This window comes from Nuphar pumila, chromosome 12 (assembly GCF_984573655.1).
Source record: "Nuphar pumila chromosome 12, dmNupPumi1.hap1.1, whole genome shotgun sequence".
Lineage (NCBI taxonomy): Eukaryota > Viridiplantae > Streptophyta > Magnoliopsida > Nymphaeales > Nymphaeaceae > Nuphar > Nuphar pumila.
The window spans coordinates 101,695,879-101,840,057 of NC_143260.1; the positions used below are offsets into that span (position 1 = coordinate 101,695,879).

The 144,179-nt window shown below is 37.7% G+C and overlaps 4 protein-coding genes, 1 long non-coding RNA gene and 1 pseudogene across 7 annotated transcripts in view; 2 read left to right on the forward strand and 4 right to left on the reverse strand.

The window, feature by feature from the left end:
* The window catches only part of LOC149821352 (uncharacterized), an 8,722-nt gene extending 7,074 nt beyond the window's left edge, over positions 1–1,648 (forward strand). The window contains exon 2 of the mRNA XM_089981938.1: positions 1,171–1,648. Within this exon, the coding sequence (XP_089838064.1) occupies positions 1,171–1,648 (478 nt within the window). The remainder of the gene's footprint in view (positions 1–1,170) is intronic.
* Positions 1,649–7,367: 5,719 nt separating this feature from the next.
* On the reverse strand, positions 7,368–46,000 carry LOC149821353 (putative hexosyltransferase MUCI70). 2 transcript variants are annotated; one of them, XM_089983707.1, is made up of 6 exons: positions 45,540–46,000; positions 24,064–24,281; positions 23,705–23,881; positions 23,472–23,627; positions 22,623–22,766; positions 7,368–7,917 (listed from the first exon to the last, which is right to left on the reverse strand). In XM_089983707.1, exons 1-6 carry the CDS (start codon positions 45,883–45,885, stop codon positions 7,897–7,899), a joined length of 1,062 nt encoding a protein of 353 aa, XP_089839833.1. In that variant the 5' UTR covers positions 45,886–46,000; the 3' UTR covers positions 7,368–7,896. The 2 variants fall into 2 exon arrangements, with proteins under 2 accessions (XP_089839833.1, XP_089839832.1); XM_089983706.1 differs by having other exon boundaries at positions 22,623–22,899.
* Positions 46,001–53,868: 7,868 nt separating this feature from the next.
* LOC149821354 (uncharacterized) lies at positions 53,869–74,491 on the reverse strand. Of its 2 annotated transcripts, XM_089983048.1 has the most exons (7): positions 74,359–74,491; positions 71,985–72,120; positions 71,829–71,891; positions 71,625–71,672; positions 71,444–71,506; positions 54,299–54,359; positions 53,869–54,201 (listed from the first exon to the last, which is right to left on the reverse strand). In XM_089983048.1, the coding sequence occupies exons 2-7, from the start codon at positions 72,093–72,095 to the stop codon at positions 54,155–54,157; spliced, it is 393 nt and encodes a 130-aa protein (XP_089839174.1). In that variant the 5' UTR covers positions 72,096–72,120; positions 74,359–74,491; the 3' UTR covers positions 53,869–54,154. The 2 variants fall into 2 exon arrangements, with proteins under 2 accessions (XP_089839174.1, XP_089839173.1); XM_089983047.1 differs by lacking the exon at positions 54,299–54,359.
* Positions 74,492–77,403: 2,912 nt separating this feature from the next.
* Positions 77,404–94,063, reverse strand: LOC149821355 (ATP-dependent zinc metalloprotease FTSH 8, mitochondrial-like). Its single transcript, XM_089982289.1, has 8 exons — positions 93,698–94,063; positions 93,368–93,602; positions 93,223–93,297; positions 91,773–91,903; positions 81,260–81,748; positions 80,264–81,031; positions 79,090–79,317; positions 77,404–77,998 (listed from the first exon to the last, which is right to left on the reverse strand). The coding sequence occupies exons 1-8, from the start codon at positions 93,755–93,757 to the stop codon at positions 77,522–77,524; spliced, it is 2,463 nt and encodes an 820-aa protein (XP_089838415.1). The 5' UTR covers positions 93,758–94,063; the 3' UTR covers positions 77,404–77,521.
* A 16,398-nt stretch (positions 94,064–110,461) lies between these two features.
* On the forward strand, positions 110,462–111,095 carry LOC149821356 (uncharacterized; annotated as a pseudogene).
* Positions 111,096–128,229: 17,134 nt separating this feature from the next.
* Positions 128,230–128,811, reverse strand: LOC149821357 (uncharacterized). Its single transcript, XR_016426460.1, has 3 exons — positions 128,749–128,811; positions 128,571–128,639; positions 128,230–128,461 (listed from the first exon to the last, which is right to left on the reverse strand). It is a non-coding gene; the product is annotated as an uncharacterized LOC149821357 (long non-coding RNA).
* Positions 128,812–144,179: the final 15,368 nt, after the last annotated feature.

Consider the following 144,179-nt stretch of genomic DNA (forward strand, 5'->3'; position numbering starts at 1 on the left):
GCTGAATCAGGCTACAATTTCAACAACAATGTTGTAGGTCTGTGTCCTAGCTTTTCAGGAAGCTCAAGAACACCAGAATCGGACCATTATCTTATCAGATACAGTCGATTCTTTGGAGTTGTCTCTAACAATTTCAGAACTAGAAATCTGATTTTTGACAGAAACTGAGTGTAAGCAACCCACAACGAGAAGGATTATAAAACAAACTTTAAGAGTATTCAATAACATAAAATCTCAGTACATTCATTCAATCAATCATAAACATGTTTCTTGGAGATTACAATCATCAAAAACAGCAATAGAACAACACAAAGACAATGAAACTAAAAAAAATGCTAAATACAAGAAAAACAAGAGTAGAGTTTGTTTATCTCCTTTGCAGCCACGAATTGAATACAAGCTTGTCTTCAATGGTAGACCATGATCAGCTTGATGCCTCCAATGTCTCAAACACCAGCACCAAGCTTTCCAAACCTTAATCACACGACCCGCTCACACGCACAACTCCACAAGGCTTTGCAACACCTTCTTCATTGATGCCATCAACAGGCAACTTGTTAGGGACTTTAGAGGCTTAATCGAGCTGAATCAAGCCAAAGAAGAGAGAGGGAGAGAAATTTCAGTTGCTTGCTTGCGAAAGCTTAGATAACTCAGAGTGCAAGAGAGCGAAAAAAGAGAGAGGGAGAGAAATTACAATCACTTTAAAGAAATCACAATGAGGGTAAATAAAAGAAAGCTCAATGCATTTGCATTAATTCACAATTTTGCCTGCCACTACAAGAAACCTATGAATTAGCGACGACCTAAATTCGTCGCTAATCTGACGCTAATCCGTCGCTAAACAGTTTAGCGACGGATTAGCGTCAGATTAGCGACGAAAAACTTTCATCGCGAATTTTTCGACGCTAAGTAGTGCCAGAACTTCTCCGCCGCTAATTCTGTCGCTAATTTGCGACGGATTAGCAACGAATATGATCCATCGTGAGTCTTTCGCTATTTTAAATTAGCGATGGATCATATCCGTCGTTAAATTTAAAAAAAAAAAATTAAAAATTTTGCTCGTTGTCGGCGCGTTCTCTGACAAGAAGCAATTTTTTTTGCACAACTAGCGTGTTCCGGCGTCGGGACGCTCTTCCCCTAACAATCACGATGAACCGGCGCTGCCTCCAGTTGCATCTTCCTCACCCTCACCCTCCGCCTCTTCTCTTCACTCTACGGCTTCTTCATCCTCCTCCTCCACGTGACTACCATCGTTGCCACCAGATTTGGCTGCGCGTCGGCCACCAGCGCTGCCTCGCACACGCGCTGGTACACCTCCCACATGGTGTCAACCGTGCTGATGGCCATATTCGAGGGGTCGGTGTCGGTGCTCATCTTCACACGGACGGGAGACTTCCTGCAGTCCCTCAAGTCGTACGTCAGAGAAGACGACGCAGAGGTGATACTCAAGCTTGCGGGGGGTCTCTGTGTGCTCATATTTTGCTTGGAGTGGGTGGTGTTGTGCTTGGCATTCATAATGCGCTACAACGCCTATGTTGTTGAACCGGCGCATTCCGGCATCGTCGACTCCGACAGGCTCCAGTGGCTCCCCAACAACAACCTCCTCTTCGTCGCCACTCTCTTCGACTCCGGCAAGCTCCAGGTTTAAATCGAACGGGAGGGAAAAACAAAGGGAGAAAAAATTTTGAACGGAGGGAGGAAAAATTTCGTGCCTCAGGTGGGACGAAAATTAGCGACGGAATTAGCGAGGGAATTTTTCTGTCCCTAATATGTCGCTAATTAGCGACGGATTAGGGACGGAAAAATTTCCTCGCTAATTCTGTCGCTAATTAACATTTTTTTAGTGTTTTGGCGACGAAAAAATGTTATCGCTAATCCCTCGCTAATTAGCGACGACTTTAGCGACAGAGATATTTCCGTCGCTAATTTTGCAAATATTTCAAACGTTAGCGACAAATAGTTTTCGCTCGCTAATCCGTCGCAAATTGGCAACGGAAAAAATCCGTCACAAATTTCCGTCGCTAAGTAGCATTTTTCTTGTGGTGTGCATGCTCATTACAGTTCAGATCTATAAGCTAACCCTTTAAAGTATTGATCAACCTCAACCAAAGTGCAAGAGAACACCCGTAATGATTAAAATTAAATTGACAGCACAAATGGACTTGAGTCTGCCTTTGAATACTAAACTTGCAAACTCCAAACCTCCAACCAGTGTTGTCTGTATCGATGTGTATAAGCCTAAATCGACCGATTCTTATTGTATTGCTAGAAAAATGATATGGTATTGTCCTGAATTCGGCTATTTTTTATTAAATATGAAAAATAGCTTTTTTTTAATATTTTTTTAATAGCTTTAACATGTGTCATGGATTGAAACATAATATTTTTTAATTATTTTTTGGCCAATTAAGAATGATTTACTTGAAAATCAGTATCGACCGAATCAATTGAATTATTGGCCAAATGATAAAGGTCTGATTTCTATACCGACAGCATTGCCAACAACATTATTTTTGTGATATCTAATAGAAAAATCTACATGCCAGTTCTCTCTTGAGTTATTGATACTTTGAGCCATCGATTCCGTGGGGGAAGCCACCTATTAGCATAAACCCAATTTTAACAGGCATTATATGCCAAAAACACAAATATTGGCAATATTGTGAGCATATTTTATATTTAATACAGTGTTTTAAATGCTGATAAATATTGATAAAACATTATATTGTGAAAATGATTAGAGTATCATGATTTATAATGATACCTAACATTTTAAAAATTCTTTTATGATTTTTATATGCCAAACTATTTTTCAGCTCCATATATTTCCAGTATTTTGTATATGTTGATATTTTCTCAAGAAAAACACAGTTTTTAATTAATCACAAGGTTTTGGTGCTGACATTTTATCTATGTTTTTGGGGATTTCATTCCCCCGAAAAGGGCTCCACTCATCTGGTAGGGGGCGACTTGTGTGGAAGCTGGGTAAAGTCTTTGATGGGTGGGGGGACCCAAGGGTTTTACCAACAGGAGGCTACCCAATGTGCGGTCAGTGATGAGGTGGTTTTTCTTTGGATTAAAAAAAAATATTTTACTGTGTTTGATAGGCACCTGTGGGGCCCACCCATTCTGGTAAAAAAAAAGTCTATGCCAACTCCTTTTACTTCGCTTCAAAGGCACCCTTAACATGGGTAATTATTTTGTGAACAAGACAGGTGATTCAAACTCTATGTAATTGCATCTCTAATTTTAAAAAGAGAGAGGAGGTTTAGGGTTTAATCATTTCAAATCACCACAGGATGTGATGTCTTGATTTGAGCAAGATCAATCTTCCATAGCCAGATTTTAGATCATGGGGACCCATTCAGCACCGTTTATACATTACTCTGATAGCCCAAGATCACCTCAGATATGATGCTTATGGCCATAGTTATTAGTGCAATTTAGACCTTTAAATCCATGATGATTTTAATAGAGAAAGATCTTGTCTTGGGTGTGATACATATGGCCACAATTAGAAGTGAAATTTAGGCCTTTAATTTATGATTCTCTTTAAAAAATAGAAGCGTTTGACCTGGATATGAAAAATATGGCCACAATTTAAAAGAAAATTAGGCCTTTAATTTATGATTCTCTTGGGAAAATATAAGAGTTTGGTTTTAGTAGACTTATGTCACCTTGAATGTATTGCTTATGGCCTCTGGCTGTTAGCTTTTTAAACCTTAATTTCTGATTCACTTAAAAAAACAGAAACTTTATTTTGACATATTAAGATCTACCATGAATATGATACTTTTTTTCTATGAGAACCGGACAAAACCTCTGGCAGAGTAAGAACCTGGCCGCGCTAGCCAACCCTGCTTGCCTACGGTCACTTCTCCAGCGGTATAAAACAAGGGTGCACCCCTCACCCTCAAGGAGTCACCATGCTTCTGCAACGTGCAAGAGAGTAATGCCCACGAGAATTGAACCCTGACCACCAGTCTAGAGGACAAGGCCCCACCCCACTGCACCAACCCCCTTGGGTCTACCATGAATATGATAGTTGCGACCTGGTAAAGCCTGGGAAAAGTTCCGTCTGCTTTGTTGCAAGAAGTGGCTACCCTCTGGAGTTGAACCCGCACGACCGGAGATCTTGCCACTGCACCAAGCAATGGCCCCTCATGGTTGTGGCCTCAATCTTGTGTAATAACCTTGACTTTGTAACAGTTAAATAATAAATCTTATGACATACTGAGCCTACTAAGTAATCCTAAAATTTTAATTTAGAATTGACAAATACATGGGTTTAAGAAACTTTTCAAGCAATTGCGTCATGAAACTGTGGTCTGAAACTGACTCTCTCTCTCTCTCTATCAATCAATCTATCTATATATAGAGAGAGAGAGAGATACATGGGTTTAAGAAACTTTTCAAGCAAGTGCATCATGAAACTGTGGTCTGAAACTGACTCTCTATCAATCAATCAATAGATATATATAGAGTTACATGGGTTTAAGAAAATTTTCAAGCAAGTGCATCATGAAACTGTGGTCTGAAACTGACTCTCTCTCTATCAATCAATATATATAGAGAGAGAGTCTCTCTTTTTATCTATATAGAGAGGGAGGGGAGAGGCCGGCAACATGCAAATTGCGTATTTGATGTTATGCGATGATTACATCAAAAATGTAATTTGCAATGCAATCGAAACGCAGAGGACCGACTTCCAACAGAAGAAAATTTTTGTTTAGCACCTCCCCACGCCTCTTTTCCTCCACGCAAAGGGAAAAAAATTTGTGGGTCAAACACAAAGAAACGACCTAACAAACCACCACCTTCTTCCCCCTTTCTCCTCAAGCCAAAAAGATAAGAAAAACAAATTTGTGGTGCAATGGGAACATGGGTATACGACTTCCATTAAGAGAAAATGTACGTTGAACACCCCTCACTCTCTCTTTCAAAGCAAAACACAAAATGTGGTGCAGTAGAAACACACAAAAACGACTTCCAGTAGAAAGAAACGTTTGTTTAACAACCCCCTCCCCCCATTCCCCTTTCTTTACCAAGCTCGAATGCTATCATTTGACATAAGACGAGTTCTATTCTACATTTAATCCTAACCGTCCAACCGATGGTTAAGATTGATCATCATTCTCTCCTCGTGAGCGCTGCTAAAGGCTTTTTGAGCACAAATTTTTTTTGCGCTTCTGATCCCTTGCACGATCAGCGGTGCAGCGAAGTTCAACTTCGGCCAAACTTTTTGGGTGTCCGAAGGTACACCTCCCTCTCTCTCTCTCTCTCTCTCTCTCTCTCTATATATATATATATATATATATATATATATATATATATATATATATATATATATATATATATATATATATATATATATATATGGTTGGGCGTAACATTGAACACCCAATCCATCGAATAACGACTAAACGCACGTGAGCATGATGCGTGTCCACTGGTTGTACAAAAAAAACCCATCTAGTGGCGCACAAAGGTGCCAATAAAAGTCGGGGATGTGCCACTAATAGCCTTTAGTGGCACACAAAAAGCACTATTAAAGCCCTGTGGCGCTTTTGCATATATATATATATATATATATATATATATATATATATATATATATATATATATATATATATATAGTGACTGGTAGCTGCTTAAACCAAACTTACTCATGCTTTTTTGTGCAAAAACAGCGAAAAAAGGCTTCACTTCAAAATGCCACTAAAGCCCATTTTTTTATTACTACTGGGTGCATTCCTGTGACGCTTTACCGGCGCTTTAAAGCACCGCTAAAGCTTCATTTCTGCATTTTAAGGCACTTTTGCTTATTTTTTGCCATTTTTTCATGCTGACCTTCCATCACGTGCACGTGATGGATGGCCAGCGTTCGTGTACTCCATTTAGGCAGGTATGGATTAAGTAGCTATCAGTTATATATATATATATATATATATATATATATATATATATATATATATATATATATATATATATACAGGTAAATGCATCTATGCTAAATAGGTTTTTCTTCAATAAATGTGTTGAAGATGGTCAATTTACTAGGAATCCACGCCTGTATCATGTGTTTTCCATGAAAAAATGATACTTAGAGCCTAAAAATTTTACAAAGATTTTGGTCCGTTGACTTTTTGAACCTTATAAAACCCACGAATGGAATGCTTCAAGATAGATCACATCTGTATGGTTAGAATTTAAAAATAAAACAAAAAAACCCGAAAGGCCCATTTAGCACGGATGTATTACCCTCTCTCTTTATATATATATATATATATATATATATATATATAGAGAGAGAGAGAGAGAGAGAGTGAGAGAGAGAGAGAGAGTGAGAGAGAGAGAGAGGGAGATTACATTAATTTTATTATGTTATTATTTTCAGTAAATAAGCAAACCCTCCACGCAGCATTTCAATGATTTGGCACTGTGCATCTTTTTTTCATATCCAGGAAACCTGCTCTTTTTGGAGGGGCTTTGGCGTGATTTGAATCAAGACCACATTGATGCCCTGTTTGAGAGGAGAGATTTTGGGAAGGGAGTTGGAAATTGGGGAAAGCATCTCAAGTGATGGATTGGGTCAAATAAGAAGCTAGACAGGCTAGAGTTGTACTATTTTAACTGAAGAATCTCAGGTTCGAAGCCAACTGGGGTCAACCCCTAGCTTCCATAAAGTATTGGATACATGGTTTCCTTTTTACTTGAATGAATTTTGTACATGATCATATTAAATGATTCAGTCAGAAATATATTTATCCATTTTGATCCAAAACTATCTCTTGAACTTGGTTTGTTCACTTGACAAGCTCGAGCACCATGCCTAGACATTGTTCTAAGCTCAAATACTAGTTGCAATAAGCTTTCAGCACAAGCCAAACTCGATCAGTATCTTTTTTTGATAACCACTTCAGTGACTCCAGTCTCTTCACAAAATCCACTTTTTTTTCCATAGTCAAGCTGGGGGATAGCCAAAGTTGAAACACCTAAACCAATGTTGTCGGAATTGGTCTGAATCAGAGGATTCAGTTTGCATCGACCCTTGGCTGATTCACCTGTTATTCAACTCTATTTGTTAAATATTTTTAAAATGTTAAAAAATTGTTTAATATGTTCTACTATTTTTATTGTTGAATAACACGTGTCAACTGACAGTAAAAAGTTGCCGATTCACAATCGGTTCTATTCAGGGTTTTTTTTAGAACGATTCACTTAGTGCATTGATATTAACAACATTGACGTAAACACAGATGTTGAAAGAAATGTGAATCTCATGTAATATGGATAATTCGATTTTTGCATATAGATGTTAAAACATGGGGAAAATATGCGGGAGGAAATACTTCAAAAGATCCAATCATGAGAAGATTGAAGGTTTTCTACAAGATCGATGACCTCAAGAATAGCTGATTATACAATCTTCGGGATCTAGACTTGATGCCAATAGTTGTTAGTCAGGTCTAAAATCATGTTGTACCTTTCTCATTACTGAATACAGAGTTGCCAACATCTTACAAAAATTTTGTTGACTATACAAATGAATCAGTCAAAATTAGTTGAGAACTAAAAATTGCACCTAACAGTAATGTTACTGCTGCTAAATCAGTTGCCCAGAAAGCGTGCCGGTTAAATCTGCCTCTGCACCACTGGCAAGCACATATCCCTTAAGATCAAGATACTAGATATTCAGTGGCTTTACTTTGCGCTTGTGGCCGATACTGTTCACAAGAGCTTTCCGAGTACAGACAGGAAACATATTGATCTTCATTCCCTTCAATTGCCTGAGGACATACGGGAAACTAAGTTGATCTCTGGATGTGAATCGAACCACCTCATTGAACCAAAGGCACATGAACAAATTTGTCATGGGGTTGTGCTCCCTCACGATTACAGAAGCTTCAGCCAGAGCTGCATTAGGAAAAGCTTTCATGTTATGCACGAGTACTTGACAACATATACAGCTTATTCATTAATATTAACATGCAACGATATCGAGGTCAACATTTCATCTAGGTTAATGGAAATTCGAAAGTGTAGAGGGTAGGGATATGTTAGATAGGATAGGTGTGTCATCTGTCGTGTTCAGACCACCAGCGTATTCATGAAAATTTGAATCCCTTCCTGAGCCAGCTGAAAACCATCCATAGAGAGCCCTCTTGAATTTGAGCTAAAGCCCTTACCGGCTTCGCTTAAGTATGACCTTTTAGGAAAGGACAACACACTGCTAATTATTATTGCAGCCGATCTGTTTCATCAGCAGGAAGAGCAGCTGTTACACATGCTTACAAAGTATAAGGCAGCGATTGAATGGTCTCTAATGAACTTGAAGGGTATTGATTCGTCTTTCTGCATGCATAGGATATACTCCAATGAGAATGTCAAGCCTGTGCGAGAAATGCAGAGACGCTTGAACCCCAACATGAAGGAGGTCGTTAAGAAAGAGGTGGTAAAGTGGTTGAATGCAGGAATTATTTTTCCCATCTCCGATAGTTAGTGGGTGAATCCTACGTAAGTAGTGCCCAAGAAGTCGTGGCTCACCATGGTTCAGAATGAAAAAGGAGAGAACATCCTCATGAGGACGACCACTGAGTAGCAAGTCTATATCGACTACAGAAAACTCAATGTTGCTACGAGGAAGGACCATTTTTCGTTGTCATTAATTGATCAGATCTTTAAGACACTCGCAGGCTAGAGTTATTGCTTCTTAAATGGGTATTCAAGATATAAGCAGGTGGCCGTGCACCCAGAGGATCAAGAGAAAACTACATTCACTTGTCTCTAGTGTACTTTTGTATTTCGACATATGTTATTTGGGCTTTGCAACGCCCCGGCTACATTTCAGCACTCTACGATGGCTATAGTCTCTGACATAGTGGAGAAGGACTTGAAGATCTTCATGGATGATTTCTCGGTTTATGGCTCCTCATTTGAGGATTGTCTTGAAAAGTTGAAAAAGGTATTACAGAGATGCGTTGAGACAAACCTTGTGTTAAGTTGAGAAAAGAGTCACTTTATAGTACAAGGGATAGTACTGGAGCATGTGGTGTCGGCAAGAGGCATAGAGGTAGACAAGGCGAAAGTTGAGGCTATTTCTAAGTTGTCTCCATCGACATCGGTGAAGCAAGTGAGATCATGTTTAGGGCATGCAAGTTTTTACAGGCGGTTCATCAAAGATTTTAGCAAGATTTTTCGACCGCTGTGTAACCTGCTGAGCAAAGACCAGTCATTTTCCTTTGATTCGGAATGTGTAGCGACCTTTGAGCATTTGAAAAAGGCCTTGACCATAACACCAATTATCCAATCTCCTGACTGGTCACTACCATTTGAAATTATGTGTGACGTGTCAGATTATGCCATAAGGATGATCTTGGGCCAAAGGGTAGACCGAAAACCCCATGTTATTTACTATGCGAGCAGGACTCTCTTCGATGCCCAATTAAACTACACCACTAGGAAGAAAGAATTGTTTGTTGTAGTCTTTGCTTTAGAGAAGTTTCGGTCCTTCCTGCTAGGATCCAAGGTCATTGTCTTCTCAGATCATGCAACACTCAAATACTTGTTATCTAAGAAAGGCATCAAGTCCCGACTCATTAGGTGGGTTCTGCTACTCTAAGAATTTGATCTCGAGATTCGAGACAAGAGCGGGAGTGAGAATGTTGTAGCAGACCACTTGTCTCATCTGACAGTTGAGTCCACTGCGGATAGTACGCCTATCGACGAGACCTTCCCTGATAAGCAGTTGTTGGTTGTCCAAAGCACACATGTTCCTTGGTTCACCCACATTGTAAATTATCTAGCGACTGGATCCGTACCTGAGCATTGGTCTAAAAGCGAGATATAATGCTTTAAGGCTCAGGCAAAGTATTATTTTTGGGAGGATCCCGAATTATTCAAAGCATGTGCGGACTAGGTGATTCGCAGATGTGTACCAAAGGAGGAGGTGAAATCAATCTTGAGTTTTTTTCATTACCTAGCATGTGGCGGCCATTTTAACGATCGCAAGATGGTTGCTAAGGTTTTACAGTCTGGATTTTATTGGCCGACACTACATGCAGCAGACTTCTGCAAGAAATGTGTCCACTGTCAACAGATGGACAATTTGTCCAAGCGAGATATGATGACATTGGTTCCCATTCTGGTTATAGAGATTTTTAATGTATAGGGAATCAATTTTATGGGACCATTTCCACAGTCATTTGGCAATTTATATATCTTATTGGAGTGGATTATGTCTCAAAGTGGGTAGAGGCAGTGACCACCAAAACCAATGACCACAAATTGGTGTTTAAGTTCGTTAAACACAATATTTTTAGCAGGTTTGGCGTGCCTCGTGCGATTATTAGCGATGGGGGTAAACATTTTAAGAACATCCACATGGCTTCCCTCTTAAGGAAGTACTTGGTGTTCCACAAAAGTGCTACATCATATCACCCGCAGACGAGTGGCCAGGCCGAATTCTCGAACAAGGAGATTAAGCGCATTCTGGAAAAGACGGTTAGGCCAGACTGCAAGGATTGGTCGCAGAGATTAGATGATGCGCTTTGAGCTTACCGCACTGCGTACAAAACTCCCATTGGCATGTCGCCCTATCGGTTGGTTTTTGAGAAGCCATGTCATCTGCTAGTCGAGCCAAAGCATAGAGCATACTGGGCAATTAAGAAATTTAATTTCGACATGGCTCAAGCAGGAGCAGAGCGTCAACTGCAGTTGAGTGAGTTAGAGGAGCTACGCAATGAGGCGTATGAAAATGCCAAAATCTATAAGGAACAAACAAAGGTTTTTCATGACAAGCACATTCAAAGGAAGTCGTTCGTCCCACAGCAAAAAGTTTGAATTTTCAACTCCCAGTTACAGCTCTTTCCAAGCAAGCTCAGATCGAGATGGGATAGACCTTACATTGTTAGAGAAGTATTCTCATATGGTGTTGTGACAGTGTTTGAGCTGCGTACGAGGAGGATATTCAAGGTCAATGGGCAGAGACTGAAGCCCTACATCTCCGATCTCACTATGGGGCAGGATATCGAGTCTGTGGATCTCATTGATTGACAAGACTAGGGTAAGCACTTTTCTTTGTATCATAGTTTAATTTAGGATTTGTGTGGTTTGCAATTTTTTATTTCTTTTATAGATATTTTTTTAATATTGTCATTTATATATGGATCTTATGTGCTTTTTAGTGTATATGAGTTTGCAGGTATAGGACAGAAAGGAACCTCACAAAGCCAACTCAGCAGAAAACCACACATCTGAGAGTGCATGGTGGTGGTGCAAGGACGCGGCGAAAACTAGCTCAAGTGGGTTCTGGCGCATGAACAGGTTGTATCTATCCTTTCCCTTATACTCTTATCTTTATCTTCCTTAGGTGTGCATTTGCATTTGCATTTGCATTTTGCATTGTAGTATGCCATTGAGGATAGTGTCATTTAAGCATGGGGGAGGGTATGGTATGCACACCCAAAAAAATTTTTGTCCATGTATTTGTTTTTGTTAAAACTTTTGGAAATTAGGCTTTAAGAAAACAAGTTTCAGCATTATATTAGTGACTTTTGCATAATTTGATATTTTAGAGGATTTTTAAGCTCCATGTGGAAATTTTTTTTGAAACCAATCTAAAACTAGTGGTTATTTATGTGAAATTCAATGAAAAGAAATGTATATGAATGTTAAAGTTTGTTTTGAACCATATGTATGCATATGCACACATTTTTTTTGTAAAAAAAAAAAGAACGAAGCAATGGATATATAAAGAAAGAAAAAGAGCACATGTGTGGTTTGTTTTGATTGTCTTAGTTGATCCTTAGTATCTGGGTTCAAGCACAATGTAAATTGTTTGCGCTCACGCGAATAAGACAACTAGGATGGTCAGACTTCTTGTCTAGTCGACACCTGTGGCCTTTTGGGTTCGAGCAATTAAGTCTGAGGGGTGTTCAACACCTAGTGCCCTAATGTCACCTAGTTTGGGAGTCACTGTTAGAAAATGACATATATATGTATATACTTGAATATATATATATATATATATATATATATTTATATATATATATATATACATACTTTTCGTAATACAAGAGTATGTATATGTATATATATATATGTATATAACTATATATTTAAAGTATATACTTATATTCTTGTAATACTTTTTTATTTATTTATTTTTGTAATTTTATTTCTTTCTTATTTTTTGTCTTTTTGTCAAACAGTCATAATTAACTAGAGCTGTTGGACTGTTAAAACAGCCAACAGCCTTTTTGTCAGGTTCTGTCAAACAGTCAAAATGTTGACTGTTTGAATAGAGCTGTTGGGCTACTCCCAACGGCTCTAATTAGAGCTGTTGGGAGTAGCCCAACAGCTATCCCAAGAGCTATTTTAATAGCTCCTCTCATGTAACCTCTCTATAAATAAGGGCATGCTGCCCATTGTAATTAATATACAAAGGTAGAGGGTTTTACCTCTTACATATTCAGATTCAAGTGCATTTATGCACTATTCTTATGTTTGTGCTGTGGAGCATTTTGTATGCTATTTTGGTTTACCATATTGGGTGAATGTATGTTTTGTCAAGTTGTTTGTAGACTTGATTGTGTGAAACTCTTTACATGGTATCAAAGCTTGGTGTATGATCAACCGTGCATTGGTGAGCTGCCTCGTAAAGCGTGCCTTCTTTCTTTCGTGATTGGTGGTTCCTTTTTTTCTTTGGATTCATCATGGGTGAATTTTTTTCTCACAATACAAGCAACTCCAACTTCATTCCGCCATTCAAACTTGAAGGAAGCAACTATAACATTTGGGCGGGACACTTGGAGACATTCATCAAGGGTCAAGGTTTGTGGGGATTTGTAAGAGGTACTATTCTTGAACCCACTCCCAAAATTACATTAGGTGAAAATGACGTTGAGACTAGTCTTGAAGAAAAAAACAAAGCCATGGAAGAATACTACAAAAAATTAGATGAATGGGAAATGAAAAATGCCAAAATTCTTTCATGGATGCTTAGTGGAGTTGAGACAAAAATTGCCTCAAACCTTTTGTGTTACAAAAAGGCAAATGAAGCATGGGAATATCTTAGAGGTATGTTTACCGAAAAAGATATGGCTCACAAGTATTATCTCCAAGAAAAAGTTAGAAACATTAAACAAGGAGATAAGAATATAAGAGATTATTTTATGGAGTTATCTTCCATTTGGACCCAACTTGCCCAATTTGAACCCAAATGGGAAGGAAAGTGTATAGAAATGCGGAGAGTTCAAGTTGAAGAAGAGAGACTTTTCGCTTTTCTCTATGGTTTGAGACCCGAGTTTGAACAAACAAGGGCCTCCTTGATATCATCTTCATCACCTCCTCCTATTCATGAGATTCTCACTAAACTTAGTGGAGAAGAGACTAGGCTAAACATGAGTAAAAATGTTAGTGTGCTTGCTACTTCTAGCAATGGTCAAGAAGAGTATTGCGCACTTGCCGCATCAAAACCAGGACACTATATCAAGCCATATAAACCTCCTCATTTTAATAAGAATCGAGGAGAATAAAAAATCATTTGCCATAATTGTAATGAGCCCGGTCATATTAGGCCTCAATGTCCTAGATACAAATATAGACCTCAAGAAAAGCGTGTTGCGGCTGCACCATCAAAACAAGATGAAGATACTTTGAATCTCAAAGACCTCACCAAATCATTATCTCAACTGACGGAGGCATTACAACCACTGCTTAAAGGATCTAACTCAGGAGCGGTCATTGCAACCTCTTCTACTCCTGGTATGTGCTCTTGGCTTCTTGATTCAGGAGCTTCTTTTCATATGACCCCACATAGATCTATACTATCCGAATGTCAACCTAATTCAAATGCATCATTTGTTTCCACTGCCGATGGTACTGCCTTGGAAATAGAGGGTGTTGGAATTTTTAAAAATGATTTGTCAAAACATAACAACTTTTATATTCCGAAAATAAGACTTATACCAAAACTTCATCTTAATCTACTTTCTGTTTCTCAAATCTCGGATCATGGATGTGATGTCATTTTCTCATCAAGTAAATGTTGGGTGCAGGATCGCCTGTCCGGGAAATTGATTGGGAAAGGTTCTAGGCAAGGAGATCTCTATTATATGGATTTCCTTTGTATTCCAAAGGAATCATTTTGCAACACTGCCCAAACAAAAGACATACGGACTTGGCATCATAGACTTGGGCATCCAAATATAAGAAAATTAAATTTTGTACCTATTACCAAGAATCTTTGTAAAGATAATTTTGAATGCAAAGAATGTTTACTTGGTAAAATGACAGTCTTGCCTTATGGTCAAAGAACTTTTTACTCCTCAATGCCTTTTGAATTAGTTCATTCGGATGTATGGGGTCCTGCTCCTGTAGCCTCTAAAGGCGGATTCTCCTACTATGTCGTGTTTATTGATGACTTCACTAGATATTGTTGGATTTACTTTCTTAAGTATAAATCAGATGTATTTGCAACCTTCAAAACATTCCATAACATGATTAAAAATCAATTTGAAAGTAAACTCAAAATTCTCAGAACTGACTCTGGAGGAGAATACTTGTCAAATGAGTTTAAACAATTTTTAGAAAATGAAGGAATTTTACATCAAAGATCATGTCCTAGAACCCCACAACAAAATGGAGTTTCAGAAAGGAAACACAGACATATTATGGAAACTACAAGAACTCTTCTTATTGCTAAAAATGTTCCAAAAAATCTTTGGGCTGAAGCTGCATTAACCTCAGTATATCTTATAAATAGGATGCCTTCCAAAACTTTATCTAATGAAATTCCTTTTGAAAAATTATTCAAATATCAACCTGACTATCAAAGACTGAGAATCTTTGGTTGCAAATGTTATGTTTTGAATGATAAAGGAGATAAACTATCTTCTAAAGCTATTTCCTGTGCGTTCATTGGTTATTCAGAAACACAAAAAGGATTTAAATGTTATGATACCAAAAATGATAAACTTCTCATTTCAAGGAATGTTAATTTTGTTGAAAATGAAAGTGGATTTGAAGAAAATATGTCGGAAGACATAAACTCTGATTATTCTTTCTTGTTCAAACTACTGTCTAATGATGAAAATATTTATGTAGAACCTCTTATTGAAAATAGAACAATAGTTGAACCAATAGTATACACTAGAAGAAATCGAAATGCATTCAATGAAGGTGTAAATCAAAGTAATCATGAAGCATCAGAAATTTCTTCAGAACAAACCACTATTCGTAGATCAGAACGAACCTCAAGAATCCCAAATAAATTTGTGTCTTATGATTCATTCTCTCCTAAACATAGAGCATGTCTTATAGCTATCCACTCATATTTTGAACCCTCATGTTATAATGAAGCAAAAAATTTACCTGAATGGATAAAAGCTATGCACATAGAATTAGAAGCTCTTAAAGATGCTAATACTTGGGAAATTCTGGATTTACCTATAGGAAAAAAGACAATAGGTTGTAGATGGGTTTTTAAAGTAAAAACCAAAAGTGATGGATCCTTGGAAAGGCATAAAGCCAGATTAGTTGCCAAAGGATATTCTCAAGAATACGGAGTAGATTACGAAGAAACTTTTGCTCCTGTTGCCAGGATGACCACTGTTTGAATGTTTCTAGCTATTTCAGCTATTAAAAATTGGAATATATTTCAAATGGATGTTAAAAATGCATTTTTAAATGGGAATCTCAATGAGGAAGTATATATGGATATTCCACCTGGATTAATAATTCCTTCAGGTAAAGTGCTTAAATTAAAAAAGACATTATATGGCCTCAAACAAGCACCTAAAGCTTGGTTTGATACTTTTAACAATGTTATTACAAGGTATGGTTTTAAACCATGCTATACTGATACAACTTTGTTTATCAAGAACTCTTCTGCTGGTATTATAATTTTACTTTTATATGTTGATGATATGTTAATTACAGGTAGTGACAAGGAGGGAATCAACAAAGTAAAACAATTTTTTAAAAATTCTTTTGAAATGACAGATCTTGGGTTTCTAACATACTTTCTTGGTATAGAAGTTTCATACTCTAACCGAGGATACATATTGTCACAAACAAAGTTTGCTTCAGATATTATTGACAGGTCAGGACTTTCAGATGATAAAGTTGTTGATACTCCAGAGATTGTTGGAATGAAAATGTGAGCCGATGATGGAGTTCCTTTGGACAATCCAACTCCCTTCAGACACCTAGTGGGATCTCTTATGTATTTAAGTATTACAAGACCAGACATAGCCCATGTTGTACATATAGCCAGTCAATTTCAACATGCTCCAACATCAGCTCATATGAGTGCAGTCATGAGAATTATTAAATACATCAGAGGCACTATAAATAAGGGAGTCTTTCTGTCCACTTCTTCCTCCTTAGATCTTATTGCATATTCTGATGCTGATTGGGGAGGAGATCCAAATAACAGGCGCTCAACAACTGGTTTTTGTATATTTCTAGGTGAATCTTTGATTTCATGGAGGTGCAAGAAACAACAAAAGGTGTCATTATCATCTACAGAAGCTGAATATAGAGCAATGGCAACTACTATTATGGAAGTCGTGTGGCTCAAACAACTGATTTCAGATATGGGGATTCACCTTCAGAATCCTACAAGATTGTGCTGTGACAATAAGAGTTCGATATACATTGCTCGAAATCATACATTTCATGAAAGAACTAAGCATATAGAGATGGATTGCCATTTTGTTCGTGAAGAATATTTGAAGAAGACTATTGATCTTCCCTATGTGACATCAGAATATCAACTTGCTGACTTCTTCACCAAGGCACTATGCTCACCAAGATTCAACTTTTTACTTGACAAACTTTCGGTGATTTCACCATTAGTTTGAGGGAGACTGTTAGAAAATGACATATATATGTATATACTTGAATATATATATATATATATATATATATATATATATATATATATATATATATATATATATATATATTTTTATATATATATATATACATACTTTTCGTAATACAAGAGTATGTATATGTATATATATATATGTATATAACTATATATTTAAAGTATATACTTATATTCTTGTAATACTTTTTTATTTATTTATTTTTTTAATTTTATTTCTTTCTTATTTTTTGTCTTTTTGTCAAACAGTCATTAATTAACTAGAGCTGTCGGACTGTCAAAACAGCCAACAGCCTTTTTGTCAGGTTCTGTCAAACAGTCAAAATGTTGACTGTTTGAATAGAGCTGTTGGGCTACTCCCAACGGCTCTAATTAGAGCTGTTGGGAGTAGCCCAACAACTATCCCAACAGCTATTCTAATAGCTCCTCTCATGTAACCTCTCTATAAATAAGGGCATGCTGCCCATTGTAATTAATATACAAAGGTAGAGGGTTTTACCTCTTATATATTCAGATTCAAGTGCATTTATGCACTATTCTTATGTTTGTGTTGTGGAGCATTTTGTATGCTATTTTGGTTTACCATATTGGGTGAATGTATGTTTTGTCAAGTTGTTTGTAGACTTGATTGTGTGAAAGACTCTTTACAGTCACCGGCCCAAAGCTCGCTACATGAACCCATTAGAAAGCCTAAGAGGTGTAGGCATTGCACACGACAGGGAGAAAACTATACGTAGCTATGAAAATCTAGGGCCTAGTGACTCAAGCAATTAAGTCTAAGGAATACTCTATCTCTAGTGCCCTAAGGTCGTCTGGCCTGGGAGCCAATGGCCCAAAGCTTGTTACATGAGTCACGAAAACTTGAAAATTGACAAAGTGCTCAGAAGAAAAAAAAAAGAGCCTAATAAAAATTCATTGCTTAGGAAAACTTGTGAAAATCTGTGCAGAAAACATATATGTGAGGATAAATGAGCAATAATATGAATATACATGATTTTCTGAGAGAGAAACATAAATAATTGCAAATTTAGAAAGGTAGAAAGAGAATTTTACTGTTGTGGTGGTGTGATTTGACTCTAATTTGTTATGAGAATGCAATTTCACGAAATATGTGTTTAGACTAGCTTTCTTGAATGCCTAATATTTTTAAAAAAGATTAAATGTATACATGACAAAGATGTTTGTAGGTAGTATCACTACAAACCCTCACGAGACCTTACTTGTCCACTGAGGTAACCCAGGGGTTTAAAGGGCTTGTTGCATATGCTAAACGCAACCGTGATTCCTACGAAAGTGAGTTAGGCCAGTTAGGTGTTGTAGATTAGTTTTTGCATTTAGGTCTTTGCTTTGCATGTCTTATTTTGTTTTCTTTTAAGTTAGGAATAAAGTTTGCTCGAGGACTAGCAAATAATAAGCATGGGGGAATTTGATCATGCATATTTTTATATATTCTTATGCATGATCTTGTGCATATTTAATGTTTAAACACCCATGTTTAGTTGTTTTAAGTGTGTTTTCTGGTAGGGAAGCCTTGGTTCAAATTTTGTGAGAAACGGAGCTAAAACGAGCAATTTGGAGCAGTTTGAAGGTATTTGGATCAAAACCTAAGATAAGTACCAATCCAAATCCATAATTCGAGATCTGATCCATTCTTTAGAGGGATTAAAATACTTAAATACCCCTAAGTGGGGTGTCAACCACTTTTTATAATTAGTGTAAATTTTAACCTTGTTTTAGAAAATAGTTGTTAAACTGAGGTGTTTTGTAAATTTTGAAAAAACAAGCCTCTCTAATAATTTTACAAAACCTCTCATCTAACCGTAGAATAACATATTCAAGCATTAGTAGGGCGTGTGAGAGTCTGTCTTTTACCTCATTGGAATTGTTGCCCCCTCTTTCTTCCTCTTCCCCCTTCTTACCCAAGGCCATACCTCGATCGTGGTGCCATCGGAGCCTCTTTTCTAGCTTTTATGTTGCCATGATACTGGCTGAACCCTTCTTTCTCTCTAGCCAGCATCCTCTTTTCTCCCGCACACGTCTCTCACATCTGTTGCTCGACAAAGAAGGCCACACGCAAGCGAGGGAATAACAAACATTGTGGATTTCAACTCGAAAAGAAGGCAGCCACATGCGTGAACAGGTATAGACCTGATGGAGGGCAGGACCCGATTGGGCCCATCGTGCCACCCGATCCGCCACAAAGGACAGAGGAGCGACTTCACGTGTATGACTCACTTGCAAGGATGGAGCCGCGACGCAGGGAGGTACCCCTGCGCACCTATTCCAGGCGTGGTGGAGTTCGCACATCCCACCCGGATCGCGGTTCGAATCCAAGTCTGGACCCGCGACCCGGGTCCAGTAAATAGCCTTTAAAAGGCTCACGCCTAGGGTTACGTGGGACAGACTGTTTGGAAAAGCTTCAGCCGTCATTCTCTTTCAGCACTTTTGTCTCTTCTTTATTACTTGCATCATGTTTTCCCTAATTTCTTTATTGTTGGTTGTTTTCCCCATTGTTTATTGAAACTTATTGAGATTAATAAAGAGATTGAGCCTCACCGATTCACGATGGGCTTCTGTTTTCACTCCTCCTCCGACGTGGGCTGCATCAAAGTGGTATCAGAGCATTTTCCTGTAGGCACCTATAGCAAATTAAGTCCTAAGAAGTATGGCCCTTTTAGGATCCTTCAACGATTGGGTTCGAATGCCTACCTCCTTGAGCTGCCCGACGATTGGCATATTTCCCCTATTTTCAACGTGGCTGATCTATATGCTTATTGTGGCAATAACAAGTCGTCAGAGCCGACTTCTTCCCAACCAGGGGAGAATGATGCAGGGCAGGACCCGATTGGGCCCATCGTGCCACCCGATCCGCCACAAAGGACAGAAGAGCGACTTCGCGTATATGACCCACTTGCAAGGATGGAGCCGCGACGCAGGGACGTACCCCTGCGCACCTATTCCAGGCGTGGTGGAGTTCGCACATCCCACCCGGATCGCGGTTCGAATCCAAGTCTGGACCCGCGACCCGGGTCCAGTAAATAGCCTTTAAAAGGCTCACGCCTAGGGTTACGTGGGACAGACTGTTTGGAAAAGCTTCAGCCGTCATTCTCTTTCAGCACTTTTGTCTCTTCTTTATTACTTGCATCATGTTTTCCCTAATTTCTTTACTGTTGGTTGTTTTCCCCATTGTTTATTGAAACTTATTGAGATTAATAAAGAGATTGAGCCTCACCGATTCACGGTGGGCTTCTGTTTTCACTCCTCCTCCGACGTGGGCTGCATCAAGACCGCTCTCTTCTCCCTCAAGCTCCTCAGAGATGCCGAAAGGTACGCTCTTTCCTACCACTTCTTTAGTTTAGGTGCATATAGATTAGTGATCTGTTTTTGCTCTTCTTCTTACTGCATATAGATTAGGGATTGTTTCATTTATTTTAGCATTAAAAAATCAGTTTTTAGTTTTGTTAAAATCTGTTTTTGAAAACCGGTAGCTAGGGCAGCCAGTCGGCCCAACCCAATCTGCCGTCTAGGGCTGATCAGTCACAAACGGTCGGCCAGACCTGTTTGTGTTGATTTTTTTTATTAGTTTTAGGGGTTGATTGTTAACTTTATTAAGCTTTTCTATTAGGTTAGCGTGTTAGTTATCGGTCGGCAAGTTAGGATAGTGGTTTTGCAAAAGATTCACGCAAGTTTAAGGATAAAAATATGGTTCTGCGCAGATCCTATAAAATCAAGTTTCACATGTTTCCCGAAACCGTGTTTCATGTGTTTTATAAAAGCAAATTTTTTCAACAAAACCGTGTCCTGACTGTGTTCGTGTCCTAGTTGTGTCCTGGTCGTGTCTGTGTCCTGACCGTGTCTCGTGTCCCAGTGAATTATTTCTTTTCTTAAATTTAGTTGCAGCAACCCGTTATAATTAGGTTTATTTCAAGTATTTGTTTCACTTTGACTAACCGTAGCTAAGGTAAATAAATTAGCATGTCTTCGTGTTTTTTTAGTGTGTTTTGTGTTTTGCAGATGGTGCTCTGGCCTGATTGAGTTTAGGCCCTACGAGTGGGCTGCAGTGGACATACCAAGGCACGCCCATACAAACAAGGACAACGGGAGCAAGTTCGCGAGCACACAAAGACTTGCTATTTATTTAATTTTTTTATTATTAGGGCATTAGGCCAATTATTTATTCTAGGTTGTAATAATTTTTATTTTCGATCGAACATTTGTAATAGGTTTAATTGCACATTTGTTTATTTCCAAGGCAATAAAGAATGTGTTTGTGTGGAGTACAAGGTTTTGATCCGTTTTTCTGTGTTTGATCCGGACTTCACCACTAGTGTGAACCGGTTATTTATAATTTGATGCACGGTTTACACTGATAATTTTTTATTAAAAATATATTTTAAAAATACTTTTGAGAAAAGTTGCATTAGTACAGTCCAATAGGGACTGTTGAGTCTTTTTTGCTTTTTATTTTTATTTTTTATTTTCTGTTTTTATAGTCAGTCAAATATGACTCTAGGGGTGGCAATCCAACGACTGCTGGACTATTGTTGCACGGCCTCCATATCACTATATGTCAGGTTCTATAAATAGAGCCTCACTATTCTATGTAAATTAAGCTTTTCTAAGCTTATTACCCAATATATAAAATTCAGCTTTTAAATTGTGCTTGTGTGGAATTCATGTTTTTGTATATCTCTTTTATGAGATTGTTATCGGTCCATTAGAGACCACATTGTATTTGTGCACTTGTTTAGCCCTTTGTTGGCATTGTGATTGTGCACGTCTTGTTTCATTACAAATATGTGAAATGTGAGAAAAGATTTAACGGATAATCAGATCAAATTATTAAGTGCGCGTTAAAAACAGGAAACCAGAGAGAATGAACAATATTTTTATTATAGATATTTGAATAGAAATCGATACTTGTCCTTTAACCAACCAAATGATATAACCCAAAGCCTATGCCACAGGGACATTCTTTTTATTCCCATACATTGATAAATCGGAACATGGCACAAAAATATTCCAGCAAAGAAGAAGAGATGTGGCAGAGAGAAGATGCTGTTGAATGCGATGTTTCCTAATGTGGGGACCTAAATCTTTCCATATATACCAAACTCTCTTAATATTACATGGACTGAAATGCCCCTGCTATGAAATAACAAACACATAAGAAGGGGTAATAAAGGCAATACAACATAAATTACAATAAGTCAAATTGGATTAGAGCTAGTCAGCCCATATCCATATTCATGTCTTAATGACGATGTCACCTGGTATACTATTCTTAATAGATAACCCCCACAAAATTAGTTGTATCCTTGTATCTATAGTTGTATTTGTATGACAGACGAGCAGGACATTTCTGAACAAATTAAGAAAGCCTTCCATTTGCAGAATTTCAAACAATTTATTCATATTTCATGAGCTAAATGACTTTCAGGCAACTTGAAACAGGTTTCCATTTAAATATGACTTTCAGGCTGAATGACTCTAGGGTGAATAAAACCATCTTTTTTTTAAATTTGCCACCAACCTATTCAAGAGATATGTTCATTTGAATATCTTGTGTTTCACTAAAAATCATATGGCGTTTAGCACATGTGGACCTGACAAAGTTATTTACTAAGAAAATTCAACAAGCAATTCCCCTCTGAACAGCTAGACTTTTTTAGCTAATACATACTTTTGTCTTGGTGCATCTAAAATAGATGGAGTTGAATGTTACCTTTCTTGCCATTGAACTGCCTGTCTTCAGGAAATCCATCACGGCGATACTGTGTGAGTTGCACTTCAACTTCTTTTGGGGTTGCTTTATGCTTCTTAACAATGGCCTTCCCCTCATCATAAACATTACTTCGAGCTCCATGCTCTGAAATTGCAAGTGAAGAATGTGTATGCCAAAGAAGTGCTTCAAAAACACCAATTGGATCTCTTCGAAATTGAGACTTGGAATCCACCCAAATTGAATATCTTGCTTCAGGGAAGAGACGATGGCTTAACATCTAATTTCAGATGCCCAAAATGAACAAATAATTCATTTCAATGTTCAAATTACTTACATCTTTACCTTAATTATCGAACACTTAAGGAGAAATTAGACAAACATTAAACAGTGTAATCTTTCTTCTTTATTGGTCAGCAGACCTGATTACCTTATATCCCAGGGTCAAGCCCACGTAATTGATATGAGGAATTGTCATACAATGTGATATGTACGCAATCCTGCAGCCAAGATATTACAATACTTTAGCCGCTCAGAGAGAGAGAGAATCATCTTGACTAGCATCTCTCAGACTGTTAATACTAAAAATAGATTTCTCAGAATTTTACTGAGAGAAAACATTCCACAATTTTAAAAGACAATATCTCCTCAAATTCTTAAGAATTTTTCTAGCATTTAAGATTTATAATTTATCTATTAAATCACACTATTTATTTTTATCAGATATTCTTCTGAAGAGAAATCAAGAAAACAAAACAAAATTCTTTCAGAATATTTTCAGTTAGAATCGCAAGTAAATTTACTCCCAATGAAGCAATGAGATGAAAAATGTCCGAGAAAAGGACCACACACCTTGGGAATTTTTCCATTGAGTCGTTGGTCAGAGAATGGGAGGTCCCTAACAACCACTATTCTCCATTTACCAATCATACGATCATCACCAATCACCTTCCCTTCTGATTCTTGAGTTGAGTGAGTGACTTCATCCCAAAAAGCTACATAGCATACCTGAAGTCAAAAACCGGATTAGCTTAGGAAGACTGCGTGCATTAGTTTAAGAAAATTATTTTGAGCCAAAAGGAAACCTTTCTAAGTGATTCTTGTGACATTCCAATAGGCTGATAGAGATCATCTCCACCACCAAATGCACATGTAGACACAACAGCTTTGCATGATCTCATAAAACCCATGTCTTCATCAGATATTTTAAATCCACCACTTTCACTATAGAAACCACAGTGTACTACAGCTGTTTCATTTACCTGAAACAATAATTAATATACCAGAGAAAAAGATAAAATAATAGGATCATAAGCCAATAAGAGATCATGCAAGATGATTCAGCGTGCAGACAATTATGAGAATATTCATGCACAAGCTAGGTTTTGTAAGATCAGGCAAGGGAAATTCTCCTTTTTTTCTAATATTGAGTTGCGATATTAACCTTAAAGCTATCTTCCCTCTCAGAGAGGGTCTGGAAGCCAGTGAAAAGATTAAATCTGGTAGCCTCCATATCTTGGTGTGACACATCATTATTACCAACATTGTGATTCACATCCACATGTGATTTATATGTCAACTTTCTCACAGGGCCTTTTCTCAATGAAACAAGTGGGAGCTCCAACCTCTCAATTTCTTCTAATGGTAAGATCTTCAAGCAAGCTGAGGAATTCATAGTCAATAAGTTCCCACTGAATATAAGATACTGCTGAAAACGATTAACAACTACATTCCACATAAAATCTTGTGAATGCCAGAATTACTAGTGAAATACAACAAACTCAGGAAAAGTGAAAATAAATGCACATATTTCATGCATCAGATGATACCATGATAGAGTAAGTTAGCCAGTAATTGACAAATGTAAATCATTCTTGGTGGCAATGACATCTTGGATAACATGCATGGATGTTATCCAATTTGACATCTATGCCATCAAGAGCAATATGAAGAATGTGAAGTGCAAGTACCAATATAAAATTAACAGGAAAATATAGAATATTCTGTACATAAAACTAAGTATTAAATGTTAAGAATAGGGTCATGATAGTATGTATTATTATGTAAGGGTATTTCAGTCATTCAAGTTATAACATGATATGTTTGTATAAGTTATGTATGTTGAGGGCATATTCATACAAAGTAAAATATATATTAATATATAAGGATGAAAACCCTAAACTGATGGGACGTCCTCTCTCTCTCTCTCTCTCTCTCTCTCTCTCTCTCTCTCTCTCTCTCTCTCTTTCTCTCTTGCATCGACAGCACACAACCAGCATGAACTCCAAGGTATCTTGTTATGGTATCAGAGTAGGGGCAAGTATAAGACCACCTTAAATCTCTACATGCTGACGAGCATCTTTTCTTCTTATTCAAGATAAGTCAAGTTTTCTTCTTCTTTCTTCTCTTCGTCATTCTTCTTTATTGTCCATAGCTCTCTTCTTCTTTGTTTCTTCTTTTATTTATTTATTTATTTATTTATTGTTATACTTCTTTCATATTGTTTTTTGGCTTCTCATCAAGTTGTCCTTTTATTCCTTATCAAGTCGTTATTCTGTTTCATTTAAAAAAACAGAGGCAGTCCTATTGATCTCACAAAAAAAGGAAGTAAAAAAAAGGAGAAGACATGATCAGATCTGGTTTTAAAAAAAGGAATAAAGCTGACATCACTGCTGATGTCATCATTGCTGCAAATCTCTTTTCTGCAGACCTCTTCTTGATTCTCTCCAAATCTTCTGTTTGTGTTTTCTTTGTTGAAACTTTCCTAGTTTTTTGCTTCAAGATCCATTGTCTTTTTATATATTTGCTCCTTTGTTTGTTTCGTTATTTGCTTTCTCAAAAAACTTATTATTCCTTTTGTTTGTTCAGATTAATTCACTGGTCTTGGCTGATTAATTTGGATATTTTCATTGTTTCCCCTTTGAATCCGATTTCTTTCTGTCTTCCTGTCAATGTCTTCTTCGAGATCTAGCACAAATTCTTCTTTCTTGAACCAACTTATCACCGATAAGTTGAATTCCTTCGATTTTATAACCTGTAAAAAATAGATAACTCTGTTCATCATCAACCTCAATTTGATGGGGCATCTCGACGGGACACTTCCAGTGGCTGTCGAGTTCATTGTGTCTCAGGATGTGAAAGAAGGGCAGCCTACCAAGACAACTACCACCAAGAACCCAAAGTATACCTCATGGAAGAATAATGATCAATTTGTGGTCACCTTCATTACAACCATGCTCTCAAGAGAAGTTTTGCTTCATGTACCTACAAGTATTTTTGAGAGGGAGTTGTGGTTAACAATGAACCATTGGTTCGAGAAAATTTCCACCCCGAAAATCTACCATTTGAAAGGAGAGTTTGCTGAACTAAAACAAGGAGATTCCAATGTTATTGAATATTTGAACCGTATCAAATCCGTGACGAATCAACTTGCTGCAGTTGGCATTCTCATATCTGATGACGACATTTGCATGAAAACGATTACAGGATTGAGGTCTGAATATGACATGTTTGTAAACATGTATGCTGGCCTGAGTCCACGACTAACCTTTGATCAGCTTTGGAGGAGGCTTCTTGAGCATTAAGCCATGTTTAATAATATCAGGGTCTAGCAAGAAGGAATCTAGAACACCGCAACATCAAGTTTTGTTTACTGGGAATGATCCACCCAAACCACAGGGCTCAGGAAGAGGCAGAGGCAAGCAATACGGACACAGATCAAGTATTTTTCCTATCCCAGGAGGAATGAGACCATGAAATATTATGTCAGATGTGTGGGAAATGTGGGCACACCAGTTTGGATTGCTATTGAAGATATGTGTTAATATATCTATATATATATATATATATTGTATGTAAACTGAAATACCCATCAAGGGTATTTCAGTCATTTCACCCATGTATAGGTGTCAGCCTATTAGAGGCTTTTTTATTTTTTATTTTTTTATTTTTTTTGTTATGTACTTTATGGCTGTTGGGGCAGCCCAACTAGACGTTGGGGGCTAGCCCAATGCTTAGTTGGGCCGCCCCCTTCACTCCCTCTTGTATTATAAATAGGGGTTGAAACCTCTTTTAATTTCTAGGTTTTTCTAAGCATTTCTTAGTGAGTCTTATAAATAGGGCTATTTTGTATGCCCTTAGTGGATAATTGTGTTTATGTCTTATGTTCTTGAGATTGTTCTCACTTTGTATCATCTTTAGATGAATTAGTGCTTGTGCACTTCATTTGTGTTTGTGTTGATCCTTATTAGGATCTCTTTTGTATTTCCGCTTGTTTCATTACACTATGTACCTTCTTATCGTCCACCTACAGTTCCTATTTTAGCGCACTTTGAAGCTTTAGATGCCGGTGGTTTTCCTTCTTTTCAGGGACCACGTGGTCCTACTCCTATGGGCCCTAATTATTCTCACCCTTGGTCCCAAGCAGTCTCTTATGCCTCCTATGCTCGTTCTCAGGCAAGCACATAAGATGTTAATACTTTGAGTATTGGCTTCTTGCATATAAATTTAATCAGAACCCTCTTGCAAATCTCAGCTCCAGTTAACATGCATACCCAATAGCCAACGCAAGACAACAAACAATTAGGAACCAGTGGGCAACACTCTAATGCATGGTACATTAACTCAGAGGCCGCACACCATGTGAGAGGTGATTCAAGTAAACTTATCAATGTCATTTCTTATCATGGCATGGGTAGAATAGTCATTGGTGATAAAAAACATGTAATGAAAAAGGGGGGGCTGTGGAAGCACCAATAAAGCAAATCACTCTTTAAGAGTGATTCCAAGAGCCAAGAACACAAACACTAAAAGTGTATACAAAAACCCACTAAAGGGAAAAATGACCAAAAGTCATAAGTTGGATATTATTGAAGAAAGAAAGAAGAGGGTGAACAACGCTTACAATACAAGAGGAAGTCTCCTCTATTTATAGAGGAGGAAGCAATGAAGAAGGGACCACAAGGGGCTCCCATGTAGTCGTTGGGAGCCCCAACGGCTACATGAGTGGGGCCCTTGTGGTCTTACAAAAAGGTAAAAACAAAAAGAAAAAAAAGAAAAGGGAAAAAAAGAAAAAGAGAAGAAAAGAAAAATAAAAAAGGAAAAAGGGTTTACATGGGGATTTACTAAAATACCCCTATCGGGTATTTTGAGAAAAAAAGGAAAAACTGTATATATATACATATATGTATATATATACTTATATATATACGTATGTATATTATGTATATATATATATACATAATTTAACACACCCCCTCAAACTTTACGGGGAGAAGACCGAAAGTTTGCTAAGAAGAAACATAAATCGTAGAGTGGGGAGCGCTTTGGTGAAGAAGTCAGCCAGTTGATATTCTGAAGTGACATATGGTAATGTGATAGTTCCTCTGAGGTATTCATCTCGAACGTAGTGACAATCCATCTCGATATGCTTGGTTTGTTCGTGAAACGTATGATTGCTTGTAATGTAGATCACACTTTTGTTATCACAGCAGAGCTTGGTGGGAGAGGAAATGAGGACACCCATGTCCCCAAGGAGCCCTCTGAGCCACACGATTTTCATTGTTGTCATTGTCATAGCCCGATATTCAGCTTCAGTAGATGATAGTGAGACCTTTTGCTGCTTCTTGCATCTCCACGAGATGAGAGATTCACCTAAAAAATGCAAAGACCAGTAGTTGAGATACAATCATTGGGATTTCCTCCCCAGACAGCATCAGTAAAAGTAGTTAATTCAAGAGATGAGGAAGAGGATAAGAAGAGTCCCTTGGAGATGGTATTTTTGATGTATCGCACAATTCTCATCACAGCCGCCATATGAACTGTAGTAGGTGTATGTTGAAACTGGCTTGCAGCATGAACCGCATGAGCTATATCTGGACGGGTGATGGATAAATAGGTGAGAGATCCAATTAATTGACGATAGAGGGTTGGATCTTCAAGAAGAACACCATCTTCAAGTCTCAGATTTGCATTGATAACTTCGGGAGTCTCAACTTTCTTTTCATCAGATATTTCTGATTTGGTACAAATGTCAGCTGCCAATTTCATTTGAGATAAAATGTATCCTCGTGGGGAGTAAGTCACTTCAATTCCTAAAAAATATCTCAAGAATCCAAGGTCAAACATATCAAAAGTTTCTTTTAACATAGACTTCACATCATTTACCCCCTTTTTGTCATTCCCGGTGATGATCATATCATCAATATATAACAGAAGAATAGCAATGAAATTACATGTTTTCTTAACAAAAAGAGCAGTGTCAGTATAGCAAGAAGTAAATCCTAAATTGATTAATACATTACTAAACTTATCATACCAAGCTTTAGGAGCTTGCTTAAGTCCATATAAGGCCTTTTTTAATTTCAAAGCTTTACCATTTAAATTCATACCCGGTGGTGGTTCCATGTAAACTTCTTCATTTAAATTTTCATTTAAAAAGGCATTTTTGACATCTAGTTGAAAAATTGGCCATTTTTTAGCAGAGGCTATTACAATAAGAGCTCGAACACTAGTCATTCGAGCAACAGGAGCAAAGGTTTCATCATAATCTACCCCATACTCTTGGGCATATCCCTTGACCACTAACATGGCCTTATATCTTTCTAAAGATCCATCGCTCCTAGTTTTTACTTTAAAAACCCATCGACATCCAATGGGTTTCTTGCCATTGGGTGGATCAACGATTTCCCAAGTTTGAGCCTTCTTAAGTGCATTAAGTTTCAGTTCCATTGCTTCATTCCAATGAGCATATTGTCTAGCATCATTATAATGAGTTGGTTCATGAATTGAGTGAAGAGCAAGCAGACATGCCCGAAAATTTGGAGAAAAAGAATCATAAGATACAAATCTATTTGGTATTTTTGAAATACGATTTGATCTTCTATGAGAGGATTCTTCAGTTGACTCATTTTGAGAGAAATTTTCAAGGGCACAAGGAGGATTACTTTCATTTCTTCTAGAGTAGACTTGTATTTGCCTTTGTACATTTTCTAAATTTTGGTCATCATTTGGAGATTCAACAAAAGCGTCTATGAGTGATTCGCTAGATTCAACATTATCATCAATGACCTTTTCTTGAGGTAACAAGTCAAATAAAAAGGAATAATCAATATCTTCATTTGGTTTATGCGAAAAACCATTTTCTTCTTCTAAGAATGTGACATCTTTTGAGATATAAAGTTTATTATTGAATATGTCAAAGCATCGATAATCTTTTTGTTTTTCGCCATATCCTAAGAAAATGCATTCAATAGCTCTAGAAGAAAGTTTATCATTTTTGTGAGTTAAAACAAAGCATTTACATCCGAAAAATCTTAATCTTTTATAATCGGGAGACATATTGTAAAGTTTCTCAAATGGAGAAAGATTTTTTAAAGAAGATGAAGGAGTTCTATTGATAAGATATGTTGAGGTTAGAACCGCTTCGGGCCAAAAGGATTTTGGAATATTTTTTGAGATTAACAAGGTTCTTGTGGTTTCTATTATGTGCGTATGCTTTATTTCCGCAAGACCATTTTGTTGCGGAGTGTTTGGACAAGAGCGTTGATGGCAAATTCCGTTTTCTTTTAAATAGTTTTGAAATTCATTTGACATGTATTCACCTCCCGAGACGGACCTAAGAATTAATAGATTTCCCAAAAATTGATTTTTAACCATCGCATGTAATTCTTTAAAGAAGGAAAAAACTTCAGATTTGCGACTTAAGAAGTAAATCCATGTAAATCCATGTAAATCGAGTGAAGTCATCAATAAAGACCACATAGTACGAAAAACCTCCTTTGGACAAAATAGGAGAAGGTCCCCATACATCGGAATGAACAAGTTCAAAAGGCCGAGTGGTGAAGTAATTTCTTTAAGGAAATAGAGTAGCTTTAGATTTCCCAAAAATGCAATCTTTACAAGTCATGTGATTGTCTTTACAAGTATTGTTCAAAAAAGGAATAAGATGCCTAATAAGTGGAGGAAGAGTACTTTGGTGCATTTATATAAGAATAAGGGTGATATACAAGATTGCACAAACTATCGTGGTATAAAACTCATGAGTCATACTATGAAACTTTGGGAGAGGGTGATTGAGTCTAGGTTGAGGAAGGTTGTCATGATATCGGAGAATCAATTTGGTTTTATGCGTGGAAGATCAACTATGGAAGCTATACATCTTCTTAGACAACTTATTGAAAGATATAGAGAGAGGAACAAAGATTTGCATATGGTTTTTATTGATTTAGAGAAGGCATACGATAGAGTACCTAGGGACGTTCTCTGGTGGACAATGATGAAGAAAGGTGTTTCTCTCAAGTACATTAGTATAATTAAAGATATGTATGAAGGAGTAGTAACCAATGTCCGCACTTGTGGAGGGGTGACAACCAATTTTCCGATAACGGTTGGGTTACATCAAGGATCTGCTTTAAGCCCTTTCCTATTTGCGATAGTGATGGATGAGCTTACGAGATCAATTCAAGAAAATGTACTGTGGTGTATGTTGTTTGTTGATGATATTGTTTTGATTGATGAGTCTAGAGCTGGGGTTAATGCTAAGTTAGAATTATGGAGACAGACATTGGAAGCTAGAGGTTTTAAGTTGAGTAAGAGTAAGACTGAATATATGGAATGTCGGTTTAGTAAGCAACGAAGTAGTGATGGGAGTGTAGTGAAGCTTGGTGAGCAAGATATACCGGTGAATGATTATTTCAAATATTTGGGATCCATCATTCAAAAGTATGGAGAAATTGATGGAGATGTAAATCATAGGATAAAGGTTGGGTGGATGAAATGGAAAAGTGCTACTGGAGTGCTGTGCGATCGTAGAATGCCATTGTGGTTGAAGGGAAAGTTTTATAGGACGACTATTAGACCCGCTTTACTATATGGTACGGAATGTTGGGCTGCCAAGAGACATCATATTCAAAAAATGAGTGTAGTTGAGATGCGGATGCTTAGATGGATGTGTGGAAATACAATAAAAGATAAGATTCGGAACGAAGAGATACGTAAGAAGGTAGGTGTTGCACCCATTGAGAATAAGATGCGAGAGAATCGTTTATGGTGGTTTGGACATATTCGGCGAAGGCCTAATGATGCTCCAGTTAGAAGGTTGGAGAAATGGGAAAATATATTAGTTAAAAGAGGTCGGGGTAGGCCTAGGAAGATTTGGATGGAGATGATAGGAAAGGATATGAATGCTTTGAACCTCACCGAGGACATGGCATTGGATAAAAATGATTGGAGGAAAAGGATTCATGTGGAAGACCCAAAATGAATTTCTTTTTTTGGTTCATATCGCTGACCCCAATTGTTTTGGGATGAAGGCGTAGTTGTTGTTGTTGTTGTTGGATGACCAAGTCTCTCATGCCAAATATCAATATTTTTGTCCTTTACAAGATTGCAAGATGACTTAGATGGAAGAGTCAAAAAGTCCATAAAATAGAGATCACCCCTTCTATGGCCTTGCCCAATCAGCTTCCCTGACTGGAGATCCTGCACGGTGCAATCTTTAGGTGAGAAAGAGACTTGGCATCCATGATCAGTGATTTGGGAAACGGAAAAAAGATTTAGATTAATTTTTGGAACGACTTTAGGAACAAAGAAGGTTTGAGAAGTTTTAAAATCAAGTGTTCCAATACTCTCAATTTTTAAAGATGTCCCATCGGTCGTTGAAACATAAGAAGATATGAGTTCGGAAAGCACATTAGAAAGCGAGTTTTTATGTGATGTCATGTGAAAAGAAGCACCAGAGTCTAGTATCCACATACCTGAAGGTGATGAAGAGTAGGTGATGGCGGCTCCGGATGTTGAAGATGAAGAAGTTTTGAGAAGATGTTGGAGAACTTCGGAGATATGATTAAGAGTTTCTTTGATATCTCCCTCTTTGACACTTTCTTCTTCCTTCTTTGGAGAATTTTCTCCAACCGCAACCACTTTTCCTTTAAGCTTTGGTCAAACCGGTTTAATGTGACCCGGTTCATTACAATAGTGACAAATCACTCCCTTTCTATATCCATTATTTTTGTTAAAGTGGGGAGGTCTATATGCTTTTACATTTGATCTGGGCCTAGTAACGGCCAAAACTTCATCACTCTTGATACTTAGGCCAAGTCTAGTTTCTTATTGGCATACTTCGGCAAGGGCGTCTTCAATGGGTAAGGCTTTACTTGTATGGAGAAGGGATGCCCTAACTTGTTCATATTCCGATCGTAGACCATGAAGAAATTGGAAAAAGTGCTCCTTTTCAATTTATTCTCTTCTTAGCTCAATATCTTCCGGAGCCACCCATTTAGGCTCAAGAAGAGCGAGCTCATCCCAAAGAGAGGTTAAAGAGCTAAAGTAGTCACGGACACTCATATCCGCTTGTCTAGTGGAACGAATTTTGTCTTGACAAAAAAATTGTCTAGCAAGATCCTTTTGGGTATACATACCCTTAAGAAAGAACCACGCCTCATTGGCTCTTCTAAATTTTGCAATATTTGCACAATTTTTGAGGTCCACATTGTTCATAAACCATGCCAAAATTTTGACATGATTACTTTCCCAATCCTCAATTTTAGATTGATGGCCATTGATAGCTTTGATGCGTTCATCGCCATCCAAAGCTTTTTCAACCTCATTTTCAATTTTAGTGAGAACAAGAGAGGGTTCGGGAGTAGTTCCCAAAACCCCAAAGTTTCTTACCTCTTAGATGATTTTCCATGGCGGAGGCCCACATAAGATAATTGGATTCATTGAGCTTGAAAGAAAGCTCAACTTTAGAATCACGTTCCATAGGAGTCGAATGGTCTTCTTTCTTTCTTCAAAAGCTTGAGAGGCACACGTCCTAAGACAACAAAGAAAAGGTAGAAGCCCGATCACCAACCTTGCTTTGATACCATGTAATGAAAAATGGGGGGTTGCGGAAGCACCAATAAAGCAAATCACTCTTTAAGAGTGATTCCAAGAGCCAAGAACACAAACACTAAAAGTGTATACAAAAACCCACTAAAGGGAAAAATGACCAAAAGTCATAAGTTGGATATTATTGAAGAAAGAAAGAAGAGGGTGAACAACCCTTACAATACAAGAGGAAGCCTCCTCTATTTATAGAGGAGGAAGCAATGAAGAAGGGACAACAAGGGGCTCCCATGTAGTCGTTGGGAGCCCCAACGGTCATAAATATGACCGTTGGGGCCCCAACGACTACATGAGTGGGGCCCTTGTGGTCTTACAAAAAGGTAAAAACAAAAAGAAAAAAAAAAAGGGAAAAAAAGAAAAAGAGAAGAAAAGAAAAATAAAAAAGGAAAAAGGGTTTACATGGGGATTTACTAAAATACCCCTATCGGGTATTTTGAGAAAAAAAGGAAAAACTGTATATATACATATATGTATATATACATATATGTATATATATACGTATGTATATATATACGTATGTATATTATGTATATATATACATAATTTAACAAAACATACCCCATCACTCATGTAGAGACAATTGCTTGTTCCCACAAATTCGAAAACATGTATCTTTCCAATACTTTTCTTCTAAGTCATAGGGATTCGGCCAACCAGGTGCCGCACCCGCGTCAACGCAACGCGGGTGCGCGTGCGGGTGCGGCACCTAGTGTGGTCAACGCACTCAGGGTCATAATTATCCAATGTTTAGACTTTAAAAAAAAATGAAGCCTGATAAAAAAAGGCTGAGAGGAGGATTAGGGCAAAATTTTGTTGCCCTAATCTCGACCTCGACTGTGCGATGACCCGACGCCGGCGACGACCCGACCCCGACGCCGGCAACTACCTCGAGCGACACCATCCGATATGCATCCTCTCTCTCTCATTCTCTCCTTCAATCTCTCTCATTTAGATTGATGAAAAATCTGTAGTTTTAGGTGTTGAAAAATCTGGTTTTATTTATAGATGTTCACATTGGGTTTTAAAGCAACGAGAATCAGATTTTTTTTTACAGAGGTTCACATTGGATTTTAGGGGAAAATCTGGTGTTATTTATAGATGTTCACGTTGGGTCTTAAAGCAACAAGAATCAGATTTTTTTTACAGAGGTTCACGTTGGATTTTAGGAAAAAATCTGGTTTTATTTATATATGTTCACGTTGGGTTCTAAAGCAATGAGAATCAGATTTTTTTTACAGAGGTTCACGTTGGATTTTAGGAAAAATTTTGGTTTTATTTATAGATGTTCACGTTGGGCTTTAAAGCAACGATAATCAGATTTTTTTACAGAGGTTCACGTTGGATTTTAGGGGAAAATCTGGTTTTATTTATAGATGTTCACGTTGGGTTACTGTTGTTATTTGTTAACTGTTAAAACTTAAAAATTATATATATAATATATATTTTTTTTTTTTTGCCGCACCCCCGCACCCGCACCATGTGACATAGATTTTTTTGTTCCTGGTATTCAATATAATTTTTCCCTAGTTATGTGATCAGTTTGTGTTTCATTTTTTTCACCTTTGTCTTGTGTTTCTGTTAAGGAACTTCACACCAATCAGATTTTTGTTGAGGAAAAGAGATGCAGGAACCTCTATGTCATCAATGGATTTCAACTTTCGTCATTGTCTTCTAGTCCAGTTTTGATGTCTAGTGTAGAAAGTCAAAATAAAAAGACCGAGTTGTGGCATTGAAGACTTGGTCATTGCAATTTTAGTTTTCTTAGTGTCTTGTGTAATAAGAATCTTGTTTCTCTAGTTTAAAGTATAAGATTCCCAAAATCCTCTCTTTATTCTTTATGTCAGACCTGTAAGAGCCATGAGCTCCCTTTTGGAACATCTAATAAAAAATCTTTGTTTCCTTTTGAGTTGATTCATGCTGATCTTTGGGGTTCTGTGCCTGTTTTCTTCTTTCCAAATCTCGGTACTATGTTACTTTTATAGATGATTTCAGCTGGATCTTTTTTCTTAAATCTAAAGATCATGTATTTTTTGTTGTTTTCCAATGTTTCAAGAATTATGCTGAAAAACAATTTTCTTGTAAGATTCTTACTCACAAGAGTGATGGCGGTGGTGAATACACATCCAATGTATTCAAACAATATCTTCATGATAATGGAATCCTGCATGAGATGTCCTACCAAAGGACACCTGAACTAAATGGTGTTGAGGAATCTAACACTTGCATACAGTGGAAACAACTCTCACAATGATGGTAGAATCCAATCTTAGAACTAACCTGTGGAAAGAGGCATTTCATATTGCTGTTTTTCTCACCAATTGCATGCCTCTAACAAGCTTAAATGAGTATACTCCACATTTTTTGCCATTTGGAGAGAATCCGGACTATTATCGCATTAGAGTTTTTGGTTGTGTGTGTTATGTTTATGTTCATAAAACTCTTCGAGATATGTTTTCTCCAAGAGCTCGAATGTGTCAATTTGTTGGTTATGATGGTGAGCATAAGGGGTATAGGTGTTTTGATCATGATTCTCAAAGGCTTGTCATATCTCAAGATATTTTTTATGAGAATAAGGCAGCAAGATGCAGTAGCAATTCAGATCCCATTAGTCTAGAGATTCTTCCTACTTCTTGGCCATCTACTCATGCTACTGGAGACAATATTTCTGGACCAGCAGGGCCTACTTTCATGCAACATAATCTGGTTTCTCTAGCAGGACAAGTCAATGCATTTGAAATGCCTCGGGCTGAATCTGAACCTTTTTATATGCAGCCGCCGAAGTCTACTACATCCCCTCAATTTGAAAGTGTGTATAGTAGATGTCACAAGGCAACAGTTGGAGAGTCTGAGTGATATGTGTGTTGATATACCTCCTTTGACTGAAAATATGCAGCCAAGTACAGCAGAAAATCTGAACAATGTTGCAGCTGATCCTCCCACACAGATAAGAAAGTCATCAAGAGTAAAGCATCCACAGGAGAGGTTTGTTAGTTATGAAACTTTTTCATTAGATTTCAATGTGTTTTGCTGCAGCCACTAAGAATGAGAAAGAACCTGAGTTATGAAGAAACCAATCAAAATCCGCGATGGGTAGAAGCTATGAATGTGGAGATCAAGGCATTGACAAATAGTAGATAGGCCTCCAGAAAAGAATATTGTGGGTTATAGATGCATGTACAAAATTAAGCGCAAACCTGATGGGAGTGTAGAAAGGTTCAAGGCATGTTTAGTTGCTAAAGAATATACACAGGAACATGGGTTAGATTATGATAAAACCTTTAGTCTTATTATTTGAATGAGTACTATAAGAGTAGTGTTCTCTCTTGTAGCTACTCACAGATGGCCTCTGTATCAACTTGATATGAAGAATGCATTTATTCACAAAGATCTATATGAAGAGGTTTACATGGAGCACCCTCTTAGTTATCCAGAAGAGAACACCCAAAGTACACTCCTGAAATTGAACTAGGCTGTTTATAGTTTAAAGCATGCATCCAGAGTCTGGTTTGAGGCTTTCAGCAATGTGATTAGGTTTCTTGGGTTCACAAGAAGTCATTGTGATTATCCATTGTTTGTTCACCACGATAACATAGGTATGACTGTTCTATTAGTTTATGTAGATGACATTGTCCCAACAGGGAGCAATGTATCCAAAATACAAGAGCTGAAAAAGATTTTGCACGATCGTTTTCACATGAAGGACCTAGGATTTCTAAGTATTCAACAGGAGTTCAGGTTGATCAAAGGAGTGATTCTCTGTGTCTCACAGAGTGCAAATATGATCATGATCTTCTCCAGCGAAATGGGATGTTACAGTTTAAAGTTGCCAAAACTCCTATGGCCCAAAGCGTAAAATTGCAAGAGAGCCAAGATGATGACTCATTGCTTATACAACTTGAGAAGTTCATAAGCATAGTGGGAGATCTACAATATATGACTCACCACACCTGATCTTCTCTATGTTGTCAATCAAGTATTCCAGTATATGTATACATCCAGGAAAAGTCATATGGAAGCAGTCAAAAGGATCCTGCAGTACATTAAAGACACTATGTCGGATGGCTTGATGTATAAAAGAGGGAGTCATGTACCCATACATGTACAGGTTGTTATTGTGGCATAATCTGATGTTGACCAGGCAAGAGACCCTAACACCAAAAGGTTTGTGACAGCTTACAGGGTATATCCGGGGTCGCATCTTGTATCTTGGTCCAGTAAAAGACAGAACACTAGCCAGGTCCAGCACAGAAGCTGAATACAGGGCCATGGTAGCGATTAGAACGGAGGTTCTGTATATTAGTCTATTAGACACCTCTTGATAGTACTAATTAGAGAATATTGAAGTCAGTGTTATATTGTGGTAATAAAAATGCTATAGCTATTTCCATTAACCCTGTTCAACATGGAAAGATGAAGCATGTGGAGCTGGGCCAACATTTTGTTCATGATAAGGTTGAGGATAAAGAGATTTAGCTCGTATTTATCACTAGTGAGAAACAAATTATTGATTTATTCAACAAGCCACTCTCGCTTCAAAGGTATTGGTTATTGAAGGCCAAACTGTCCATGGTTCAGATGAAGCATGTAGAGCTGGACCAACATTTTGTTCGTGAGAAGGTTGAGGATAAAGAGATTCAGCACATGTTTGTCACTAGTGAAAAACAAATTGTTGATTTATTCACCAAGCCATTTCGATTCAAAGGCATTGGTTCTTGAAGGCCAAACTATCCACGATTCAAAACCATGTATAGTTTGAGGAAGAGTATTAAGAATAGGGTCACGAAAGAATGCACTATTGTGTAAGGGTATTTCAATTATTCAAGTTATAACAAGATATGTTTGTATAAGTTATGTATGATGAGGGCATTTTTGTACAAAGTAAAATATCTTAATATATAAGCATGAGAACCCTAATCTGATGGGACGTCCTTTCTTTCTTGGCTGCCAATCTATCTCTTCTCTCTCTCTCATGCATCCATCACACAACCAGTATGAACTCCAAGGCATCTTGTTACTAAAACAATAGTTAGTAGCACTATCATTCTTAGTGTCAACAGTATATTTCCAGCTTCTCTCTAAGAACATACACTAAAAGGATGATCAGCAACATGCCTTTTCATAACTGCATGAAGAACACGATATATGTGAGTGTGCCTATTAAAGACATTTGAAATGTCCAATATTGCATGAAGGACAATTAAAATCCTTAATTTAAAGTGAAAAAATAAAAAAGAAAGACATCATGACAATGTCCAAACATATTCACAAGATTTTTCATTGATCTTTGTATATGTATGTATAGTTTTTCAGCAAATCAATGTGTTTCCCAGTTGTGCACACTTAAAACTCCAGCCAGTGGATTCTTTTAAAAATAGGCATGTAAACAAGGTTCAGTTTAGATGCAGACATTACTGAATCTTACCGAGAATATTGCCTATTTGGAATTGGAGTCAGATGGGAAAAGGTAATACCAAATCCAGATCCAACTAGGCGATTAGACATATTTTATAGGGTTTTTTGCATATTGGTCCCCGCCTTATAACTAATTTGCAAAATAGTCAGACTTATGCCATTTTGCAAATTAGTCCTCACCTTTCTCACCGTTATTACAACTGATCCTTCTGTCAACAGCTGTTAGTTTGACCATGGTTAACTGGATACCAAAATGCCGTTAATCAAATAGTTGTTAGTGCATGAACTTTTTGAAAATTAGTCCCTTCCTTATTCACATTTTTAAAATTTATCCTCCTGTAAGTGCAGAATAGTCAATTTGTCTGTCCTTTAATAGTTACTGTTAGGAAGGTTAATACCTGTTATCCTCAAGAACTGATTTGCAAGGGTTAATGAAAAGGCATGGACCGATTTGCAAAATGGCATATGGCAGGGACTATTTTGCAAATCGGCTATAAGGCAGGGACCAATTTCCAAAAACCTTATTTTATATGCAACCAGAATTCAGGTTTGGACTTGGATTTGTCTTCTGATATAAGACTGCATATGAATCCAAATTGGACTGTTAATCGGATTTTACTTGCTCTAAAAATCCAGCTAAACGGATGCAGATTGGGTCAGATATCTGAAACAAATCCAATCCATTGGCATCCCTATTTAAGAAGTACCAAATGGCATCCACAAAATGAACAAGACAATTCACTTATGGTCTTGCTTCACAAATGATGAATGGTAAGATATCTGCACTTGCAGATCTACATTAACTTTGTTGCATTTATCCTTGTTCCAAATAGGGGAGTAAAGGTTCGGATTCGGGTAATAGAGTGTCACCTAAACAGATTTGGATTTGAACTAGGATGGTGAAAAACTCATACCAAATCCACAATTTTACATGTAATTGGATTCGGATATCCATCAAATCTGGATATCTGTCAGATAAGGTAGCAAAAAATCAAAACCATTCTGCATCAAATTATAACCGTATATGGTTTCAGATTACCGGATCTGACTAAACAACATTAGATTCAGTCAGATATCAGAACAATCCAACCCATTGACATCCCTAGTTCCAAACACACACTACATACTTGATATTTAGGTTTAACAAAATAATATAAGATGAGATATTTTATCGAAAAAGGATAAAAAGTTTACTTTATGCCTTAAGCAGGTATCAAAATGCATAAGAAAAAGAAGGTGGTTGAATGTAATAACAGGAAAATTCGGTGGTTCTATGAGAACAGTTATAACTGCATGATTAAAAAGTTCTTATTAAAGTAAAAACAATTAATCAAATTTAAATTAACTTGATAAAGGTTTACATGTACAAATGCAAGTATGATCAAAATTTACTTTGATAAAAGCAAGTATAAACCAGGGTTACCGGAAGCGCTATAGGGAGTGGGGAAGCGTGCTTCCCCGAGACCTAAGTCACACGGACTCGGCTAGGGAGGTGCTGCACCCGAGTCGACACGCCCCGACACGGGTGCGGCTTCGGACTCGGCCTGGACTCGGTCAACGAGTCGAGGCCGAGTCCATCCACATTTTGGACTCGGTCAACTTTGACCGAGTCCAAAAATATCCATTTGTCCCTAAAAAAATGAATTTTTTTTATTTTTTATTTCAAAAAAAAATGCACAGTGGACTGTGTTGTACACAGTCACAGTGATGTGCAGACTGTGACTGTGCACAGTCACAGACTGTGTAGTGTCTGTGCACTTTTTAAAAAAATAATATATATATATATATAGCCGAGTCCCCGTGTCCAAAAATTTTAAAATTGCGCCGCACCCGTGTCGCACCCGCACCCATGTGACATAGCCCGAGACGTGCTTAGGAAGCGTGAAACGCCGCGCTTTTGAAACATCAGGGGAAGCATCCTTTAAATTTGGGAAGCGAGATTCCATGTTTAGCCTTAAGTCGTTTTTTACCAAAAAAATAAAAAAAGAAGAAGTAAAATACCCATTTCTTAAGGGTATAATGGTCATTATCCCTTATAAAAAGGGAAAGCCAAATAGGTTCTCTCTCTCTCTCTCTCTCTCTCTCTCTCTCTCTCTCTCTCTCTCTCTCTCTCTCTCTCTCTCTCTCTGATGACCATCTCCAGCAGCTTCCAGCGCCCTCCGACGACATTCAGCGGGCTCTGGCAACGTCTATGGTCATGGACTTCTTCAGGGCCTTCAGGTACACCCGATCTCTCTCTCTCTCTCTCTCTCTCTCTCTCTCTCTCTCTCTCTCTCTCTCTCTCTCTCTCTCTCTCTCTCTCACACACACACACACACACACTCACTCTCTTTGTCTCTCACTCTTTCTCCTCACGCTCTCTGTCGCTCACTTTCTCCTTCTCGCTCTCTCTGTCTCTCACTCTTTCTCTGTCTCTCGCTCTTGGATGTAGATTTTAAGGTATTTTTCAGATCCTTCTCTTCCAAAGTAATTATACTTGTGTTTGGCAACTACACTGTACATACATGCACCTTTTAGATCCGTCTTCATTTTAGCATGCTTGGGAACATTTGTTTATTGGTTGGCCTGGTTGTTTTTTTTTGTATACATGCGATATCACTCTCAAGTTATTTATTAAACGGTTGCACTTGCATATATGATTGAGTTTTGAGATTAATGGATCAGCTTTAACGTTATCTACTCATGTTTTATTTTGTTAATGATAATATAAATCTTATATTTTGGTAAATTAAGAAAAATATAATTACATTTTCGCTTCCCACTCGAATCCTAGGTCGCTTCCTTCTTCGTTCGTCCTTCAATTCCTGGTTCGCTTTCGATTCGATTCCTAGGTCACTTCTGGTTCGATTCCCTTCTCGCTTATGAGATGATTCTCAGTTCGCTTCTATGTCGTCTCATGCTTCTAACTTTCTAAAATTTTAGAAGTGCCTCGCTTCCCGTTCCCACTTCCTCGACTGGCAACTCTGGTATAAACAACTTGCGCAATCGAACAAGTTTTAAATCACTCACACAATTACACATATGCAGGTTCAAATTCCCTTGCACATGGGCAAGTAAGAAATTAATAATGACAAATAAAAAGTCTTTCCAGCATCCGTGTCCCATGTGAATATGGATAAAAGTAAAAGTTTTTTTTGCTTCAACTTGCATCCCAAGCCCAACTTCAAATACAAGTGAAAACAAAAGTAGAAATCTTTCACTGACACTTCCACCTAAATCCAACCTCAACTTGTATGTTCTATGAGAGTAAAAGCAAAAGGAGAAGATTTTTATTGGTACTTGCATCATGTAAGTCATAAAAGAACTCTCAACTTACATATTTCAAAGTTGTAGTAATAGTAAAAACTTTTTACTTGCACTTGCACAGTGAAAGTCTCAAATTTAACTTTGGTTGTACACTCCATGCAAGTTGTGTGCAAGTTTACCCTCAACTTGCAAATATTACAATTCATCCATAACAACATTCATGTCCTAGCAAGTATTTGTAAGTAAAGACCTCAAAAGAAGCCCATAAGGGATGCAGGCAGTTGCACATTTCAAATGACAATACCATAATCAAGGTAACAACCTTTATGAAAGTTGCTCTATCATGTTGGGAGCTAAACTTGAGGAGCAAGTACTTTAATTCCTATGAATACAATGGGAATAAAGGCAACAACATCAACAAAAAAACTAAAGAGACAAAAGGTAATCAAGAAATTCACAATTATAAGAGAGCTGAAAATACAAGTTCAGCGCAAGTTGTGATATCACCACTCTTATCATGCATTAGCCAAAACTCACTGACATTTGTACAAGTATGACATCACCCATTTATTAAGAGGTGGACTCAGTTTCTTACCAGAGTGCAAGTAGTGACCCCATGAATGACATCATCTGCTTGTCAAAATCCACCAGCACTTATGTAAGTGGTAACATCATAAATGACATTATCCACTTGCCAAACCTCACTGGCACCTGTGCAAGTGGTGACTCATTGGTGAGGTACCACTTGCATAGATGCTGGTGAACTTTGGCAAATAGATAATGTCATTGGTGAGGTTACCACTCAAACTTTTATAAGAAATACCAAGTCCACCTTTCATCAAGGTTGTGATGTCACCACTTAAACAAGTGCAAATGAGTTTTTCCAGGTGGATGATGTCATTGTCGGTATCACCAATTTGCATATGTGCAAATGAGTTTTTGATGTCATTGGTAATGTTATCACTTGCACAACTGTAGGAAATTGAGTCTAGTTTTTGGCAAGTTAGCCATGTCATTGGTAATGTCACAACTTGCACAAATGCTAGTGAATTTTGAAAAGCAGATGATATCATTTGTTATGTCATCACTTGCACAAGCGTAAGTGATATTAGGCAAGTAGATGATCTTATTGATGAAGTCATCACTTGACACCTGTAGGAAACTTTAAGCCCATTTGCACAAACTTTTGGGAAGTTGGTGATGCTATCGTGTGCATCCTCGTAGGAGATTTTGTTTCCACCTATAAAACTTTTGGCAAGTGGATGATATAGGAGATTTTGTATCCACTTGTATAGGAGCAAGTAAGCCTTGATTCATCTCCAAAATCCAAGTTTGTGATGTCACTGCTTTCTTACATGCAACAAGTAAGCTTCTTCTCATTTGCACAAACTTTTGGCAAGTAGTGATGTGAGAGAGGTATTGTGTTCACTTGCACAGGAGCAAGTAAGCCTTGATTCATCAAGTGGCTGCTATACTCTTATAGGATATGCAACCTTCAAGAGCCTCTTTTTAAGAAAACATATATCTTGGGGATCATCAAAGTCCAACCATCATCTTCTTCCATGTTGGAAAAAGAGTCTTTCAACATCATTTTTTAAAGTTTTGAAAATGTAAAGGAGTCCTTTGGCATCTTGTCACCATAGGAGTTTTTCAGCATTCCTTTTCTAGGAGGAGAAGAGCCTTTCAACTTCATATTTCATAATAGCTTTTTGACATCTCTTTCTTTGGAGAAAGAGATGACTCTTTCAATATCCTACGCTTATAAGAGCCAATTATTTGGTGAGCAAGATGAATCTTTAGGAATATTGTTTTTATCAGAATCTTTTGGCATTCATTTCTGAATAGAAATAGAGGAGTCTTTCTGGCATCCCACTCTCAAGAGAGACATTTGGCATTGTTTTGTTTGGGAAGGAGCATGCACAAATCCTGCTTTCATAGAAGTCTTGTGACACCCCTTTCTTTGGATAAGAAGAAGGGCATTTTGGCATTATTTTCCTTAAAGAAGTGCTTTGTTTTAAAAACAAACTTCATTTTCTGTCAAAAAAAGTTAATGTAGCTTTTTCTCTTCCTTGGGTAGAAGAACCCTCATAGGTCGAAGCATGAGAAGTGTAGATAACATTTAGTTAGTTTATCAACACAAACATGACTTTTGGACATTTGTTGTACCAAGTACTTTTGATCTTACAAATATAAATACTAGTTTCCTAAAAATTGATAAGCCCACACAAAAAGTGGCAGTCAACCTTTTGAATTCAAATACTAATTCGCTTTGTCATCCATATTCGTCACAAATAAGAAACTTCATTGCTAATGTAACACAAGGGCAACCCCACTTCCCTACTTTGACTTCAAAATGAAATTAGGAACCTATTTTGGATGGTCATGTTGGAAACAATATGCAAGACTATGACTAGGTAGACCATATAATTGCAAGAGTAAGCAAAAGGATGAGATACATTAAGGTACCAAACCAGTAAGCCAGAAAAACCTATGCAGGCAACTACGCTCCCAAACCATCAGGACAATATTACATTTATGCAATCCAAAGATAATATTTGTGGTTACAAAGATTAGCTCACATTTCCCTCTTTAAGTACACTACGCTCTGAATATCATATGCTTGTAGGAGTAAGTACAAGCATGACCTACATTGTCTGAGGCAGCTAACCAATATGGTAGAAAGCCTTGGGTGATTAAGGTGCATAAAGCTAGGCCTTCAAACCCCTCAAGTTAGGATGGTTATGTGATTCAGTGATAAAAAGTCACTAAAAGCGGCAAGTACACACAGCATTTATGATCAAAGAGAAGATGCATTTATCAATCCAGCTACAAAAAGAATGAAGCATACACATCTTAGACGTGATTCAACTCAACATGGAAAACCATCATTGGTGAAACACCGAAGCACCTAAATTTACTGATCCAGCTAAATAATAGAACATGCATCCAGCATTTGGTATACCAATTCACACCAAATACTTCAAAAATCAAAAGCACCTGAAACTCGGATTACATGCTAAATGCAGAAACTCAAGCCAATTAGACAAAAAGGCAAATCGAAATCAAGAACTCTAATCGTGTCTCACATGAAACACAGCAAAAGATTCAACATTTTAACTTTCTAAAAAAGACCAATTTTCCACAAGTCAATTTCTTTCCCTACAAAGATTGAAACATTCTACAGATTTTCATCAGTTTCTTATAAAATAAGCAAATTTCTACTGAGGTCCATTAAAATTTCTTAAAAAGAAACAATTTGGGATGAAGGCTGCCCTTAAGTTGCGAAGATGACACTCTCTGAAGATTTGGTATAAATACTTAAAAGAAGCAATTAAGAAAGAATTTCATCAACAAGCAATTGAGAGAGAGAGTTACGCTCTCTGGTTCCGTTGACGGATCGCGTCGGTATGTCCATCTGATTGAGGTTCCCCGCCGACTCTTTCTCCATGGCGGAGGAGGAGAGTTCTGATCTCGGCTCCGTTACGTCCGGCGCCTCCGCCATCCTCAACCATTCGAAGAGGAGCAACGAGACGATCGAGGAGAGGAGGATCACCATCTTCCACCGGAAGATCTTCGCTAGCGTTCGTCGGACGATCCCTCCACGGGCGCCGGATTTCTTCCGCCTCCTCTTCACCCGGACCTTCATCTTTCCGGCATCTTCGCCGGAATAGTCGTCGGAGATGGAGATGGAAATTTTGTTGAGCATCGACACCTCCGGCATTTACTGCAGAGGAGGAGGGAGATGGGAAGGAGACGCAAAGAAGTAAGATTGCGCCTGTGCGCGCGGATGGGGTTAGAACGTTTGATGCTAACCGAAAATGCAACCCCAAAACTCTAGAGAAAACCACGGATGAGACGAATATTTAAAAATCGCATTTTTAATATCACATGATGTCATTCCTAGGCCTGTTTGCGTCGCGAATGAATGGCCCCCACATGATGATGCAAACAAGGGGAGTCTTTCCTCTTGCACCGCCCACACTCTATATTGTAGTAGTACCTGACCGTGAATAGGTCTGGAAAAACAAGCCCAAGCCTAGCCCAACAGGGTGGGCTACTCTGTATCCAGCGAGCCACCTGACCCATTGCTCATGAGAACTGATCTAAGTACTGGGTCCAGTATGTCAGGCATCCGAGACCCACCATCCCTCCGATGGTAGTCGGGTAGTCGGGGGAACCCAAGGACTCCCACTGGTTGACCACTCTTTGGGAGCCAGGATCAAGTGTCATCACATGGCACACTCTGAAGTGTGCTGAGCAGATGCAATGCACACACTGTGTGCCATGTGGTTCTTCTTTTGGGGGACAATAGCCTAAAGGCATGTGGCACCATCTTAGTACTGGAATTGCTTCATTGCTCACTTTAGGAGTATGCCGGTGAAATGTGATTGCATGAAAAAACATATGTTGCTCATTAATGGCACCTGTCCAATTCAACTCAATTTCTTTTGCGGAAGATTTGTTGAAAAAATTGCTAAAGAGGCTTAAAGTTGGGGGTTCCCAAAAAAAAAGGAATATTGATGAAAAAAAAAGAGGTTAAAAAATAAATCCTGCCCTTTAATAAAATAGTTACTCATACATTGCATTCCTTATATTCTTTAACAAAATAAAAAGGCTTATACATTACATTCTTTTGATTATTTCACAAATAAAGTCGTTCATACATTGCATTCATTTTATTTTTCACAAAATAAAATTTGCATCCATTTCATTCTTTCATGAGAATGCAGGTTCTCACTACAGCTTTGATTGGAAGAAAATAAATTATCTCACCTATACTATTTGATCAAACGCTAACTATGAGATACGTCGACTTTGTGTTGATAAGGAGAAAACACATCTATCCCTTTTATCACAGTTTGTTTAAACCAAATGACCTCAAAAATATTGCATATCTCACCCATACCACTTGATCGAACGTTGACTATAGATTTTATTTTCTATTTCACCCATATCATAAGATTCTCTTAATTGAAGTGTCGCTAATCTTCTCACCGTCGATAAATTTTTGTCAATCCTCTCATGATTTTCTATCGATCTTTTCGTCGATGAACCACTGTCAATCTTCTCATTGCCACCACTTAGCTGTGAAAAAATTACTATAATTTCTCACTAATTGGATACTATAAAAAACCTAATTTCTCTTAAACCCTAGCTTTGCTTTTATACTATTTGTAACAAAAAAATCAATAATAGTGGATACTTATTCTGAAATTCGTAAGATATAAATTTCTGCAATACTAGAAAGGATTTTTGCAACGTGCATTGAGAAACACGTGAATTTTTTAAATTGTTTGGAATTTCACAACCTTGGATGAGATTTTGTTAAGGAGTTTCGTGGGTGTATTATTTTAGCGTCATGACTTGTGAAAATAAAAAATTTGCTCTGCGAGAGGTAAAAGCGACAAAAAAAAAATTGAGAACCTACGATATTGCCCATTCCACGAATTTGATAAATTGTGAAGTATTTTAAGAAATGCATCATTTTGACCGTACATGATCATTTTTTATTTGTTTTGTTTAAGCCATTAATTTTATTACTGTGCATGCTGCTTACAACTAAAACTAGAGAGAGGGAGAGAGAGTTTAGACGGCAGTTTATGTCGTTGGACTGGTGATTGATAAGAGGCCCTTGGCTTTCTTGTCCATCTAGTTTTCGTGTGATGAGTTGTAGATCATCAACTCAACTTTAATAGAGAACCTCCTACCTAAACGGAACTGCCGCTCAAAATCTCTCAAAATACAGAAGTCGGAAAAAAGAAAACGTGTGATCATGGGACCACATGACCACACCAATCGAACTTGTGCCATGGCTCACACGTTGGCTAACAAAGAAATCTTTTGGGATCCATTTAAAAAACAACTAACTGTTGTTCATCAAATGTATGAACGACATCCAAGGCAGAGCTGCCTATGACCTGATGAGCTTTCAGATAAAAAGTGGCCGTTTTTTTTATTGTTGAAACCCACTTTGGATGGTGGTGGCGGTGGTGAAAGAGTGCCTCACATACACGCATATGGGTTAACCTAACATTAAATTATTTGTATTTAACTTTAAAATTATTTAAACTTAAAATGACTAAAATATTGGTAAAAAGAACGATATTTTTAAAGTGAACGACAGTGTTGTGAGAGGCGTACGCCTCATTACTTGAAGCGTATGCCTCACAGGCGAGACACGCGCTCAAGGTAATGAGGCACACAGTGAGTACCTGAAGCGCTGCCTCCTCAACAGTGATTTTGAGATTTTCTTTTTTTAACAGTCCTGGGTAAAAAATGATGAAGATATTGAGCAATTTACAACATTATGCCTAACTTATCATCTATTTACAAAAGGCCGTTTGATTTCAGGGCTATTACATTAAACAACCTGTTTATTTATTTTTGTTAAGGTACTTTATCTGAATGCATTTTAATGGCAGCCTGAGGTATAAAATGGTGTTTTTTTTTTCAGTTTTTGTAGGACTTCCAGGCTTACATGTATAAGTTTTAATTAAACAAAAAAACTTATGAGGGGCAGGGCGGGTCTGTCGGCCACCTCATGGATCTGCCGGCGGCCTTTTTTTATATATACATGGAAAAACCGCTCTCAAGATCAGATGTAGCCAGTGAGGGGCTGTCGGCGGCCTCATGGTACAGACTACAGATCGTCGTCCTCCAATGCATAATTTGGTACTCTCCTCCTCTTCCTCTTTGAGTACCCCGGTGCACGGTTTCTCATCGACGAGCAGTTCTTGGAAAACGCTGCAAGCATCGTCTCATTCAAGGTCGATTCTGACGTCGCCTCCCTGTTTGGCCCCGATCAGTTAATGGCGGATGCAGAGATCGGTGATAAATCTTTATTTTATTTTCTTATGATTTTGTACTAAAATAACTAAAAGCAAATTAGTAGTTCTTATTTAAAATTTCCATTATTTTATTAATATTATATATTTTATTATTCTGATCATGAAGCTTACGCTTCAACGCCTCGAGGCTTACGCCTCGCTTCATAACGTGCTCAACGCCTGGCTTCGCCTCATCGCATTTAACAACCTTGGTGAACGAGCAAAATGAGAAGTCACACAAACTTTATGAGCTTATCAAATTTACTTTTTTAATCTAGAAAAGCAATCATGCATTTTCAAGAATATCATTCTTTTAAGAATAATTTAGTCATTTTAATAAAGCTAAATCTATCTAAAGTTAAATTCAATTAGTTTAATGTTATATATATAAAGAGAGAGAGAGAGATGAGTACATCCGGCAAAGTGTTTGATGATAATCAAAAGTTTCAGGAAAAGGATCCTTCACGAAAAAAACAACATAGACGAGATGAGCACGTCCGATTCGCATGAGATGCCCAACACGTTCAATACACACACACACACACACACACACACACACACACACACACACACACACGTGTGTGTGAAGAGAGAGAGAGAGAGAGAGAGAGAGAGAGAGAGAAAAAGAGATTGGTTTTAGAAGAGAGAAAGGGAGGGAAGGAGTTTCTCAAAGGTAACGATTTTAAAATTAAGTGTGTTGTTCAAAGCCCAAGCGGGGTTGGCGAAGTGGGGTGGGGCCTTGGCTGCTAGACGAGCAATCAAGGTCCAATTCTCATGAGTGTCGCCCCTCTGCGCAAGCCAATGCATAGCATAGGTCTCGGGAGCAGGGATCTTAGCCTTGGAGTTTTATGCTGTCGGCACAACGACCATACATATGGCAGGCTGAGTCAGCGCAACCGGGTCTCTCTTTGTGTCAGGTGCAGTTTCTTCGGGTTATAAATACAAAAAATAAGTGTGTCGAAACATAAAATTATAAAAGTAGGTCATGATTATATGTTTAACTCCGCCTGTGTAGTTATACACTGCCGGTCCCAAGCCCGGATAAAGGAGGAGGGTTGCGGTAGGCCTGTGACAGCCAGCATAAAAACTTTGTCATATCCTATGAAAATGAACCAATATGAGAATTTCGTTGGGGCGTTCCCTACTGAGCGACGCGCTGTACTCTCTAGGCCCGGAGGCAGTGATAAATGTGCAAGGGTTGCTAGGTCGTCGCCCAGAAGCGACGCGTCACACCGGCGCCCGGGTGTGGTGTCAAATAGGCAAGGGTTCCCTCACTTTGTTGGACGGGTGGGGGTAAAGAAGTTAGTCCAAGACCATAAAATTAGGTTAGCCACTTGGAATATAGGGTCTTTAACTGGTAAGTTGGTAGAGTTAGTAGATGTTATGTGTAGGAGAAATATTGATATTTTATGTCTTCAAGAGACCAAATGGGTAGGTGAGAAAGCTAAAGTGATAGAACCTTGGGGATATAAGATTTGGTATACAGGAATAAATAGGAATAGGAATGGAGTAGGGATTGTTATGAGTCGTCAGTTTATAGATAATGTAGTTGAGGTCCGTAGGAAGGGTGATAGAATTTTACTTATTAAATTAGTATTAGGTACGGATATTATTAATATTATTAGTGTTTATGCACCTCAAGTAGGTTTAGATGATTCCATTAAGCATCAATTTTGGGAAGATTTAGATGGAGTAGTACAAGAGACATCTTATGGAGAAAAGCTTTTCATCGGCGGTGACCTTAATGGACATGTAGGCATTAGTAGGGATGGATTTGAGAATATCCATGGAGGCTATGGTATAGGAGAAAGAAATGAAAGTGGAGAAAGGATTTTAGATTTTTGTTTGTCCTATGATATGATCTTAGCAAACACTTGGTTTAGGAAGAGGGAGTCTCACCTAGTAACATTTAAAAGTGAGGTTAATACGAGTCAGATAGATTTTTTCCTACTTAGAAAGAGAGATAGGGGTTGTTGCATCGATTGTAAGGTTATACCAGGAGAAAGTGTAGCTACACAACATAGAGTCTTAATTTTAGATCTTAGAATTAGACAATGCCGCAAAAGGGATAGACATAGGATAGATCCTAGAATTAAGTGGTGGGCACTGAAAGGAGCTAAACAAGGAATGTTTGTAGAGCAGGTAGTTAAGGAAGTTGATTGGTGTCTCGAGGAGGATTCAGAATCAATGTGGAATAAGATAGCGGGTGGTATGAGAAAAGTAGCTAAGGAGGTATTGGGTGAGTCTAAAGGCGGTGCACCACTAGGTAAGGATACATCATGGTGGAACGAGGATGTCAAATTAGCTATTAAGGTTAAAAGAGAGTGTTATAGAAATCTAAGTAAGAGTCGTGATAATGAGAATTTGGAGAAGTATATGATAGCAAAGAAGGAAGCTAAAAAAGTTGTTCGAAACGCGAGGGCTAAGGTATATAAGGAGGTTTATGACAAGTTGGATACCAAAGAAGGCGAGAAGGATATTTATAGGCTTGCAAAGATGAGAGATAGGAAATCGAAGGATTTGGGTATGGTTAGATGTATCAAAGATGAAACGCAAAGGGTTTTAGTCAAAGATGAAGAGATTAAGGAGAGATGGAAAGATTATTTTGATAAGTTATTTAATGATAGTCATGCTCAAGATCTTGGAGACTTCTCCATTCCTTTTCATGAGATAAATCGTGACTTCATGCGCAAGATTCAAAAGAAAGAAATTGCAGAGGCTTTGAAGAAAATGAAGTCAAGAAGGGCAGTTGGCCCAGATGGTATACCTATCGAGGCTTGGAAATGCTTGGGAGAGAAAGGTTTAGAATGGTTGACAAATCTTTTTAACTTGATTTGGCGAACAAATAAGATGCCTAATGAGTGGAGGAAGAGTACTTTGGTGCCTTTATATAAGAATAAGGGTGATATACAAGATTGCACAAACTATCGTGGTATAAAACTCATGAGTCATACTATGAAACTTTGGGAGAGGGTGATTGAGTCTAGGTTGAGGAAGGTTGTCATGATATCGGAGAATCAATTTGGTTTTATGCGTGGAAGATCAACTATGGAAGCTATACATCTTCTTAGACAACTTATTGAAAGATATAGAGAGAGGAACAAAGATTTGCATATGGTTTTTATTGATTTAGAGAAGGCATACGATAGAGTACCTAGGGACGTTCTCTGGTGGACAATGATGAAGAAAGGTGTTTCTCTCAAGTACATTAGTATAATTAAAGATATGTATGAAGGAGTAGTAACCAATGTCCGCACTTGTGGAGGGGTGACAACCAATTTTCCGATAACGGTTGGGTTACATCAAGGATCTGCTTTAAGCCCTTTCCTATTTGCGATAGTGATGGATGAGCTTACGAGATCAATTCAAGAAAATGTACTGTGGTGTATGTTGTTTGTTGATGATATTGTTTTGATTGATGAGTCTAGAGCTGGGGTTAATGCTAAGTTAGAATTATGGAGACAGACATTGGAAGCTAGAGGTTTTAAGTTGAGTAAGAGTAAGACCGAATATATGGAATGTCGGTTTAGTAAGCAACGAAGTAGTGATGGGAGTGTAGTGAAGCTTGGTGAGCAAGATATACCGGTGAATGATTATTTCAAATATTTGGGATCCATCATTCAAAAGTATGGAGAAATTGATGGAGATGTAAATCATAGGATAAAGGTTGGGTGGATGAAATGGAAAAGTGCTACTGGAGTGTTGTGCGATCGTAAAATGCCATTGTGGTTGAAGGGAAAGTTTTATAGGACGACTATTAGACCCGCTTTACTATATGGTACGGAATGTTGGGCTGCCAAGAGACATCATATTCAAAAAATGAGTGTAGCTGAGATGCGGATGCTTAGATGGATGTGTGGAAATACAATAAAAGATAAGATTCGGAACGAAGAGATACGTAAGAAGGTAGGTGTTGCACCCATTGAGAATAAGATGCGAGAGAATCGTTTACGGTGGTTTGGACATATTCGGCGAAGGCCTAATGATGCTCCAGTTAGAAGGTTGGAGAAATGGGAAAATATATTAGTTAAAAGAGGTAGGGGTAGGCCTAGGAAGACTTGGATGGAGATGATAGGAAAGGATATGAATGCTTTGAACCTCACCGAGGACATGGCGTTGGATAGAAATGATTGGAGGAAAAGGATTCATGTGGAAGACCCAAAATGAATTTCTTTTTTGGTTCATATCGCTGACCCCAATTGTTTTGGGATGAAGGCGTAGTTGTTGTTGTAGGTCATGATTATATGTTTGCTTTTAAAAGACCTAATTTTCTTTCATAAATGCTCCTAATTTGAGATGAGACCACCTCAAAGTTACAAGGATCTGCAACCATGAAAGAACTTTTTGCACTTCATCACAATGACACATGGAATCTTGTTCCTAGAGGCCCAGAGATGAATGTTGGTTTAAAATGGGTGTTCAAAATCATGGCATTAAAGCAAAACTAGTTGCAAAAAGCTACAACCAACTGGAAGGTCTTTCTTTTGATTCCACCTTTAGGGAAGAAGCAGACTATTGTTCACCTTATTCTTGCATTGGCTGTTATTTACAACTAGGGGGAGCTGGGGGACCTACTGTACTCCCCTCTTAAAAGGCAAAACACTTGTGTAAGTGTTCTGCCCTGAACATGTGGGGGTGAGTTTAAACTTAGGAGCAATTCTACAAAAAAAAAACTAGTCAGGGTATGTTCTTTTGAGTGAGCGAGTGAGGATCAGGTGCAATCACATTGCACACTAAAAGTGTGCTGCTGCACCTGAGAGCCCACCGTCTTACTGCTGGGGCCTACAGCTGGCAGGCTATAACCTAAAATGATGAGCTCTCAGGTGCAGCAGCTGAAACACAATCAAATCCCAAAAAGTATGAAAAAAAACTGCTGAAACAAAGGTAAAAAGTCTTCCCATTATTTAGAAGAAATGATACTACAATAAGTGCTTATTAACACCTTCCTACCAGCTTTTCCTATCAAACTATGCTACTGCAAACGTTACAAGGAAAACCCTCATAGAAGCTCGGCTTCTCCAAATCACTATTATTACAGGGTGTAGGCTCAATTATTTGTGAACATAGGAAGAGTTGGAAAAGACTTATCATGCTTTGATACAAGAAAAATCATAGGCATCGGCAAGTAGAAAAGAAACCTCATGACAGAAGAATGGTTGCCAGTTACTGCTCATTACTGCTTGGAACCTCTGAAGAAATGTGGCCTGCATCTGTAATTGGAAGTAGAATAAAACATATTAAATTAAACACTATCCTGAATTCCTCGTACAAGCAGCGGTGAGGAGTTTTTAAAACAGAAGTAGTTACCATCCCCATCAGCAGGAGCATAAACAGATCGCCTCGATCGTACTTCCTGATGGTGTGTGGGCTAAATAACAGAAAACAGATTTAAGAACATCTGTAAGTTATGCACTGTGCAATAAGTGCAAATAATCCAAGTAAATCAAACCAGTGCATTAGGCTACATTCATCCATATGCTTTTTTATTTGAGATGATGCAAGCAGAACATGTCAGACTAATTATACCTTTTCGAGTGGATAGGTAGCATAACCAACGGTCTAGAAACAACATACAGAACTCATGTAAGCTTAGAGTTTGAGATCGTATATTGAACCCTGGTTCTGCAAGAATTTATAGAATTGTAGTGCCAATCTCTTTTTTTTAAGCACATAGCAGTATCCCATTTATCCATAAGCAACACGCATATGGACATCAGTTCTCTCTTCCCCTCTCTGTATGCACACATGGGTGTGCGTGCACACACACACAAACAAAAGTAAAAATTGTCAATCTTAAAGAGTACAAATCTTGAAAAAGAAAAAAGATCACACCCATAAAATAAAAAAATGTTTGTTTTGATTCAATTCCCAAAACCTTCCATCTCTCCTCCCCCACCCCTTCTGTTCCTCTTCCTAACTTGCTAAGAGCATTTTAAAACATCAGTCCACACCAAAGCTTACTTTTTAAGGTGGACTCTTCGTCTCATTGTTTGTTAGACTCCATCTCACATGAACATTATACCTCTCAAAAAGGCTTTTTTTAAAAATGATGAACAAAATAATCTTCACGAAGAATTTCTTAAAAGGTTAAAAAGATATGATAGTTTGGACCAATCTGACCAAGTCTCTCTTTCTCTCTCATCACCATCATCAAAGGCTTATCCCAGTCAGGGTTTTGGGTCTTGTTTCTCCATTCCTTTTTCTATTGCTACAACCTTTATGTACTCATAACAAATACATACATAATTAAGTAACCTAGCACAAATGAGAGGCAGACAATCACCCACTAAAAGAGACATAATTGACTCTGTTGGTCTCTACAAATACATCACCCACTGAATTTAAAGAAAAGAGACAATTGACTGCATTGGTCTCTACAAATACATTACCCACTGAATTTAAAGAATCTAAAGTATGAATCGTATATTCTGCCAACTGTCAATAGGTGTCCTTGAAAAGGTTGTGACACAAATTTCAAAAAATGTGGGTGCAGGAGTGTGGATATGTGTGTATGTAATGCATTTACAATTATACAATCATAAGTTTCTTTAGGTATTTTAAGTTTGTTTTTAAACTTAGACAATTTTGGACTTGGTTAAAGTTGACCAGGTCTAAATGGGACGAACATGGAACATGGTTGGGTGTGAGGTTGATTGCATTAGACACTTGTTGACCTGCATGCAGCCATGTTGTATGCCATACCACCAGCACCTAAACATGTTGATGCAGGTGCTTCCGAGTATATATATATATATATATATATATATATATATATATATATATATGGAAGGGCGTAACAGTGGATGCCCTTCCAACGAACTAACAGCAGATGCGCTGGGAGTGTCCGATTTCTTTTGTGTGTGTGTGTGTGTGTGATTTCAGGGCTTTAGCGGCGGTCTGCTAAAGCCCTGAGCAGAAAATGCACTTTTAGTGGCAGTCAAGAACCGACGCTAAAAGTGATTTTTTGTGTTAAACATGTTGATGCAGGTGTTTCCAAGTATATATATATATATATATATATATATATATATATATATATACACACACACACACACACACACGGAAGGGCGTAAGAGTGGATGCCCTTCCGACGAACTAACGGCAGATGTGCTGGGAGTGTCCGATTTCTTTTTTTGTGTGTGTGTGATTTCAGGGCTTTAGCGGCGGTCTTGACCACCGCGGCGGTCTTGACCACCGCTAAAGCCCTGAGCAGAAAAATGCATTTTTAGCGGCAGTCGAGAACCGCCGCTAAAAGTGATTTTTTGTGTTAAATGCACCCGCCGCTAATCGCATGCACGATCAGCAGTAGGTGCGACTCCACTAACAATGGTTGTCATCTATGTCACTTGGGTACGAATATGGGTGTTGATACCGGAGGGTACGACACGGCAATTCCAAAAAATATGGGTATATATATATAAGAAGAAATTTTGATATTTTGAATATAAAAGAAGGTTAAATGAAAATTTTGAAAAAGAGGAGGAATTTGAGGTTTTGAATATAAAAGAAGTTAAAATAAAATTTTTAAAAAAGAGGAGAGGCTATTGAGATATTTTTTCTTTTCCTTTTATAATAAAAAGAAAAGAGACCTCTCTCTCTCTCTCTCTCTCTCTCTCTCTCTCTCTCTCTCTCTCTCTCTCTCTCTCTCTTTTCGTGATCCCTAAACAAGGAGGATGAAAAGAAGAAGACGAAGGAAAATCGAGGAGGAGGAGAAGAAAAAGGAGAACAAGGAGGGACATGTTTCTCTCTCTCTCTCTCTCTCTCTCTCTCTGAAGGTGGAAATGGGGCAAGGCTTTTGAAAAAGGGGCGTCGGGTGAAATAACGAAAACAAAAAAAGAATGAGACGAGGGAGAGAGAGTCCAAGGTTTCAGAAGAGAGAGAGAGAGCGTTGAGGGTTCGGGGGGGGGGGGGGATTTTGCTTTTTTTTTTTTGTTTTTTTGAGTTTTAGGTTTGATATAGATCCGACCGACCAGGTGCACTGCAGGAGCCGACCCGCAGCATACCCGCACTATGCCTAGTACTCGTACCCATGTTGACACAGGTAAGGCAGCCCATTTGGCGTGTCGTGGTGACATAGGTTGTCCCTATTACTCCCTACTATATATATATATGAATGAATGAAAACCTACACACTAAAACCTGGACCCACCTATGATGAAAGCACCATTTAACGCGGGTTTGCCGATTGATTGGACCAACGCTCGGAGGTTCTGTGCTCACGGTGCAATAGGGATGCCGATGATAGTTTGCGTGTCACCAAAGGTTGCCGAAAGACACCAAAAAAATGTGACAAAGTCGGACAGAAAACTAGATCTTTGTAACTATGCAAGGCTCGAGAACGATAAAACGGGTCATGTCGCGAAGTATCTTTGATCGTCGATCCGAGACCACTGTTGGAAAGATTTTGACGTGTAGTATGCTTAAAAGTAATTGGCTCACTCAGATTTCATCCAAATTGGACAGGTTGCTGGAAGTTTGTGATGGGTAGGTTTGGCATGATTTTGGTGGGTAGGTTTTCATCTCTTTCTCTCTCTATATATATTATAGAGAGAGAAGTGGTAGCTAACCGAGCTTTTTGAAGGGTTTTCCCATGTTTTACTTAAATATGACTATACATATGTGTTCGGCATGGTCGATTTACTAGGAAACAACACTTGCATCATGTTTTTTGATAAAAAAAAACATGTTTTTTTAAGCCTTGAATATTTAGAAAAATCTTAGACCATTGATTCTTTTAACCATATAAAAGTATACCTACGTACCAGAATCGGATTATCCAAGAGTCGATTCTATAAAATCAAGCAAGTAGAACACATCTACATGGTGAGATTTAAGGAAAACATGGAAAAAACTATGTCACCTGGGTACCAACACAGGTACGAAGGGTACGACATGGCAAGTTCGAAAAATATGGGTACGGGGACACAACTATATATATAATATTTTTAAATAAAAGAAAATAATAAAAACATTTTAAATGTAAAAGAGGAAGAAGTGGTAAAATGAAAAGAAAGAAGGGATAAAATGAACTTTTTAAATAAAAGGTGTTTTAAAAATATGTGCTTGAAAAAATATAAAAAGGAATCTTTTGGTTATTTTTAAATAAAAGAGGAAGAAGATGATATTATGAATAAAAGAAGGAGTAAAAATAATTTTTTTAAGAATATAAAGATTGGTAGGGGCCTCAATGAAATTTTTAATTTCATTAAAAAAAAGGGTGGGTGGGGCACCGACTCTCTCTCGCTCGCTCCGCAAGGAAGGCATGGATGAGGCGGAGGTGGCGACACCAGGTACTGGCCATCTCTCTCTCTCTCTCTCTCTCTCTCTCTCTCTCTCTCTCTCTCTCTCTCTCCAACCCCTCTGGTTTACCTCCACCCCCCTCTCGTTTTCCCCTTCCCCAACCCCTTTGGTTTACCTCTCTCTCTCTCTCTCTCTCTCTCTCTCTCTCTCTCTCTCAAGCGACCATGCAGTCGCCGAGAGAGAGACAGAGAGTAGTGGGGAATGAGAGAGGGGAAGCTGAGAGCCAGACAGGGGGGGAAGAGCAAGATCAAAGAGAGTCAAGGGTTACGGGAGCGAAACCAAGGAGAGAGAGAGAGAGAGTCGAGGGTTTAGAGAGAGAGAGAGAGAGTCGAGGGTTTCGCGAGGGGGGGCGATTTTGCTTTTTTTCTAAGGTTTTGGTCTACATTAGACCCAAACAGACCTGGCATAGTGTGGCGTACCCGTGTCAACGCTTGTTGACACGGGTATGGCAGTCGAACTGTCGTGTCATGGTATCATAGGGAAAAACCTTTTTGAAAGCCCAATTACCACCTTCTCTCTCTCTCTCTCTCTCTCTATATATATATATATATATATATATATAGAGAGAGAGAGAGAGAGAAACACACACACACATTTTGTGTTTGTATATGAGAGATATCAAATCCAACTAGGAAAGACTAAAAAGGTTAAGAAAATTTGAAACAACTAAAGCCAAAGAAGAAACTTCTACATCAATCCTGCATGACTATGTAGTCAAAAGCACTTACTAGTCCGCCTAGTTGACCCAGGCATAAGTAAAATGCCTAGGCTTTGCAATTCCTAAGTGAGTACCTTAAAAGGTACGAATTTTACTGACTAGGGTACTTAGTGAGCGACTAAGCTGCCCTCGCCTAGGCATAAGAGCAATTTAATCATTTTTATATTAGATACATATTTTTAAAACTGTACGAAGGGAGGGGTTTAATTTTAGGGATAGGTCGAGACTCGAATCCATGATGGAGGGTTTTGCAAATTTTGGTTTTTCCGGATCCGACCTGTTAAAATGTAAAACTGTACATATATGTATATATAATAATATTATATTATTATATATATATATAAATACTTTTTTCATTTCTTTCATTTCTGTAATTTTTTTCCTTTATTTTTATTTTTTGTCTTTATGTCATCTAGTTCAGTTTGGACTAGAATGACTGTTGCTAGTCAAGTCCTGTCCAGACTTGACTAGCAATAGAGCTGTTGGACTGTGACACAGTCCAACAGCTCTTAATAGAGCTGTTGGACTGACACATTCCAACAGCTCTAAATAGAGCTGTTGGATTGTGCCCAACAGCTCTATTGAGTCCTCTTTCAGCTGTGTATATAAAGGGGTGCAGCCCCTCTTGTATTTCACTCCAATGCTTCTTAAGCAATTGGTTTTTCATATCAATAAAGAATACATTTTTATTTTTATTTTGTTTCCAGTTATACCCTTTTTAAGGGTTATGCTTTAGTGTCATTCTTGACACTTGCTCTTGTTAATCTAAGCTCGTGTTTCGAAGATCCCCATTTCATTTCATGGTATCAGAGCCGCGGAAGTACTAAATCTTGAGGAAAAGCTGTCTCGGTTTCCGTGCCCGTTTGCAAAAGTGTTCGCCACTTGAAGAGAAGTGTTTTATCACTTCATTGGAGAAGATTTCACATCTTGTTGTATTGTTTTTTTTTTCTTTCTTTTTCATTTTCCTTCTTGTTTCTCTTCTATCCCTATTCTTTCTCTCCTTGTAATCGATGGATGACAATGATAAAGTCACCATCATGCCTATGAAACTAAGCGATACGAACTATGTAACATGGGCTTCAATCATGAAGCACCATATATGGGGAAAAGGCTTATGGGGGATTGTGGATGGTTCCGATTCGGAACCTAAGCTATCTCTTACTAAAAAGGAGGGAGATAAAGAGGTCCCTCTATCGGAAGAAGAGAAAATCAAGGCTATTGCCTCATACGAGAAGAAATGGAAAGAATGGAGAATATCTCATGCGAAGATAATGTCATGGCTTATCAATAGCGTTGACATTAAAAAATGCTCAAGTCTTGCCAAATTTGATCATGCTGATAAGGCATGGGAATACCTTAAGAATATGTATTCCCTTAAAGATATTGCACACGTGTGCAACCTCCAAGAAAAAGTTCGAATGATGACACAAGGAGACAAAACTATTCGTGAATATTACAATGGGTTGTCCGAACTTTGGGAAGAACTTTCCCTTTTAGAACCAAAGTGGCATTGTGCCGAAGACATCGAGCTTCGTCAGAAACAACTCGATGCTGAACATTTTTACCAGTTTATCACTGGATTAAGGCCGGAATTTGAAACCACTAAATCGGCCCTACTTCACCGGGGAAAAATTCCTTCTATTGTTGAAACTATTGAAGAGTTAACAATGGAAGAAAATCGTCTCCGGAAAGGTTCTTTAAAAATTGAAGATGATTCCGTTTTAGCCGTGTCTAGACCAGGGAATCATGTTCGATCATATAGGCCTCCTCACTTTAACCGACAAAATGGTGACTATGATAAGAAGAAAGTTATTTGTCATCACTGTCATGAACCGGGACACTACAGGCCACAATGTCCCAAACTTAAGGAGCTGAGAGAAAAAAGAGCTGCAATTGCTGGATCGGAGCCTAAAGATCAGGATGCACCAGTTTCCCTGGCCCAACTAATGGAGATTCTTCAGCCTCTCATCAAAGGTGCCTCTTCCTCATCTGAAGCTTCAACCGGCGCAGCAGCCTCATCTTTAAATGATCTAGGTAAAATTTCTTGGCTTCTTGACTCTGGTGCATCTTTTCATATGACCCCAAATAATCAAAGTCTATCCAAATGTGTTAAAAATAAAACAAGTGTGTCAAAGGTCTTTACTGCTGATGGGACTTCTCTTGAAATAGAAGGAATAAGAAATTTTGAAAAAATTTATAAAACAAAAAAAAAATTTATTCCAGAAATTAGACATGTTCCCAAATTAAATTTAAATCTTTTATCTGTATCTCAAATTTCTGATTATGGGTGTAATATTTCCTTTTCTTCTCATGGTTGTTGGGTACAGGATCGCCAATCAGGCAAGCTGATTGGGGAAGGCCATAGAGAAGGAGGACTCTATTACATGGATTTTTTGGAAATGCCGAAGAAAGCTTTTTTGTTATAATATTCAAAAAATAGAGTTGGAACTGTGGCATAAGAGACTTGGTCACCCACATATAGCCAAAATCCAACATTTTCCAAATCTAGGGAAATTTTATAACTCTGAATCATTTGATTGTAAAGATTGTATTCTCGGCAAAATGAAAAGATTACCATTTCAGAACAGAACCTTTTTCTCTTCAAGACCACTTGAATTAATACACTCGGATGTTTGGGGTCCTGCACCAGTAATTTCTAAAGGAGGATTTGTTTACTATGTTATTTTTGTCGATGATTTCTCCCGATATACGTGGATGTACTTTCTCAAACATAAGTCTGAAGTATTTTCATACTTTCAAACTTTTCATAATATGGTTAAAAACAAGTTTCAAAATGATATTACTATTTTTCGCACAGATTCAGGGGGAGAGTTTTTATCCACAGATTTTCAAAATTATCTTAAATTACATGGCATCACACATCAAAGATCTTGTCCTTATACACCTCAACAAAATGGACTGGCAGAACGAAAACATCGCCATATTATAGAAACCACTAGGACTTTATTAATAGCAAATCAAGTCCCGAAAGACTTTTGGGCAGAAGCTGCCTTAACTGCCACCTATCTCATTAATAGGATGCCATCTTCTTCGTTACAAAATATCACTCCCATTGAAAAACTTATGAACATTTCTCCAGACTACTCTAGACTAAGAATATTTGGGTGCAAATGTTTCATATTTACTGACAAAAATGATAAACTTTCCCCTCGTGCGATTTCCTGTGCCTTTTTAGGATATACTGAAAACCAGAAAGGTTATAGATGTTTTGACTTCAAAAATAATAAACTATATGTGTCTAGAAATGTTTTCTTTCTTGAAAAGGAGAGCTTCTTTGATTTTAGAAAATTAAAAGACGTCACTGAGTACTCCTTTTTGCTAGATCTAACATCAACATCTGATGAATATGACCTTGACTGTAACTTTGATGATGATCAAAGAATTATTGATCTTAATGTTGAAAATGAAGAAGTTCGTAGAGATACTAGTATTCAATATTCCAGGCGACAAGAGTCTAATCCTCCATGTGCACTTGAGAAATATTCTAACATTCCAACTAGACAATCAACCCGAATCTCGAGGCCTCCAGGAAAGTTTGTATCATACGAGTCTTTCTCACCCACATATAGGGCAGTTATTGCATTAATTCACTCATATGAAGAACCATCCACATATTTTCAAGCAAAAAATGATATCAAATGGATAGAAGCCATGAAAGCTGAATTAGATGCACTTGAAAAGGCTTCTACATGGAATATTCAAGATCTTCCTCCAGGGAAGAAAACTATAGGATGTCGATGGGTTTATAAAATTAAAACCAAGAGTGATGGTACTCTTGAAAGATATAAAGCCCGTTTAGTAGCCAAAGGTTATGCCCAAGAATATGGGATTGATTATGAAGAAACCTTTGCTCCGGTGGCTCGTATGACTACTGTCCGAACCTTAATTGCCTTAGCTTCTATCAAAAAATGGTCTATTTTTTAAATGGATGTCAAAAATGTTTTTTTAAATGGAAAGCTAGTTGAAGAAGTATATATGGAACCTCCTCCTGGTCTAAGTATTCCTAAGGGTAAAGTGCTTCGCTTAGAAAAAGCTCTTTATGGACTTAAACAAGCACCAAAAGCTTGGTATGATAGGTTTAGTCGTGTTATGATTGATATTGGTTTTCAATTCTGTTTAACTGACACTGCTTTGTTTATTAAGAATTCTGATGCAGGGATCATTGTGCTTCTTCTCTATGTGGATGATATGATCATCATCGGAAGCGATAAACAGGGAGTTGAAACAATCAAAACACTTCTTAAATCTCATTTTGAAATGATTGATTTAGGCTTGTTGAGATATTTTTTAGGCATTGAAGTTGCTTATTCTCCTAGAGGATATTTATTATCTCAGACTAAATTTGCTTTTGATATTGTTTTCAGGTCTGGTATTACTGATGATAAGAAAGTCGACACTCCAGAAGTTGTTAATTTAAAATGAAGATTGATGATGGAGAACTTCTTGCAGACCCTACTCCTTACAGACAGCTTGTCGGGGCACTTTCCTATCTATCCATTACCAGACCAGATATAGCACATGTTGTTCATACAACAAGTCAATTTCAACATGCTCCTACTTCTGTTCATATGGGAGCAGTCATGCGTATTATCAGATACATCAAGTCCTCTCTTTCACGAGGACTTTTCTTATCTTCCTCCTCTTCTCTTGATTTAATTGCATATACTGATGCTGATTGGGGAGGTGATCCCAATAACAGACACTCAACCACTGGCTTTTGTGTCTTTTTAGGGGAATCATTAATCTCGTGGAGGTGTAAAAAGCAACAGAAGGTATCTCTCTCATCCACCGAAGCTGAATACAGAGCCATGGCAACCACGACCATGGAAGTAGTTTGGCTCCGACGATTGCTTGCTGACATGGGAGTTGAAGCAACAAAGGCTTCACAAATGTGTTGTGACAACAAAAGTGCGATCTACATTGTCAGTAACAGAACATTCCACGAACGCACCAAACACATCGAAATGGATTGTCACTACGTCAGAGAGGAATATCTACACGGGATAATTGATCTGCCATATGTCACTTCAGAATATCAGTTAGCAGACTTCTTTACAAAGCCTCTCGCTGCTCCCCGATTTCACTTTCTCTTAGACAAACTTTCGCTCATTGTACCGTAAGTTTGAGGGGGAGTGTTAAAATGTAAAACTGTACATATATGTATATATAATAATATTATATTATTATATATATATATATAAATACTTTTTTCATTTCTTTCATTTCTGTAATTTTTTTCCTTTATTTTTATTTTTTGTCTTTATGTCATCTAGTTCAGTTTGAACTAGAATGACTGTTGCTAGTCAAGTCCTGTCCAGACTTGACTAGCAATAGAGTTGTTGGACTGACACAGTCCAACAGCTCTTAATAGAGCTGTTGGACTGACACATTCCAACAGCTCTAAATAGAGCTGTTGGATTGTGCCCAACAGCTCTATTGAGTCCTCTTTCAGCTGTGTATATAAAGGGGTGCAGCCCCTCTTGTATTTCACTCCAATGCTTCTTAAGCAATTGGTTTTTCATATCAATAAAGAATACATTTTTATTTTTATTTTGTTTCCAGTTATACCCTTTTTAAGGGTTATGCTTTAGTGTCATTCTTGACACTTGCTCTTGTTAATCTAAGCTCGTGTTTCGAAGATCCCCATTTCATTTCACGACCAGGTCCGACTTCCCAATTTTTTTAGTTGTTCCAGATCTAAGCTGTTTGCATCTCTAGTTAATTTTAAATGATTATGTTTTTTATATATGTGTGTGATAATTTGTTTCAGATGAATTTTTCTATTAAATGTTGAAAGTGAGATGTATATGTGATTTTTTTTCTATATATGTGTGAGTTTTTGTAAATTATTTATAAATCCTTAAAGCATGTTTAGTAATACTGATTATGCAATATTATATATATATATATGACTGTGCTTCTACGATTTTTCTGTGAAAAGCAGAAATTATTATATATATATTTATGCATAAATTCTCATTATGCTATGAATAAAATATAAATGTTTGTATGTGTTACAGTCAATTTTTCTGAAAGACTAAAAGCATATTTTGTTGATTATACTGAATATGTTATGAATAATTGAATATATATTTATGTTTATATACATTTATATATTATTTATATTCTAGTTATATACATTTTGTGAAAGTATGTGTAATTGTGTCTTGTATGATTAAAACATCTTATTATAAAAAGAATTAAACATATTTTTTATATTTTGTATTTTTTATTTTTTAATTGGGTCACCGGCTAGTCCGATTAGAGTCCTGACTAGTCTTTTTAGGGTTCTACCGACCAGCAACCGCTTAGCACTTTTGACTACACAGGTTGAGTTTATGTATAATTTACACGGCCAACCTATTCATTCTACTATAATGTACTAGTGGCTCAATTCAACTGGAAAAAAATTCAATTTTATGCTTATCAACACCAGTTTCTTGCTTTAGAGTAAAAAGATAAGAACTTGAAAGTTTTGGTCCAGGAATTCTATAATTGGTTTTCTAAACATTTAACACATATTCTTAGGGATGGCAGTGGAATGGCGGGTGTGGGGGACAAGCTCTTCACCCCCGCCCCATCTCAAAATTTTGCCCTCCATCCCTGCATGGGTTTTGATTTTCACCTTTATCCCCAGTTCATTCCCCGTTTCATGTCTTTCATCCCCGCCCCAAATGGGGTGAGTTCGGACGGATCCCTGTTTCCCCTGGTCTACTGCCATCCCTACGCCACTGGGTTAGACTCGTTAGAGGAAGGAGAGAAAGGGGTCGTATAACTTAGGGTTAGGAAACAAATATATATATATATATATAAGAGATTTAAATATCATTTTATTATTAAAGGTATATTAGTAATTTTAATAACGGGGATCGGGGGAAAGAGTAAGTCCACCCCCACCTCTATCCCCACACAGGTTTTGATTTTCACCTCCATCCCTGGTCCATTCCCCGTTTCGTGTCCTCCACCCCCCACCCCCACCCCTGTTAAGAAATCATATTTGGATTGGATCGGATCTTGATCCAATCCATACTACCGCTACCGCTGAAGGCTCACGCGGTGGCATACTTGTAATTTCTTTTAGATTGTAAAGTGTTATAAATAGATCAATACAAAGGGGAATATTATTCGATGCCCTAATCGATCTCTCCTCTCTCCCTCTCTCTCTCTATCGAGTCTTCTCGTTTCCCTCACGCATACCAAAATCTCACATGGTATCAGAGCGCTAACTTCTCTGCGTGCTCATCTTCAGATCATGATTCAGCGTCAAGAGCAAGGATCATCTCCAGCGTCAAACAGCGTCAGATCGTGATTCAGCGTCAAACAGCGTCAAGAGCAAGGATCTTCAGATCGTGATTCAGCGTCAGATCGTGATTCAGATCGTGATTCCACGTGACTGTAAGTCCATTTCTTAGCGTGATTTCACGAGTTTGTTCCAGCGTGATTCCACGTGACTGTTACTTCATCTCTTCCAAAATTTCTAAACCTTTTCATTCCTGCCGAGAATTTCAATTTTTTTTTTACTCTGAATTCCTTCCTTTATTCTGAAAACATAACCTGCCTTCACTGTGTCCTAATTTTTCTAAACACTAATCTTTCTTAAACTTTACCTTAAATCATTCTATGGCTGCCCTCTCTTCCAGCTTCCTTTCTCAACTTATCTCTCAAAAACTCAATCAAACAAATTATTTGACGTGGAAACGTCAAATCATCCCTTTCATTAAGAGTCATCGACTTTATGGCCACATTGATGGCTCTCTTCCTGCACCACCTAAGTTCAATGTAACCGATGTGAAGAATGCTGCCGGGGAAGTTGAAAGCACATTAACTGAGCTTAATCCGGATTATGATACATGGACGGCACATGATCAAGCCCTTGTTGCTTATATCACATCAACTCTTTCCGATGAAGTGCTCGCCGGGATTGATGATGATCTCACTGCCACGGAGTTGTGGCAATCCTTAGCCACAACGTATTCCCAAATTTCTGAAGCCCGATTCCTCCAACTTAAGAGGCAATTTCAAGATTGCAAGCGTGGTACTAAATCAGTTTTGGAGTTTATGAGTGAACTGAAGAATATTAGTGATCAACTGGCTATTGTGGGACACCCTATTAACGATAAAGACAAAGTTCAACAAGTCCTAAGTGGGTTGGGACATGATTTCGATGTCTTTTGTACTGCCTTAGAGGTATTGCCTTCCCTTCCCTCATTTGAAGATCTCAAGGCAAAACTACTTCAACATGAAGCCAGCAGATTGCAACGTCAGGACTTATTGTCACATGGTCAACACAATGTTCTTGTTACCAACACTTATTCTCATCCAGGGAATCGTGCTAGAGGGTTTCATGTGCAACCAGGCATGGGAAGATCTCAAGGCAAAACTACTTCAACATGAAGCCAGCAGATTGCAACGTCAGGACTTATTGTCACATGGTCAACACAATGTTCTTGTTACCAACACTTATTCTCATCCAGGGAATCGTGCTAGAGGGTTTCATGTGCAACCAGGCATGGGAAGAGGAATTCTTCCTACTCCTCGGGTCAACACACAGGGCAATATCCCACGGAGAATCCCTACTTGTTTTTATTGTAACAAAAAGGGACACGTAAAGTCTGAGTGTTGGCACAATCCTCAGAACAAAGGCAAAGGGGTTCGACGCGATAACGCGCAGACAAGTTCACATGTGCCAGGCAACTATATTCCTCCAGATGTGCAACACATTCTTATGACTGCTATGTCCAAGATCAATTTTAAACAGAATGAGGAAGGAACTTGGTATGTGGACTCTGGTGCAGCAACTCATGTGACTGATAATGCAGGTAAACTTTCTAGTGCTCTCCCTTATTTAGATCAAGGCTCAGTTGTTACAGGAGATGGATCCCATCATAAGATATCTCACATTGGAAATGCACAAGTATCTTTGTCTCACTGTTCTTTACCCTTGAAAAATGTCCTAGTTGTTCCAAATATTAAGAAAAATATTATTTCTGTCTCCAAGCTTATTGATGATTCTAATTCCTCTGTTGAATTTACTCCATCTTCTGTTTATGTCAAGGATGCTCGAACCAAGAAGACATTCGCTGAGGGTGTTCGCAAGGGCAACATGTACGTTCTTGAGGAAGCCCCAACAGTGTCTGCGTCAAGTGTCCCTGTTTCGTCTTCTCCTAGTCCTCATCATGTTGCTTTAACAGAGTATGATAGGTCATTCATTTGGCACGGCCGCTTAGGTCATTGCAGTCATTCTTTTATTCGTGATCTTGTTAATAATGGGCTCATTCCCAAGTCCAGTCTATGTCCTGCCAATAAGTCAGACATGTGCTCAAATTGTCACATTTGTAAGAGCCATGCCTTACCTTTTCAGTTGATAAATAAACGAGCATCCAAATTATTTGAGACAATATATTCTGATGTTTGGGGACCAGCTCCTCTTTCTTCTTCTTCTGGGAGCAAATATTATGTTATTTTTATTGATTCTTACTCTCGATACACTTGGATTTCTTTTATGAAGCATAAATCCGAAGTATTTCATTTGTTTACTCAATTTCATGCCTTAGTCCGCAACAAATACTCCTCTAATATTGTGCATTTCCAATGTGATGGTGGGGGAGAATTTATCTCAAAAGAATTTACTGAGTACTTACTAAATCATGGGATCACTAGACAGATTTCCTGTCCACATACACCTCAACAAAATGGCATAGCAGAAAGAAAACACAGACATATAGTTGAATCTGCACTAAGCATGATACATAATACTGGCATCCCCATGACTCTTTGGACTGAAGCTTTCCATACTGCCGTATATATCATCAATCGTTTGCCATTGTCATTACTTGAAGGAAACTCCCCATATTTCCTTTTACATCATGAACACCCTGATTACAATGTGCTACGAGTTTTTGGGTGTATTTGTTATGTTCATGTTGATGTCTCCTTACGAAACAAATTTCAGGATCGGGCCATTATGTGCAGATTTATTGGTTATTCTGACAGTCATAAAGGGTATAGATGTTACAATCCCAAAACTGGGCGTGTACACATTTCCCGGCATGTTGTTTTTGATGAGCTTAGATTCAAGGATTCGCCAGACACATTTGTGGAATCCAATGCTGATCCTCAGTCCTATGATCCATGGCTAAGTGCTGAAATCCTACCTTCACAAGGGGATCCACATCAATCTTCGGATCCAATATGTCATGACACTCCCTTTGCCTCATCCCAAGTTGATTTAGAATCATCCACATGTGATCCTCGACCACCTGGATATTTTTCAGGGATGACTTATAGTAGAAGGCCTCCTTCTATCCGTGCTCCAGACACAACCAATGTTCTTCCACGCAGATCAGAACGGGTAAGACATCCAATTGACAGGTGGATCAGTTATGACAATTTTTCTTTAGATTTTCAGATCTTTATGACAGAGGTGAACAAAAATGAGGAGCCCAAGAGTTATGATCATGCCTCTCAAGATAGACGTTGGATTGATGCCATGAATGAGGAGATGTCCGCCTTACATGAATGTCAAACTTGGGTCCTTGTTCCTCGACCAGACGGGAAAAATGTAGTGAGTTCCAAATGGGTTTATAAGATTAAATATAGACCTGATGGCAGTGTTGACCGATACAAAGCCCGCCTTGTTGCCAGAGGATTCACTCAACAGTATGGTGAGGATTACGATGAAACTTTCAGTCCAGTTGTCAAGATAGGGACAATACGAGTTATTCTTTCACTGGCAGTATCACATGGATGGCCCTTATATCAGTTGGATGTGAAGAATGCATTTCTTCATGGTTATTTGAAAGAAGAAGTATATATGGAGCAACCTCCAGGGTATGCATCAAGTGATCCTTCTCAATGGGTTTGCAAACTACAGAAATCATTATATGGGCTCAAGCAAGCATCTAGAACGTGGTTTGACAGGTTTTCTCTCCATATTCAGCAGGCCGGCTTCACTCGAAGCGCCCTTGATCATTCTTTATTCTTATATCGGTCAGGTGAAACGGTAACTTGGCTTCTCATATATGTGGATGATATAGTACTCACGGGAAACTCTTCCTCTCATATCACTCATGTTAAAGAGGTCTTGCAAGAGGCTTTTAAAATGAAGGATCTTGGCGAGCTACGATACTTCTTAGGGATTGAACTTGATAGAAAGGATAATGAGATGACTCTCACTCAGCATAAGTATGCTCTTGACATATTAAGCAAGGCAGGGATGTTGCAGTGCAAACCCATAAATACTCCCAGTATTCTTAACTCCAAGTTGCGTACTCTTGATGGAAGTGATGCATATCCCAATCCTCGATTTTATCGAAGTATCGTTGGCATGTTGCAATATCTCACATTTACCCGTCCTGACATAGTATATGCAGTGAACCAGGTCTCTCAATTCATGCATGCTCCCACAAAAGAGCATATGGAAGCAGTTAAGCGAATTTTACGCTACCTCAAAGCTACTATTGGAGATGGCCTTATTTACACAAGGTCTTCAAATGTCCTGGATGGACATCACCTTTGTACCTATACTGATGCTGACTGGGGGGGTGATCCAGATGAGAGACGATCTGTTTCAGGTTATTGTGTTTTTCTTGACTCCAATCTCGTCTGTTGGAGTAGCAAAAGACAACGGGCAATTTGCAAGTCAAGCACAGAAGCAGAATATAGAGCCATGGCTGCCGGCACCGCTGAAGTTGCGTGGTTACGACACCTCCTTGGCGAACTCTTACTACCCATTGCCAACTCCTCCTTCCTTTGTGATAATCAGAGTGCTATTAAAATGGCTTTCAATCCCATTTCTCACAGCCGTACCAAGCACATAGAGATTGATCAACATTTCATTCGTCAAAAGGTTGAAGACGGGGTCATTTCCCCAACATATATTCCTACATCACAACAGGTAGCGGACTTGTTTACCAAAGGACTTACAGGAGAGCACTTCTGGACTTTGAAGAACAAGTTGAGCATGATTCATACCCATGCTCAACTTGAGGGGGGCTGTTAAGAAATCATATTTGGATTGGATCGGATCTTGATCCAATCCATACTACCGCTACCGCTGAAGGCTCACGCGGTGGCATACTTGTAATTTCTTTTAGATTGTAAAGTGTTATAAATAGATCAATACAAAGGGGAATATTATTCGATGCCCTAATCGATCTCTCCTCTCTCCCTCTCTCTCTCTATCGAGTCTTCTCGTTTCCCTCACGCATACCAAAATCTCACAACCCCCCCACACACACACACACAAATGGGGAGTGTTCGGACAGATCCCTGTTTTCCCCTGGTCCACTGCCATCCCTACATATTCTCAGCAATGTTGTTCAACATAGAACATGAATAACTAGGATCAGTGACTATTGCTTAAGAATTAAAGGTATAAACTAAGCATCTAGATCAGTGTTTTACTTATATACCTGCAGTTTTGGCCGAAGAGCCTCCAGTGGTCCCTTAGACTTTGAATCCACAGATGCTCCTTGCTGTCAGTTTTAGAACATTAGATAACTAGTCAAGGTGATTAGAGGTATCTATTTAGAGGGATTTTGTCTTACAGGACCAGTTGAAAACATAAAGATAGATGTCTAAAGATCGAAGTACCTTTCCCAAGGCCCAATCAGCAGAATCGAAGAAGGCACGCTCATGGTCCTGGTTTATAAGGACTGAGTCAGTCAAGATATTGTGGTCCTAACTATGAAAGGAAAAGGCCAACAGGCACAACCACAAAAGGAAAAAGAAATTTCAACAAGATACTAGCACCTAGTCTGCAGCAAATGAAAGAACTGAATTGCAAACATATAATACCTTGGAAATCAATGGAGGCTTCTTGGGTAAAATCCCTCCATACTTCTTCTTGATTATTGCCTCCTACAAAAGGAAAACAACTAAGATGACATTCCGTGAAATGCTTCCACCAAACCACATGTTAAAAATCATGATACACTTCACCAATCAATATACCTCATTAATAGCAGGGCTTGCAGACTCGTTTTCCTTGTCTACTGGGCCAAAGCCTTCAGTGTCTTCCATATGTTCTTTCTCATTGACATCAACATCCTTCACGTCAGACATACTGTACTTGTCTTCTTAAACTAGCCTGGGAGCATGGGTGGAAACACAGTTATTTTTGTGCCTTGCACCCAAAATTGAGATAGAACATCACCTCATATAATTGAAGAAAATGAATTATGACAGAGACCACCGATAGGCTAAAAAGAACAAGACATGCACACTAGTCTACAGGCAAATAAGCCAAGACAAACATGGAGGCAACACAGGCCCTGGATGCAGAGTGGCAAATGGCACTTTATATGCAGATTTATACATACCTAAATATGATATGAGAACCACAAAAAATACAGGTAGCAAACAAAGTAATAGGATAAAAAGTATAGCATAAGACAAAATTCACATGGGATAAAAATTATATTATAAGACAAAATTCACATATAAATATTGTACTGCTCTGGAGTCTGGGCAATTCAATTTTCAGGTTCCAACCATGTTGGACCTGGGTCGAATATATCTCGTTAAAGATTCATCAGGACAAAAGTTTACATATCCAAATCCAAGAGGAATGGCCCAAATCTGTTATACAATATTGTTTCATATAAATTGTGTAAAGACATTATGTTTAAAGTCAGATAAAAATCAAATAGAATTTACGGTTTAAAACATAGAAGATCCAAAAATATTTGATCCAAATTCGAAATGACATACTTCCAAGTTATATCTACTTCGAGGATTAAGATCCCAACTTATTTTAAGCACAGATCAGAAAGAAAGGCCTATATTCAATCAAAATGGATGGAATAAATTAACATTCAATCCAGGTAAAACAGAGTTGGCACTTGTACTAAGTAGAGATAATAAAGGTAGAAAACAATGTTGTTAAAAAGCATTAAACATCTAATAGCACTATAGAGTATAAACGGCCCCTCAATTTGTCTAGAACCCACTCATAATCTTGACAAGCTATGGGAACTACACAGTAGGGAAAACAGTCCTACGGAGCATAGGATTTCTGAACCTATCAAACTAAAGCAGGAGAATGAACGCATACACACTAACCATCATGCAGATATAAAAAATGTTCTACAAAAGAAAGAGGCCTACCTAAAGGTGATCTTGATCAAAGAAGCCTTAAAAGGCAATGAAGATAATTTAGAGAATTATGAAGGTTTAGCTCCCAAAACTCACAACATGGAAAAGTAGAACTCATTCTAAAGATTACAAGGGCAGAATTGTCTCTCAAGCATTGAATGAATAAATGGAAAAAGCAACAAAAGCAACTAAATTTTCACTTGGGAGTCGCATCCCAATGATAGCAAAGAGGACTGAACATTCTGAAGCAGCATACAGTCGACCTATATCTTCTTGAGCAGATATCTCATGATCGAAAGAAAACATATTTAAAATAGAAAAATAAAGAAATCTGCATAATTTTGAAAGGAAAGACAATGTTAACAAAAGAAAAGAAAAAGCCCAAGAAAATAGTTCGTTTTATTAGCATCTCAAATCAATTAAAAGGTTTTGGATAGCAAAAAAAATAGCAGACTTGGACAATTAAGCTGTAGGAAAGACTAGAAATGGAAGCATAAAAGAATCTCAAAGCACTACAACTTAAAAAGAAGTAAACACTATGTCAATCCGGAGCCAAATTTCCAAAAATACCATATATCTGCTCCTGCATTAGAAGAGATAACACTAATAGAAGGCACCTCAAGTTCATTATTTCATATTCAAATAGGGAATTACGTCAACAAAATTCACAAATAAAGAACGATGATATGCACAGGAATTTACAAATCTGCGAGCACAAAATCAGATCTATGACAAGAATCAAGAGATATCAATATCTTATGCTTAAAGAAGCTAAGCATAAAAGAATATTCAGATTTCTTTCTGCTACAACGAACTCTACATCAACAAAAATGTTTGAAAAAATCATCCAAAGAATTTAAACTACAAATTATCATCAAAACAAGTTCGATTTCTCCAAGTGAAAAGCTTCAGAGCCAAATTCGCAAAACCTAGATCCAAAGATCAAGATCTACAGAAAACCCCATCGTTGAAGAGTGAGCAAATTTCACTTCACCCAAGAATCACGATAGAGCACATCAAGGAACACGAACCCAAGCCGAAACTCTCAGATCGATACCTAAAAGCCTAAGAAATGCATGCTCCGTCCCCGTTTTCCAGGCAAGAATCACGAGAAGAAGGAGACAGAAAGACTCAATCATCACGAACAAACGAAATCTTCATCGATCAAGATTTAGGCGCGACAATTGAGAGAGAAAGGAGAAACCCTAATGCCTAGAAGAACGAGACTCACCTCGATCGGGATCTGCGATCTCGGGAACAGAGCGAAGGAACCAGACTCGGAAGGAGCCGGAGGACGGTGATTCGATCGGTAACCAGCGAGAGACGAGAGAGTGCTCTGTAGTGGAAGAGGATGAAGTCGATAAGGAGTGAGGGAGGGAGGGATAGGCTTTAAATAAAGGAAGCCGTTGGGTTGACTCTCTATCTATGACATGCCGACACGATCACGATCACGATCACGATCACGATCACGCACTGAATATTTTTTTTATTACTTTTTAATAATAGTTCATTAAAATACTTTTTTATATATTGAAAGATCAAAAACAAATTATTGAATAAAACATTAAAAAAACCTTTCATTATTACTTTTTTTTGAAAAAAACTTTTGAACATGCATGTCGAACTCGAGTCGTACCCGTATCTTTGTGACTTAAACAATGACTTCATGTGAGACGTAGGATCGGCTAAAATCTCCTAGAGTTTGAGTGATTGCACGAGCTGGCACTTATGTAGTGAAGATGACTTGGGTCATCTGAAATAAAAGGGTGTCAATTCGGATTGGATATGCTTAGGATTAGGTAAAGCAAGTAGAATCCGAGTAATAAATAATCAGAATTTGGATTTTGGTTACATAGTTTTGCATCCGAATCCGAATTTAAACTTCAAACTTGACACCAATCTCAATACAATGGACGTTCCCAACCGAAGTTGATATATTAAAACATGTTGGATTAGCCAACTGGTTCTAGATTGGGTACAACCGTTTTCCTTTGGGATTGCAATAGGTAGGAATGAACAATTACAGCTGAGAAAGTAAAAGCCATGACGGTCAATCATGTGACCAACTTTCATAAGATTGAAGGTAGGAACAATCACAACTTATACTTTGCAAATGTTTCGCTAAAAATCACAGGATCTTGAGAAAATCCAAGAATCACAGGGCATTACAATCACAATTATGACTTGCACTTTTCTCAAAAAATGAGTTTTTATTTGTTCATTATAAAAAGAGGCTTTTGTTTAAAATTTGAAAATTTTACTCGAAAAAAAAAACACTGTTATAGATGGGGTTTTGCTATCTGATTTTGGAGAAGAGATGATGATGTATGCCAGCACTAGTGGTCCACCCCTCACGGACCCATACAAGCCATATGAACACTCTGCTCATATCATGATGCTTCATGTCTTGCTCTGTCTCCATCCACGGTGCATGAAAAGCCTATGTGAGGACAAAAGAGTTTTTGAGAAAGTATTCAGATTAGTATCCGTTGCCCCGCAAGGTCAAAGCTGGGTGTACTCCCTGGTTAGCGGGGGGACCTCAAGAAGGTTTTACCAACCGGAAGCCGGCCAAGGTGTGGCCGGTGTGACGGGGCTGTTTTCCCTTGATCTATCCAAGAAAAAGCAGTGGACATGTAGCAACCTGCTTGACAGCCACCCATCTTGGCATTTGTCAAGATGGGTGTGGTGTCAATCTTGAGAAATGTTTGGTTGGATGGCCATTAACAGCAGAGATGCATGCAGCACCGCTGCATACAAAATGACCTCTTCTAGAAATACGTGTGTTAGCAAAACAGCTCAGTAGTGGGCTTGTTTTGGGAAGATGCTCTATTCAGCTCTACAAGCCTTTACCACGAATGACACACCCACAGTGATGAGTAGCTCTTAAGTAGAGCTAGAAAACAAGACAAGCCACTCGTGGCTCAGCTTGTGTTTAGCTCATAAAGTGCTCATTCTAACTCATGAAATAGGCTTGGCAAGCCGAAAATCAATGAGTATTCAACTTGAAGCATCTTGTATAGGCTTGTTAACTAGTAAAAAATATTTTGTATGTATTTTATATGATAGATCAGGTTTAAGAGTCAACAAATCTTTTATAAATGAGTCAACTTGAGCTCAGCTTATTTAACTTGGGCTTATGATGAGCTCGAGCTTGGCTTGCCATAAGAAAGACTGGAGCTTAAACACTCTATTTGGTTCATTCAACTCGTTTACCATATCCTAAACTGTCTTTAACACTTTTAATAAATATAGTTGCACATGACCAACGAGGTGGTATCCCGTGTGGTAAGCGGGGTCCTGTGCCAAGCTGAAGGCCCAGGTTCGAATCCCTCTGCCACATGGGGCTTAAGAGATATCTGTTAGGGGCCTGACTAACCCCAGCTTGCCTTTAAAAAAAAATATACATATAGTTGCACGTGTCTGTTTAATCCTTACCTGTAGATACTTTCATCATTGCTTATTCACTAAAAGTCCATGAGAAACCTTTATTTCTATTCCTCCAACTTTTGGTGCAATATGAATCGTTAAATTTGGTGTTCTGCTTTATTTTGTTTTGCTTTCCTATGCATTACCCCCTTTTTTTTAGTGACAAGAAACCTGTCTAAGAATAGGAGATTTGGTTAGACAACAAGTGGTTGGTAAACAAGGATCAGACTTTTTAGCAAAGTACAGGATGTATTGCCAAATAATCAATATGATTCCACATTATCTATTTTTAGTTCAACAGATTCTAGCCCATTTGAAAGGATCTTATGATAAATTCAGAGAGAATTTTTATTCTATTACAGGATTCAGAATAACACATTGATCAATCTAACAGAGATTCAACAACTAAAAGAAAGATTGATTATTTGAGATCACTCCTCTCTTCAAACTGAACGAACAGAGATAAAAATCAAATCAATTTCGAAATGACTTAGTGACACCTTTCCCCAATCTCTCCCTTTCCTAAACAGTAAACCCTAGGAGAATGCTACTGAAAATACATCCACAGGGCAAACTACCAGTAGACACGGTTCCACCACTTTCCCAGGAACCACCCTAACCACTTGAGCAACCCAGGACGGGCTCTTTGCTATGTTATCTATGATAAGATGACTTCTTGTCAACTGCTAATATGTTTTAACTGTTGTATTTGTTTACTTTATTATTACTGTACTCATTCTCTGTTTTTCCAAAAAAAAAAAGGATAAAAATGCATGAACTCCAATATCCTAAAGCCCCCCTTAACATATCATCAGTCCCATTCATAGAGTCTGCAATAAATAAGCAGCACTTTTACTAGAAAAAGTGAACCATCAGCTCACTAAAACATTAGGTTGAAATTCAATGTAGCTACCTTTTACAAATCATTTTACCGAGGAGAAATATCCTATACATAAGCATACCTTTATCTACGTAGGAACCACTGTGCCGTCCAGAGAGGGTGTGTCTTCCTCTACAATGGTGTTCTCTTGACTCTGTTTATTCTTCTCCTCTTCTTCCTGGAAACCCTCACAAAACAGGTCATAGTTTGTTGGTTCTTTTGACTTGAAAGGCCGCTCCCCAAGCACCCTTACCAAGTCATCTTGGTGCAAAACCTCCTTCATCATCAGCAGCTCTGCCATCTGTTTCACTTGCTCCTTATGTTCCTCAATTAGCTCTACTGTACGCTTGTAAGCTTTGTCCACCCACTCACGTACCTCATTATCAATCATTGCTCCCGTCTTGTTGCTGTAAGGCTTCATCATTTCAAATGAATCTTCCCTTTGTGGGAATGAGAGAAGCCCCACTTTGTCACTGAAACCGTAAACAGCAACTTGAGCATATGTCATCTTGGTCACCTTCTCCAAGTCATTTTGCGCACCAGTTGAAATCTTCCCTAAGAGAACCTACAAGAAAGAGTTTCTTGGTCATCATTGCGCTTTTATCAGCTCCTGAAATAATGAGTTAATCTTTTGAAACATTAAGGCCAATGAAATCAACCCTCAACCTATGTTACATGGGTGCGGGGGTGCAGCACTTTCAAAAAACTTGGGTGCGGGGGTGCGGAAAATATATATATATATATATATATATATATATATATATATATATATATATATATATATATATATATATATATATATATATATATAAAGTCCAAAAGTTGGACATAAATGACCCTGGGTGTTTTGACCCCACCCAGGGTCAGGTTGACCGCACCGGGTGCCGCACGCGCACTCACGTCGACGCGGGGGTGCAGCACTTTCAAAAAACTTGGGTGCGGCACCCAGTTGGCCGAATCCCTGTGACATAGCCCTCAACCAAGATTTTTTTTTCAAAATTCAGCAAATGCCCTATGACCTAAAGCACATTGGCAATACATGAGAAAAGAAAATAACCAGGACTTTTTCCATCACCATAAGGGCATTCTACCATTAAAATGGTAAATGGTGTTTATAAGAGTAATTTTAGATGAAGCAAAAGCTTATTGTTTTTACAAATAACACTATTCAAGGTGTTCTTACCAACTCCCCCAAGATAAAAAATACATGAATAACCCATTAAAATGCCTGGGAATTAACAAAAGATGTATCATTAATTTATGCCAATCATTTAAAGTGTAAAGGTCCTTTTTAGTTTCAATTCATTCAGTTATTTTAATAAACTCTTACATGAAATGTCAATAATGAGCTTATGATGGCTTTAGACTAGAAAATTAACGTAGAACTCCAATTTCATTTAGAAGCAACAAACTATTGGAATTTTGCTTCAGACAAGGAATATTTCCATGTTAGACCAAACAAAAAAAAAAAAGAAAAAGACAAATTCACAGAGTAACTGAAAAGATTGCCATAGTGTATCAAGACAAATCATGCAGAATTAAAAGCTTATGGCCAGAAAAACATGGAAATATATTCAAGTTTGTCCAGACAAATGTTTCACAAAATATTACTGCAAGATTTCAGGAAAACAAAGCAATAAAACTATAAAAGTGTACCTGTTCAGATGCACGACCACCAAGAGTCATACAAGTCATGTCAAAGAGCTGCTCTTTGGTCATTAGAAGGTTCTCATTTGGTACATATTGTGCAAACCCCAGTGCTGCACTACCACGAGGAACAATTGTAACTTTAAGCAGAGGCTCTGCATGCTCTAAAAACCAACCAGCAACAGCATGGCCTGATTCATGATATGCAACAGTTCGGCGCTCTGACTTGCTGATTACCTGAAAAAACAATAATGTCAGCTTTCCCTGCATTAAGTATTACAAGTCACACATTTAATCTCTAAAGAGAATCTTCCTTATTGTAGTAATCAATCCCAAAGCAGTAGGCCAACACCAAATAAATTAATTACAGTGCTGGTGAGATTAGACAAAAAGAAAATTCCTGCCGTAGCACCGATGCATAAGCAAAGAAAGGAAACTTCAAAGAACCAAGAGAGAGAAAGGCTCCTGTTAAAATTGATATAAAAAAAGAGATAAGAGACACAGAAAACTTTGAAAAAACTAATTTATGTTCCACAACATGTTGATTACTCATTTTTTTAAGAGACTTCATGCATTACATTAAGATTACCATGGATTCCATAAATATGTTTTCAGACTTGCAATACATGTGCAAGTTCAATTAAGCAACACTTCTGTCTGAAGAGAGGAAAAACAAAAGCAAGCAAGAAAGAAAAAGGAAATACACTCATGCAAATATGATCAACTATAGGTACTGGAACAATAAAAACAATTCTAGAAAGCAAATACCACCATGAGGGTGTTAATTTAGCTTCACCAACCTGGCAAACTGAAATAGCTCAGAACAACCAAAATCAAAGCAGACATACATGATCATGAACACACACTAGCATAAAATCTTTAAAATGAGATATTGGTAGAAACAGGCCACACAGGTACTTGTAACTTTAGGTCCCTCTCACAGAATTTTTCATTTCACATCATGCAGCAAAAAAGATGTGTTCCTACATGCAAAAATGAGCCACTCAAAGGTTCATCTCTATGCACTACACAGATGTTAGCTCCAGAAATAGAAAACTCAAATGTAAGGCCTACATAAAATTCAACTTATAGAGAAGAATAAGCAATCTTGAATGAAAGAAGGATTAAAAAAAATCTGTATAGAAATATTAAAACATCTGAGCCATCTATTCAAACTACAAACCTTATTTTTCTTCTCCAAACCACCAATTATCCTATCGATAGCAGCCTCAAAATGTTCCATGGTGACCTGTGAGACCTCATTCCTTGCAGCAATAAGAGCAGCTTCATTACAAACATTAGCTATGTCAGCTCCAGCAAACCCAGGTGTAAGTGCAGCCAATCTCTGAGAAAAATATGTTGGGCTATTATCAAGCTTTATTTTCTTCAAATATATCTGAAATATTTGATCACGTCCTTTGATGTCAGGTTTATCGATAGTTATTTGGCGATCAAACCTTCCAGGACGTAAAAGAGCTTTGTCTAAAATATCTGGCCTATTAGTGCCAGCAAGAACGACAACACCAGAGGTTGTTCCAAATCCATCCATTTCTACAAGCAGCTGATTCAGAGTACTCTCACGTTCATCATTGGCACCACTGAAGCCTCCACGTCCCCTTGCTCGGCCAATTGCATCAATTTCATCAATAAAAATTATGCTAGGTGCACATTGTCTAGCTTCTGCAAACAAGCTCCTCACTCTGGATGGTCCAACTCCAACAAACATCTCCATAAAATCTGAGCCAGAAATGGATAGAAACGGTACAGCTGATTCACCTGCAGTTGCTTTGGCAAGAAGAGTTTTCCCAGTGCCAGGAGGACCAACAAGAAGAGCACCTTTTGGAATTTTTGCTCCCAATTCCTCATATTTCTTTGGATTTTTCAGGAAATGCACAAACTCCATAATTTCTTGTTTTGCCTCATCACAACCAGCTACGTCTTTGAAAAATACCTATTGCAATAAGAGAGATAATCCTTCACAAAATTAGAAAGTCATTAAAAAAACTGCCAAAAAAAATTCACCAGAATTGTTGTGAGAAATATGCTGCAATAAGGTTCACACAATCAGCATAAAAGAGGGATAAATCCATAACTAAATTGCAAAATGGCAGGTTTATCCTACTCCATATCACAGCTAAGAAAGAAATCCAGTGAAGTGGCAGAAAGTTAAACTCCATACCTTGTTCTTGGAGTTTTTGTCAAATTTAGTAACATTAGCTTTCCCAATGTTAAATATTCCACGCCCACCCTTTCCACCACTACCACCAATGCCAAATCCACCAGGCATTCTTCTTCCTAAATAAAATAAGGTTCCCAAAACCAAAGCTGTAGGAGCAAACTTCAGCAATTCCTGATACCAAACCACTTCAGAGACATAAGTTACAGGAACATAATCATGGGGGTCTATGCCTAGTACTTCCTGGGCTTCCTCCAGCTTCTCCTCAAAGGATTCAACACTGCCAATATTGATGTAATACCTATAGCGGCTAGCATTTCCTTTAGTAGCAGGAGTTTCAGTTGTATGTCCTAATAGATCATCATCCTTGGATTGATTGGTAATGGGTAGAGAACTCTTGACATACACTTTTGCAACTGATTTGTTGGAAACAACAATCTGGTCCACCAAACCAGGTTCTAGAAGCTTGTTTTTGAACTCTTGAAAACTTATCTGTGAGAATATAAAGTCAGAAGCATCAAATGGCAATTTAAACAAAATAAATATTTTCTGTACTATTTAAAAGAAAGTAATGAACGTGAAGATTAGAAGACAAATAAATTTAGCTTCTAATATATCTCTATTTCAAGTATTGACAAAAGTATGCAAACAAGCAGTTGATAGGAATGCCAAATGCTAACTTGCTGAAATATGATGTGTGTTATCATATCCCCCACAACCCCAGCCACATCTCTTCCTCCCCTGGGCTCAATCCCCATTGATGTCAGACTTGTTTGCTTCTTCCACAAGGTTTCATATATTTATTCGCATTATCCTAGAAAATAGTGTATTTAGATGTGCAGGGAATCCTCCTCCAAGGTCCTGCTTCTAGAGTTCATATGTATTTCAAAAAACTTTCCGAATCTTAAAATCCCATCAAATTCAATAACAACAACACCAATAACCTATTATTACTAAAATAATAGCAACAGTAGTGACAGCAGAATAAGAATTTTAATGGCTGACAAGAAATGCATGACCACCGACCTGGGTGGTATTCCATATTTAAAGGCCCAAGATTTATAATTTTCTATGTCCGATGGGTTTTAGGCATCTATGAGATCATGAGTGTTCTTACCCATGTTACTTCGACACTGACATAGGTAGGTGTTGGTGTCAGACACGGGTACAAAGTGTTAGACACGGTGGGTTTTGAAAAACTAGATATGTGGACACAGCTCTCTCTCTCTCTCTCTCTCATGGGTGTCAGTGTCAAGAAACTGGACACTCCTTGGACACAGCATGTCCAAACACAATTTAAGGTGTCGGACACCTGACACGTGTGTCCAAATTTTTGGACACTTCTAAATTTAAAAGTGGTGTGTAGATTCCGTGTTCAGGAGTGTCGGTGTCAGGAAGTGTCCGATACCGACACTTCAGCTTAGGTGTGTCCATGTAACATATCTCTCTCTCTCTCTCCCTATATATATAGGGAGAGAGAGAGAGAGAATTAAGTAAAAATTAAAAAAACAATTTGAAAAGAAAAAATGAGACATCATCGATTTTCACTTCCAGTTCCCTATACCTGGAACCATACAATTCATCAAAATTGTGAAAAAGGAGAGCTACTTTTTAAATGGGATTGAGCAGGACTCCAATGTGGTAACAACAAGAGATAGTCTTTTTACCAACTGTTAAAATGTATCTAATATATATATATGCTGTATATTACATCAATACCTGATAGGGGTATTTTTGTAATTTTGCATAGTTGTTTTAGAAAACAACTATTTTTCCTTTTTGTCTAAATGTAATTTTTATTTTTGTTTTTTTTATTCTTTTTTTAGGACCTAAAGGGGCTCCAACATAGAGTCGTTGGAGCCCCCAACGGTCACAAATGTGACCGTTGGGAGGGGGCTCCCAACGACTCTATGGGAGCCCCCTTTTGGCTCTCCTTTTGAGGCCCTTTGGCCCTCCTTTTTCCTCCTCTTCCTCTTGTATAAATAGGGGTGAACCCCTTGTGTATTCTTATCCTTGAGAGCTTTTCTCTCTTCTCAATAAGAGGCTTTTTATATTGTTGCATTCTCAAAGGCTTGTGCTTGTATTGTCCCTTTGTGGACTTGTGATATTGTCTCTTTTATTCATTGTTGTAAGTGCTTGTATGCACTCTTTATATTTCCGCAATATCTCATTACATGGTATCAGAGCCACTCGATTCTTGAAGGAAAGGTGTGGTTCGTGTATCTCATATTTTGTGAACATCTTCTCACTTCTTGGCAACATCATGGAGACAAAGATTGACCTATCTTTCAAACTCAATGGAAAGAATTATATGATGTGGGCATCGGCTATGGAGAATAATCTCAAAGGAAAGAAGCTTTGGGGTTTTGTCATGGGGACCGTTCCGGAACTGAAGCTTATGCTCACGAAGATGGAAGAAGGTCAAGAAAAGGCTCTTGAGGGAGATGCTCTCCTCAAGGCCATTGAAAGTCATCAAAAGGAAGTGGAAGATTGGGAAAGCAATCACGCAAAAATCCTTGCGTAGTTTATGAACAATGTGGAACTTAAGGTATGTGCTAATATAGCTAAATTTCGTAGAGCCAATGAGGCTTGGTCCTTTATGAGGGGTATGTATACCCAAAAGGATCTTGCAAGAGCATACTTCTTGCAAGAAAATATTAGAACCACCAAGCAAGGTGATTCTAGCATTCAAGACTACTATAGTGCCCTAAACCCACTATGGGATGAATTGGCTCTCTTGAAGCCAAAATGGGTTTCTATGGAAGATATTGATTTAAGGCAAAAACAAATGGAACAAGAGCGATTGTTTCAATTTCTTTTTGGGCTACGTCCCGAATTTGAGCAAGTGAGATCTTCACTTCTCCATAGATCTATTTTTCCTCCTATTGAGGACGCTATTGCCGAAATCACTCAAGAGGAGACAAGGCTTGGCATGAGTAAGCATGTTGATGAAGTCCTTGCCGTATCCAAACCGGGTAACAATGTTAGAACCTATAAGCCTCCTCATTTTGGGAAACAAGGGAACTACAATGGAGGAAGAAAAATGATTGTTTGTCATTATTGCAATGAGTCGGGACACATTAGACCCGCTTGTCCAAAGCTTATTGGAACCTTCAAGCCTAAAGTGGCCTCTCTTGAAGAAACCACCACCAAAGAAGATGAAGGCAAGAACAATGACATTAAAGAAACTCTTTGACAAATATCTATGGCTCTCCAACAAATGCTAAAAGTTTCTTCCTCCACATCGAGTGTGGCTATTGCTTCAACATCATCACCCGGTATGTATTCTTGGATCCTTGATTCCGGAGCTTCTTTTCATATGACCCCTCATGAAAATGCACTTAGTGATGTTTGCACCAATTCAAAGGACTCTTGTGTCTCTACGGCCGATGGAACTTTTTTGAAAAATTCAAGTATTGGTTCTTTTAAAGATTCACAAAATTTTTGTGTTCCAAAAGTAAGAGTTGCTTCCAAACTAAATTTAAACCTTTTTTCGGTTTCTCAAATTGCCGACCATGGATGTGAAATATCTTTCTCATCTAATGGTTGCTTTGTGCAGGATCTCCGGTCCGGGAAGCGGATTGGGCAAGGCCATAGAAAGGGAGACCTCTATTATATAGACCATCTTGATCTCCTTACAAACTTTTTTTGTTCTTATGTCCAAGAAAAAAACATGGAAACTTGGCATAAAAGACTTGGTCATCCAAGTTATTCCAAAATGTACCTCTTTCTTTTTGAAAACAAATTTTGTAAGGAAAAAGAAATTAATTGCAAAGATTGCATTTTTGGAAAAATAAAGTCTATTCCATTTCCAACTAGAACTTTTCTCTCATCAAGGCCTTTTGAATTGGTGCATTCGGATGTTTGGGGGCCTTCTCCGGTTATGTCTAAAGGGGGCTATTCATATTATGTTACGTTTATTGATGACTTTACTCGGTATGTTTGGATTTATTTCCTTAGTCATAAGTCGGAAGTATTTACTTTCTTTAAAGATTTTCATAAAAAGGTTCAAAATCAATTTCAAAGTAACATATCTATTTTAAGATCTGATTCCGGTGGCGAATACTTATCTCACGAATTCTAAAACTATTTAACCCAAAATGACATTTGTCATCAAAAGTCATGTCCTAGGACTCCTCAACAAAATGGCCTAGCGGAAAGGAAACATAGGCACATTATAGAAACCGCTAGAACATTACTTGTGTCTAGGAATATTCCAAAGAAGTTTTGGGCCAAAGCCGTTCTAACCTCAACCTACCTAATCAATAGAATGCCCTCTTCTAAGTTAAAAAATGCTTCTCCCTATGAAAAACTCTTTAAGTTTTCACCCAATTTTAATCGTCTTCGTATTTTTGGTTGCAAATGTTTTGTCCTACTACATAAAAGGGATAAGTTATCTCCAAAAGCAATTGAATGTGTATTTTTCGGATATGGTGAAAATCAAAAAGGGTATAGATGTTATGATTTTAAGAATGATAAACTATATGTTTCAAAAGATGTAACATTTCTAGAAGAAGAAAACGGTTTTGATAAAATAGAAGAAACAAATGAAATTGATTATATATTCTTATATGATCTTATTGATGACATACAAGAAGATTTTCTTGAAAACATAGACGATACTCGTGAGGTATCCCCTCTTGACATAACACTCTCAAATGATAGTGATTCAAATATAAATGTTCATGATAGTGATACCAATATAATGTTTACTCAGGAAGAAATCAAGAAAAACCTATTAGTGCCCTCCAAAAATACTCTAAAAATTCTGAATCCACTGAGGAACCACAAGTTAGGCATTCTTCTAGAATATCAATACCCCCAAATAGGTTTGTATCCTATGATTCCTTAACTCCCAACTATTGGGCATGTTTGATAACTCTACACTCTTATTTTGAACCGGCCCACTATAATCAAGCCAAATCTATACCTCATTGGGTTGAAGCAATGCAAGTTGAACTAAATGCTTTAAAAAAGGTCAATACTTGGGAAATAGTTAATCTACCCTCACACAAAAAACCTATTGGTTGTCGCTGGGTCTTCAAAGTTAAAACTAAAAGCAATGGCTCTTTAGAACGATATAAAGCTAGATTAGTTGCTAAGGGATACTCCCAAGAATATGACATTGATTACGAAGAAACATTCACTCCCGTAGCTCGAATGACTAGTGTCAGGACCTTAATAGCTGTCGCATCAACCAAAAAATGGCCTATTTATCAACTTGACGTAAAAAATGCTTTTTTAAATGGAAGTTTAAGTGAAGAAGTTTATATGGATCCGCCACCCGAAATAAATATCAAGCAAGGTCAAACACTTCGGCTTTTGAAGGCATTGTTTGGTCTTAAACAAGCCCCTAAGGCGCTTGGTATGATCGTTTCAGTGATATCATGATAAAGTTAGGATTTCATTCTTGTTATACTGACACTGCTCTTTTTGTTAAACATGCAGGTTCGAGTATCGTAATTTTGTTGCTTTATGTTGATGATATGATTATCACTGGGAATTATCAAAATAGTATTATCAATGTTAAAAATATGTTAAAAGATAATTTTGATATGTCTGACTTAGGTTTTCTCAGATATTTTCTTGGAATTGAGGTTGCATATTCTCCTAGAGGATATATTTTTTCACAGATGAAGCTTGCTGCAGATATATGTTCTAAGTCTGGGATCTCTGATGATAAGAAAGTAGAGACTCCCGAGGTTATTAATGCCAAATTGCGGTTAGAAGATGGGGTTCTTCTGGAGGATCCCACACCTTACAGACAACTCATTGGGTCTCTTACATATTTAACCATCACCAGACCAAATATCACTCATGTGGTTCACTCAGTTAGTCAATTTCAGCATGCTCCTACAACTGTACATATGAGTGTTGTTTTCCGAATCATCCGCTACATTCGGAATACCATCAATAAAGGGCTATTTCTATCCTCCTCTTCTTCCTTGAATCTTCTTGCTTATACTGATGCGGATTGGGGAGGTAATCCCAATGATCGAGTCTCAACTACTGGTTTTTTTGTCTTTTTAGGGAACTCTTTGATTGCCTGGCGATGCAAGAAGCAGCAGAAAGTTTAACTGTCATCCACTGAAGCTGAGTACCGGGCTATGGCAACCACGACAATGGAACTTGTATGGCTTCGCAGTTTGCTTAAAGACATGGGCGTTGATATTACCGAAGCCTCAAAGCTATGTTGCGACAACAAGAGTGCCATCTATATTGCGAGCAATCATACTTTTCATGAACGTACAAAACATATCGAAATGGATTGCCACTATGTTCGTGATGAATTCTTACGCGGAACTATTGCTCTGCCATATGTCACTTCAGAATATCAGTTGGCGGACTTCTTCACTAAAGCTCTTCCGGCTCCTCGCTTCATATTTCTTCTTGGCAAACTTTCCGTCATTCCCCCGTAAAGTTTGAGGGGGGGGGGTGTTAAAATGTATCTAATATATATATATATATATATATATATATATATATATATATATATATATATGCTGTATATTACATCAATACCCGATAGGGGTATTTTTGTAATTTCGCATAGTTGTTTTAGAAAACAACTATTTTTCCTTTTTGTCTAAATGTAATTTTTATTTTTGTTTTTTTTATTCTTTTTTTAGGACCTAAAGGGGCTCCAACATAGAGTCGTTGGAGCCCCCAACGGTCACAAATGTGACCGTTGGGAGGGGGCTCCCAACGACTCTATGGGAGCCCCCTTTTGGCTCTCCTTTTGAGGCCCTTTGGCCCTCATTTTTCCTCCTCTTCCTCTTGTATAAATAGGGGTGAACCCCTTGTGTATTCTTATCCTTGAGAGCTTTTCTCTCTTCTCAATAAGAGGCTTTTTATATTGTTGCCTTCTCAAAGGCTTGTGCTTGTATTGTCCCTTTGTGGACTTGTGATATTGTCTCTTTTATTCATTGTTGTAAGTGCTTGTATGCACTCTTTATATTTCCGCAATATCTCATTACACTAACTTGACTCCATCAACTCGGAGAGAGAGAGAGGTCGAGCCTTTTCTTTTATAATAGGACCCAATAAAATATATAGAGAGAAAATAGGGTTTAAACAAGGTTGATACGAAGTGGACAACGTCAGACACTTCATGTGTAAGTCACTCAAAAGTGTTGGACACGTGACACCAAGTGTCCATTTTTTCTTGGACACTTGTATGTTGAAAAATGAATTGCACATGAAGTGTCGTGTCCAAGCATCCAAGTGTCATACACTAACACATTAGCCCTCCAGAACTATGTCACAGGGACTCTCCAACTAGGTGCCGCACCCGCACCCAGACCCGATGTGGTCAACCTGACCCTGGGTGCAGTCAACGTACCCAGGGTCATTTATGTCCAACTTTTGGACTTATATATAATTTTTTATATTTTAGTTTTTTAAAGTGCCGCACCCCCGCACCTGCACCCATGTGACAGCTCCAGAAGTGTCAAGGTAACATCAGTGCTTACATTACCCTCCATCCAAGTGTTCCCTAACTATATCTTAGCCCTTCATATATATCTGGCTTTGCTAGTTCAATCTAACATTTATTAACTTTTAACATAACTCACTTCTCTTAAACGTGCACGAAAAGAAAAATGAATTATGATCTAAAAATAAAAACAATAATAAGGATATCCTCATGATGAGATGTAAATCAGTGCTAACAATTGTCTACCAACTAGACAGAGAGAAACTTGTTGCAGGACAAATATTGGCATCCAACCGAAGACAAAGATCATAATTACTCGATGCAACAGGCCTATTGACAAAAGAATATTCAAAAGTAGTGTCAAACTAAGAACATATTTAACATCTTTGTGATATGGTGTAGGAAGGAAATAACATAGAATCCTAGGAACCAATTTTTTAATCAACCTAAGAGTTGGATTATGTCATGCTAGCGATTTATCATTTTCCCAACGGTTTTGAATTTGAGATCCTTCGGTAAAAAGTTAAAACAATGAACTCTGACCATTACAACTATTTTATTTAACCTTGTCTCTCTTTTATTAGTATCATACCAATAAATTGTATAGTAGTTCATGATACACTTATAAACACTACTAATCCATGAGAAAGAAAAAATGATACTAAAACAAAAACAAATGTGAGTTTTTAGTTATTCTAAAGCAAAAAGAAATTGCACCAGACCATTCCGCTTCCACTACTATTGGTGCTTTATCTGTTAAAACACTGAACAACAATACCTCATGATGTTATCCTATTTAGCTTGCACATATCCAACCACTAAAAGTTATATCTAGCCATCATAATGTTTGGCATGGCTTATCTAATATTCCAATAGATTAAATCATGGCGAATAAATTGTATGACTCATTTTTTAATGAGGGAAAAATAAACAGTTTATATCCATACTGGACTCAAAGTGGTCAGTTTTAGCTTTTGGTGATTGGATCTATGCAAACCAGCACTATACCACAATTAGCGATCATTATCCATCGTCACAAAAGACACACTAAGCAGTCAACACACGGTAGGACATACTCTACAGTTCTTTAACACAATCAAGTAACTATCCAGTATAAGTCTAACATACAAAGGAAGCTTCAGAATGTTGTGATCGCATGGTGCAAACTACTTTTGCTATACAGAATAGAATCATGAGAAGTCAATAACATGATGGGAAAAAATAGGAAAAGAAGGTACACATTCAATGTTCAATTAAGTGTTATGACTCCATTGTTTCGGGTTTTTACAAGGAAGTGTGATGGCCAGTGTTATTAAAAGCGTGGCTCGCCTCAAGGCGCAAAAAGTGTGCCTCGCCTCAAGGCGAGGGCCTTTGTGCCTTGAGGCGCAAGCATGAAGCGTAAAATCATCGAGGCGTACGCCTCATACGCCTTGAGGCGTACGCCTCGAGGCGAGGCGCGCCTCATATTGTTGGTCAAATGAGGGTCAAAGTCCTCATTTGACCAAAAGTAAAATGTTACCCCCGACCCTAATGAGGGTCGGGGCCCCTAGCCTCTCTCTCTCTCTCTCTCTCTCTCTCTCTCTCCTTGCCGGAAGCAGCCGCGATGCCGGCAGCCCTTGTCAGACCCCAGGTAACCCCGACCCCCTTCATTCTTTTTCCTTCGTATCTGCCTCCCTCTCTTCAATCTCTCCATACGGCAGGTATCAAGGATTAAAGTTGTTTCTGACTGTTACCTTATATGCAATCAAGTTTCTAGGGAATCATGCTTTTCTTGTGAAGTAATTTTTTAGTCATTTTTGTGCATATCCTCTTACAGTTCTGTATTGATGATTTTTTTGTATGTTGCTGCTGCTGTCTATCTAGAAGAGCAGATGGGCGTTAGATACAATCTGAATACTTGGCTGTGGTTGACATTGCTTTGTTATGCTTTGATTGTAGACACTCTTAGTTTTTGGCTGTTTGTTTTTAAGTGCAACTATGTTTTTTTTGTTGATACATTCTTTTGATCTCATATATTTGGTTACTTATAATGGATGTGACTTGTAGGAGCAGAAAATGCATCAAATTTTGTGTAGTGTGTAGCTTTACTCAATAAAGAAGTTTAAAGATGTGCAGGGGGGCTGGCTTTATGCCACTGACTTGCACCATTTCAAATATAGCGTGACTAAACTGTTTAATATTCTCATTTTACAATAGTTTCCTAATATTCCTTTCTGTGCAGATGATGATGGTGGCATGGATCCGGATAAAATGAGGCAATGCATGTCACTTGGATATTCAGTAAAGAGAAAGTTAGCAAATACAATTGGGCAATGTGAGCTATTATTTTCTCTGTATTACTCATACTATGCATATTGTTAAAAGAGGAATGTTCGTAGACAGCATTTCTGGATGTAGGCTACTTATCTATATGTTATCCAATGGAGCATATAGCATTGACTATCGAGTGATGAACTATTTTCATTTGCTGAATGCACATATGGAGAGATACTTACATTTTTTAATATGCATTTTGTTGTTAATGTTAATTTTTTATTGAACGAGTGCTCATATTTTATTTCTTAGATACTTACATAGATCAAGTTGTTGCATTAATGTTACTTTTACATGTTAATCTCATATTTTTTCCGTATTTATTTGAGATTTTTTATTTCTTGTTGGTTGTTGCTTCATCAATAAAGCATTTCTTATTTATTTATAATTTTAGATAATTTTTATATTTTTTTTAAGTTTAAAAAAAAATTTTGAGGCTTACGCTTTGCGCCTCAAGGCTTACGCCTCGCCTTAGATTTTGGTGGAGCGCCTCGCTACGCCTCAACGCTTTTCACAACACTGGTGATGGCAATGCCAGTTCAGCTGTTTTGGCTACATTACATCCTACAGATTACATGAACATGTAGAATAAAATTTTAATATGTTGGACAAACATAACTCCTACCAGTTACAGGTTAGAATGGAGTCCATGCCTGATCTAGCAGCACTTGTTAAAGAAAGAAGCCAGCACAGCTTCAAATGGACTCAAGGAACATCTAGAAATTCACAGAAGGAGCATGCTGAAGGAGACTAAAAAATTGCACTCACCTGCTTCTGATCACGGGGACCAAAAGAAAAAGATGAAAGCATCAGTCCAAGAACTAAAAGTGGTGTTAGATAATTTTGAAATTGCTTCACAGAATTGTCTTGAAAATTTCCTTCATCTGCTTCTGAGTCCTCTGAGAAAAAGGAAAAGAATAAAAAGTCATTCAAAAGAATAATTCACGTAACTGCTCTGAAAAGAATGTATTAAGCTATAAATAGATGTTCACGTTCATAGAACACCCTCACTGACATAAGAAGAAGATTCTTTAAGGATGTAAACAGCCACATGTGCAACTGAATAATGATCTCCATATTAAGAAAACAAATGTCAAATGTAAAATGTAAAATGTAATAAGAGTTCCAGAAACAAGCCACAACTCTTCAGGATCAGTAACTAATACTAACTTCCTGCCTAGCAACCTAGCATGGAAAAGCAACCATTTATCAAGAAGAATATGTCACACGTACACTCCATTTTGCCCTCCGTACCTGTGTCGATACGGGCATCCCGTGTCGACACCTGCACATGCCATTTTTCCATCCATACATACAAGTTTGTATTCAATTTATAATATATTTTCATTATATAATATATTTTAGATATAGCATATATATTTAGATTATATTCAGTTTATTTTGAATTTATTTTGTATTTATGTGATATATATATAGCCGTGTCCCCGTACCCACATTTTTTGGAATTGCCGTGTCATACCCTCCGTACCCGTACCTGCACCCACACCAGTACCCAGGTGACATAGCAAGAAGATATGCAATCTTGGTATTCAAAATGGTGAAAGTAGGAAATTCATCATTTTGTTCATTATCAAACATGGAAACAACTTGAAAGGATCAAATATTAACTTCTTATTGTTTTAATTTGAACTCATAACAATACCATTTGGGTGTCATATGTCATAAGAAGTAATTCACCAGTGTTGCTGAACAGGATCCAGGCAGTACTGATTCAATCACAGGAAAAGCGAACACAAGGACATATTATACAAATTTTGATTCACACAGACCGGAGTACATTAGTTAAATGTCAATTTTCATGCATAAACTCCATTTAATAAAAGACAGGCGCGCAGCTGATGGGTGGCTTCAAATAAAGTTTTCATTTTGATTGGATAACAGACTATCAAAAAGTCCACTTCGATGACAAAACTTGGGTGAAGATTTCAAGATAATAAACTAACAGCTCCAAACAGATTAACATGAAAAATTCACCACTTTGATTACAAAGCTTCATGAAAAGAAAAGTACCCAATAAAGAAAAATATGCCAATGTCGAAATAAAAAATAATAATAATATTCAGTATAAGTAAAAATTAGCAGGTCTGTAAAATTAAATTGAAACTTCTCCTGATTGCCATAAATTCGAAAAAAAAGAAAAAAAAAATTCCCACTCAATGAGGAACAAAAAGAAATTTTCGTCACATTAAACAAATACCCTTAGATTCTGATTTCCTCTGATCGTTTCCTTTAGGAATTTCCTTCTTGTCTTTCGGATAAAAATTCTCATAACCTGCACAGAAAAGGTCCAATAAGTACCGTAATGTCGAGAAAGTAAGGAGAAGCCCGTAAGCCCAACTTACTCTTTCTCTTAGGCGCTTCACTGCAGAAGCCCCGCACAGCCATCGAGTTCCTGATAACGAAACCGGAGAGACGGTGCGTGTTCAGGGAAAACTCTCTCGCACCACCAACGGATGTCAAGAAATACCTCGCAAACCCTAATCCGGTGCCGATTGCTGGAAACCCCTCGCACCCCGATTCCGGTACCGGATTGCCCGGCAATGCGAAGCGCGCACCATAACTACCTGCTGAATTCACCTAGAGTCCACAAAAGAAATGGAGAGGACAAACCGATCAACAGAGACGGGGAGGAACAGGAAACCCTAGAAACGGAATTATGGGTAAAATCTCACCTTTTCGATCCGGGAACGCGCAGACCTGGCGATCGAGCGTCCGACTCTGAGGAAAAGCATCTTCCGGCGCTCTCGAGCATGAACTCGGGAAAACCGATAAGGGACGAAACTCCACCCAAACGAACCACAGAGAGAGAGAGAGATTCTAGGATTTCTTGATTCTCGATTCTTTCTTTTCCAACGATCGGCTGCTTCTTGTCTGGGTGTTTGGCTCTAAGGAGCGATGAATTTGTAGGGTTTCTTTTTCCAGGGATTTGTTTTCCTCGATCTCGGAATTCTCGGCAACGGAAAAGAGGTAGGGACGAAGATCGGAGAAGAGGGACATAATTTCTGATAACGCCCAAAGAAGATAGAAAGCAGACGCCAGTAAAAATATCGCGTTATTTTACATTTGAAGTGAATTTGATATTTAACGAGTGGGTTAAGTGGGCCGGACAGGATCCGGTTAGGGTCCATGGATATCCTGATGACAGTAGGTCTGCAAACGGGTTGGATCTTTATCCGATTCCATCCCGACCGAATGAAAACTGGGTGGACACCAGTCAGAAAACAGGTTCCGTTTTTATAAATGGATCAGATTGGGAACATGTAATTTTGGGTCCATTCGGATCTGGGTAAGAATCGGATAAACAAATAGGGTCGGAACCAGGTGAGAGCCGATTCCAACTAGACCCGTTTTGCATAATTTGTAGGATAACTTGTATATTTGACCCAGTTTTTGGTGAATCCAGTGTCAAATTGGGTTAGATCACATCCGGATCAAGAACTCTACCATGTGGTCTGAGTCGGGTCTGGATCCAGAACTAAACTCACTCATGAAAATCTGGATCCACTGCCGGTTCAGCACAGATCCGAGCTGGATCTGACAATTTGCAACCATAGACCCGAGTCAATTGAATTGGATATGGTAACCCTTCGAGTGACCCGAGTCCAAGTTGATAAATGGGACTCTCAAATGTGGATACGATAGACATCTGAGTATGTGGATCGAATTAGGCGGTTTTATATGTAAACCTAGACCCTCCAAGAATGTTCAGAAATAATAGGATGGATCAGATAATTGAACCAATCACCAGATCCGACCACGACATGCGTGTTTTATGCAGTACATGGCACAACTATTAATTGGATATGTTATATGTCTTTCGGATCTCATTAGATAGATGGTTGGATATGGGGCTTTTCTGAATGTGGATCCAATAAAATTCCATATTTTTTTATGTGTAGAAGAATCTGGATTCAACTAATTTACTTATTGCAAGTTCAGGTCCAACAATGATGCAAACACGATCAGTTTTGGATCTTCCAAGAATTCTCCTAAACAGGCTTTGAGTTGGAGTCCGTACCCAAATTATAATCGATTACCGCCTGTATCCAACTTAGGCCGACCCAGTTAGAGTATTGACCATACGTGTCCATGTCCGCATCCACACATCAGCTAGGCTCAATCGGATTCGGTAGCCAAATTCAGGTCCTATTAATAATCACCGAACCTTAATTTGATTAAGTGTAAATATCGGGTTTTAAGCTGGTCAGATCCATATGGATTCGATTTTATCTGATTCTAGACATAGTTTTGACACAGAAGAATTATTTTAATATTTTTAATATATTTTAATTTTAATAATATTTAAATAAAATACATTTTATATGTCAAAATATCAAACAAAATTTTTATTAATTAAAATATTGAAAAAATCTATCCTATTTAAAAAAAAACTTTGGAACTCGAGTTGCATGTAAGGTATAGTTTTAGTAATTAAAAGTTAGCTTTTTTTTTGCAAATTGGTCCCTCATAGTCGATTTGCAAAATAGTTCGCTCATTATGCTATTTTGCAAATTAGTCCCTGCCTTTTTACTAACCTTTGCAAATCAGTCCTTGAAGTTAACAGCCGTTAGTCTTCTTGACGGTAACTGCTAAACAGCATACAAATTGACAGTTTTGCCCATACATGAGGACCAACTTGTAAAATATGAATTAGGGACTAATTTGCAAAAAGTTAATAAAGTAGGAACTATTTGATGATGGGTATTTTGGTGACCAGTTAACCATGACCATAGTCAAACCGACAGCTATTGGCAGAAGCACCAATTTGCAATAACATGAAAAATGTGAAGACCAATTTGCAAAACAACAAAAGGCAAGGATTATTTTGCAAAAGTGTTAAAAATGAAAAAAACATATTGTCCTCGTGTTCTATCTTGGGAAAAATTTTCAAACTTGCGAGTCGAATCAAGGTCACACGTATCCACGTACCTTTGAGAAATAGTTTCCGAGGGGTCAAAAGAAATGCCTTTTTCTTCAACATTGGCAACACAGGCAGCGTGTGTGACAAGCAAAGAGGAACGTGTGCTACTACTGACCTGGAAAAAATCATGCTCCAAATGGTTATCTTATGCCACCTACCAACTCAACTCTCTCCCTTGCTGATTGATTTTGGTAAGGTCATGCATGATGCAATCACCCCTCCATGATAAAATTGGTACCATATATTCTTTATAAAAGTCTCAATTAATGAGACCCAAGAAGTTTGTTTTCAAAATCAACAGCTTGTTGCGGCTCCTTGTGCAATAAGGCTCTTATCTCAAGGTGGTGGTGGTGGTGGTGGTGGTGGTGGTGGTCTATCAATAGAGATGAGGGGACTTTGCCTTGTACTTTAAGTCTAAATATTCCTTGCAGGGCTCACCTTGGTAGGGGATTCTGAGCTTCTTCTGAGGTTTGGTGGCGAGTTTGGCTGAAATTCATATTTGGGTTGGGGCCTTCGCTGGACAGTTCGGCTATGTGCGTATGATCCCATTTCAAGATGGGTCAGTTCTCGATCGCCTCTTTTTGTTTGGCTTTTGGTGACATCAGTGTCGATCTTTTGCTGGGAGAGCGGGTGTGGGCACTCTGACGTTCCTCTAGATCTCGGGCTTTTGGTTGGTTGGTTATTTTGAATGGAGTCTTGACTCATGAGAATTTGTCAAGAAAGGGATTTTGTATGGTGAGCATTTGCAGCTTAATGCGGTTCGCAAGCTAAATCTTCCCCACATTTATTATGGGTCTACCCCTACTTTCAATCCATTTTTTTAGCATTTTGGCAGACCCTACACCTTCCTGTTCGTGAGGAGTTTTTTGCGAGGGACCTGCTTCTGAATCTTAGTTTATATGCTATGTAATACCTGCCGAATTTTTGGAATTTTGAAGTAATTAAAAAGAAATTATTTTGACATTCAGTTTAATTTGTCATTTTTGGGGTAATTAATTAGTTATTATTCATTGGTTATATTTAATTAATAAATTAAATAATTTATTTAAAGATTTAAGAGAGGGTAAATATAAATTATCCAAGTATTGATTTGGATTTACGAGATCGAAAGAGGTATTCGAGTTTGGATCTTAGTAAAGATCCTATCAAAACCCACCTACAAAATTCTGAATTTGGAATATCCAATTGGAATACGTCAGATCCAATAGATCCAAAAGTTATTTGGGTTTGGATCTTAATGGATCCCTACATAATTCAACCTACCCGAAACTGTTTTTTAACTCGATGTATTTGGATCCTTATTTGGATATAGGAAACTCAAATGGATCAACACACTTTATTGGAATTAGATTCACTTGATGAATTCGATCCAAATTAAAGCTAAATTGTGTTTGAATCTCTATTTAAATCCAGAGAATAAAATGGGTAATGGATTTGGGTTTAGATCCTAGGACCAAAAACCCAAAACTTAAAATCATCACATCCCATCACCTATCATATCCCTTATTTTTAATCTCTTAAATCTCTCACCAAACCCCATCACAATCTCTCACTTACTTCCCTCTCACGTCATTCATCTCGCATCACACTCACACTCACCACTATGTATTCCCCTCTATAAATACTTCCCTTGTTAACTCTCTCTCTTTCTCTCTTCCCCTTGATGACGATTTTCTTAGAGTAAAAGAGCTAATTCTTTTCACGATTTTGAGAGTGACCTCTAATTAAGCTATTTCTAAATCCGCAAAATTGAGATAGCTCTCAAGTGTGGGAGCTCACTATTGAAAAAGATTGTCATTTTTTAGGTTTTAAAATTTATGCTAACTCTGGTACTTATGCGAGTATAATGCATATTAGTGTAGCAAGTATTGTTTGCATATAATTAAGTATGTTTACAAGCTTTAAGAATGTCTACATAAAATTGCTCATACTTCGAAAAATATATATATGACTTGAATTTTGTATATGCATGGAATATCATGTTTTATATATGCATGCTTGGATTCATGTATGTATAATTTGGATTTACTTATTTTGTATATGCATACTTCGAGGTTCAATTTATAAACACATGGATAATATATGCGCTGTTACTTGTGGTTTTATTATAATGTCAATCCATGGGATGATATGCTTTCGTATGAAATTGAAATGCCATATGATGTAGAGTTATGAATGCATGCGATAAATGTTCAAGCTCAAGATTGAGCTATGGTTTATAGAACCCTATTGGTTATGCTAAATGCATGATTGTATGAATGATGCGTAAAATAAAATATGCAATAGGTCTTTTGCTTGTTAACGGTCAACTGAATTGATATGTGTTGGTGCCCCCAAAAATGGTGATTGATAATCTTATGATTTACATTGTCATATGACTGAATTTATGATGTAATGCATGTTGAACGTATGCATGCTTGTGCCCAAATTGGTGGCCATCAACCCTATGAGCGATCAATTGTGTTTATGCATGTATAGCAATAAAATCTACTTGACAAAATAACTCATTGAGAAACTGTTCTCAAGGGAAGGTTCATATGCAATTATACAAGTCCAACATGTTCGACTGTGACAAGTCTGTGAGGATGTACAAATCCAATAACATATAGTTTGCTAAGATGATTCTATGAGGGTGTACACGATCAAAATGCAGATATGATCCGACGAAGATGATTTTGTGAGGGTGTACATTTTTAGGATCCAGATATGATCTGGTTGGGATGAGCCTGGGAGGATATGTGTTTTCAATATTAGGTGATCCAGCGTGAAACTTATTCCAAGATGTTGTAAATCTCTAAAAGATTAAACATGTTAAATACATTGATTATGATGGATTGTGATGATCGAATGAGTTGATTGAGATAAATAGTTATGAATCTATGGATTTAGTTGCAATCCAATTATTGTAACATGATTATATGCTAAACTCAGATAGACTATAAACCACAATATGAATAGAATGAATATATTGATATATTAGGTGAATGACATATTACGCTTACAAATGAATATGCTGACTTATTAGGTGAATGACATGTCATGCCTACAAACAAATATATTGACTTATTTGGTGAATGACACATCATGTCTAGTGAGTCATATTGTTAATAAATGCATTGTGTTTTCTTAATTGACATATATCATGTATCTATACCACGATATATATATATATATTATCATTAATGTACTACCTGTATTAGCTTTATACACTCACCATGTGTTCTAGTGTAGACCTACCTGTTGAACTCTTAGACTAATTTTGATGATAACAAAACTCTCTAAAGTACTAATAGTTAAACTTGATGTATGCAGGAATTTTAACATACTTTACTTGCAAAAAACATTCATATTTTAGTGCCAAAAATCCCTTCAGGAAGTGCCAAAAAAATCACACTTTGAAATGAGGTGTTTAAGCAAAAAATCAAAGAGTTTACTGATTAAGTGTTGACTCCTAGAAAACACATGTCGACCAGTGAAGAACCCATAAATAAAGTTCAAAAGAATATCATGTTGAAAGGTAAAATATGTCGACTCACGTGAATGACATGTCGACTCTCGACAAACCGAATGTATGCCTGCTTAAATTGAGCTCAAAGTATCAACTCGTAAAGAAATCAAGAAGTATAAACTCTCAAAATTTAAGTGTCGACATCATTGAATGCCTTGTCGGCCTCCAATAACTGAATGCTTGAATATCTACTGAGCATAAAAGTGTCGACATCCATGAAGCAGATGTTGATCCCTCCAGCCATTAAAAGTGAAATGTTGACCCTTGGATCTGAATGTCGACATCTATTGAAGAAAGGAGCTTTGAACGAAGTTGAAAATATGAATGAATTGTTGACCCGGATGATGATATGGCAAATATATGTCAACACATAAAGTTAAATGTTGACATGTAAGAAGAGCAATGAGCGATTTTAACGATCATAAATCTATTAAAAATTCTTGGTTTGTGTGCTCAATGGCTATCCCAATGGATCAAGATCATTCCTAAATATTTATTAAAGAAGAAGAATTACTCCAACATTGTTGAATACGTGGAAACAAATCAAATCATCAAGTTCTTCAAGATCAAAGATCTCAAGTGTTCTAAAGCATTCCAACAAGTTATCTTCATTGATTTCTTTGCTTAGTGTTGAGATTATTTAGGGATTTTTTGTATTGAGTTTCACTCACCCTTGGACATAACGGTGTTCACATTTGTATGGTGTAAAAGTGTGATTATATTCAACCATTTGTATTCATAACTCTTGGGTTGAGTTACGATGAGTTGATAGAGCTCACGGTTGAGTTTCACAAGCAGTGTAAAATCATTGTTATTGGTTCCTAGCATCGTGAAGCTTGAGGATTTGGTTCCTAGCATCGTGAAGCTAGGAGTTTAGTGGATTGGGTAATAGTGCCAAGAGGACGTAGGTCAAGTTTGGCCAAACCTCTATAAACCTTGTGTTGTGGTTTCCTTATTTATTTTGCTTATGCGTCACTTTCTTTGATTTACTTATATCTGTCTGTGTGAAAAGCAAAATAATTTTAAAATCTAATTCATCTCCTATCATGTGTATTTCATCATATTGGGACTCAACAATTGGTATCTGAGCCTTACTTTTTCATTCAAGAACTTTATCGTTCGAAAAAGTAGATTCATATAACAAACATCGTAGGAACTCCTCTTGGAGAAGAAGCTTCCTCTATTCGACCTCCTAGATTCGATGAAATGAATTACAACTATTAAAAAATTAGAATGAGTATTTTCATTCAATCCATCGACTATGAAGTATGAAAAGTATTTGTAAAATGTCTTTTCATACCAAATGAAATTAATGAAAATAAGTCGATAGAATCCAACCATAAAAAAATGACCTTAAATGTTAAAACTATGAATTTGCTATTTTATGTGCTTGATGTTAATGCATTCAATCGTGTTTCAATTTATAGAAGCGCAAAGGAGATTTGGGACAAGCTTGAGGTTACCCATGCAAGAATAATTCAAGTGAAGCAATCTAAAGTAAATATGTTAGTACACGGCTATAAAATCTTCAAGATGAAGACTGAAGAGTCCATCTCTAATGTGTTCACGAGATTTACCAACATTATCAATGGGTTGAAAGCTCTTGGCAAAGAATACCCAAGTCTGAAGCTAGTGAACAAGATATTTCAGTCGCTTCCAAAGTCATGGAGCCCTAAGGTAACTACCATTAAGGAAATAAAAAACCTCAATAAATTGTTCTTGGATGAGCTCATGGGTTCTCTTATAACCCATGAAATATCTTTGAAAAGAGAAGATGGTAAAGAGGAAGTAAAGAAGGCAAAGACTCTTGCCTTAAAAGCAAAGTCATCAAATATTGATTTAAGCTCTGATAGAGAAACAAAAAGTGAGAAAGAAGAGGTTGCCATGATGACAAGGCATTTTAAAAAATTCCTTAGATATCAAAATAAAGGTAAGTCAAATTGTAGAAGATTCTCAAAGAAATCATCACCTTCGAAGGATCAACCAAAAGATGAAATCATTTATTTTGAATGCAAGAAATCGGGACACATTAGAATTAATTGTCCCTCATTGAAGAAGAATCTATACATCAACTAGAAAAAGAAAAACAAGAAGATTATGATGCCAACTTGGGGTAACAAAGATGACTCTTCATACGATGAAAGTGATTATGAAGTTGCAAATGTTTGTTACATGGCCAACTAAGATGACCGTGATGAAGTAATTGATGATGAATATTCTTTTTGTTTTTATGATGAACTTTTAAAGGCATTTGAAAAATTGTTAGATAATTTTGATAAAGTTTGAATTGAAAATAAATGACTTAAGAAAAATGTTAAGTATTTAACCAAAGGATTGAATGTGTCTTGGGGCGATCTTCGGAATGGGGGTACGTGCAGTGCAGAGCTCTACTGTGTGAAAAATGCATCGAGTGTAGGAATATGCGGTATGTGTTCGCTTGATCGGTGACGTGCGGTGGTAGCACAACATGTGATAGGCATTGGTATCGTCGTTAGTGCATCATTGTGTGGTGGCACAGACATGGCACATTGTTCGGTTAAGCAGTGCGAGTGGATCAAAGGATGTTGCCTTTAGAGATTTGGTTAAGGGTCTCTCGGCTTGCAAGATTGTTCCCACACGTAGCGGTTGGATGCACGGGGGTGCGTGTGGGTTAGGGCTAATTTCCCCATGAATCACCTTAGGTAATTCCAACCGAGTATGGTGATTCAGAGCTAGGTGAGTGAATGCCTAGGCGCCGGTGAATGAGTCTGGGTGGTTCTCTTTGCTATGGTGTTCAATCATCGACTAGTCTTCTGACTGGGGGCCGCAAGGTATTGTTCCTTCAGTGGCAAGATTTTGCTATGTCATGTGCATGGAGCTTCAATACACTTTATAGCACGCCAGGCTAAGGCAAAGTTTGTGCCTCTTTCAGAAGTGATAGCTGGTATGGGACAGTTATGCACTAAGCAACATGGACTACATGGAATGCACATTTGGAAATGCGCTTGATCAGCTTCCGCTAGGCAGCTGTGAATGGGGTGGTGCACAGGGCCAATGAAAATGATTCAGCACATGAAAATGTGTTGGTACACGGCCTTTGGCCGTTAGTCTGGCCAACTTGGGCAGCTTGGCGTATCACGGGTTTGTCAAGCATTCTATGCCCATGACAGAGCGATAGATAGGCTTGCGGCAGTTAGAAAGGACCATCGCGCTGCACTGGCTTATTAAAAAAAGTAAGCCCATAACAAAATGTTTGCAAAGTAAAAATAATGTTTTACTAAATGAGAAAAATATTATTTGTATTAAAAATGAGTGTTTGCAAAATGAAATAAATGTATTGATAAGTGAGAAAAATGATGTTTATAGCAATAATGATGTGCTTAAGAAAAAAATGTTGATTTAAATAATTCTTTTGCTAAATTTATTGGTAGTACCAAAATACTAGATTCTATGCTTGACTCACAAATAGTATTTTTTAGAAAAGAAGGAATAAGATGTGTTCTAAAGAACACTTCTTCCAAGAGGTCTCTTGTCAAAACTAATTTGTCATGTACTCCATTTGTCACTTGCAATTTTTGTGGCAATAAGAGACATATATACAATGCTTGTTGATTTCAAAAGAATGAGCACAAGGTGAAAGCCAAGTGGATTCCCAAGGATCAACTAAGATTATAGACTAACTCAAATGAACCCGAACAAATTTCGGTACCAAAAGCCTCTACATGAACTTATTCTTTTTGTAAGTATGTCATGAAACCAAGATTGATATTGATTTATGGATCTTGGATAGCGAATGCTCAAGACATATGACAAGGGACAAATCAAATTTTCATTCTCTTATAATGCAAGATAGTGGATCGATTGTCTATATTGATAATGAGAGAGAAAAAATCATTGGTATATGTTGTAAGATCGTGTATTTTTGGTACTTAGACATTTCTTGAGATTTTTGAAAAATTGTCTAAGTCTGAGAGAAAAATCGTTTGAGGCTTGATTTTTAGACCGATGCTTTTGAGTCCAGGTTTGACCCAGGTCTCATCGACAAGGTCGAGGCGAGCCAATCAAAACGCAGTAGAGAGTTTTATTTTTGACCTTTAAATGTAAGCAAAATTCAGGTTATTTTCGGGTATGATTCGAAATCGGATATTCGTGTAATATATTGTTGGATGTGTCTCAGAATTCTGCGCATAGTGGTATTTTACTTTTCTCAATTCGAGTTTCGGTTGGCCTAGAAATTGCATTTTTCTAAAATTTTAGCAGTTTATCGAGATGGATCCGGAATTGTATCAGATTGGATCCAAGACCTAGGATCAAAACTTTTATAGATTTGGGTCTTAGTTGGGTCATATGAAAATCTGGACTTGATCCGGGTCCTACTCCATTTTTTTTTGTATGGGTTTGGATCTTAGATTCAGATCTGGATCCAAATCCAAGCCCAACATTTTCGTAACTTTAAACTAAGTATCAAGCTTTATTTTGGGGTTAAATAAGGTTAGGGAGCCTCCTGGATTAATTTGGTAATTTTTGAAATTTTTTAGATATTTTTAATTAATTAATATTTAATAATTAATTAATATTAATTTCAAGTTTGTATTGTGGGCTGGGTGGGGGGATCTCTAAAAGAGTCTCTATTCTTACCCAAGAAGGGTTAAGAGGGTTTTAGAAAGTTTAGAAAGCCTTAGAAAAAGAAAAGTCAACATCTGAGGGTCTTTTAAGAAAATTGGAAACTAGAGGAGAGGAGTCCATATTTTTGGAAACTTTCTCAAGAGAGAGGGCTGGAGAAGGGGTAACTTGACCCCCTCTCCCTCACCTTTAAGTAAAGAAAAAAAAAGGATGGGAAAAATAAAGAAGAGAAAGAGGGAAAGAGAGAGAGAGAGAGAGAGAGAGAGAGAGAGAGTCGAACTATAATCATCAACATTACGAAACAGGTTCAACCAACATTGAACCTACCAGAACACCCACCAGGCCTAAGACATGCCAAGGATCCCCAAAAAGAAGGAAAAAAGAAGAGAAAGAGAAATGAAAACTGAAAAAAAATGAAAGAAAATGAAAAAATAATAGAGAAACACGAATCAACTACAGTTAGACGACGAGCATCACCCTGGATCATGAGTGGTCCTTGTAGGCAGATTGTGTTGTAGATCAGGGATGTTGATGCGAAGAATGGCGTACACGTCCGCCAAAATAAGGTTCACCATTTTGTTGAACACTGCCGGAATATGCCGAAAAATAGCGTTGTTGTGAGTCATCCATACAGCCCACCATGACGAGAGAAGCCAGGTTATCCAAATAATCCGCCAATAGTTGCAATGACGAACTTGCTTAGGTACCCACAGCAAGTCGTTGGCGAACGATTCCTGGTGCATGTTGACCCTCGGCTTATTCCAAGTCACCTTGAAGATGTTTTGAAAGACAGAGCACTCTCAAAAAAGGTGAAACGCAGATTCTTCGGCCGCCTCGCACAACACACATTTACTCGACAGATGGAATCCGATGGATTTAAGGAAGTTGTCAGTCTGCACCCGATCGTGTAAGATTAGCCAAGCCAGGAAACAAGATCTCGGAGTCGGACCCTTGCCCCAGAGCAGGCTCGTCGGAAACCGGTCCACCCCCGACGGAAGGAGAGCGAGGTAGCCTTCTTTTGAGCGGAAAGATCCGTTCAGAGCAAAGATGCATCCCACAAACTGAGACTGCGAGTCAACATTACCATTATGTAACAGAACCGCAGACCAAGCTTGGATCCATGATCGATGAAGCTTTGACATTGATCGTTGACGCACGCTTGTGGCCCCCACCAAGGATTCCATACCTCCGTATTTAGCCAGAAGCATGCTTGAACACGGGGACCCAGGATGGTGTGCAAGCCAACTCTGCTTCACGACGAGAATCATACTCCTCAGCCTTGGATCCTTGATTCCCAACCCCCCCCCCCCTATATAGGGGAAGTCGAAGTGTGTCCCACCCTATGAGGTGGCGTTTGTTGTTGGTACCTCGCCCCAACCACAGGAAGTTCGCCACCACCTGAGTTAGCTTCTTACTAACCCCCATAGGCATCAGGAACATAAACATAAAAAATTCTGGCATAGCAGATAGGACATGCTTGATGAGAGTCAGTCTACCCGCGATAGAAAGGTAGGAAGCTTGCCAGTCCGATATTTTGTTCTGAACCCTTTGAATAGTAGTGCTCCAGGTTGCCGTTGTTACACGACTGATTTAAAGCGGCAACCCCAGGTAAGAAAAGGAGTTTTTCGATACCGAGCACCCGAATATCCGCTAGCCCATGTCCATCATTGACGGAGGGGCATTGACCATGGATAGACAACACTTATCGTAGTTCATGGATAGCTCTGACATCGATAGGAAAAAAAGGACAAGCTTGAATCTTAACATTTGTTGGATGGTAGCCCTTCCGAAGATAATTATGTCATCAGCGAAGGTTAGGATCTGACTACGACACTCCTGTATACCGAGAGACTCAATTAGACCATCCTCCACTGCCCTCTTAACCAAAACCACAAGGCCTTCAGAGGCGATGCTAAAGAGTAACGAAGATAGAGGACATCCTTGCCGAAGACCACGACCAAGTTTGAACTGATCTCCGTTGACCCCATTGATCTGAATCTGTGACTGGGCATTGGTTACCAGCTCATGCACCCAGCTAGAGAAACGTCTACCGAAGCCCAGGTTCGCCAACATATTGAAGAGGAACGGCCAATGAACCGAGTCGTAGGCTTTATGAAGGTCAAGCTTAAGAGTGAAGAAGGCCCCCCCCGCTGATCTTGAGAGAGTGCAACACTTCTGTGGCCAAAATGAAGGAATGCTGAAGCATTCTGTTAGGAATGAAAGCAAACTGAGCCTCCAAAAAAATCCTAAGAGCGACTGACCGCATCCTATTAGCCAAGACCTTGGCGATAATGCGATATAAGCTCCCTAACACTGATATAGGGCGAACCGCGAGATATCTGATGCGGCTTCCTCCTTAGGAATAAGTGACATAATTGCTAGGTGAGAATCAACCTGCAATCTGCCATTACGATGAAACTCAACGAAGACCCTAAGAATGTCACTCTTAACACATTGCCAGAATATGCGAAAGAAATCCACTGGATACCCATCAAAACCTGGAGCTTTCCACCCAGACGCATCCTGCACCGCCAAGACGATTTCTTCTTCGGTGAATAACCCCTGAATCGAGTTGGAGAGCGCTCAATCCAAGGATAAAAACAATGTTGTACCCATATTGCCACCTGCAGCTTGGTTGCAGGAGTACAATTTAGAGAAATAGTTGGTGACAGCATTGATTACCTGATCGCCCGAAAAGGAGACACCATTGATATACATAGAATGAATCGCATGTCTTCGATGCCTGTACGACACTACAGAATGAAAGAACCTTGTATTCCCGTCACCCACCTTAAGCTAAGTCACCCTTGACCGCTGCTTCCAACGAATCTCATCCTTTAGACGCCAAGATTGCACTAGAAGAGTCAACTCGGCCGGTCTAGCATTGAGTCTTTCAATATCTGATGCATTCATATAGGTCGTATCCAAGAGAGACTGATTGATAGAAGACAGTTCACGCTCCCAATCCTCCATATTTTGGAATTTGCTTAATTTATTGGAGATAAGCCAAGCTTTGATATCGCGTGATAGGCAAAAAAGTTTAACCATACATCTAGTAGCCGCTCGAACCGCATAGCAAAGTCTACTCCAAGATTGTTGGACTAAAGACTCGAAACCCGCCTCCTTAAGCCACCATTGCTCAAATCTAAAGGATTTGTCGCCGGTGAAGCCTTGTCCCCATTAGATAACAATCTGACTATGGTCCGAGACAGATGGTGGAAGTAGGTAACATGAAATGTCATTAATGTAACTCAACCGATCTGACGAAACAAGCACCATGTCTAGCAGACGAAAGCATGGTCTAGATCGTCGATTGGTCCATGAGAAAGCTTCACCTACATGGGGAACGTGGTACAACCGGTTCATCTGAATAAAGTTTTAAAAAATCCTCATTGAAGCCGAGTAGGGCACTGGAGTACTTGAGTCGATAGGAGACAGAAGGCAGTTGAAATCTCTCATGATAATATGTTGGTCACCAAATGAAGCAATGACCCTATTCAAGTCCAACCAAAACTCCTCCCGCCGGCTTTGGCGGTGGGGACCATACACCATAGTGACCACAGCTGGATTTGCGTTTGAAGGAAGTGGATGTGAGATGGATATGGAAAACGTACCTTCATCCACCTGTTGTAAGGCTAGAGAATGCTTCCTGAGGATGAGGATGCCTCCCGCATATTGAATCGCAGGCTTGAAGAAGAAATCTGCGCCACGCCAGATTTCGGAGACGACGGAACTCGAGATATCTGCCATCTTCGTTTCACAAAGAGCAATGAGATCAGGCTTTTCTTGATGGATCCAACTCTCCAGGAAAAGACGCTTGGAGGGGCAATTCAGTCCCCGAATATTCCAACACAAGATCTTCATAACTGAAAGTCTGGAAATCCCCGAGGAGTGCGGATCCTCACAGACCGCCTAGGAGAGACCCCATACTCGCCGGAAGGAGAAAGCGAAGGCTGACAATGTCTCCTTATTGGGAGACCACCCTGCTCATGTTGAGATAACCCCCCGACAGAAGGAGATAGGGAGCTGACGTTCGTGAAACGCCCATCATCCGCGACCAAGGTCGGTAAACGATCTGCGATCGCAACCAAGGACTCACGCATAACAAAATCGATGTTGAGTAACTGGGATTGGGTAAGCACGAGTTTGAGACGCCGAGCTGCACCGTCCACAGACAGACCCATAATGGATGAAAGATGACCACTCATAGATGATGAACCCGCAAGCGACGAATAGACCGAGTTTGGGGAACCCCCCATGCCTTCGAAGTCGCCCTCCCAGATGAAAGAGGTGTTGTTCAATGCAAGCGGAGCCCTGCAAAACATGGCTAACAAAGGTGCACTTACCAAAGTGATGGAGACCAGGCGAAGCGGACAGACGATGCAATTGTTTGAGATAGACGAAACCAAGGTTGAAAGGCTATCAACTAGCCTGCAGAAAAATCGCTTTTGGAACAAGACTCCGATACTAGGCGACCTGTGGGCCTGAGCAAGAACTGAGTCCTCTGAAAGATGAGACTTCTTTCAAAAGAAAGCCCCAATACCAGACTCCCCATAGGACGTAGCAAACAAAATTGAAGATGTTGCAACTGCATAGAGACTGAGAGAAACCTTAGTCGCCCAGGCGACCCCAGACAGCCCCCGATCCTTCTCAACCTCGAAGAATGGATCCACCAAAAAGTTCCGCAGCAACATAACCCGAGACTCAAACCAACCGGATTCCCATGACAGCAAGCATCTTCCTGACCGAGGCACAAAATCCTCGTCACACCCGCCAATCCACCTTACAGCCCGCCCAACTTCGAGCGACGAGCCCAGGAAGGATGATACTACAGATAAAGATGATGACAACTGTCTCTCACCCCGAGGATGCAAAAAGCCCCCAGCCAACATGGGGGCAAATACATCACCAAGGAGCCGAGGTCGTCTGTACCCCAACGCCCCCGCGGGAGAGCAAGATGGTGACAACGGACGAAGAAAAACCCTGCTCGCCCAAGAGGACCTCGCGACGTCGGTAAAGGGCCCCACACCAGCCACCGATCGCTGAACGGTGTGATAACCGAGTGGCCAACACGTCCACCAAAACAAGGAGGGGCGAGATTTCGATATATGAATCATGGAGAGCCTGCTAGCCTGCCCTCTGGCCTTAACATTTCCTCGAAAATCACAAAAGGCAAAAGAGGAGTAAAGGTACCTTTGTCGAAAAGAAGGACATGAATAAATCGTTGGCACCCCAGAGCACGCAACCTGCACCCCCGAGCTTCGACGAAAAGATACAGACTGATAAATCGCAGGCACCCAGAGCAAGCCGTCTGCACCCCCGAGACTGTCGCCTGCACCCCCGAGCTGCAAAAATCATCGGAAGAGGGGCCCTCAAAAACGACGGCATCATAGTGGATAGGCGGGCCCGACAAAGCAATGCAGGAATCGACCCCACCTATGAGAGCTAGCGATCCACTGGGGCGGTCACGACAAAGAGGGTCGAGTCTGAAACACTTCCCTGAGAACGACATCGGCGCGGTCGGCGATGACAACATCGGCACCCAAACAAAGCTGATCTTGATTCCCAAAAAAGACGTTGAAGGATCTTCCAATATGTCGATCTGGACCCAAGGCGTGAACGAAGCTTTGCGAGGGAGGTGCATCCCTCGCGAAGAGGCTCGACCTAGGGGGGAAGGAGAGGCTACCGCCCACGAGCGCCTGAGAACCAGGTGTCGCCGAGACCTGAACAACGAGGCACAATGGAGGCATGCACGACGCCTGTGAAAGTTGAGCGAAAGGCACCCCGCGCACCACCAGTCACCCGGTTGTGCCCGTGGACGACGAGAACGAGAAAGCTTTTTGGAGAAAGACTGCTGCCATGTTGCTTTCACTTCCTGCCAGCCCTGACTGATGCTTGAACTAGGAGGCCTGCGAAAAAAAAATGGAGCCCGGAGAGTGGCACCAACAGAGCAAGCCTGAAGGGATTCCACCCTAACGGCTCGAAGGAATCGGCCGACATCACGAGCAAGCAGCGATCCGACGACGAGACAGGACGCTAAAGCCTCCGAAAGGGAGAAGAACACACGGAAAGATAGCCGAAAAGGGAGGGCAACAAAAGCACCCTGACGGCGAAGGGCGAAAGCGAGCCCCCAATCGTTCAAAGCCTCTTGGATAGAGGAAAGAGCCAGTTGGTTGACCCGCAAGGGGTTGGTGGCGCCTAAGCCCCAGAAGAAGGGGGATGGGGTAGGCATGAGTAAAGCCAACGACAGAGAGAGAGAAGCGAGTGGATATGACGCTTGAAGCCTGCAGGAGCAAGATGGAGGCAGAAGAGGGTGGGTGGGGTCACGAGTGGAGCTTCACAGATTGAGGAACAGGGTGGGTGGGGTCATGAGAGGGGGCAAAACCAAGTAGGGACTGGCCATCAATGGCAGATCAACCCCGAGAGCGAAATAGGAGAGCTCAAGCTTTGGTGGGTGGGGTCAGGAGAGAGAGAGATAATGAATAATGAGTTGTAGGTGCTCAGGTCAAGAGCGAACGAACTTCTGTTGAGGGAAGAGTGGAAGGACTGCATTGATGCCTACACCCAGTTCCTCAATCTCTGGGAACAACACCCTTCTGAAGAACTCGACGCAACGTCGAAGAAGCCCCTGTGCTTAGCCTTTGCAAACAGAGCAGAAGCTTTGTTCTGACTCAAGAACTTTCGTGCGTCGATACAAGATTGCGATAGAGCATTGCAGATCGACGGTAACCATTTGAAATCCCTCGTCTGCAGGGGGAAGGCATTGCTAGAACTAGATCACTACTCAAAAGCCTCTGAATGCTTTCAAAAGGCAGTGGCTCTTCAACCCCACCGCGGTGGCGCCGCCGACAACTCGATTCAGCGCCTACTCAACCGCAGCAGAAAGCACGAGGTTCAGTCAAGGACGGGTAACTGTGATCTGACGGAATGGATACTGAATGGATTTTAAGGGCCACTCCCACACTAGGCAGAATATCTTGGCCCAGGATCAGATGGTTTCACAACCACAGGTGAACATGACAACAGATTGGTGGTATAAAGGGACTTTGTGGACCAAGAATGCGATGCTGCATCGAAATCAAAGAAGGCCCTGAAACATATTTACACGCTATCAACAGGGCATGAAAATGAAGGAAGCCGCCACCTGCTTGAGGTCCCAACCATGTACATATTTCTTTGGAGGGGGGAGGGTGCAACAACCTCCGGCAAGCAGGAACAACCGAGTACGGAAGGGTGAAGCAACTCCTGATCTGGCGGTTGGGCCAAGCTTCGCACCAGAGGAACAAAGGAGGGGATCATCCAAGTACAGGTGTGTGTGTGGGGGGTGGGGGAAAAGCTCTGGAACAGGCAGTGGGTTGAGGTTTCGCAGAAGAGGAGTCCATCTGATATCTAGGGCTGAAATCCCCTTTTCGAGAGAGAGAAGGAGATAGAAGAAGGGTGGAGGTTTTGTGCTCAGCCAAGCTCCTTTCCACAGCCCCTTTTCACATTTTTTCCTCAAGGTATGGGTACTTCCTTTTGAATTGGATGAGGAATCAGGTAGAGAGGGATTTTGTGCATGGTTCTTGACGGAAATCCATGGTGGAACGATGGATCCTAAATCCTACGATGGCATACATCTATTTTCTGTATTTTTTCTCCTTGTTTTTGTTCAAAAAAAAATTTGTATGGCATTGGATTGGCTTGTGAGTGTCAGCTGACAGACCAGCCGAACTTGGTTCAACTGGCTTGTCAGGCTGTGCCTTTGGGTTGCAGGCCCAACCGAGTGATCAACTGGGCATGACACCATTCAAAAAAAAAACTCGTTTATGGTATGGGTGTATGTTGTTGGCTGCCATTTGCTGGCCAGACTTGGCAGACCCAGCCGACCCAGTCGGCTGGGTGTTGGTCGAGTACTGGCAGTGTCGAGGCAAGCCCAGCTGGCCTGTGGACTCAGGTAACAAAAACAAATAATGTGTATTGATAGTTTTTTTTTGCTATCGTTTATGCTGTGGTTTCCTGGCAACATACACAGACCCAAATTGGGCCTGTGTATTTGTCGTTAGACCCAACCGACAGGGTCGGCTAGGCTGAGAGTGTAAAAAAAAGAGTAATAACTGGTAGGCTGCATTGGGGCTGAATGGCTTCAAAAAGAGGAAATATACATACATACCTATATGTGTTTAAGTTACTCAATACATTAGCAGACATGTAGTTTGATGGGTACATATTCTTTTCAAAAAAAAAGGGGGAAACAAGGCTTTAACAGATGGTGTATGTTTAGGCATGTTGTGTTCAAACAAAGGAATATTACATAGCTGTCACTTCATATGCACATATTTTTGGTCTTTGAATCAGTGTTTTAATTATATCTAAGATGTGAGTCTTATTCCGTTTTGAAAAAAAAAATCCAACTGAAATGATTATGCATACATATACGTGAGGTATGAGAATCAGGTTATTCATGCATTGGATGGGCAAGGCAGGTCTAGCAGCACTCGCTAGGGGCTGATAGGCTATGCCAGGCCCAGCCGATTGGCAGGGCATGTGGTCAAGGGCAGCTTATGTACATCTATGCAAACCCATTGTTTTTGCACAGGTTGTGACTGATTGTGTATACATATAACTACACCTGTGTATATGCTGAACTGTTGGGCTGTTTCGCCTAATCGGCCAACAGGCTGTCCGGTCCAGGAGTGTCATACCCGACCAGCCGCTCAAGTGTATTCAAAATATATTTTGTCTTGATAAAAAGGGAAATGTGAAGTTGTACGTGCAGAAATTTACTTCTATGTGCATTATTGTAGTTGTGAATTAAAACATGTGGATATGTTTGTGTTATCATGCATCTGCCAGATTATTGATGTTTTGTTTTTAACATGGACGTGCACATTTGATGGGTATATTTATGTTCATGTGCCCACACACTCAAGGGAGTAGGCATTGGCACATATACATGTATGTTGATGCAAGAATTTCACATGATAAAGATGCATATGATTTGAGAAATTACATGCTTATGAATAGCTTTGTTTTGCATGGGTGCATGTGCATTTGACACATGAGTTTGGTATTATAAATAACACATTACTTTTGTTTTGAGATGTGATGCATCGATGGCCTAAATGGACCATCACCAGCCTGGAGAGTCGTGGACTTGGTTGTTTTTCATATATATGTAAATGCATCACTTAAACCACACAAGTTGGTATTGCACACTACTACACTGTTCTAGTTGTCCTCACGGGTTGGAGTCCCGAAAGGATCCTCGCAGGGGTGGATGCAAGCATTTACCTTTACTTTTGCATATGATGTTGCAAAACTTCAAGAAATGACTTTAAATAAAAAGATAACAATTAAAAATAGTGTAATATACATTATGGGATCTCTCATCTGGAGAATGGGGGTCTTAGAGGTTCGGTCTTGGGGGGACTGTGAGGATACAAAAACTTTGTGGGCTTTACTTTTGTCCTCTGAACCCGATATTGAGGTTCCTTCTCTTGACCACAATTTTAGAGAGAATCCATCACTTTACCTAAGGGTGGTGTGTTTTGACACAACTATTATTTTTGGTACCAAGAAAGTGACACATGTGGCATGAGGTGTTCCTTATGTCCCCGACATTAGATGTGGAGGTCTAATGTTTTAAAGATGATTCGGTCGAAGGCTAAGTTTGAAACTCAGTAATAAAATATAAATTATGTGTTAAGCTATCCTAGGGACCTAACTTGACCTCGAAGATTGTAACCGTTTGGTGTATCTGCGGACAACGGTAATTAAAAAGAGGAACTTAAAGTTGTATACATTTAATACGGCATGCATATGAAAAAAGGGAAACTTAAATGAAAGATAATAAAATGATTCATGCATTTCACATAATTCATGTATTATCCTGTTATGCATTAGATCATGCATATTTTAATTATTTCATCAATCATTAAATGATGGTGAGTGTGTAATGTTTACTTATTGCATATTGAAGTTTTGTTACTTGCTACTGCTTTAATGTTTCTGCATGCTTAACACTTATAACTGTTGCATAGAAAAAAAATTAAATGCTATAAATTGTCATACATGCATTTCATTTAGAATATTGCATGATATCTTATCTTAACCTTTTGTTTCACCTGTTTCACCAAGAAGTAGTTGTGCTCAGGATTTCGATTCTGACACCCTACTTTATTGGTTTTTCACATATACAAATGATCAGTGAAGTCGGTAGCTACTGGAAAGACACGAAGGTCACACTTGGTTCTTAACAGATTCACTAGCGGACAAAGTGGCTCTTTCTTTTTGGTCTTTTAGTTTTGCTGTTTATTTTTAGTTCTTTTGTTTCAGTCAATTGCTACTTTAATTTCTGTTGAGTAGAACATTGTATCTGGAATTGATTTTTGATTTATAGATACAGAGGTTTGCTTTGGTTCTTGTGGATGATAATTGTAAGCCCCTTTATGGTGTTTGGCAATTCAGTTGGAATTGGAACTATAAGGACCCCGGATCTCTGAAAAGTTTTTCGCACTTAAAAAAAATCCTCATTTTCAAGGGGTATGAGTTGGGGTCATTACATATGTACCATTGGTAATGAAAGCTCCAAACTCATTGAAAATGTATTTTATATAAAAGGGCTACAATACAATCTTCTTAGCATTAGCCAATTATGCGATAAGGATCATAGAGTTAGTTTTGATGAATCTCAATGTCAAGTAATTGATATTAAAACTAACGTTAAAATTTTTAGAAATCGTGTTAAAAATATTTATGTTATTAAATTAGACAAATTGCATGATTCTAATGCGTGTTTTATATCTAATGGCAAAGATTATTGTTGGCTTTGACATATGAGACTTTGTCATGCAAGTTCTAGTGCTATTTCAAAAATCATTAAGCATGATCTTGTAAAATGTTTACCAAAATTGCATTTTTTTTAACAAAGTTTGTAATGCATTGTGGTAAAGGTAAACACACTAGATCCTTCTTTAAATCCAATAATTTGGTCTCTACCTTAAGACCCTTGGAGTTCCTTCATTTAGATTTTTTTGGTCCCTTTAGAATAAATAGTCTTGGTGGGAAGAAATTTGGATTTATAATTGGAGATGATTTTTAAGATTTACATGGGTGATTTTTTTTGCAAATAAGAGCGATGCATTGCATGAATTTGTCTAATTTTGTAAATATACCCAAATTGAAAAATGTTATTTTATCACCTATATTAGGAATGATCATGGCAGGGAATTTAAAATTTTGGAGTTCACCAAGTTTTGTGATGAAAATAATTTTTCTCATAACTTCTTTGCTCCTAGATCTCCTCAACAAAATGGTGTTGTTGAAAGAAAAAATAGGACCTTGAAAGAAATGACAAGAACTATGCTTTGTAAAAATAAAATTTTAAAATATTTTTGGAGTGAAGCCGTAAATACAGCTTGCTATATTATTAATAGGGTCATGATTAGACCTATTCTCAAAAGACCCTTTATGAGCTTTACAAAGATAGAAAGCCCAACATTCATATTTTAAAGCTTTTGATGGTAACTGTTTTGTTTTAAATAATGAAAAAGATAATTTAGACAAATTTGATGTCAAAAGTAATGAAAATATTTTTTTTGTTTATTTCTTGAGTTCAAAAGCATATAGGGTATTTAATAAAAAAACTATTGTTGTTGAAGAATCAATTCATATACTATTTGATGAATGTAACCTCTTTCCTAATGATAAAATGGTTGATGATGAACTAGACATTTTTTAAAAAGAAAAGGAAAGTGATACCAAAGATCAAAATGAGGATGTATATGATGAATTAAACCCTTATTTGAAAGATTTGCAAGAAAAGAATATTCAACATGATGACCTTCCTAAAGAATAAAGATATGCTAAGGATCATCCAATTGAAAATATTCTTGGTAATCCAAGTAAAGGTGTGAGAACTAGGCATTACTTGAACAATGTTTACAAGTTCTTAGGCTTTGTGTCTCAAATTGAACCAAAGTCAATTGATGTTGCTCTCAATGATTAATCATGGATATTAGCTATGCAAGAAGAGCTAAATCAATTTGAGAGAAATGAGGTATGGGATCTAATTACAAGACCTAAAGATTAAAATATCATTGAAACAAAGTGGGTCTTTATAAATAAACTTGATGAATCTGGTAAAATTATTAGAAATAAAGATAGGCCAGTAGTCAAGAAGAAGGCATTGATTTGTATAAAACTTATGCTCTTGTAGGTAGGTTAGATGCTATTAGGATGCTTTTAACATTTACATGCATTTTTGAATTTAAACTATATCAAATTAATGTCAAAAGTGCATTTCTAAATGGTTATATCAAAGAAGTTTTTTTGGAACCTCCTATATTTGAAGATCCTCATTTTTCAAACCATGTTTTTAAACTTAAGAAAGCTCTTTATAGTTTAAATCAAGCCCTTCATGCTTGGTACAAAAGGCTTAGCACATTCACGACTAATCAAGGTTTTTCCAAAGGCCAGTTGGATATAACTCTTTTTATAAAAAAAAATGAGCTTGGAATGCTAATAGTTCAAATTTATGTTAATGATAGCATATTTAGTGCTACTAACGAGTTTATGAGTAAATAATTTTCTAGGCTTATGTAGGAGAGTTTAAGATGAACTTAATGAGAGAATTGAGGTTCTTTCTTGGTTTTCATGTAAAGCAAAATAAAGGAGGTATATTCATTAGCCAAACCAAATACACCAAAGAACTATTGAAGAAATATGAATTGCACAACTCAAAAGGTTATTCAACTCCTATATCTACCTCAATCAAGCTTCAAAGTGGTGAAAAAGGTAAATGTGTTGACACTAAACTATATAGAGGCATGATGTGATCTTTATTATATTTAACTACAAGTAGGCATGATATTTTGTTTAGTGTGTGCTTGTGTGCAAGATTCTAAAGCAATCCTAAAGAATCTCGTCTAATTGATGTTAAGAGGGTATTTAAATACCTATTGGATACTTTAGACCTTGGTCTATGGTATCCAAAAGGATTCTCATGTGATCTTACAACCTATTTAGATGTAGATTATGCAGGTTACAAGATTGATAGGAAAAGCACAAGTGATACTTGTCAGTTTCTTAGTGGATACATGATTTCTCGATTTTTCAAGAAACAACATTTTGTGACATTATCTACTATTGAGGTTGAATATGTGGTTGCAAGTAGTTGTTGTGCTCAAATCCTATTGCTTAAGCATCAATTGCATGATTTTGATGTTAATTTAGATCACATACTTCTATGTTGTGACAATATAAGTGCATTAAAGTAAGACATTATTTTATTAGAGATCATGCTAGTAAAGGTGATGTAGAACTAAAATTTGTTAAAATAAATAAGCAATTAACTGATATCTTTATAAAACCTTTAGTGAAGAAACATTTTCTAATATTAGAAGAGAGCTTAAAATGTGTAATTGTAGTTGATTATTTATGAAACTACTTGTTCTTCAATGTATGAAGTTATGTGCTTTAATTGTATCTTTTTTGAATAGAAAGTGAGTCTGAAATAAAATCTTGTTAGAATTTTAGAAGTATCTCGGATCATCCTCTTAATTCTTCAAGTTTCATCTTGAATCCTCTAAGGTTGTAACTTAAGCGTGGTTGAATAGATCTATTTCAAAGAAAAGTCAAATCCCCTTCAGAATCCACATTGATTCTATTTGAAAAACTGATTTTGAACATTCTATGTCAACCCCTTGTATTTAGATGTTGGCTCATCACTTGTTCATTAAAGTCATACATATACTTGAATGTCGACCCCTTGTATTTAGAAGTCGACTCATCACTTGTTCATTAAAAAGTCATACATATAGTTGAATGTTGACCCCTTATGTCTAGATGTCTACCCATCTATCATTCATTAAAGAGTCATACATATACTCAGATGTCGTCCCATCTTCTTGAGTGTCGACCTCCCTTATTTCACTCATATATATTCTTTCTTGCTCAAGTGTCGACCCCTTATTCGAAGTGTTGACCTCTTCGTGACTTATTTAAGAAAAAGGTGACCCAAACTTAGGGTAGTCGACCTAATCTTATTTTTGTTTTCTCTCTCCTTTAATCCGACTCTTCACATTCTCATATTGAGAATCGACAAACTCAAATCCATTAGAAGCTTTTGCCTTTTCAACTCCATATCTTTGAAGAAATCAGGAAAATGAGGAAAAAGAGTTGTGCAGACAAGAGTCAAATGGCCGCTTCGACCACCAAGAAAGTCAGTGCAAGCAAGAATTAAACAATTTCTCCTCCCACACCTGATTGTGAGGTTCGTTCAAAAATTCCCAATGATACATCAGCTCCTCCTCCTCGTCCATCTGTTTTTGACCCTCTACTCTTCCGAATTGAGGACGATTAAAAGCTTTTTGAAAATAAGTTCGGGTATCAAAGGATCTTGAATAGCAAGGCAATCAATTTTGATTTTATGGATAATTTTTCTCTTCTGTTAAGAGAAAAATTTGATGCTATGGGGTGGATAGATTTTCTGACCCTCAAGAAACCCTCTTACCCTTTACTGATGGGGTTGTTCTATGCCAATATGAAAGAATCCTTAGATGGATTATCAACTTTTGTTAAAGAGGACATTGTGATCAACAGAGAGATTTTGAGTAGCATTTTAAAAATCCCAAACAGTGGAATGAATGGTTTCGATGAGCATAATACAATAGGAAATAAAGACCTCAAGACCCCAAAGTTCAAATTGGACTACAGGTTAATCCATTACATCACAACTTGCATCATCTTTCTTATAAGTGGTAATTATGCTGAAGTTTCTACCCTTCAAGTGTAGTTTATGGATAGCATTATTAGGGAGATTCCTATAAATCTACCTGATTTCATCATCCACCATATGTTGAATGTACCCAAAACTCGAGGTCCTTTATTGTATGACTCCATCATCACCAGGATATTCGAGAAGTACAAAGTAAAATTCAAAGGAGAAAAAGAGGAAAATTTGAAGAAAACATTTTTTATGAGAGCACTCTTCATAGAATGGGTTATGACTAGAATAAAACTTAGTGGATATCAAAAAGAGGAACCAAGCAATAGCTAAAGGGGAGAACATTGCTGAAGTATCTGCCTCAAGATCTCCACAGCACATATTGAGGGAGAGCAAAGTCAATTGTTGGTTGAGCAAAAGGGTTAGACATAATGCTGCAGGATCTAAAGGATCAGATGGTTCCTCCTCATCAGAGCATCATCATATCAGTCACCTATCCCTGGATCTTCCATTATATATCTCATCCATGACCAATTTAGGAATTTTGATCTCTTGATATTTTGTAGTATCTGATCAAGTCACTCATTTTGGCTAATGATTTCTAAGAAAATGCAATTCAGTGATTTTTTTATTTTGTGTTAATATTTTGGATATCATTAACACAAACTTTATAATGAATGAAATACTTTTTAAAATTTCAAATGTCCTAATTATATTTTCTTATATTGATGAATGTTATTCTCCTTGAATGATGCTAAAAAGGAAAGATATCTTATTTGATAAAAAGAGTTTATATAAGTTGTCAATATTGAATGAATTATCTCTTTAAAAATAAAGGAAAAATGATAATTGTACGAAAAGTTATGAATTCAGCAACTTATGATACATCTTCTATAAATTATGCTTTTAAAACAACCAATATTGATTGATATACAAATTTCCAATGTTATGATACTCTGTTTTTCATAAATAAATATTCACCTTTGTGATATTGTCAAAAAGGGAAGAGAAAAATGATAAAAATGAATAAAATGTGAGTGAAAATACATTGAGAATATGACTTATTTTGCAAAGAAAATGATTTGAGAGATATTGTTAACCTAGAGCAATGTGAGTAAAAAGTATATATTTGAATCAAATGTGAACTTTGATTCAAACATGAACTCAACAAAGTTTAAATGCTTACATGTTTTTTTTTCATCTTATGCTTAAATGTTTTATATGATGAAATGTTATTGATGTCAGTATATCTTTTTTTTCCAAAAGATCCATTTTTTTATATGATTGTATTATTTTAAATGATTTGATGAAATCATTTTTTATACCATCAAAAAGGGAGAGAAAATGTATGTATATGGGGAGAAAATGAATGCATGTGTATGTGAAGTATAATGCAAAAATGTATGTATGGTGTATGCAAAAACATGCATTACAATGAATAAGAGGAACATATATACTTGTTGAGATTTGAGAAAGTTTTGTTAAAAATATGGATGTTATATTTTATTATGTACATGAATGAAATATTGTTAACAATGTACTATATTTGAATTGAAGTGATGCAATATGAGCATAAATAGAAAAGTTAGAATTTGAAATGTCATATTTGAATCAAATTTGAACTCCGAAATGTTTGAACCATACAAATTTGATTGTGCATACTCTGCTTTTGCATTAATTTTGAGATAGTTTTGTCATCATAAAAAAGGTTAAGATTGTTGAATTCCTAGGCTGATTTTGATGATAACAAAACTCTTTAAAGGACTAATGGTTAAACTTCAAGTGTGTAGTGATTTTAACTGACTTTACGTGCAAAAAACATTCACATTTTAGTGCCAAAAATCCCTCCAAGAAGTACCAAAAAGATTCACTTTGAAATGAGGTGTTTAAGAAAAAATTCAAAGAGTTTACTGATTAGGTGTTGACCCCTAGAAAGAACATGTTGACCCATGAAGAGCTCATAAACAAAGTTCAAAAGAACATCATGTTGAAAGGCAAAATATGTCGACTGGTGTGAATGACATGTCGACTCTCGGCAAACTGAATGCCTGCCTGCTTGAACTGAGCTTAAAGTGTCAACTCGTAAAGATGAAGTGTCGACTCGTAAAGAAATCAAGAAGTATAGACTCTCGAGATTGAAGTGTTGACATCCTTAAATGCCTTGTCGACCTCCAACAACTGAATGCTTGAATATCTACTGAGCACAGAAGTGTTGACATTCGTGAAGCAAGTGTCGATCCCTCCAGCAATCAAAAGTGAAATGTCAACCCCTAGATATGAATGTCGACATCTGATGAAGAAAAGCGCTCTAAACAAAGTCGAAAATATGAATGAAGTGTCGACCCGGATGATGACATGTTGACACTCGAAGAATATATGTCGACATATAAAATTAAATGTCAACATATAAGAAGAGCAATGGGCAATTCTAGTGATCATAAATCCGTTAGAATTTTTATGGTTTGTATGCCAAACGAGTCTCCCAATGGATCAAGATCATTCCCAAGTATTTATTAAAAGGAAAAACTACTCCAACACTGTTGAATCTGTGGAAACAAATCAAATCATCAAGCTCTTTAAGATCAGCACTCTCAAGTGTTCTAAAGCATTTCAACAAGCTATCTTCATCGATTTCTTTGCTTAGTGTTGGAATTATTTGGGGCTTTTCTATATTGAGTTTCACTCACTCTTGTACATAATTGTGTTCACGTTTGTATGGTGTAAAAAGAGTGATTATATTCAACCATTTGTATTCATAACTCTTGAGTTGAGTTATGGTGAGTCGGTGGAGCTCATGGTTGGATTTTACAAGAAGTGTGAAATCATTGTTATTGGTTTCTAGCACCGTGAAGCTAGAGGTTTAGTGGATTGGACAAGAGTGTGAAGAAGACGTAGGATGAGTTTGGTTGAACCTCTATAAACCTTGTGTTGTGGTTTGCTTATTTATTTTACTTTCACATCACTTTCTTTGATTTACTTATATTCGGTTGTGTGAAAAACAAAATAATTTTAAAACCCAATTTATCCCCTCTTGTATGTTTTGCCATATTGGGACTCAACACTAACAGACTTTCATGAGTTTAACCCTTTTATGAGATTTTCAGGGGACATATAGCTGCAGAGTGAATATAACATGTTGAGGCGGCATCGAGAGCCAATCATTTTTCTTTCTCAAGCACTGAAATTGGATGCATGGTAATGTTATCCGTATTTAAATTTAGTCTTGTTGTTGAGTAGAATGTAACCTACCTTAGTTTTTTAACCCAAGTTAAAAGGTTTTCGCTAACGATTTTAATAAGAAAAGATTTTTTTTTTTAATTTTTATATATTTTACAGGTTAAAAATCTCTGGGCGTTACATGGTAATGTTATCCATATTTAAATTTAGTCTTGTTTTTTAGTCGAATATAACCCGCCTGAGTTTTTTAACATAAGTTAAAACGGTTTCCGCTGACGATTTTAATAAGAAAAGAAAAGTTTTAAATTTTCACATGTTTTACGAGTAAAAAATCTCGGGGCGTTACATGCTCGATGCAACAAGTGGTTCTACCTTTAGCAGTGCTAGTTATTCACAACTTGGTGGGTGGTTTGGAGAGAGCATAACTCCAAGACTTTTGAGGGTTGGGCCATGCTGACTACTGTGCTGACAATCCTTATCCCCTTTGATGCTGATGTTGATGTCTCTTGGGCCTGCTCTATTTTCATATCTTTTCCATTTGTTCTAGACAGACTGGGGGTCAATCTCTCATCAACCTAGGCCTCTTGTCTTTCTACATTTTTTTTGGTTTTGTGCCTAGAGCGCTGTTATCATTGCAAAATTTTACTTTTGCAAGTCAAACTAACCTTTGAAAAAGTTTTGAAAATAACTCTTCTCTATTTTGAAAAATATGGAAAAAATTGAGAGGATGGGACTCGCCTGTCGGTACGAGGTTCAACCATTCCTGAAGCCATAACCAAAAGTAATCGAACAAAGAATCAATCATGTGTTTTGCTTTGCTTTGCTCAACTGTCTAAATCGTTATTTTATTCCTAAATGCACAAAGAAGCAAGCATGTGCTATGACTTAGAAAAATGTAGTTTGAAAACATAATGTATGCTTCAAATTTGAAAATATCAAGAAAAGGAGATGATTGGAAAATCGTGATTCAGACTTGAAAAAAACTTCTTTTGAAGAAAAGAAAACTTTGGAAAATCGTGAGCCAGACTTAAAGAAAATTTTGAAGAAAAGAAAACTTAGAAATTGTGAGCCAGGCATGGAAAATATTTGAAGATTTTTGAGAAAATCGATTTTGAGGGAAAGAAGGCTTAGAAAATGATGCTGACTAGCTTATATGATAAATAAAATATGGTTCTTGGAAAATCATATTTGGGAAAAGGAAATTTGAAACATCTTTGAGAAATCTCTCTTCTTTTAGAAATCGATTTTGTATAAAATGAAGGGATTTTATGTGCCTTATAGAATTTGAATGAAATAAATTCGCTACATATCCCTGACTATGGCCACAAATATGTATTGAATATATCTCATTTGATTCTAAAAGAGAAAAATACTTGAAAAAACTTTTGAAAATATGCAATGATTTCTAAAGATAGCCTAAGAGTGTAGGTTGTTTGTAACTTAAAAGAAGATGATAAATCTAAGCTTCATTTGTATTCTGACTATGACCATAAATACTGAGTTTATTAACTCCTTAGAAGAAGGTGCATGTGCCATTCATGTTGACCATTGTAAATTTGAAATATGCATGTGAATGATCAAACATAGCAGTTATATATCAAAATCAAACTATACGCAAATGCATCATAAGCTAAGCAGGAAAGTAAAATGTTCTTATTCTAATATTACAATTATAATTTATATCAATAATTAAAGAAAGAAAAAGGAGAAATAAAAGAAAATCTAATCTTGATCTTTCCTACAAAATTAGCAAACATGTTAGTAGACAAATATAGGCTTTTCTGGATTTATCCAACAATATCTAGAAATTGATGGATTTATCCATATATAAGCATTTTCTCATGCTTCCCTGAAATAAAACCAACTAAATAACATAATGAATTATGCATAACTAAATAAATAATAAAATTAAGTAAGTTGAAAATTCAGAATTGAGGAAAAAATGACTAAAATACTCTTGAAAATTGCTATTATTTATAAAACACAATTAAAAACAGGGGTTTTTAGAAAAGATTTTTATAATACGCTTAATCCAGGGATTAAACAAATTCAAAACGATGCCAAATCGAGTGGAGAGTACCCTAACATGATTATAAACATGATCAAATCCTAAAAATATAAAACTTTTCATGAAAAAGATGAAATAATGGAAAAAGATTGATTTTTGTTTGTATTTCAGTTGAATCAGGATTCCACGGGCATCCTGTTTTTATGAAATAATATCAAATGATTTCCAAAAATCATAAAAATCTACATAGATACTAATAATAACTTTAAAAATAATATGCAATAAAAAATATATTTTTATGATTATGCAAGAAATAAATATTAAATAAAAGATAAAAAATGGTTAAATAACATGCTTTCTTGTATCTGTCATAGTGTCTGATTATAAAGAGATATCAAACAACAATAAAAATTTATAAAATTTTACAGGAATAAACTAAACAGATCAATAAAAATAACTCTTTTTACGGTTCAGAAATACAATCTTCGGTTAGGGAGAAATCATTCTAGCAAGTTACTCTCGATTCTGACCAATGTACAACGGTTCAAGAAAAAGTAAGTTCTAATTTTGGGTTAAATAAAAATAGCAAACGGATTTCAAAAATCACCAAAATCACACTGAAATAACTAGACATGTAGACAAACATGATACTTTTTACAGATCAGAGAGATCATCTTTGATTGGGTAGAAATCACTCTGGCAAGATGACTCAAAGGTTAAACAATGCCTAATGGTTCCAAAGAAATAGGTTTTGATTTCAGATAAAGGAAAAATAGTAAATGACTGTAATTTTTTTTTTAAAAATCACATAGAATAAACTAGACACACATACAAACATGTTGCTTTTTACAGATCTGAAATATGATCTTCGATGAGGGAGATGTGACCTCAGAAAGATGCTCCTGATTCTGTACAGTATTTTAATGGTACAGGAATCAGGTTTTGGTTATTGAATTTATAAATAGAGATACAAAACTCAAAAAAATCCTATTTTTTTATTTGAAATCGTAGACAGATGCGTGATTCTATCATAAAAAAAACTAGATTTAAACAATAAATATAAACAGGTAAAATAATAGCATTAACAGATGGCTAGAAATCAAGACTATGAAATCTAAAATCCTAGAACAAAAAAGAAATTTAATTAAGCATGCTAAAATTGATAAAAGTGTGTAACTAATGCCATGAATCATGATAAAACATATAAAAATAATGAAAACATGCATAAACATGATGAAATAAAAATAAAATCATAGGGCAACATGAACACAAACTTGATTTAGCCATTAAAAGAGGGATTCAATCCATAGAGGGATCAAATCTTGTTTTTTTTTTAGGCATTCTTGAAATAAATGTATTATAAACATTATTCATAGATCAAAAACATGTAAAGAACATTAAACAATCAACTGATCTTCTTCTTGAGGCTCTCACACAGTTTCTTGAATGAAAAAAGAAAGAAAAAAGGCATGCATAGGGGGCAATAATGGTGAATTTAATAAAAAATCAGAGAATGCAAATAAAAAAATAAGAAAGACAAGAGGAAGAAGGAGCTCACCTTGGGATTAATGGAGGCTGATGGAGGGAGAGAGGCAATGAGAGAGAGAGAGCATGAGGGTCGACCCCCCTATAGGTCCCCTTATATATATATATTTAGCTTTGGGTTTAGAGAGATCTGATCTAGCTGAAACTCTCTTAATTAAAAGAGATAAGCCAAGGGGGGGGGGGGGGGGGGTAGAGGGGATTTCTCTAGAGAGTTCTAATGGGCTTGGTTTTGACTTTTCAAACTTTAACTTAATTAAAACACTAACTAAACCTAAATGAGTTTAAATACCCTCAAATGTGGCGCCACCCATGTGGGCCCCATTTGGTTTTTCAAAAACGATTTTAAAAGGATAAAATAAAGGGGTTAAAATAAAGATGTTCAAAAAGCTTTCAAAAGACACTTATATCTATGATTTTTTTTGTATTTTTGAAATAAGTAAAACATGAAAATGAAATAAAATTGAATAAAGATGGAAAAATTAGGGTTTGGAGCCCCTGCAGGGTGGGCCCCACTTGAAGAAAATTAAGAGAATTGGAAATTGATTTAGAAATCAAGTTTAAAACAAATCTAGATCATTTTTCTAAGGAAAATGCTTTGAAATAAAGAAATATAAAGCCCTAGGGGTTGGCCAAATGAAAAATATCGATTTAAAACCCAGGTTTTAAAATTGATTTCGAAAGAAAGGTTTTAAAATCAAATTTGAATATGATATTTTGAAAACAAGAATGTTGGATCTCGAAGATGACATGGAATGACATGCAAAATGCAAAGTCTGGATGAGGGATTTGAAGTCCCAGACCCCTAGTGTAGACAAGGAATTGAAAATTCCTGTTCGAGGATAAAAATTGGATATTGATCCAAAAATAATTGATGTTCGAGGATAGAAATCAGGTCCGATATTGGATCTGATCTAAAAATAAATTGGATCTCAGATATAACTAAAATTTTAGAAAAGGAATTGATCCGAGCCCAGATTGGTAATTGTACCAGTTTGAGAAAATGATAGAATTGATGTTTTGAATGAAATGACCTAAGAAATGATTTTGCCTCTCAGGACAAAGAGCGGTACTGAAAAATGAGGTTTGAACTAGTTTGGACTTGATTCTAAGGTTTCTAAACTCAGATAAACTAAAAAGACACTGACTCAACTAAACTCCTAGACCTGATCATCGAGAAATGACATCATTCTCAATGAAATGGTTTGAAATGAACATTGAAGTGAAGTAAATTACAAAAATATACTAGGTTTGAGCTAAAATGCAGGTCAGTTACACTGGATGAACTAAATTTGGGGCTCAAACACTAGCTGGGCTGATTGGACTTAGCTCAATTTTAGCTGAAATGAGCCGAAATGAGCTAAAATAGACTCCAAGACTGTGAGAAATAGATTTGAACTAAAACTGGACCATTTAAACTCTTAATGAGCTCAAGTTAAACACAAGAGAACAAGATTGATTGGGATTAACTGACTCAGAAATAATTGGGTAGACTTCAAGCTAGAAATGAGCTAATTTCACGAGAAATAAATCAATTTTAGCAGAAATGATTAGAAATGAATAGTGTTTGCTCATCGTGAATTCATGGGAGTTAAATGACTGACATTCTAACTCTTCTGAACTTTAAAATGAGTTTGGTTGGGTCTGACTGATAGGGATCTAAGGTGACCTAGGGGTAAAATGGTATTTTTGCTGACAAAAGCGGCAAAATGACACATAAACTAGAATGGCCCTAGGGGTAGGCTGACCTAAGGGGATTGACATCTGTTGAGGGGGAGGGGGGGTGTCCAAGAATTTACGAGAAAAATTTGGGGTGTTTACAAGTGCGGCTAAGCCAGCGCAACTAGGTCTTTGTGCCTAGAGTAGTTTTCTTCGAGTAAAAACAAAAAAAAATGCCTTAGTTAAATGGTTGTTCGTATCTTGTGTAAGATTCTAAATTTACTTTGCATATTCACATTTCATGCACAAGTAATCTATTGTACATTAACTTTATGATAAAAAAGAGCCTACCGCTCTAAAGCTTGATTCTAAAAAATAAAAAATGACCTTCTTTAATAATTTAAAATGCTATTTTCATGTTAAAATAATATATTTTTATTAAAAACTTTAAAAAAATACACCTATTTTAATTAAAAATCTTTAAAAGGCTGAACCTTTTATTTATTTACTTTTTACAAAATCTGCATACATAATGAATAATTTTGAAAAAAAAAATATTTGAATTTTATTTTAGCTAATGAACAAAAGTAATCTATTATATACATTAACTTTATGATAAAAAGAGCCTACCTATTATTATTCATTTGACTTTAATTTATGCAATAATTTCTAAAGCTCACTTCTAAAAAATAAAAAATGACCTTTAATAATTTAAAATGCTATTTTCATGTTAAAATAATATATTTTTATTAAAAACTTAAAAGGCTGAACCTTTTATTTATTTACTTTTTACAAAATCTACATACAAAATGAATAATTTCAAAAAAATTACTTAAATTTTATTTTAGCTAATGAAAAAAGTAATCTATTAAAAAACTTAAAAAGGCTGCACCTTTAATTTATTTACTTTTTAGCGTACATAATGAATAATTTTGAAAAAATTACTTGAATTTTATTTTATCTAATGAACAAAAGTTTAACTCAATTTTTATTTCATTTTCTACTTTTTTTTTTGTGCTAGGCTACTACGCTTCAAGCATCCACAGAGAGAGAGAGAGAGAGAGAGAGAGAGAGAGAGAGTCCTTTTGAAAAGCTTTAAAAAATATGTCTCTCAGATCATCATATTCTCGAGTTCATTATATACCAAAGAATGAACCAATCAACACCGTGTATATAAATTTACAACAAAGAATCACCATGGTCACAAAATTACAAAAGGAATAAATACTGGTTTAATTGAAATGCATTAATCCAGTCTCAATCACCGAATATGTGTTCGTCCTAAAGACCAAACTCCAGTATCACGGACAGGGGCCTGTCAACAAGTCATAAATGGTATGTGATTATGTGAATGCTAAGTGTAATAGATTGCAAATTCTAATGATTTAGTTACAATTTTTTAATGCTGTATGCCTCTTAGTTACCTGTGTTTTGGCAGAAGGGAAGACATTCCAAAATCTCAGGGTCTCGTCGCCTGCACCCGTGATGATTGTCTGTGAGAAAAATCCAGTTATAGCTTGTGAATTCTGCTTCACTATGTGTTCGTTCATCCAGCTGTTGTATTAGCCTTGTAAGAAATTTATCTGACAAAGCATATCTTACCTGCCCATCAGGAGAAATTGCGAGATAGAGGACTCTTAAAGTGTGCCCGGTCAGTGTTGCTATCTGTTGTTTAATCATAACCATATATCAGGAGTTTATATCACACACATTTCAGTTTATAATTTTTCTGTAACTGCCTCTAGTTATGGTCAAAATAAGAAGCTTTTTTATTTATCAAAACCTGAAAATAAATATGGCAAATCAATCTTGCTGCATGTTCAACTATAACCTAATAAAAGCTAATTTTGTGCAATGGTTTTAGAGAAAAAGGAGTTGATGCATCTCTGAAAACTTTATAATTTCAACAAAACAAGTACATGATGAAATTGATCGTGGCTTACCAAAAAAATTGCAGTCTCTTTATTTGCTACCTTTCATTTATGACATAAATTGCTTTCTCTTTATTGTTATACATCCCATTTATAATGAAATTGATCATTGCTTACCAAAAAAATTGCAGTCGCTTTAATTGCTACCTTCATTTATGATATGAATTGTTTTCTCTTTATTGTTACATTCCATTTATGATGTATTGGTTTTGACTACTGATGTGTCAAATACTGCTCTGTTGTGTAGCTAGGAGCATTTTTCAAATGATTGATATCCTACATTTTGTGATTTATGAAGTTTGTTGCTTGGTCGTGTACAAATGTCTGCCTCATGGCTCACGAGAACATTGCAATACTGGGTTGGTTAAGATACACTCAGGCTAAAGCGATCTTGTGGACTCAAACTAATCTCTGAAAATTGTATCGTCATCAAATCTTTGTTTGGAAACTCATCAGAAATTAAATTAATGGTTCAAGCACAGGAAAACTAGCTCATCAAAGTCCTACTGGTCAGACCTGGACTACTCACAGTCCAATTCTATTGATTGGATGACGATACATTATGCTGAAGTGATCTTGTGGACTCAAACTACTCAGTCCAATTTGTGCTTATGAAGTTGATTGTTGCTTGGTTGTGTAGAAATGTCAGCCTCACGGCTGACGAGAAAATTGTAATACTGGGTTACACTCAGGCTAGTGATCTTGTGAACTCAAACTAATCTCTGAAAAGTTTATCATCATCCAATCTTTGTTTGGAAACTCATCAGAAATTAAATTAATGGTTCAAGCACAGGAAAAGTAGCTCATCAAAGTCCTACTGGTCAGACCTGGACTACTCAGTCCAATTCTATTGAACTTTCATTCATCATTATGAAAATTAGATGTATAAGATATACATTGGGCTGAAATGATCTTGTAGACTCAGAAATTAAATTAATGGTTCAAGCACAGGAAGAGTAGCTCATCAAAGTCCTACTGGTCAGACCTGGACTACTCAGTCCAATTCTATTGAACTTTCATTCATCATTATGAAAATTAGATGTATAAGATATACATTGGGCTGAAATGATCTTGTGGACTCAAACTACTCTCCAGAAATTTTATCGTTATTCAATCTTTGTTTAGCAACTTGACAGAAATTAAACTAATGGTTCAAGAACCACAACACTCAGCTCATCATAGTCATAAAGGTCAGACTTGGACTACTGTCCAATTCTATTGAACGTTCATTCATCATTATGAAAATTGGATGTATAAAATACATTAGGCTGAAGTGATCTTGTGGAATCAAACTACTCTCCTGAAATTTTATCGTTATCCAATCTTTGTTTAGCAACTTGACAGAAATTAAACTAATGGTTCAAGAACAGCAACACTCAGCTCATCATAGCATGCAACTGGGTCAGGACTTGGACTACTCAAATTATGTTTGAATTAAGAAAAACAATTCAGTAAGCAGATCATAATGTCATCCATTTGATTAAATTTTAGAACAAAATGTTGGGCCTGACTAAGCTTTGTGCATGGCTAAATGCAGAGAAGATTAAGAAGAGGAAAAAGAGAAGTACATTTGAATAAGCAGGAGGGAATACCTTTTGCATGCTAGGATACTTCCACACCATAATCTGGTTCTGGGAATATCCATGAGTGCTTACTATTTCATTTACATTTTTACTCCACAGAAGATTGCAAACCTGTAGCAGCATTATTATGAAGTTAATCAACAATCAAGAAAATAAAGAATAGACATTACTAGAGAAAGAAAAAAGCTTCAATCTTTAAAAACAACAAATAGAATAAATAACAAACATTAGTAAAACAAAAAAAGCTTCAATCTTTAACTGTAACAAAAATTTTACCTGACTTCCCGTGTCTATAAAATTTATTTGATTGCTGTTTGCAGTATTCCAAAAGCGAATGCATCGGTCAGCAGTTCCACCACCTGATGCAAGAAGGCCACTTTGATGAGGTGACCAAGCAATGGCCTTCACAGCAGCAGTGTGCTCTGTAAGCTTGAGAAGAGGCTGCTGTGAATGTTGATTCCATATCAAGAGCTGGTTTCAAATAAATCATCCAGTTGTAAGCAATGATCAATTTTTAAAGCATAGAAAAATGTTCTCTGTATCAAATGACTGTCTTAGCATATTGCAGACCTGATTGTCATTTCCACCTGATGCTAGTTCTTTGTCGTCATGGGACCATTTTAATCCACATACCTATCATTATAGCAGGAAAAGTAGAAGATAAATGTTAATCTGTCCATCATGAACAAACAAACACACAAGCACATACAGTATGGGAGATAATCAAAATGGCATTAGCAAAAGCAGTACACCTCAGATTTATGACCGACAAGTTTGCTAACAAAGTCATTAGGGACACGAATATCATGTTGAAGGATGTGTCTGTCTCTACTGCCAGAAGATAGTATGCATGAGCTCCATGCTAGAACTCCTGTTCTTGTTTGATGACCATCCATGCTTCGTACTCTTTTGCAGCGAGTTCCATCCCATATCTGTTAAGCACATGCAATTGGTAATCACTATCTAAAGATGATAGCTCAAAAGTCTTACAAATTGATGGCAATAAAGATTGAGGAGCTAGTCATTTGTCAAAGGAAAACTGTGTAACTTTTGCAAGGATTCCTTTCTAATCTCTAATTAGGGGAAAATGGGACTTGGGCCAACATACTCTTGGTTAATGTGATACCTCCTAGTAGGTAATAGCAGGAATAACTTTTCATCATGGTAATAGCAGGAATGACTTTTCATCGTTTCATGACTGGAATGGCCACTTGGATTGCAATACTGTAGCTTACACTCGGATTGGATGAAGAACAAGATGTGAAAGCTTGTACGGTTCCAAATCTATGAACAACTACAGAAAACATAAATTATTATCTTTTTTCTCATTTGCTTGATGGGATTGGCCTTGTGGACTTTGAATGAGACCCCTTGGCTGTTGTAATGCCCTTTTCACTAATCTGCCATTAGATTTATCCCCATAGCAACCCTGTTTATAGAAAACCTGTAACCAGACTATAGCAGCCAGGAACATCATTAGAAGCAAAGTAGGATTATGCAGAGAGACAGTGTGAAGTTTCGATAAAGAAAATTCACAGGAATCAGCTGATTGAATTAACCATGATACAAACTTTGTGAAGTTTGCGACATAAAACCAGTTTAGACACTCACACACAGGGGCGTAGCTAGGATTCATGTGAGGGGAGGCAAACAGGAATGTAGCAAAAAAAAAAATTTGGTGTGTTAGTCTGGGGTTCGGGGGAAGCACCCCCCCAATTTTTTTTTTGTGATAAAATAAAAAATGGCTACAATTATTAATAAAAATCTATTTCATATGGACAACAAATCAAACTATTTGCAGCAGTCTTTCTCAACCTCAACGGAAAGTTCTTAAACATTATCTAATGGCAATATATAACACTGGTGCGATAGTTTGAAGTTCATAACAATGCATAAATTTTATTTATGACAAGATAAATCAAAATACAAAAGTACCAACTAAAATGGACCCCGACAGTTACCCGCGGCATAAAATTCATCTATAAGAGAATCTATAACTAAAGTCATAGTATATTCTCGTTCAATGTACAATGTCATCAAAGGCGGAGCGGGGGGGGGGGGCAATTAAAAAAATTTATTATTTTTAAAAAGCCCAGTCCTAGACCAACCCTGATTCCTGGGTCAGATCTAGCACCTGGAGAGGGCGGGCACCCGCCTGTGCTGGATCCGACCCGTTTAACTTATTACTCCTCAGCCACTCTTCTTCTTCGATCTTGATTTTGAGTGACCTAGCCCTTGCCCTCTTCTTTCCCAAATCCCCTGACTCCCGACGACCAATCCAACGTCGCCCAGCTTTTCCACCGACGCTGGCCACCCACGCTTCTCCTCCAAGCCACCGGCGCTGCTCCCATGCTCCTGAGTGAGCGAGATGACAAGACACTAACCGAGCACGACGACAAGACACCGATCTTTTGGGTAATTTGACTACTCAAATATGTGCTAGTTTGATTTAATCAAATTATAGGTGGATTAGAGTGGATTTAATCAAATCAACTCCGAAGTAGGGTTGATCCCGACCTGAAACAATTCACTGTATTTATTTTTGATCAAATTTTATTTAAAATAAAAAAAACAATTTACCCATTTTTGGGATAAATCCTTTTTTTTGTTCCTAAATGAGCTCCTATGCATATATTCCTATGTATATATTATATATTATATACATATACATATATGCAGATGTCTCCAAAGAAGGAGCCGGGGGGGGGCAGTCCTGCCTCCCAGCCCAGTTAAATTTTTATTTTTTATTTTTTAAAAGCCCAACCCTGATTCTCGGGTCGGATCCAGCATCTGGCGAGGGCGGATCAAATTTTATTTAAAATAAAAAAAACAATTTACCCATTTTTGGGATAAATCCTTTTTTTTGTTCCTAAATGAGCTCCTATGCATATATTCCTATGTATATATGTATATATTATATACATATACATATATGCAGATGTCTCCAAAGAAGGAGTTGGGGGGGGGGGGCAGTCCTGCCTCCCAGCCCAGTTAAATTTTTATTTTTTATTTTTTAAAAGCCCAACCCTGATTCTCGGGTCGGATCCAGCATCTGGCAAGGGCGGACACCCGCCCGTGCTGGATCTGACTCGTTTAACTTATTACCCCTCAGCCCCTCTTCTTCTTCGATCTTGATTTTGAGTGACCTAGCCCTTGCCCTCGTCTTCCCCAAATCCCTCGACTCCCGATGACCAATCCAACGTCGCCTTGCTGCCCAACTTCTTCTCCGATGCCGGTCGAGACGACCAGTCCAATTCACTGTATTTATTTTTTTATCAAGTTTTATTTAAAATAAAAAAACAATTTACCCATTTTGGGGATAAATCCTTTTTTTTGTTCTTAAATGAGCATATATTCCTATGTATATATGTATATATATATATATAGATGTCTCCAAAGCCGGGGGGGGCAGTCCTGCCTCCCAGCCCAGTTAAATTTTTATTTTTTATTTTTTAAAAGCCCAACCCTGATTCTCGGGTCGGATCCAGCATCTGGCGAGGGCGGACACCCGCCCGTGCTGGATCTGACCTGTTTAACTTATTACCCCTCAGCCCCTCTTCTTCTTCGATCTTGATTTTGAGCGACCAAGCCCTTGCCCTCGTCTTCCCCAAATCCCTCGACTCCCGACGACCGATCCAACGTCGCCTTGCTGCCCAACTTCTTCTCCGACATCGGTCGAGCTTCTCCTGCGACGTCGCCCGCCCACGCTTCTCCTCCAAGCCTCCGGCGCTGTTCCCGTGCTTCTGAGTGAGCAAGATGACGAGACACCGACCGAGCACGATGATGAGACACCGATCTTTTGGGTAATTTGACTAATCAAATATATGCTAGTTTGATTTAATCAAATTATAGGTGGATTAGAGTGAATTTAATCAAATCAACTCTGAAGTAGGGTTGATCTTGACCTGAAACAATTCACTACATTTATTTTTGATCAAATTTTATTTAAAATAAAAAACAATTTACCCATTTTGGGAATAAATCCTATTTTTTGTTCCTGAATGAGCTCTCATGCATATATTCTTATGTATATATATATATATATATATTATATACATATATATGCAGATGTTGTAATGAAATATGCGGAAAAGCAAAGAGTGCACTAAGCACTTACAACATCCACTAATGAACAAACAACAAGGGCTAATACCCAAACCCACAAGAGACAACACAACATAAAAATATAAATGTCTCTTATTGAAAGAGAGAGAGCTCTCAAGAGTGAGGAATACAAGAGGGGTTCACCCCTATTTATATACAAAAGAAGGAGAGAGGGAGGGCCAAGAGGCCTTAAAAGGAGAGCCACCTAGGGGGCTCCCCATGTAGTCGTTGGGAGCCCCCAACTGTCACAAATGTGACCGTTGGGGGCCCCATCGACTACATGGTGGGGCCCCTTTTGTGTGAGCAAAAAAACAAAAAACAAAAAATGATTTACAAAAAATAAAGAGGAAAATAAAATAAGAAAAACAAGTACCCCTATCGGGTACTTGTGAAATGACTAAAATACCCCTATCGGGTATTACATATACATATATATATAAATATATATATATGAATTACATGTATTTTAACACCCTCCCTCAAGCTTTACGGGGATATAACCGAAAACTTGTTAAGGAGAAACAAAAACCGAGGAGCCGCAAGAGCCTTAGTGAAGAAGTCCGCCAACTGGTACTCTGATGTGACGTAAGGTAGTGCTATAGTTCCTCTTAGGTATTCATCACGAACGTAATGACAGTCCATCTCAATATGCTTAGTACGTTCATGGAAGGTGTGATTGCTTGCAATATAGATTGCGCTTTTGTTGTCGCAACACATCTTCGAAGGAGTAGAGATGACAATGCCCATATCATTGAGGAGGCTTCTTAGCCACACAAGTTCCATGGTTGTAGTGGCCATAGCACGATATTCTGCTTTCGTCGAGGACAAGGATACTTTGTGTTGCTTCTTGCATCTCCACAAAATCATAGAGTCACCTAAGAAAACACAAAATCCGGTAGTTGAGACTCGGTCATTGGGATTTCCTCCCCAATCTGCATCAGTATAAGCAATTAAATCAAGTGACAAGGCAGAAGAAAGAAAAACTCCCTTAGTTATGGTATTTTTGATATATCTGACAATCCTTAAGACTGCACTCATGTGCACGGTTGTAGGTGCATGTTGAAACTGACTGACTGAGTGGACGACATGAGCAATGTCTGGCCGTGTGATGGATAAGTAGGTTAGAGACCCAACAAGTTGCCAGTAGGGAGTAGGATCCTCGAGAGGTGTTCCATCTTCCAACCTTAATTTTGCATTGATGACTTCTGGGGTTTCTGTCTTCTTATCATCGGAGATACCAGATTTGGAACAGATGTCAGCAACAAGTTTCATCTGAGAGAGAATGTACCCTCGAGGAGAGTACGCCACTTCAATTCCTAAAAAATATCTTAAGAAACCAAGGTCAGACATATCAAAATTTTCTTTCAAAACCTTTTTAATATCATTAATGCCTTGCTCATCACTTCCTGTGATGATCATATCATCAACATAAAGTAGTAAAATAACTACTGAAGACCCTGCACTTTTCACAAACAAAGCAGTGTCAGTATAACATGAACGAAAATTCAAACTTGTCATTACATTACTAAATCTATCATGCCAAGCCTTTGGGGCTTGTTTTAAACCATATAATGCCTTTTTAAGTTTGAGAATCTTATTTTTACCAATACATACTCCAGGTGGGGGATCCATGTAAACTTCTTCATTTAATTCGCCATTTAGAAATGCATTCTTAACATCGAGTTGATAGATAGGCCATTTTTTCACTAACGCAATAGCAATAAGAGTCCTAACACTAGTCATTCTAGCAACAGGTGCGAAGGTTTCTTCATAATCTATTCCGTATTCCTGAGCATATCCTTAAGCTACTAACCGTGCTTTATAACGTTCTAATGAACCATCACTCTTAGTTTTAATTTTGAAGACCCATCTACATCCTATGTCACAGGGATTCGGCTAGCAGGGTGCCGCACCCGCGTCAACGCGACTCGACGCGGGTGCGGGTGCGGTACCGGGTGCGGTCAAATGATCCTGGGTGCGTCGACCACACCCAGGATCATTTAAGTCCATTTTTTTTTTTTGGATTTTTTTTTTTTTTAAAAATTTGCCCTATCACCTATGCTGCGAATTTTTTTTTAAAAAAAAAAACTGTTGACAGCAGCTGTCTGTCAGCTATCACAGCTGCTGTCAGCTAGCTGACAGCTGCTATTCTTTTTTTAAAAAAGCAGCTCTGTCAGCTGGCTGACAGCAGTTGGATTCTTTTTTTAAAAAAGCAGCTCTGTCAGCTGGCTGACAGCAGCTGACAGACAGCTGCTGACAGCAGCAGCTGACAGCTGCTTTATTTTTTTTTTAAAAAAGCAGCAGACAGCTGCTTTTAAAAAAAAATAGATTCGTAAGGGAGGGGAATCCCGATCCCATATATATATATATATTGACATTTTTGCCCCTGCCGCACCCCCGCACCCGGGTTTTTTGGAAGTGCCGAATCCTCGCTGACAGCAGCAGCTGACAGCTGCTTTATTTTTTTTTAAAAAAAGCAACAGACAGCTGCTTTTAAAAAAAAATAGATTCGTAAGGGAGGGGAATCCCTATCCCATATATATATATATATATATATATATATATATATATATATTGACATTTTTGCCCCTGCCGCACCCCCGCACCCGGGTTTTTTGGAAGTGCCGAATCCCCGCACCCGCACCCGCACCCGCACCCGCACCCGCACCCGCACCCGCACCCGCACCCGCGCCCGCACCCGCACCCATGTGACATAGTCTACATCCTATTGATTTCTTTTCAGTGGGTAACGAAGTTATTTCCCAAGTTTTTGCTTTTTCAAGGGCACTAAGCTCTAAGTTCATGGCTTCAACCCACTGGGGAATATCTTTGGCCTCATTATAGTGTGAGGGTTCATGAAATGAATGCAACGCAATTAGACATGCTCTATATCTTGGAGTTAGGGACTCATAGGAAACAAACCTATTAGGAGGATTGGAGATCCGACTGGATCTCCTTAAAGAGGTTTCTTCTATGTTGGATCCTTGAGAGTATTTTTCTAAGGCGCTCATCTGAGATTGTTGACCGCCTAACATATGTTTGGATTGGTCTATTATTCTCATCTATAACATTATCAAGAGAAATTTCCTCTAGGTCATTCAAAGACTCATTAGAGATTTCCTCTTCTTGAGGAGTCTCATCTTCTTGAGATAGAAGATCAATTAAAAAAGTATATTCACTTTCGTCAATATCTTTAGTTTTCACAAAATCATTTTCATTTTCCAAAAATGTTACATCTTTGGATACATAGAGTTTGTTATTTTTTAAGTCAAAACATCTAAAACCCTTTTGATTTTCTCCATAACCCAAGAAAACGCATTCAATAGCTTTAGGAGATAATTTGTCCCGTTTATGAGTAAGGACAAAACATTTACATCCAAAGACTCTTAATCTATTGAAGTCGGGTGTTCTTTCAAATAGTTTTTCGTATGGAGATGTATTTTGTAAGGATGAAGATATCATTCTATTTATTAAGTAAGTTGAGGTTAAGGCCGCTTCGGCCCAAAAATTCTTTGGAATTTCTTTGGAAATAAGGAGTGTCCTAGTGGTTTCCATGATGTGTCTATGCTTTCTTTCGGCCAAGCCGTTTTGTTGGGGAGTCCTAGGACACGATCTTTGATGACAAATTCCATTTACTTCTAAATAGTTTTGAAATTCATTTGATAAATATTCTCCACCCGAATCGGATCTAAGAGTAGAGATATTACTTGAAAACTGATTTTTAACTATCATATGAAATTTTTTGAAAAAATCAAAGACTTCGGATTTTAAATTGAGAAAGTAGATCCATACATACCTAGTGTAGTCATCTATGAAAGTGACGTAATAGGAGTACCCTCCTTTAGACATGACGGGAGAAGGACCCCAAACATCCGAATGGACTAACTCAAAAGGTCTTTTGGACACAAAAGTTCGGTTTGGAAAATGAGTAGATTTCATTTTGCCAAAAATACAATTCTTGCAAACAAAATGTTTCTCATTACAAAATTTCTTTCCAAATGGAAAGGAGTACATTTTTGAGAAACTTGGATGTCCAAGTCTTTGATGCCAAATATCAATATTTTTATCTTGGACATGGTTACAAAAAGAGTTAGTGGGGAGTTTCAAGTTGCTCATGTAATAGAGATCTCCCCTCCTATGGCCTTGCCCAATCAGCTTCCCGGACCGGAGATCCTGTATAGAGCAATCCTTAGTTGAGAAGGAGATTTTACATCCATGATCACATATTTGAGCAACAGAGAGGAGATTTAAATTAAGTTGAGGTACAACTCTCACGTTTGGCACAAAGAAATCTTTTGAAAAGTTTAAGGTTCCAAAACTTTTTACTTGTAAAGATGTACCATCGGCAGTTGAGACATAGGAGTTTTTATAATTATTACATAAATCGGAAAGCTCATTTTCAAGAGGGGTCATATGAAAGGAAGCGCCAGAGTCAAGGATCCAAGACGACATACCTGGAGGAGAGGAGGAAGCTACGGCGTCACCCGAAGTTGATGGAATCTTGAGTAGAGTTTGTAGTGCTTCCGATAGTTGAGCAAGAGAAAAAGAGTCCTTTCCTTTGATTGCTTCCTCTTTCTTTTGAGTAGCTTCTTCAACGGAAGCAACCTTATTTTTTGGTGCTTCATTCAACTTAGGGCAATTAGGTCTTATATGACCCGATTCTTGACAATGACGGCAAATGGCTTTTCTATAATTGCCATTATAGTTATTTTGCCTTCCAAAATGTGGAGGTTTGTAAGTTTTCATATGGTTGTCGGGTTTTGATACGGCCAAGATATCATCTCCTCCTTTAATCATGCCAAGACAGGTTTCTTCTTGGCATATTTCGGCTATGGCATCTTCCAAGGGAAGAGGCTTTGATCTATGTAGGAGGGAGGATCTAACTTGTTCATATTCGGGCCTAAGCCCATGTAAAAATTGGAAAAAATGTTCTTTTTCCATTTGTTCTCTCCTTAATTCCACATCTATACTAGAAACCCATTTTGGTTCTAGTAAAGATAGCTCATCCCATAGAGGGCCAAGAGTGCTAAAGTAGTCCCTAACACTCATTTCTCCTTGCTTGATAGTCCGGATTTTTTCTTGAAGAAAGAATTGACGAGCAAGGTCTTTTTGGGTAAACATACCTTTCATGAAGAACCATGCTTCATTTGCCATCCGAAATTTGGCAATGTTGGCGCAAATCTTGAGCTCCACATTGTTCATGAACCAAGCAAGAATCTTGGCATGCTTACTTTCCCAATCTTCTATTTTAGATCGGTGATCTTCAATGGCCTTCATGCGGGCATCTCCTTCAAGAGCTTTTTCTTGATCACCTTCCATCTTAGTTAGTTGGAGTTGTGGTTCCGGAATAGTGCCCATAACGTATCCTCAAAGCTTTTTCCCTTTGAGGTTGTTTTCCATGGCGGCGGCCCACATCATGTAGTTGGAGCCATTGAGCTTGAAGGAGAGATCAATCTTTTGTTCTCCTTCCATAATAATCACTCACAAGAGGATAAAAAAAAGGAAGAGAGATACAACAAGAAAAAATATAGCTACACAACTAGCTATATTAAGAAGAAGAGCATACACAAGGCTCTGATACCATGTAATGAAATATGCGGAAAAGCAAAGAGTGCACTAAGCACTTACAACATCCACTAATGAACAAACAACAAGGGCTAATACCCAAACCCACAAGAGACAACACAACATAAAAATATAAATGTCTCTTATTGAAAGAGAGAGAGCTCTCAAGAGTGAGGAATACAAGAGGGGTTCACCCCTATTTATATACAAAAGAAGGAGAGAGGGAGGGCCAAGAGGCCTTAAAAGGAGAGCCACCTAGGGGGCTCCCCATGTAGTCGTTGGGAGCCCCCAACTGTCACAAATGTGACCGTTGGGGGCCCCATCGACTACATGGTGGGGCCCCTTTTGTGTGAGCAAAAAAACAAAAAAGAAAAAATGATTTACAAAAAATAAAGAGGAAAATAAAATAAGAAAAACAAGTACCCCTATCAGGTACTTGTGAAATGACTAAAATACCCCTATCGGGTATTACATATATATATATATATATATGAATTACATGTATTTTAACAGATGTCTCTCAGTCTTTTATCTCATGTTAATTGTTTGACTCACAAATTAAATTAAAGTGAAAGATGAATGCTGACTGTTGATGGTAATTTATGTTTTTTGGTGCAATAATTCTACTTTATCTACTCATTTTAGTTGGAACAAAGCTAGGAGAAGGTTGTGAATCAGTGACTTCTGAATTTTAGAATAAGTCCTGATTTCTGAATTATAGAATCAATTATTTACTTTATCTACTCAAATTATATAGAATTATAGAAAAGTCCTAACTTCTAACTTGTGTTTTAATGTTTTGATATCAAAATTAATTATCTTTGGACAGTAGGAGCAGGTTGTGAATCAGTGAATTTATTTGAAGGACAAGAAGATATGTTTGAAGGTTGTGAATTAGTGAATATCGTTTCAGCATTGCTAACTCTTATCTAGTTACTCTTCTAGTGACTTGTGAGTATATATGCTTAACTCTTATCTAGTTGCATTTTACAAATTTATTGTTGGTATTTGTCTTAATCCATACCCTATGCACGATTATTAGTTTGTTATAGTTGTTAATTGTTATAGTATTAATTAGTTAATTAGTATAGACTTATAGTGTTATATTGGTATTTTTTGTCATTTATCACTAATCAGTAACTGTATCTGATTTGGTGTAATTGTGAATTAGTGAATATCGTTCAGCAGTGCTAACTCTTATCTAGTTACTCTTCTAGTGACTTGTGAGTATATATGCTTAACTCTTATCTAGTTGCAATTTACAAATTTATTGTTGTTATTTGTCCACGATTATTAGTTTGTTATAGTTGTTAAGTGTTAATTGTTATAGTATTAATTAGTTAATTGGTATAGACTTATAGTGTTATATTGGTATTTTTTTGTCATTTATCACTAATCAGTAACTGTATCTGATTTGGTGTAATTGTGTAGAATTGTAATGATTAATTATGTAGATTATTGATAGTTTACGCGTTTGATTAATAATTTTATCATAAATCAATAATTGTATCTGATTCGGTGTACTTGTGTATAATTGTAATGATTAATTGTCTATGTCACACGGACTCGGCTAAGGAGGTGCCGCACCCGAGTCGACACGCTCCGACACGGGTGCGGACTCGGGTGCGGCTTCGGACTCGGTCAACGAGTCCAGGCCGAGTCCGTCCACATTTTGGACTCGGTCAACTTTGACCGAGTCCAAAAATGTCCCTAAAAAACCAATTTTTTATATTTTTTATTTAAAAATATATATATAAAAACTGTGACTGTGCTGCAGTCACAGCACTGTGACTGTGCACAGTCACAGACTGTGCACAGACTGTGCAGTGTCTGTCCACATGTCCCTAAAAAAACAATTTTTTATATATATATTTTTAAATAAAAAATATAAAAAATTGGTTTTTTAGGGACATGTGGACAGACACTGCACAGACTGTGCACAGTCTGTGACTGTGACTGTGCACAGTCACAGTGCTGTGACTGCAGCACAGTCACAGTTTTTATATATATATTTTTAAATAAAAAATATAAAAAATTGGTTTTTTAGGGACATTTTTGGACTCGGTCAAAGTTGACCGAGTCCAAAATGTGGACGGACTCGGCCTGGACTCGTTGACCGAGTCCGACTCGGCGTTGACCGAGTTCGGGCTGAGTCCGAAGCCGCACCCGTGTCGGAGCGTGTCGACTCGGGTGCGGCACCTCCTTAGCCGAGTCCGTGTGACATAGACAATTAATCATTACAATTATACACAAGTACACCGAATCAGATACAGCACTGTGACTGTGCACAGTCACAGACTGTGCACAGTCTGTGCAATGTGCACAGTGCACAGTCACAGTGCTGTGGACTGTGCACAGTCACAATGCTGTGGACTGTGCACAGTCATAGTCTGTGACTGTGCACAGTCACACAGACTGTGCTGTGGCATTTTAAAAATAAAATAAAATTATATATATATATATATATATATATATATATATATATATATATATATATATATATATATATATATATATATATATAATTTTTTTTTTGCCGAGTCCCCGTGTCCAAAAATTTTAAAATTGTGCCGCACCCGTGTCGCACCCGCACCCGCACCCGCACCCATGTGACATAGTTAATTGTGTAGATTATTGATAGTTTATGTGTTTGATTAATAATTTTATCACCAATCAGTAACTGTATCTGATTTGGTGTACTTATATAGAATTATAATGATTAATTGTGTAGATTATTGATAGTTTACGTGTTTGATTAATAATTTTATCACCAATCAGTAATTGTATCTGATTCGGTAAAAAAATTATACTTGCTTTTCTCTAGTTTTTTTCACTACCTTAATTGTAAAAATGTCTACAAAGAGACAATACACATACAAGCACAAATACTTTGCACGAAGGCACACTCTCACAACACTTGAATAAAATATGCAAAAAGCGTAAAAGTAGCAAACATGCACTAAGGCATGTATTTCATAAAAGAGCAAATGCTTGAGTCTCTCAAGCTTAAGAAATAACAAGGGGGAACACCCCTATTTATACAAAGGCACGGAGGTGCAAAGGGGGGCTCCCAAAGGAGTCGTTGGGGAGCCCCCAACGACTCTATTGGGGGACCCCAATGCACCTTTATGAAATAATAAAAAAACAAAAAATAAAAATAAAAATAAAAATAAAAAAGAAAGTAAAAGTTACAACATATTCCAAATGGAATATGCGCAAAATGGGAACTTACAAGAATACCCTTTTTGGGTGAGAAAATAAAAAAATGTATATAAATATATATATATTTATATATATAGAGATACATATATATATATATATATATAATATATTATATGTATATGTATCTCTATGTATATAAGTATATATATTTATACTTACAACATAGATTTTTTGAGATACATTTCAACACTTAATATGATGTTATTCAGTTATTTTATTATTATTTATCACCAATCAGTAATTGTATCTGATTCAGTGTACTTATGTATAATTGTTATGTTGAACAGTTAAAGTAATACTTATGTAAGTTAAAACAGTCAAAGTTATGCTCATGTAGAGATAATATTGTCCGCTTTTCATTTCAAATTCTATAAATCAATAAGATACTACATGAGCATAACTTTGACTGTTTCAACTTACATAAGTATTACTTTAATTGTTCAGATGGACAAGTCGAGGAAACTCCAAGTCCTACTTCAACCATTCCTTCATCACCTGAGCATATTCCATGCTCATGTAGAATCTGATTTTTATATTGAAAGAGACCCGGGTAAAAGAAAGCGTATGTGTGATCACCCTATTAGTGAAATAGATTGAATTAGACGGGCTTATCTGAGGGCGGGACCTT

What these genes read in the sequence shown, in the direction of transcription:
- LOC149821353 (XM_089983706.1), bottom strand. Translation starts at nt 45,885, where the DNA reads ATGCCGGAGGTGTCGATGCTCAACAAAATTTCCATCTCCATCTCCGAC. An exon ending in TCAATGGAAAAATTCCCAAG is followed by an intron (nt 22,900 to 23,471) that starts GTGTGTGGTCCT and finishes ATCTGAAATTAG; the next exon opens with ATGTTAAGCCATCGTCTCTT. An exon ending in GCAGTTCAATGGCAAGAAAG is followed by an intron (nt 7,918 to 22,622) that starts GTAACATTCAAC and finishes TTCCTAATGCAG; the next exon opens with CTCTGGCTGAAGCTTCTGTA.
- LOC149821354 (XM_089983047.1), bottom strand. Translation starts at nt 72,095, where the DNA reads ATGTCTGACGTGAAGGATGTTGATGTCAATGAGAAAGAACATATGGAA. An exon ending in AGCCTCCATTGATTTCCAAG is followed by an intron (nt 71,673 to 71,828) that starts GTATTATATGTT and finishes CTTATAAACCAG; the next exon opens with GACCATGAGCGTGCCTTCTT. An exon ending in CTGATTGGGCCTTGGGAAAG is followed by an intron (nt 71,507 to 71,624) that starts GTACTTCGATCT and finishes TAAAACTGACAG; the next exon opens with CAAGGAGCATCTGTGGATTC.
- LOC149821355 (XM_089982289.1), bottom strand. Translation starts at nt 93,757, where the DNA reads ATGCTTTTCCTCAGAGTCGGACGCTCGATCGCCAGGTCTGCGCGTTCC. An exon ending in GAGGAAATCAGAATCTAAGG is followed by an intron (nt 91,904 to 93,222) that starts GTATTTGTTTAA and finishes CCTTTTTCTCAG; the next exon opens with AGGACTCAGAAGCAGATGAA. An exon ending in ACAAAAACTCCAAGAACAAG is followed by an intron (nt 81,032 to 81,259) that starts GTATGGAGTTTA and finishes TTATTGCAATAG; the next exon opens with GTATTTTTCAAAGACGTAGC.